At 33.6% G+C, this 115,215-nt stretch overlaps 2 protein-coding genes across 3 annotated transcripts; both read left to right on the top strand.

The window, feature by feature from the left end:
* The first annotated feature begins 26,960 nt into the window (after nucleotides 1-26,960).
* LOC135849247 (inactive pancreatic lipase-related protein 1-like) lies at nucleotides 26,961-66,359 on the top strand. The gene is made up of 7 exons (XM_065369590.1): nucleotides 26,961-27,304; nucleotides 31,875-32,076; nucleotides 59,650-60,013; nucleotides 65,124-65,272; nucleotides 65,353-65,805; nucleotides 65,896-66,064; nucleotides 66,160-66,359. Exons 2-7 carry the CDS (start codon nucleotides 31,995-31,997, stop codon nucleotides 66,269-66,271), a joined length of 1,329 nt encoding a protein of 442 aa, XP_065225662.1. The 5' UTR covers nucleotides 26,961-27,304; nucleotides 31,875-31,994; the 3' UTR covers nucleotides 66,272-66,359.
* A 22,176-nt stretch (nucleotides 66,360-88,535) lies between these two features.
* Nucleotides 88,536-112,945, top strand: LOC135849241 (uncharacterized). Of its 2 annotated transcripts, none has more exons than XM_065369585.1 (6): nucleotides 88,536-88,783; nucleotides 105,133-105,493; nucleotides 108,926-109,275; nucleotides 109,433-109,635; nucleotides 109,733-109,938; nucleotides 112,363-112,945. In XM_065369585.1, exons 2-6 carry the CDS (start codon nucleotides 105,141-105,143, stop codon nucleotides 112,919-112,921), a joined length of 1,671 nt encoding a protein of 556 aa, XP_065225657.1. In that variant the 5' UTR covers nucleotides 88,536-88,783; nucleotides 105,133-105,140; the 3' UTR covers nucleotides 112,922-112,945. The 2 variants fall into 2 exon arrangements, with proteins under 2 accessions (XP_065225657.1, XP_065225646.1); XM_065369574.1 differs by lacking the exon at nucleotides 88,536-88,783 and adding an exon at nucleotides 95,148-95,501.
* The last annotated feature ends 2,270 nt before the right edge of the window (nucleotides 112,946-115,215 follow it).

Here is a 115,215-nt window from a genome sequence, read left to right as displayed (position 1 = left end):
GCAGGTAAATACGCCACAAATTTTTTCAAACTGAAATTGTCAAGCTGTAGCAAACTGTATTTGTGAATTGAATATGTCAAAAGAAGCGGAAAAGTTGGAAAACTACATATATCTATTTTAATTTACTGCTGTCAAATTATTTCAATAGAATTTGACAAAAGCACCAGTAATGTTTTTGTTGAGGAACCTCAGTTGGCGGAATTACACAACCTTGGCGGATAATAACACCACAATTTTTTTTATTAAAAAAAAAACAAAATTCCTCAAAAATGGTGCGGAAATGCCTAAAAACTCAAAGACGGGTCAATTTGGGAGGTCAATAATGTACCATGTGCAAAATTTCAGCCTTCCAACAAGGTTAGGTGTAGTTTTGTATGGTCAATGTTATTATTTTTGAAAATTTGCTGTAGGCTTCAGAACTGCTCACAATGGCTGGAAACCACTTCCAATCAATTTGTGAGGCCAAGAAACATGTACTTTTTGTCTTTTTGGTGCAAAAATTGGATTTTTGAAACCCCCCTTAAAAATAACCCATCAAAAATAATGTGGCGCTATTACCCACCATGGTATTATTTTTAAAATTAATAAATTCAAGCAGAATAATGTTGGTTGAAATTCATTTCAACAACAATATATTCGGAATCAGTATTAAATATCGAAACAGATGTTGTATATTCTCCAATCCTTTTCAAGTGACTTTTTTTCAAAACAAATTTTTTGAAAAATTGGAAAAAATTTGAGAGTGAAATTTCAATTGCCAATAAAATTTCTAAAAAGGCCTCCCACACTCTAATACCCACATTAGCAAAGTGCTGTGATGTAAAAATACATTTCAGAAGAGCGATCTTGCCAAAATATACAGTACATTTCAAGAACCAGCATTGTGGAGTAATTACGGGACAGGCATATTTATTCACCAGTGCCTTAGTTCAATCACATTTAGTCTCTTAATAATACGGTTTTTCAAAGTATACACATTAGCCTGATAAAATGTAATTAGAAGAAGACACTGTGTCTGATTATCTAATTCGGAGTTGACGAACAAGTGTTGCACTCTGGCGGTGAAATGCATAAAATACATTTAATCAAGCTGAAAGGGGGACATTTCATACTCACGCACGCTTACACACACGCACACTCGACTTGTTGAGATGCAATTCTGTACAAAATGACGTCAAAATGTCCCCTTTTCAGCAAGTCAATGGTGGCACTGCCACAAGATGTCAACACCGAATCACGTGTCAAAACATAATTATTCACCTGTCATTGATAAAGGATAATTAATAAAATTGACCTTAAAACTATAGGTACATGTTTACTCTCCCTAAGCAGTTTACTGGGGCAGAGAACTTAAAGCTTAGCTCTCATCATGGAGGAACAAGGGGGCTTTACCTACAAGCCCCTCTATCTATTCATGGGAAGAAACTATGGGCGTCTAAAGTCTAGAAAATTAGCAAAACCAAAAAATGAAAATTTGTCCAAATGAAAAATTTGACCTAGGGAACTTGTAGAACATTTTTTTAGATGAAAATTGCAATTTTTGGGATTAGCCTACCTTCATGTTTGAAGGATCCATGCAATTTTGAAGTTTTGAAACAGATCAATTTGAGTACCTAAATTTGAAATTTTTCAGAAATTGTTCTGTTTCAAAACTTCAAAATTGCATGGATCCTTCAAAAATGAAGGTAGGCTAATCCGTTATGCTCATTTTCTAGACTTTAGACGCCCGTAGTTTCTTCCCATGAATAGATAGAGGGGCTTGTAGGTAGCGCGCTGTGTTCGCCTCGACGAGAGCTACAAAATGGTACTACTCCCGAATAAATCCCCTATGTCACCCATGACAGGTTAGGACCGTTCCGACTCACATACCTACCTTGATGGATGAACAAGAAGTGATCTTGAGATCGAATCTAGCTAAAGTTATACGTGCAGTTTTGGGTCAATCTCGAGAGATTATAAGCTAGCGCCACTTTATCCAAATATGGAAATTATAAGAATGTAACAAAACCACACCCTCGCTATTCTCAAGTAGGTACACCCTTTGAATTTGCGAGTACTTACTTCTTACCTTAATAAATCAAACGATCCCTAAGTTGTCAAGACCTAAAGGATCGAATCATTGAAAGCTATAGGATCTCACCAACTTAGAGAATCATTACAATATAATGCACTTCCAAGACAGTGAGGCCATAATGCCACCTTACAAAAGTTACTACCTATTTTTAAAAAATGTTCAAAAATTCAATTTTGCATACTTACATCTTGAAGAGAAAAAAAATGCTAGGTAGTAATATCAGTAAGTGAATAATTTGTAAACGTATGAACCTAGGTAAGTACTAGGTATACCTACACTATTGTACCTATTGTTTTTCAACTATAACTACGATGCAAAATTTCTGCCAAAAATAGCGATTAAAATCTCACTTTTTGACAAAATTTCCAAACAGCCTCGTTTCTTGCCAAAAATGGCCACTTTTTCGCAAAAAAAATCCATCCAGTCCCCTTCTTAAAAATTACCTAAAAATTCCACTCTAATGCCCAAAAAAATATCAACGATGCAAAAAATTCTAAAAAGTTTTATTTTTTCCCAAAAATTGTTCAAAAGTCTAGCTTTTTTGCTGTTGGGTCATTCCACGTCAATTGAACCAACAAGTGTAGGGGGGTTCGGCGATTTTTTTGAAATTTTTCCTGTGAAAAGATCTTTCAAATGGAATGACCATTGGCGCAAATCGCAGTCCTCTAGCCTTTTTTTAAAGGCTACTAGGGGGTGTCAAAGTTTTCAGTGAACTTGAAATATCATCCATTTCAGCAGTGGATTACTCAATAACCGCGATACCTACCAAAATGAAAAGCTTTTTGGTGATATCATAAAAGTCAGTGTTGCTACTCTTCTTTGTACAAAAAATTACCTCAAAGGCTCAAAAATGAACAACTTTTCATGCTGAACAACATATTAAAAAATTAGGATGGCATCATTTCATAAAGTCGATTTGAAAAAATTGAAAGTTTGCAAAAAAAATGTGATTTTTGTATTTAAAACATGAAAAGAAATTATTTAAAAAAATGAAAGTAGATGATTAAAAAGAACACTTGCCATTAAAATGGAACTAATTTCCATCTTCTTGCGGGTTATTGCGCGTGTAAGTTGGAAACCAGGTAAACTTGCGAGAAACGGTAACTTTTTCCGTAACTTTTGCAGTCGGTTTTTTCCCCTTTAAGCGTTCTTGGAATTTTGGCGTTGTCCACGGAGTTGTCTGGGAGAAAAGAGTTATTGCTTCTTCAGTCTGCCAATTGACAAACCCCTTAAACATGCAGCGCATCATTTTGTCTGGATTAGATATCATTTTTTCAGCATTTTTCCCCCCATCTTTTGCATCTGCTTTTTCATATGATATTCCGTGGTGGTACTGGTGATGAGCCCGATAGAATGCATGTAATATATTTTGTACCAGCATTGGGTACGGTTTATTTGTGAATTCTTCAAAACTGTCTATTACGCTCTGCCACATTTGAATTTCAGAGCTTCTTGATGTTGATGTCTCCCTTTTTACTGCATACAGGAAAAAGATCCATTGCTCGCATTTATTCAAATTGCCCCTTTCATTTGCGTCCCAGTTCATAATATCAGCTGGAACAGGACCATTGTACTCCTCCGTTGACATATATTTGAATGAGCAGAGTGTCCGGTTCTTGAATTTCAATCCAGTGGATTTAAGTATCCTGTAGACTTTTTTAATTTTGTGTAGTTCGGTATCCAATTCATTGTATGCTTCGATGAAAAATGGGTGTTCAACGATAAAGTCTTCTTTGAAGCCTTGTTTGGGTTGAAGATAGTTGCGTTCTACCAAAGGGATATAATCTCGAAAAAAATCGGAGCATTGCTTGTCCAGCTTCATCTGTTGGTAAATGTTTCGAAGATTTTGATGATGGGTGCTTAGATTTTGATGATGGATTCTTAACCTTGCATAAACACGTTTCCATCCTCTTATTCGTACTTTAGCATCTTTATATTTATCAGCAGTGTCTATTTTTTCATCGGAATACCAGTGACTGTCATCAATATGAGCCAACACATCATCATAATATTCAGAAATTGTTGTGGCTGGGAAGGATGGTATCAGATATGTAACGTTTGGCTGACGTGTCCATATTTTGTTCTCCACAGTCGGCAAATATAATGTAAACAGAATGATAAGAATCGATATCATTATGTAAAACATTAACATGTGTCCTCATCAGCAAAAAAAAAAAAGTTAAAACCCCGTTTTGAAAAAAGTAAAAGGGCACACAAAAAAATAAGCTGATAGGAATAAATTTATAAGATTAAACGCTACAGCGATACACAACGTAGGTATTAGTTGAAAAATGTACAAATGTGAAATGATTGATGGAATTCAAATCAAATCAAAATGTACTTATTCTAGAGATCTTCAATTTTAACTTCGTTCATCTTTAATTAATACCTAGCATTTGCGGCATCGTGAGATATCGATTGAATGTTTGAACAAATTAATTAGTTCTCTCAAAATAGATTATAAAATTTGTATGATGAAATTTGCTGATTAACTTTTTCATCATATTTCAGCCCACTGACTACTGAGTTACCTACATATGTACTTACTATCTAAATATACGTACGTACCTACTTGAATGAAAGAATTATCAAATGTTGGTAAATAAAAAAAAGGGATTACCTAAACATATGTACGAGAGTGGGTCGCGAAAAAATTTCTGAGAATTTTTACCAAATTCAGTGGAGAACTGGAGACCTTTATTTTGAGTTGGGACTCACCCAGAAAAATTTTACCTTGCAAGGTAGGTGTGATTCTTCAGTGAACTTTCTATATGGCCAAATTTTCTTCATCATTATCTGTGTTGCGTCGGGCCTACTCATATTGAGAATGGTTCCTGTTCCAAATTGTTTCAATTTGAAAACAAATCAGCTTACATGTTTGTTGAAATACTTACAATCGATTGTTTTCAACATCAAGAGGTAAAGTATGTCTTGAACATCTTCTGGCAACTGTGTAAATTTTCAAAATATAGCATTGCCTATCTACCTGGAATCAAAATCAACATTTCAAATTTTTTGAAGCACCTGTTGGAAAGAGAAACCATGGGGTATCTAAGGTACATGCATGAAATTTAAAACACACATCTTTTAAAGCCAAGAGTTCTACAAAATTTTTAAGCTTCTTAAACTTTTGAACTTTTATTGAGAAATTCTATCACAAAAATACAAATTACATTTTCACAGGATGTTGATAATTGAATGTTGCATCAAATTTTGGTGATTAGATGAATGCATATGTCCTATAAGCAGCCAAACTGAATGATAGAAATGACTCAAGTGGTGAATATGACAAATTGTAATTGAAAATCACTAGAAATACAAAGGTGACTAAAATACCAAAAAAAAAAAACACAAACAAAAAATGAAACTTACAAAAACGATGGTATTGTTTACAACCTACATAAGTACCTACCTAATTAAGTACTTAGATACATAATAATGTATTTGTATTATGTACATATGGATATGGAAATGACAACTGACAACCATACAGCAAGAAATATAGTATGTACATATACATAACAAAATTCTAAATAGGTACAAGAAAAAAGTACAAATTTACAAGACGTACCCACCTTAAAAAAATCACAAAGATTATTAAAACGATGATGATATCATTTCAAAGTAGGAAAAATAGGCATTTGTACAGAATTCATTTATTTCCTGAGGCACAAAAGTCGGATTAGAAACAAAATTACTAGGTAACCGAAAACAAGTGGTCAATTTGGCAAAACTTCAGGGGGCAGAAATGTGAGATTAGAAAAAAAAAAATAGTACCTACCAATAAACAAGTGATCAATTTGGCAGATTGTTATACTAAAAAAATTATGAAAAATTAACAAAGAAATGCGAAAACTACAAAAACCACAGTGCTGTATTACCTACAAGGACTGAATATGTGTGGAAAAAAATTGTAGTGGGAGAAAATTACAGCCTTTTCTTCCACTTTAGTGGGTGAAAATAATTTTCTTCCGTCACTTAAGCAGGGAGAAACCAATTTATGAATTTTTCTATCACCTATATACTGGGAGAAATTTATTTCGTTGTATTCCTGTCACCTAACGTGGGAGAAAATAATCATGTCTCTATACAGATTCGATTTTCTCCGATCTTTTAGGTGAATGTACATTTTTCTGTCCCCTTAGCGGCAGATATTCGACCATTTTAATGACCATTTATTACGTCAGAGACCAAATGCGACATTTTCCCCAACCTATCAAGTGGTGGTGGCGCCTACGACCAATTACAGTCGCGAGAGTATCGAATATCGACGATTATACACGATTATAACTTCGTATTTCCGGTAGTGGCGCCAAGTTTACCTCCACTTCCGATATATCAACCAATAACAATCAAGTTTTCCACGAATATCGCCGATTACACACGAATATGACGTAATATTTCACTCGTACTAGGTAGTAGGGTGCGTTATCTCCACGGCCGGTATAAGATAGCGCCGGATAACGCCGCGTGCCGCGTGCAGCGCGTGCACCACTTACTCCTCCCCGATTTTCGTCTTCCGCAGGCTATAAAACGTCCGGTCCGAGACGGAAATCCTCAGTATTAGAATGAAGCGCCATAGCTTTATCTAATGCTCGCTAACCGGCACACAAGCGCCATAGCTTCGGTTAGCTATCAATGAGTCGTTCTTCAAGAATTTGTAACAATCTACGTTGCAAGTTGTTAGTTGGTAAGTACTACAACTTCCGATGTCGTCATCGTATCTACTTGGATTGATCTGCAGCGCAATCCAAGAGATAAATTTAGATCCAGTACAGTTCGTGTTCAAGTTAAGTAGGCAATTCGGTCATACGAAACCTACGATACTAAATGTATCAGACATCCACGACTCGGGTATTTTCATCGCCATAGCGACAATTCTTGTCCTTAGCACTGTTTCTATTGAGGATAAGTTTTCGATTCTCGTCTGTCTCGGATCGATTTCTGACAATTTAGTACAGAGGTAGGCACTTTAGGGCTTTTCTTTTCCTTTTTTTCCCAAATTTCCTTTATTTTGATAAGTTATTTTGATAAGTTTATTCTGATAAGTTTTATTCTGATAAGTTCTCCCTTTCCCAATAAAAATCCCTTTATTCTGATAAGTTATTCTGATAAGTTCTCCCTTTCCCAATAAAAAATCCCTTTATTCTGATAAGTTATTTTCTAAGTACACAAATCAAAAAGGACAATTCGTTATAGAATGTCAATAATTTCTCTTGGCCTTTAAATATATATTATAATGTGCATTCAAGTTCTTTTTCTTATTTATTGACATTTATCGAATTTGTCATTTATTCAACTTGGTATATCATTCCATCTTTTACACTAGTAAGTATTTCTACGAAACGAGTAAGTATTCCTTTGGTGTGAGTAAATATGGTATTCTGGCATTGTGATATACAATTATTGTGATTTGTTCGAAGTCACTTCACTCCACGTGAATATAAATAAATTTAAATTATGGTGGGAAGTAGGAATAATTCCTCGTCCGCGATTCATACGACCCTATGATCATGCACTGAGCTAACATACGAATCGCGAGAGATATTAATTATATGCACTTGAAACACATCCATTAGAACCAGGAGAGTGCATAATAGGATATCCAGTACACCAAAGTGGATATGAGGTTATTAGTTACAATTAAGTTGTGTATCGTCGGCTCTCATATCTTCAAAGAAATCTGAAATTTTCCTTTTGGAAAATTTCTGGGAAATTCCAAAATCAAAAACTTCAAAACCTCAAAACGAAAAATTTTCTGAATTTTTTGTTTTATGGTTGTTTTTGGTGTTTCCAGTTTTTTCTCCCACCACAAAATATTTTTTAAACAGTACCTACGTAGGTACCTAAGTATTCCTATCACGCATAAGTAGATTTTAGTGATTTCTACACAATTCAGCAAATTCTGATTGAAAAGAGCCCCAATATAATTTAAATCATATTGCGGCATTTCAAATAGGTAGGTACTCAGTACTATTGATTTTAAAAAAATCATTTTTGAAAAGAAATTATAAAAAAAAGAAAATAGGTGATTAAAAAGAACACTTGCCATTAAAATGGAACTAATTTTTAATCTTCTTGTACCTTGGTCTTGGTATACATCGGAAAAATTGTAAGCTTGGGATCAACGGTAAATTTTTCCGTAGATTTTGCAATCGGTTTTTCTCCCTCTAAGCGTATTTGGAATTTTGGCATTGTCCACGGAGTTGTCTGGGAGAAAAGAGTCATTGTTTTGTCATTCTGCCAATCGACAAACCCCTTGAACATGCAGCGCATCATTTCGTCTGGACTAGATATTATTTTTTCAGCATTCTTTTCTCCATTTGTGTCATCTGCTTTTTCATATGATACTCCATGGTGGTACTGGTGAGACCGATAGAATGCATAAAGTATAGCTTGTACCAGCATTGGGTACGGTTTATTTGTTAATTTTTCAAAATTGTCCATTACGAGTTGCCACATTTGAATTTCGGAGCTTCTTGATGTGGATGTCTCCTTTTTTACTGCGTCCAGGAAAAAGATCCATTGCTCGCATTTATTGAGATTACCCCTTTCATTTGGGTCCCAGTTCGTAATATCATCTGGAACAGGACCATTGTACTCCTCCGTTGACATATATTTGAATGAACAGAGTTTCCGGTCTTCAAATTTCAAACCGTTGGATTTAAGTATCTTGTAGACTTTTTTAATTTTGTGTTGTTCGGTATCTAAATCATTGTATGCTTCGATGAAAAATGGGTGTTCAACGATAAAGTCTTCTTTGAAGCCTTGTTTGTGTTGAATATAGTCGCGTTCTACCGAAGGGATATAATCTCGGATAAAATCGGAGCATTTCTTATCCATCTTCAGCCCTTGGTACTTGTTTTCAAGTTTTGTATAATTGGTGCTTAGAGCTTGATAATGGATTTTTAAACTTCCAAACGCTCGTTTCCATCCAACTATCCGTGCTTTAGCATCTTCATATTTTCCAGGAATATCCATGTAGTTTTCGGCATAATAATGATCGGTACCAAAATGACCAAACACACCATCATAATAGTCAGCGATCGGAGCGGGTAGGTCGGATGGTGTAGTGTAAGTAAGTCCTGGTACAGTTGTCCACACTATCTTCTTCTGGTCGGTCGGCTCGGTCGGCAAAAATAATGTGCACAGAACGATGACAATTGACGTTATTATGTGAAACATTACAGTGTCCTCATTAACCGAAAACCGAAAAAATTAAAAACCGTTTTAAAACAACTAAATGGCACGCAAAAAAAATAAGATGATAAATTTGCAAGGTTTAACGTTACAGCGATACACAACGTAGTTGAAAACAGTACGAATGTGAAATGAATGATGGAATTTAAATCAAATCAAAACGTACCATAAGAAAGTATGATATTCAAGAAATCTTTAATTTTGCATTCGTTTATCTTTTAATATCTAGCATTCACGAGATATCGCCTGAATATTCGAACGACTTATTTATTAATTTGCTCGAAATAATTACTTAGGTATCAAATTCTTATGATGAAATTTGTTGATAACTTTTCATCATATTTCAGCTCAGTGAGTTACTACCTAAATGGAAAAATTATTAAATGTATGGCGAATTAAAAAAACGGATTAAGTACAGGTACCTACATATTTATACCTACTGTAAGGATTGGAGTGGATCGCGAAAATTTACTAAATTCAGTGGAGACCTTCATTTTGAGCTGTTGAGAGTCATCCAAAAAATGATGTTTTTGTTTGCTTCAGAGGTCCCTGGAAAGATGCGTGATTCTTCAAAGGGAAGATATATTTTTTTAAAACGTGTTTTTTTCGCTCTGGCCACAACACATCCTGTTTTGGGAATAATGGCCTAGTCCCCAAAAGACAGCATTTCAGATTTTGCGTCGCCTTAGGCTATTGCCATGAAAATCCGAGACCACTTTTGGGTTTCAGCTGAGTAGTTGAAAATTTACAAATCGCTTATTTTTGAGTAAATACCTAAGAAATAACTACTGAAACTGGGGAAATATTTTGTAATGCAGAGGTACCAATTTTTGGCCACTGCATATTGCCAATTTCAAAAAATCAAAAAAATATACAAAAATGGTGATGAAGTTTATTTGCGCATTCTGTGTTACATTGTAACATTTAGCTTCACAGTCTTCACAGAGAAGAAGGGTTTAAACGTTAAACCTCTGAAATTAAACAACACTTTTTTTTGTTTTTTGAAGTTGGCAATAATGGCAAAACAATTGGCACCACTATACTTTATTCCAAAATAATCTTCCAGTTTCAAAAATAACATCTTTCGATGTTTTGACATAATTCATGCGTAATATTTGAGTAGAAAATATATTTTTCAAAACATCAATTTACCCAAAAATAAGCGATTAGCAAATTTTCAACCACTCAGCATATAGAACCCTAAAAGTGAACTTGGATTTTCATGATAATCACCTAAGTCGATGCTTAATCTCAAATAAGTAGGTATCTCCGAAACAAGTTGTTTAGGGGCTATATGGTAGCGAAAACACCATGATTTTTTCGAAAATGCCCCCACTTTGAGGAACCATACGTTCCTTCTGTCCAAGAGGCACCTCTCAAGCTAAAAAACGATTCTGTGTGACTTTCAACTCAAAAGTTAAGGTCACCGCAGAATGTAGTTATGGCCATGCAACCCTTCTCCCCCCGATCTACCATAGTAAGGGTACCTACATGATTTTGTTAATGCAGCATAGGAGATGGAAAGCTGAAATTTACTCTACACTCCAATTTTAACACCCTTTGAATACGACTTCAGGTGGGTTCAAGTCATTTTAGGGCCTCCAGTGACTTTTTTGAAAATTACTGGAGCCTCCAGTAGATTTTTGAAACTTGAAATTTCACCAACATTAATTTATCAAACGGAGTTGGCAAGCTGAAATTTACTTCGCAGACTAAACGGTGGTTTCAAATGGTTTTGAAGCTTCCAGCTACTTTTAGGAAATGAAATTTTTCAAAAAAACGTCATACAACCTTTCAAAAAGTTGCTGGAGGCGCCAAAACGACTTGAAATTCACCAGCAGTCAACTTCGTAGCATATTGATTTTGGGGAAATTTCAAGTTTCAAAAATCTATTGGAGGCTCTAGTAATTTTCAAAAAATTCGTTGGAGACTCTAAAATGACTTGAATCCACCATGAGTCGGTTTCAAAAGGCGTTAAAATTGGAGTGTAGAGTAAATTTCAGCTTTCCATCTAGATTTTGATGAAATTTTGTGAAAATTTAAAGTTTCAAAAACCTGCTGGAGGCTTCAGGAATTTTCAAAAAGTCACTGGAGGATCCAAAACGACTTGAAATTCACTTGCAGTACTTCGTAGCGTATTGAAATTAGTTTTTAGAATAAATTTTAGCTTTACAACTCCAATTTGATGGAATTTTGTGGGAACTTCGAGTTTCAAAAATCTGCTGGAGGCTCCAGAACTGCTCAAAACGGGTTGAAACCGGTTCCAATTGATTTGGCATGTCGAAAATAGGGTATATCCCAAATTTCAGCTTTCTTGGTCAATTTGGTAAAATTTTGATTTTTTCCCCTCATTTTTGGCATACTAAATTCGATTTTCAAAAAATCGCCAAAAATCGAAAAACCCACTTTAGCACTTGAAATTTTGACAGGTGATGAATTTTTGCATGATCTTTCGATCTACCTTTGTAAAGTTTGAAAAAGTTCGTGCAAGATCTATGTTAAAACGCAAAACCTGCGATTTCGGCTGACCTTTCAATCAAAATGGTCGCCATTTTGTAAGTAAGGCCAACTTTTTTTTTGGCAAGTTTGCTTTAAAATGTTCCTTAGTATGTCCCCTTTAAGAAAGATATTGTCCCGGAGGATCGGCGGGGGGGGGGGTCAATTACTCCTATTGTCATATGCCGGACTATAAATAAAAAAAAGGGATTACCTAAACATATGTACGAGAGTGAGTCGCGAAAAAATTTCTGAGAATTTTTACCAAATTCAGTGGAGAACTGGAGACCTTTATTTTGAGTTGGGACTAACCCAGAAAAATTTTGCCTTGCAAGGTAGGTGTGATTCTTCAGTGAACTTTCTATATGGCCAAATTTTCTTCATCATTATCAGCGTCGCGTTGGGCCGACTCATATTGAGAATGGTTCCTGTTCCAAATTGTTTCAATTTGAAAACAAATCAACTTACATGTTTGTTGAAATACTTCCAATCGATTGTTTTCAACATCAAGAGGTGAGTATGTCCTGAACATCTTCTCGCAACTGTGTAAATTTTCAAAATATAGCATTGCCTATCTACCTGGAATCGAAATCAACATTTCAAATTTTTTGAAGCACTTATACCTATTGGAAAGAGAAACCATGGGGTACATAAGGTACATGCATGAAATTTAAAACACACATCTTTTAAAGCCAAGAGTTCTACAAAAATTTTAAGCTTCTTAAACTTTTGAACTGTTATTGAGAAATTCTATCACAAAAATACGAATCACATTTCCACAGGATGTTGATAATTGAATAATGTTGCATCAAATTTTGGTGATTAGATGAATGCATATGTCCTATAAGCAGCCAAACTGAATGATAGAAATGACTCAAGTGGTGAATATGACAAAATGTAATTGAAAATCACTAGAAATACATACAAAGGTGACTAAAAGCACAAAAAAAATTGCCATTTAAAATGGAACTAATTTTTAATCTTCTTGTACCTTGGTATACATTGGAAAAATTGTACGCTTGGGATCAACGGTAAATTTTTTCGTAGCTTTTGCAGTCGGTTTTTTTCCGTCTAAGCGTATTTGGAATTTTGGTGTTGTCCACGGACTTGTCTGGGAGAAAAGAGTTATTGATTTATCAGTCTGCCAATTGACAAACCCATTGAACATGCAGCGCATCATTTCGCCTGGATTAGATATTATTTTTTCAGCATTCTTTTCTCCATCTGTGGAATCTGCTTTTTCATATGATACTCCGTGGTAGTACTGGTGTGCCCGATAGAATGCATGAAGTATAGCTTGTACCAGCATTGGGTATGGTTTATTTGTCAATTGTTCAAAATTGTCCATTACGAGTTGCCACATTTGAATTTCAGAGCTTCTTGTTTCTGATGTCTCCTTTTTTACTGCATCCAGGAAAAAGATCCATTGCTCGCATTTATTAAGATTACTCCTTTCATTATTTGGCAATTTCTCAATAAATTCCGGAACAGGGGCATTGTACTCCTCATCTGACATATATTGGAATGAACAAAGATTACGCTCTTTAAATTTTAATCCATTCGATTTGAGTATTAAGTAGACTTCATGAATTTTGTTCACACTATTATCTAAACGATAGTATGCCTGGGCGAACAATTGGTTGTTCTTCTTGAATTCAGATTTAAATCCCTGTTTGTGTTGAATGTAGTCGTGTTCTACAGAACGGATATAATATCGGAAAAAATCGGAGCATTTCTTATCCATCTTCAACCCTTGGTACTTGTTTTCTAGTTTTGTATAATTGGTGCTTAGAGTTTGATGATGGATTTTTAAACTTCCAAACACTCGTTTCCATCCAGCTATACGTGCTTTAGCATTTTCATATTTTTCAGCAGTATCCATGTAGTTTCCAGCATAATAATGATCGCTGTCAATATGACCAAACACACCATCATAATAGTCAGCGATCGGAGCGGGTAGGTCGGATGGTGTAGTATAAGTAAGTCCTAGTACAGTTGTCCATACTATCTTCTTCTTCTGGTTGGTCGGCTCGGTCGGCAAAAATAATGTGCACAGAACCATGACAATTGACGTTATTATGTGAAACATTACAGTGTCCTCATCAACCAAAAACCGAAAAAATTAAAAACCATTTTAAAGCAACTAAATGCTGGTACGCAAAAAAGATAAGATGATAAATTTGCAAGGTTTAACGTTACAGCGATACACAACGTAGGTAGTTGAAAACAGTAGGAATGTGAAATAACTGTTGGAATTTAAATCAAATCAATACGCATCATAAGAAAGTAGGATATTCAAGAAATCTTTAATTTTGCATTCATTTATCTTTTAATATCTAGCATTCACGAGATATCGCTTGAATATTAGAACGACTTATTGATTGGTTCTCTCAAAATAATTACTAAGGTATCAAATTTGTATGATTAAATTTGTTGATAACTTTTCATCATATTTCAGCTCAGTGAGTTACTACCTAAATGGAAAAATTATTAAATGTTGGCGAATTTAAAAAAATGGATTACAGGTACATTTTATACTGTAAGGATTGGAGTGGATCGCGAAAATTTACCTAATTCAATGGTGACCTTCATTTTGAGCTGTTGAAAGTCATACAGAAAATTTTTGAGAGGTGTAATTCTTTAAAGTAAAGACATTTTCAAAAAAAAGTGTTTTTTCGCAATAGCCACCACAGCCTGTTTTAGGAATAATGGCCCAGTCTTCAAAAGACAGTGTTTCAGATTTTGCGTCGCCTTAGGCCATTGCCATGAAAATCCAAGACCATATTTAGGTTTCAACTGAGCAGTTGACAATTTACAAATCACTTATTTCTTTGTAAATACCTACCTACATGTTTTGAAAATATTTTCCTATCCAACATTGCCCAATCCGACTAAAACATAGTAAGAAATCACTTCTGAAACTGGGGAAATATTTTGGTAGACAGAGGTAGGTACCTACCAATTTCAGGCCACTGTTTCCAATTTCAAAAAATTGAAACAATTCAAAAATAACTCAATGTTTTTCGTTTTTTGAAGTCACAATAATGACAAAAAAATTAGCACCCATGTATTCCAAAATATTCCCACTGTTACAGCTGTAACCGTGTGCACAGCCCATTTTGTTACAAAAGTGCAACCCAATTTCAAAAAAAAACAAGGCAATTTCGGATTTCGAAAGCAGAATGCGATTTTGAAAAAAAGCACAACGCGAATTTGAAAAAGAAGGCATGACACAGTTTCGGAAAAAGCACAACACAATTTTGAAAAAACGCAATTTGGATTTCAAAAGCAGACACGATTTTGATATTGAAAGCACAACGCGATTTCAAAAAAAAAAAACGCGCTATTTTGAAGAAAAGCACACCAACTCGATTTTGAAAAAAAAGCACAACGCAATTTTGAAAAAAACAACAACACAAATTTGAAAATAAAACGCGATTTTGAAAAAAAAGCACAATGCAATTTTGAAAAAAAAAGGACAACGCAAATTTGAAAATAAAACGCGATTGTAAAAAAAATACACAATGCAATTTAGAAAAAAAACAACACGTTTTCAAAAAAAAAAACACACAATTTTGAAAAAAAAGTGCAATGCGATTTGGAAAAAAGCACAACACAATTCTGAAAAAGAAGCACAATGCAAATTTGAAAATAAAACGCAATTTTTGAAAAAAAGCACAACACAATTTCAAAAAAAAAGCACAACGCAATTTTGATTTTGAAAAAAAAGACAACAAGATTTCGAAAAAAATCACAACACAATTTTGAAAAAACAAGCACCACTCAAATTTGAAAATAAAACGTGATTTTGAAAAAAAAGCACAATGCAAATTCGAAAATAAAACAAGATTGTAAAAAAAAGCACAACGTGATTTTGAAAAAAAAGCACAACACAATTTTGAAAAAAAAGCACAACGCAATTTTGAAAAAAAAGCACAACACAAATTCGAAAATAAAACTAGGTTTTGAAAAAAACGCACAACGCAAATTCAAAAATAAAACGAAATTTTTAAAAAAAAGAACAACACAATTTCAAAAAGAAGCACAACGCATTTGAAAAATAGCACAACACAAATTTGAAAATAAAACGCGATTTTTAAAAAAAAGCACAATGTGATTTCGAAAAAAACAACGCAAATTTGAAAATAAAACGCGAGTGTGAAAACTGAAATAAAAACAAAACAAGCTGACCCCACTAGAAAAGCTAAAATACAAATTTCAGCTATTCTGGTGGGGCCAGCTTGGTTTTCATGGGAGGGGGCTAAAATCGCCATGAGAGGCTTTTTTACTCAAAAAGGACCTTCTTGAGATGATGGAACTCGAGATTTTGAAATTTCAAAAATTTTTCTTTGAATTGGGTTTTTTTCAAATTTTTGAAAATTGAGGGGCCCACCGCAGCCCGAATTTTTCAAAAATGGAAAAAATAAAAAATAGGGAATTATTTTCTCACCCGAGGTCACCACTTTAGGGGGTGGGAGCGGAAAAAATCCCAACTTCAAAAATAAGGACCACCCTAGGGATATATGTATCTCAAAAGCATAATGGTACTCCAAAAGCACTTCAGTACTGAGAGAACCTCTTGGGAGCACAGCAAAATCACAAATGACTGGTGGGTTTTGTTTCTAAAAAGGTAACCACCTGCTTTCGGTGTCTAGGTACTGAACCTGTGTAAAATGAAACACCTGCAGGTATTCTAAAATTGAACAATAAGAAAGATAACACTGTAGATAAGAATATTTTACGACCCCTGACCCCTGCGGTGTTACATTTTCAAACTGATGTCAGGTTCGCTTTTGATAAATATAACACCACAGGGGTCGGCTTCGCTTTTGATAGAATCTTTTCCATTGTTCAATTTTGAAAAATAATTTTGAAAAATAATTTTGAAAAATAATTTTGAAAATTGAACAATAGAAAAGGTTTTAGAACCCCTGTGGTGTTTCATAAATTTTGAAATTTTAACTGACGTCGGCTTCGCATTTGTCAGCTTCCCTTTTGATATGGCCCTTTTCCCCTTTTTATTCTTTTTTTGGTACAAATTTTCATAATTAATTGCAATTACTCAGGTAGGTACTTCAGTAATTGCAATTATCATTACGGCGTTGAATGCCTCATGTTAAGCCGCATCTACGTAAGGAAATTCCAAAAAAATCGGCCTGTCCATCTAAGAGAACATTCGTTCCAAAGAATTTTTCCACTTTCAGACCGAAACCAATATAGTGTGCTACGCACACAAATTTTTTCAAACATTGTTCTTATAACTCGAAATCCGAATTTTTGAAAGCTTTTTTCCTCGCTTCACTGGGCCAAATTATTATCTTCTCTAAACTAAAAAAATCTCAGTTTGAAACTTCCATCAATTCAAAAATGAAAATAATAATTTTCTAATGAATCCAACTTAATGTATACCTAGTACATATTAAGTAGGTAGATGGCAAAATTGTCATTTCATCTTATTGTATTTCATCTTAAAAACTCACCATTTTATTCGGCAAAATTGGTATTTTTTTTATCATACCAGTCAGCAAATTTTCAGTCAACACCTCGCCTCCCCTCTCTACCAAAAAACTGTAATTTTTTCTTGTCAGATCTACTTATTTTCGCATAAGTGAATAAAAAGTGTTTTAAAAAAAAAGAAAACAATTGTACATGTTCCTACAACTCGCATTCAAGTATCCAAACTTGAGAAAAAAAACGGTAGGAGAAAGATTGTGAGGGGGGGGGGTTAAATTTTGAGGACCCCATTCGGTACATCCGCCAGGGGCCTCTATATCCGGCCCAGTCCGTGCCTGCAACAAAAATATATTTTGCACATTTTGATTTTGTAGCACTCATTTGTGCACATTTTTTACCTCCGAGCACATAAGGGTTGGTACGGAAGCAAATTTATAACTTATTTGGCGTTTTTTAGAACATACACATCTGATCTGTGGTGTTAAATGTTGGTAGGTAAAAAAGAATCATTTTTGAAAAGAAATTATAATAACAAGAAGGTATATTGTATGTATATTGTATACCTAATTAAAAAGATGAACACTTGCCATTAAAATGGAACTAACTTTCATCTTATGGGTTATTGTACTCTTTTTACATGTACCTAATGAGGAAACCAGGTAAAATTTTTATGACCTATAGATGTTATCTTAGCTGCTGCCGTCGGATTTTTTTTCTCCTTTCAATCTTATTTGGAATAGTGCAGCGTAGTGGATGAAGCTGTCATGGAAAAAAGAGTTATTTTCTTTTCAAACTGCCAATTAATATAACCCCTTGAGGCCTTGAACATGCAGCGCATTATTTGGTTTGGATTCAATGTTCTCTTTTCAGCACTTTTTTCTCCATCTATTGCATCTGCACTTTCAAATGATACTCCATGGTGGTATTGATGAGATCAGTAGAATGCATAAAATATATTCTGTAGGTAGGTACCCGCTTTGGGTATAGTTTCTTTGTTAATTTTTCATATTTCTCTGTAATGCTCTGTGACATTTGAATTTCAGTGCTTCTTGATGATGATGTCTGCTTTCTTACTGCGTCCAGGAAAAAAATCCATTGCTCGCATTTATTCAGAACCAGTCAATAGAGGAGTCATTTGAAGATATGTCATCAGGAATACTCACACTCGTTGGCATTTCTCCTGTCAAATGACCTTGAAATATAGGAGTCGTCCACGGAGATGTTTTAGTTATAAAAGTTATTTTTTTTGGTGACTGCCATCTAAGAAGCCCTTCGTACATGCAATGCAACATTTCCTTTGGATTAAATCCATTTTGTGTGCTCGCACACTTTTCCTCGTCCCCTGTGTCTGCACTTTCAGATTGTACTCTCTGATGGTATTGGTGTGACCAGTACAAAGCATGTAATATATTTTGTAACATGATTGGGTACGGGTTTTTTGTTTTTTCTTCATAACGCTTGATAATCTTTTGCCACATTCGAATTTCAGGGCTTCTCGATGATGATGTCTCCTTTTTTACTGCATCCAGGAAAAAGATCCATTGCTCGCATTTATTTAAATTATTCCTTTCACTAGATGGACATTTCTCCATAGATTCCGGAACAGGACCATTGTACTCCTTTGCTGACATATATTCGAATGAACAGATGGTACGGTTTTCAAATCTCAATCCGTTCGATCCAAGTATTTCGTATACTTCATAAATTTTATGCAAAGAGCGATCTAAACGATAGTATGCCTTGGTGAAAAATGGATTGTTCTTCTTAAATTCAGATTTAAAGCCTTGTCTGTGTTGAAGATAATTACGTTCTACTGAAGGGATATAATCTCTGAGAAAATCAGCGCATTCTTTATCCAGCAACAAGCGTTGGTAAGCATTTTGAACATGTTGATATTGGATTTTTAACCTGGCATAAATGCCTTTCCATCCTTTTATTCGTTCTTTAGCGTCTTTATATTTACCAGCAGTGTCCATTTCCTCTTCGGCGTAACAGTGACTGTTATCAATATGATCAAACACATCATCATAATAGTAATAAGGGATCGTAATGGGGCGGATAAATGACTTCTGATGTGTAAAATCTGTTCGACGTGTCCATATTTTTCTCTCCTCGGTCGGCAAATATAATGTAAACAGAACGATAACAATTGACGTTATTATGTAAAACATTATAGGTGGATAGGTACAGAGTCCTCATCAATCAAAACCCCGAAAAAATTAAAAACTGTTTCAAAACAACTTAGGTAAATGGCATGCAAAAAAAATCAGATGGTACTGATAGATTTGTAAGGTTTAACACACATTGAAAACTGTACGAATGTAACATGATTGATGTTCAAATCAAATCAAATCAAAACGTATCACAAAAAAAGAATGGTAGGTAGGTATGCTAGAAATTTTTAATTTTGTATTCATTTATCTTTTAGTACCTATCTAGCATTCACAAGATATCGCTTGAATATTCGAACGACTTATTTATTAGTTCTTTCAAAATGGTTGAGCATTAAAATTTTTATGATGAAATTTGCTGATAACTTTTCATCTTATTTCAGCCCAATGATGTTACTACCTAGATAAATACCTAAATGAAAAAATTATTAAATGTTGGCCAATAAAAAAAAAAAAAAAAAAAAAGGATTAGGTAGGTATGGATGGGTAGGTACAAATTATACCGTACTGTAATGATTGGAAAGTGGACCGCGAAAATTTACCAAATTCACTTTTTTTGTTCACATTTTTTTTTCAAAAATGAGTGAAAAAATTAATAGGTACTTAGGTAGTAAAACTGTTTTCCAAGAAAAAACATAATTTTTAATCGTTTTTTCTTTTTTAATTTTAAAAGTACCTGCTTACTTACACATGTTGACTGAATTTGTTTAAAAACTTGCTACTGTATACATTTTTATGGGTTCGTTAAATTCCAAACAAATCTAAATGTTAGCCAAATTTGGTGAACAACCTACAATCACAATAATTGACATTCTGTAACTAAAATTTTATTTTTTGATATTGGTGATTTCTTGAACAGATTTCCTCAATTAAAATAGATGGTAAAAAAATTTTTTTAAATAAAAAAAAACTCTTGAACTTTGAACTGCTTTAAAATGTACAGGGAAAATGAAACGAAAGTATCGAAAATGAAATAAAAATGAACAATAAAAATGAAAAATGTTGATCGAAGCGTGAATCGATGACGTCCACTTGACACTCTTCTGACTTCACCAATGAAACCTGTTGCACACAGGACCGATAATTCACTTTACACGACACTAGATAGCGCTGTTGTCAAGTGAAGATGATCCCAGTCTTCCCAGTCGATTTTAAACAATTTTTAAATGAATTTTTCCCGGTGATTTTAAATACCTACGTACCTATAAGTAAACATTTTCTGTTGTAATTTTGAATCGAAATTTAAAGTAATAATTTATTGGGAGTGATTTAGATGAATTCAATTCTTAATTTAAAAGACTTATTACTTCAAGAATTTTTCAGTGCTGATTTTCAATCAATTTTTTTTGTTATGAAAATGAATTTTTCATGTTGATATAAAATGAGTTTTCTTAGACAGTGTTCAATTCTTATGAATTTTGTTGAGATGATTACAAATGAACTTGTTTGTGTTCATTTCAAAATAAATTCTTCTCCCGGATTCAGAATTAATTTTCTATGGCGATTCAGTTTTGAAATTTTTCGTGGTTTCAAATTTTTTTGTAGTAATGTTTGATGATTTTTTTTTTTGTTATGTTTACTAGGAAATCTCATGAAGTGTCCTCCGGAGATTTTGATGAAATGTGGTCTCACAAGGGAACTTTTTGAGGTCTCACACTCCGATTTGAACAGGACCGCAATTTTTGGAAAGAGCATAGTCTAAAACCCTCAAAACCAAATTTTCAGCTACCCAAGTTCATTTTTCGATTTTTGGCGAATTTTTGAAACTTCAAAATTGACTGTTTTTGGCGATTTATGCTTTTTTTTCAAAAGTACAAACTTGATCAGTAAAAATGGTCAAAATAAGTCCCAAAACTAATATTAGTTACCCAAATCCAAATTTCACCATTTCCCGCCATTCTGGAGCCTCCAGCGCGATTTTTCAATTTCTCCAGAATTGTGAATTTGCTCCAGAAGGCGTGAATATGAAGTTGGGCAGCTAAAAATCGAGTTGTATAATTTACACTCGACAAATTTCAAAAATTTCCTCACAAACGGGAGTCTTTTGATTTTTTTGATTTTTTAATTTTGAAAAAAGCTGGTCAAAAAGCCTCTCTTGAGGTATCACTCCCAAAATCGGCTCAAATGTAGATAAACTCGTTAAACATGTTGAGTATAATACACAACTCGATTTTTAGCTGCCCAACTTCATATTCACGCCTTTTGGAGCAAATTAAAAATTCTGGAGAAATTGAAAAATCGCTCTGGAGGCTCCAGAATGGCTGGAAATGGTGAAATTTGGATTTGGGTAATTAATACTTATTAGTTTTGGGACTTGTTTCGACCATTTTTACTGATCAATTTCGTACTTTAAAAAAAAAGCATAAATCTCCAAAAACAGTCAATTTTGAAGTTTCCAAAATTCGCATAAATCGAAAAATGAACTTGGGCAGCTGAAAATTTTGGTTTTGGGGGTTTTAGACTATGCTCTTTCCAAAAATCGCGGTCCCGTTCAAATCGAAGTGTGACACCTCAAGAGGTTCACTTGTCAGTACTGTAGTCCTTGGTCTAAATACCACATCAACAAAATATCAGCTGCCAGTTTTATGTTTAGCTTTTACCTACAGTGAAAATTCAAAAATAATTTCAGTCAGAAAATTGCACATGCTCTTTGTATTCTTGAATAGAAATAAGCAAAAAAGTTGGTGCAAAAATATTTTTTTCAAGTGATGTAAAATTCAATTTTCGATTCAATTTTTCCAAAAAAAAAAAAAAAAAAAAAAAAAAAAAGGTTGCTTGTTTTGAAAATGAAATTATATTTACGTAACTGTGTGACCATTAATTTGAAAATTTATTGAATGATCAGAAACCAAAGAATTCCTGTATTATAATGACCTCAGTTCCTCTATTTCCAACCGATATTAAAATAAACGAAAAAGTTCAATATCAACTACAATATTTCCTGGTACAATAAGTATTTTATTTTATGTAGGTACTTAGGTACATGATCAGTGAACAGCCTTCGTGCTGATGACAATTACTTAAAAACTGAAAACGAAATCACAATGTGTACAAAAATATTCCAGAAGTGTTGCTCAATTCCAAACGTTTTATTATCTGGAAGGCAGGTATAGGTAGGTATAAAATTACACAACAATAATTAAGCAAAAACATTCGAAATAATGTTGATTCACTTGATCACTAATTACACGTCAATCTTTTAAACTTATATTTTCTGTTATGTAACATATGAATCTTCTTGAAGATGGTATTATCCAAAAAATTCTGCTATTTTTGTTTTACCGAAACCACATACTGTGCATATCAACGTACGTAAATCAGCATACTATGTAATGTATGGTACGAGCATACATGGAAAACTGGATGCACAAGTTACATATTATTAATACTCGAGTACTTATCCATTCGCTAGGAATTAATACTAACCTACCTATGGTTACTTTGATACGCATGAAAAGATTATTAACATCCACATCCGAGGAAGTAGATACCTATAAAGGTACCTTCCATAGTAATTGTTGTTTCCATCTCTTCGATGATTAGGAATAATAAAAACGACAAAACTTACGTAAACGTAGAATTTATTTTATTTTAATTCCGTTTCATATTCATAAATCGTGGAAAGGTGCGTTATCGGTTCTTCAATTCCTTGCAGAGCAGATGGATTGTATTACTTAGTAAGCTAAGCCCTTTGTTGTTGCTATGTACCTAAAAAAATTTCCTCCTTGAAAATACCTTCCTACTCATTTGATATTATGAATTATCCTGGAAATAAGTCTCGAGAATGAAATTTTTATTAAAATCTTATAAACTTACAAATTTACTGAATAGGAAATACATTATTTATAATAATTCATATCACGTTGAGGTTGAAATTTATTATTGCTTCATTATTCATCTTAATGATACAAATAAATCAGTTTTATAAATGTTTTAAAAATGTGTATTTCATGTTCCCATAGTGTCGTTGACCTTGATGTTTTTATATCAGACAAACCTACATACATATCTACTAGGTAAATTAGGTGCCTAAATATTTCAGTTTCAAAAATTGGAAAACTACCGATGTGTTCCAGCTTCAGCTTCAAGAACGCGCTCGAATGAGTATCAAAACTACCCATATACTCCTTCGGCCCTCACCCCCTCCCCCCCCCCCCCCTCCATGAGGAATTCAGCCATACGAGTACAAAATCGGAAAATTCCGTGGAATTTTTTGTAACTTTTTTTTTACAGATTTAGATGCGATGCTTCAATAATTTTTATATAAATTTCAAAAAAAAAAATGCCAACAGTTTTTTCGTATTTTAATAATCTTTTAGGAGAATTTTAAGGATCTTTTCAATCACATTTTAGGTCAATTTTCTAAAATTTTACTGCGATATGATTGCTTTTTAGCAATTTTTGACGAGTTTCGGTAATTTTTTTCATTTTTTAATAAGATGATCAGGAATAATGACTAACGTATTTATGCATAATTTTGTCAAAAATTTCGCTGAAGTTTCATTACTTAGGTACCAATTATTTGGCGAATTTTAATATTTTTTTTTGTTTTTTGTTTTTTTTTTTCATGTCTCTTTAATGTTTTGGTCACATTTCAGCAGCCTTCATGATAGTTTTGCACAATTTTATCACCAGGGCTCGGATTTTTCTGCTCTAGCATGTTTTTTATGCATAGAGAAAGGAAAATGTTGAATTATCTCCTCGATTCATAAAATTTTCAGTAAAATGAGTCTAATTTTTCTTATTTTTTAGAGCATTTCTTCGCTCAACATATTTACTTATGAATTTTTAGGGAATTTCCCACGTCTTTGGAGAACTTTTCACGTTTTTTTGGGAATATTTTCACTCCGTTTCAAATTTTTGCACGGCAGGTTTTTGGCTGATTTTTCATTTTTTTTTTAAATTTTCTAAAGAAAGTTTGGGTAAAAACAAGAGCAAAATTATTGAATAATGGGATTATCAATGATTTTAACCTACCCCCCCCCCCCAACACACACACACACACACAAATTTCCAGTACAAAGAAGTTCACGTTTTCAGTTTTTTTTGTTTTTTTTTTATTTTATAATAAAGTTAAACACTTAGTTTTGCATTTTTATGTACGAAATTTTTAGAAGATATTTCTTCACAATTCATTATCGTTAAGAAAATATTTTTACGTATTAGAGTATTTTTTTTGGGGGGGGGGAGGAAATTTTTAAAAGCATATTCAAGGTTTTTTGGAGAAAGAGTATCCGAGCACTGATTATCAAATTTATATGAAACTTTCATTACATTTTGATCCTTCTTAGTGGGTTTTAATTTTTTTTTTTTTTTGTACATACTTTTATTACTTACATATGTATTCTTGAACAGGTTTTTTCAATCAATTTTTTCAAATTTTACTAATATTTTATTACTCTTTAGACAGGTAATTTTAATTTTTTTTTCGTGGGCCTTTTTTTAACGTTTCAACAAATTTCGTGCAATTTTCGCTCAAATTTGCAAAATTTCAACTTTTATTGAATTTTAATACTTTTTTCGTATGATTTTATTATAATATAAATTTAATTTAACGAACGATATTTCATGCAATTTTTTATCGTTTTTGTGATCAGAAGTTTCATTTTATTTTTGACGAATTTTAAATTACTATTCTGTGTTTTTAGTAGTTTTTGGTAATTTTTGGTGCCTTTTATTTTTTTCATGTGTTCTTCCTAATAAATATTATACGAAGTTTATTACGATGTTTCGTGCAATTTTTGATAAACTTTCACAAATTGTACCAAAATTATATCACTTTCAAGACAGTGTAATTTCAAGTTTTTTTTTGTTTTTTTTTTGTATTTTCATAACATCTATTAAATGGTGGTGGGGGAGGGGGGTAACAATTTATTTCAGGAAATTCTGACTCAATTTCGTCAGTTTTTTTGTAAGTTCTAGTATGCCTTCTTGGTGTTTTATTAACATTTCAATGCATTTTGTTTGCGACGTTTCATCAAATTTTTGCTCAATTTTGTCGAATTTTTTCACCGTAGTTATTATACATTTTTTTTGGTGAATTTTGATGTTTTTTTTCGTACTTATTTTTAGGTACTATCTTTATGCTATTTTTGTTCAATTTTATCGAACATTATTGAAATTTTGTTGCTTTTTGGTCATTTTTGGTTCCTACCCAAGTCTTTATTTTTTTTACACTTCTGAAATTTCATTGGATAGGTACTTTATGTTGATTTTTGATGAGTTTCAATGACCTTTTTCGTTTTTTTAAAATTTTCAACCGGATTCATTCGATTTTTTCTCAATTTTGTCAAATTGTTTTGAGATTGCAAGTGTTTTTATAATACATATTTGAACACATTTTATTTAACGATATTTTATGCAATTTATATTCGGTTCAATTTGATCAAATTTTACTGAAATTTCGTCACCTTTTTGTTAATTTTTGCCATCCAATGTTATGATTTTCCAATTTTTATGGAAAAATTGAAGATTTCTAATTTTGTTGTGATTGAAATAGCCTTTGTGATGTATTTAGAGTTGATAATTCATCTAAACATGAATTTTAGCTGTGTAAGTCATCGATGAGGAGTATCAAGAGTTCCCAAAATGGCAAGATTTAATTTTTCAAAAAAAAAAATTGACTAATTTGGTCCAAATTCAGGTTGATTTTGCAGTTTGACTTCTTTGATGATATATTGAGAAAACAAATTTTCGACCAAAACGCGTTTATTACGAATAGTTTTGGGTTCATGGAGCAGCAGTTACCACTCCAAAAATTCTGAAAAAATTACCAATAGTATAAAATAGGTAGGTACACTGAAAAATATAAAAATAATTTTTTTTGCCTTTTTCAGATTTTGGACTCCCCTCAACATTCATTTAAAATTTTCAAAGAGGATTTTGGAGTTGTTTTAGTGATCAATTTTTTTTTGTTTTTTTGTTTTTTTGAATTCAAGGTCATTACCCTCAAGTACCAATGTTCACCTGTACACCAAATTTCTAATCAATCTTTCTATAAAACATTTGGAGATATGTATAGCGTAAAATCCAATAGTACAAAAAACCAAAATCCCAGCCAAGGTCATTGCAGTAGCCTTTTACTTTGAAATTCATTACTTTTTGGTAAATTTTGAGGTTTGGTTTTTTCAAACCTAATTGCAATTTTTGCTCAAATTCATCAAATTTTACTATTCCATTGCCTACTTTTTGACAATTTTTGACGAGTTTAAATTTATTTTATTGCTTTACGTATAACATTTTAATGTTTTTTTTTAATGTTTCGTAGAATTTTTGTTCAAATTCGCCAAATTTGACTGAAATTTCATCTTCCTAGTGCCCCCAAAATTCCAAACTAGAAGTCAAAATTTTGATCCCTTATAATCCGTCTTGGTCACACGTCCGTTCGGAACCGCTCTTCCGGTCCAGTTCTTCCTGCATCGTTATTTCTGGTTCTTTGTTTAAGCGATCCGCCATCGTCACCGTCTGTCTGCCGACGATGTCGTAACTTCTTGGAGAAGTTAGATGTGCCAGTGGAGAGGGCAACCAAACAGCGGGGATAATCTTTTAGTACAAGCTGAAGGCGATTCCGTAATGAGCATGAAAGTAACAGTAAGGTCGTTATCTACTTGACTACTTAATAACGTAGGTAGGTATTATTCCAGACGAAATATTTATTTTTTTTTTTTTTCGAAAAAATTTCTTCGATTTTGTTTTCGCGGCGGTGTTTTATTAGTTTGTCGGCGATTGCATTGTGCGTATGGTTTATTGTTCGGTTCGATTCCGGCCTCGACATTTTTCGTGCTGTGTTTGCTGTTACGTGATTTCGATCGTTGATATTGATTATTTTTTTTTTTGAAAAACTTTTGTTGTGATTTTAGTGTGCAATGATACGAGTTGATTGGATGGAGTTTGGTGGATTTTTTTAAATGTAAGTTTTATTATTTTCTATTTTTTTTTTTCTTAAATGTAGGTAAGTTAATTTAAAACGTCGAAACGAATGCAAGATGTGTTGATAAAGATAGGTAGCTTATTAGACGATCTTTTTCACAATAGAATTTTCTTTTCACTTCGAGTGGAAATCTTTCCAAATAGGTAGAGGGTCAGAAAATGACGTTTTTAAGACAGTAATCTTATTAAATTATACTTGTTCAGTTTACATCTATGAAGAAATTTCATATTATTTGGTAAAATTTTATGCAAATCATTTTCTTACCAAATATATCTACTCATACCTACGGACTCAGTCTTCTGCATTAAATACGTGTTACAAATTATATCATGGTAAAAGTAAAAAAGAATATTGCTCCAATATTTACGCTCATGTTGTAAGTTCCCACCGGCGAAATTCTGTATTAAAATAATTACTACACCAATATGTAGATATCAGGTACCTGGGTTACCCGTTTGTAAAATTAGAACACTGGAATAGATTTGTCTACATACATTGTTTTTCATACAAAAACATAAATACTTTGCAAGCTATATACAAACTTAGGTAATAGGTACTCCACCTACAGATGCTAAAAAAAAATACCTCAGTTACTTATTTTCAATCCTTAGCAACTCCCTTATTATCCAAGCATCCAGTTGACTCGTGCCAATTTGCGAAAAAAAAAACTAATAATGGTCTAGGTGAGCGAGTAAACAAAAATAATACCTACACAGGTAGGTAATTTCTCCAGCTCTTATCAAGTTAACTGAGGTGTAAAAGTTACATCTTTCTCTTATTATTTTTCCTGGTGTTAATTAAACTCGGCTACGCTTACATGGTAACAGTTATAGAGACCTTGTTAGCAATAAACACATTAAGGAATAATAGCAACATAGAAGAAGATGATGATCTGCTTGTTTATTTTTAGAAATGAATAAGGAAACTCTAACGAAGAAATCTTTCCAACTGGTCAACTCTGCTCTGATTGAGCTGAAATTTCATTCACTGAAAAAACAGGTTATCCAGGCTTTAGAAGAGCTTCTGTAGTTCATTTTTGGATTTTTGACGAATTTTTGAAAATTGAGGAAATAGCCTCAAATAGATTGCCACCATTTTTGAGTCTACCTGGAGCCTCCAGCCGAAGTAGACTTTTCTCCAGAAATTTCAAATTACCCGAGGAGGCGTTATAGTCACATTTTCCAGCTAAAAATGTAATCCTACAGGCTGTTGGAGTTGATTAAGTAAGGCTAATCAATCACAAATGAGGGACGATGAGCTGTGAAGTGTATTTTTTACAAGTTAGAGAATCTCAAAATTAAAAAAAAAAAATCCAAAATCGTCAATTTTTGTCACAGATCTCTCAAATTTTCTTCGTCCTCCTCGAATCGAATGCCACCATTTTCGATCGATCTGGAGCCTCCAGCAAGAGTTGACTTTTCTCCAGCGATTCCAAATTGCTCCAGAAAGCGTTGTAATGAACCTCGCCAACCGAAAATGTAGGTAATCCTGTCATAAGTTCGAGATTCGGAATCAATCTGGTCAGTTACATCATGAATTTGAGGCAGCGAGTTGAAAAGTATGTTTTTTTACAAGTTTGAAAATCTCAAATTTTAAAAAAATCCCAAATTAGTAACTTTTTGCAACAAATTGGTCAAAAAATTTTCCATCACTTCTAATCTCAAAAATCGACTCTAGAATCGATTTCTACCATTTTTTGGTCGACCAGGAGATTCCAGTAATCAACTTCGACTGCTGAAAATTAAAATCATGTCATAAGTTTGACATTCGAAATCGATCAGGGCAGACGAAGACAGTACAAATCCGAGGTGACAAGTTGACAAGTGTGAGTAATTTTTTTTTTCAAGTTAAAAAATCTCAAATTTCAAAAAAAAATCAAAAATTGTCAATTTTGCTTCAAATTTTTCAAAACTTCTGCCATCAAACATTGACTTTCAAAAATCGATTGCCCCCATTTTTGAACTAATTTAGAGCCTCCTATAACGTTTCTTCAGAAATTTCAAACCGTTCCACAAGGCATTGAAATCAACTTCGGTTGCTGGAAATTTAATCTTGTGATAAGTTCGAGATTTTAAATCTATTAGAACAGGTGAATTACAAAATCGTTGCCAGAGTGCCAGAGAAAAGTCAACTTTTGCTGGAAGCTCCAGATCTGCTCAAAAATATGTGGCAATCGAATCCAAGGCGATCACTTTGGCGAATAATTTGATTTTCAGATTTTTGTATTCGAGTTAGTTGTAAATAATGAATAAAATAGTATTGATTTTTTTCTGTACATCTCTAATTGTCAGTAAAAAATGTTGAATTTTTACAAAATTGCCCAAACAATCCAAATTTATGCCAAACCTGACCAAAAAAAAGTAGGTAAATTTGCTAAAATGGTTTAAAAAAAAGTTTTTGTGGATGCCAAAGCATCCAAAAAACATGAATTTTTCTTCAGTTTTCTGAAAAGTTCTGTTTTTTTTTCAAAGTTGTCTAAAAAGACTAGTTTTAGGTATGCCAAAATTGTCAAAAAAAAAAGTTTTTTTCTAGAAATGGTCAAAAAGTTCCATTTTGCCAAAATTTTCAGCTGTTTGATTTCGTGTCAAAATCGTCAAACATCTCATTTTTGGCAAAATTATTCAAAAAAGGTTTTGTTTTTTGTCAAAATGGTCAAAAAGTCTAGTTTTATGCTAAAATTGTAAAAAAATGTATTTTTTTTTTTTAAATTGTCAAAGGTTCATTTTTGTCAACATTTTTAGGTTTCATTTTCTGTCAAAATCGTCAAACATCTAATTTTTGGCAAAATTTTCCAAAAAAAAAGTTTTTTGTCAACGTTGTCAGAAGGTTGTACATATTTTTGCTAAAATTGTCAGAAATGCCCAATTGCAAGTCTTAAGTATTTTTTCCAACATTTTTCAAAAACCTCATTTTTGCAAACATTTAAAAAAAAAATCTGTTTATTTACCAAAACATCAAGAAAATATCAATTTTTGCTTTACCAGTCTAAAAAATGTGAGTTTTTCCAAAATTGTAAGAAGTTTTGTTTTTTTTTTGGTCAAAATTGCTTCGAAGTCTCTGTTTTTTTCATAATCCCCCCCCTCCCCCAAAAAAAAGGTTTAATGTTCTGCCAAAATTTTCATACAGTCCCATTTTTTAAAATACACGTCAAGTCCAAATTTTTGCGGTCCGGGCGATCATATTTACCTACGAGATGAGTGAACTACAATCTAGCAAGCGACTACGAATGATTCTCAAAAAAAATCTCAGCTGTCTGTAAAATCTTTTTTGTTGAAATTTCAAAATAGAAGCCCGGATTTTTGCCTAAAGTGTCTTCAAGTCCTTTTTTTCTCTGTAGAATTCCATGTAATTTCCCTTTTTATGTCAAAATAAAAGCCCTTTTTTTTCAAAATTGCAAGTAAAGTTATTATGTTTTTTTTATTTCTTCAATCAAACTTAGTGATTTTCAAAACTCCATTCTTCCAAAATGTTGGTTGTTTTTTTTTCTAATAGGTAGAAACATTTTGATTCCAAACAATTCCACTTTTAAAAAAATTTAACCCTCAACCCCCCCTCTCCCTGAAATTGAAACATTTAAAAAAATGTCCTGTCAGAAGTCTCGCTTTTGTCCTGCTTTTAGCATGGTTTCCTATCTGTTGGACATTTTTTGTCAAAAACCCTGGATTGGATCGGTTTGAAAATTCTAAAATGATGACTATATATTTTTCTGGTGAGGGGGAGGGGGTCATCTTCAGCGAATAAACCGTTCAGATTTTTATCTCTGTACCTACCTATTCAATTGCCAGCTTCAAAAATTCAGCAAAATTGAAAAATCAGTTTCAGCACTTTGAACTTTAATTCTGAGCTCTGGCTGACATGCTCTTTCAGTGAGCCAAATTTCAGCTCATTCGAAGTTAATGAGTTGTAAAAATTCAAATACCCAAGTATTCGGTTCCATTGCGAGTTGGGTATGGGTACAAAAATCTGAAAAGTTCGAGGAACATTTAGGCTTTCATGTTGGTATTTGTCTTCGTGAGCTTATTCTTTTAAGTAGCTTGTTTGCAGGGCAAATTACTTAATTACAATTATTAATCCAAGCCTACAGCTTACTGCAACGAAAAAAAAAGTGAGTTTGGTTGATCAATTAATCGTAATGATGTAATTACGTTGAACGTACGCGTTATCATATGGTAACAGAATGACAACTTTTTAGGTGTATATTTACATAACGTCGAAACATTTCGCTACAAGGTCTCCTCGTGACACAATTTCTTCAATGGTATCTGTTGTCGCTGGAATTTTTCATTTTAATTCGACTCGATGGTTAATATTCCGATGAGGTGAAATTCTTTAAATTGAAAATACCGAGCAACGTGAGCACGTGGGCTATGAAGTTCACAGTGTGAACTCTAAAATAATGTAGGTAGCTCTACAGGACCAAATAAAATATATTTTGAAAAATTGAACAACCTTACCACAATCTTCACATCTACGAGTAGAATTTTATCTATCTGAAAATAAATATAACCACTTAAGTAATTAATGCAATTGAAAAATTTCACTTTTACAGGTTATGTTTCAATTATCAGAGGAACGAAACGAAAGAAGATGTTGGAATTTTGATCATTCCATCCGCAGCCTCTGAATCGATAGATTATTTGCTTTTGAAATACGAAGATATGAAGAAAAGATGACCACTTTGATAAAAGGACCAGTTCCGAATAAATTTTCAGATCTGTTTCTTTTTCTAATTATCGCATTTGTCTTAAACGGTGAGTTCTTTTTCTTTTTTCTTTTTTTTTGTTTCTCTTTTCATTACCATACCATTTATGGGTACAAAATGAGTTTTTGCGGTTAGACGAATCCTCGTTGTAATGTAACTACTTATTTCATATTGCAAATTATACTACCCACATTTATCAATCATTAACTGCAATGTTCATTCGTATAAATTATGATGACAAATGAAAGGCTTATTTGCTGTATGTAGTACTTGTGCCCATAAGAACACACTTAATGATTTTTTCAAACAATGCTGCAACATTGCAGGCTGTATTTTGAAATCGTAATAGCTTTTTTGGCGCTTTTAATATTCCATCGAGATAGGTAATGAGATGCTGTTGGTCATAAATGCGCGGTGGCAATTTATGGCCCTAATTTATTTCTTTTTTTACAATGATGTAATCTTAATCGATTTGATGTTTGATTAGATTTTTAAACTTGGAATAAGTAGTTAAAATTCGTAGGTAGGTATGATATTAGGTATCGGTTTTTAGACGTCGTCGTTTTGATTGAAATATACGTCGCGACGTCTTTTGAAACAGGTTCTCTGGACTGTTTTACTTATATTTAAATAATCTGTGGTTATTTTTAGTTTAAAAATTGATATTGAAAATATAATTGGGTGTAATTTTAATATTAAGAATTTCGTGATTGAAAACATCTCTTGAGCAATTAATAAGACTTGAAGGCTGCAGGCTATTTTTTTCATAGATCTTATTATTGCATTTGGGTATGGATTATAGGCAATGACAGATCACGAGAAAGGCAGCTTGTCAATTCCGAGATGTAAAAATGATCTTCAATATGTAAAATTGGATTTTGATTGATAAACTTTTATTCCATATGACTCATTTTTTGAGAAATTTGAAAACAAAATGCATTTATCTACAATGTAGTAAGATCGAAAACTCGAATCTGGAATTTTCTATTTGATAATTGAAATCTACTGTTCCCCTTCAAAGGGTGTCCATTAGTGGTTTGAAAATTTTGTCTTCTGAAACCAACATCATCGAAATAACTATTTTAAAAATCGTGAAAATAGAAGGAGGCTGAGGGGCTCTGGAGAGGACTAGGTGATTGTAGCAGAATATCTGAAGTCATATTCGTGATCGGCGGTATCGAATCATATTAAAACGACACCAATAATGTGATCAAAATAACTTCATTTCGAAAATTGTGAAAATTGAGGAGGGCTTAGGGGCTCTGGAGAGGGGTAGGCAAGTGTAGCAGAACATCTGAGGTCATATTCGTGCTCAGCGGTATCGAATCATATGAAAACGACACCAATGTCATCAAAAAAACTTTATTTCGAAAATCGTGAAAACTGAGGGGGCTGAGGGGCTCTAGAGAGGGGTAGGTGAGTGTAGCAGAAAATCTGAGGTCATATTCGTGCTCAGCGGTATCGAATCATATGGAAACGATACCCTACTCATTGATAGTTATTTTTCTCAAAATTCCCATTTCACCCCCGTGTCTCCAGCCCCCTTCCATTTCAACTTTGTAGGGGAGTGAGCACAAACGAAACCAATTGGTGCACAAACGTGCACAAACGAAGCACAAACGATTGGCACTATTTTCGACCCTCTCCCCCTCATGGTCGGGGCTGGGGACACGCAGCCCCAACCAAGAATAATTACGCTTTTAATTACAAGTATAACAAAACGAACGCAATGGGTCAATTTGATGAGTGCACAATCCTCAGCATCAAAAGCACAAACGATGTGTATGGTTTTCATTCCTCTAAAGCCCTTCCTATGGGCTCCCCCTATTAGCATGTCCCCAGCCCCGACCATTTCAACTTTGTAGGGGAGCGAGCACAAACGAAACCAATTGGTGCACAAACGTGCACAAACGAAGCACAAACGATTGGCACTATTTTCGACCCCCCTCCCCCTCATGGTCGGGGCTGCGTGTCCCCAGCCCCGACCATTTCCACTTTGTAGGGGAGCAAGCACAAACGAAACCAATTAGTGCACAAACGTGCACAAACGAAGCACAAACGATTGACACTAATTTCAACCCCCTCCCCCTCATGGTCGGGGCTGCGTGTCCCCAGCCCCGACCAAAGCTCCCTTCAAATACGCCATGAAGGGGGTGAGCACAAACGAAAGTAATTAGTGCACAAACGTGCACAAACGAAGCACAAACGATTGACACTAATTTCAACCCCCTCCCCCTCATGGTCGGGGCTGCGTGTCCCCAGCCCCGACCAAAGCTCCCTTCAAATACGCCATGAAGGGGGTGAGCACAAACGAAAGTAATTAGTGCGCAAACGTGCACAAACGAAGCACAAACGATTGGCACTATTTTCGACCCCCACCCCCACATGGTCGGGGCTGGCCACACGGAGCCAACTTTTGCCGAAATTCAATCGAGCCCTGTTTTTCTCAAAATTGTCAACAAAGTGTACTTTTTTGACACATTTGGCAGCTACCATATCATGATTTTTCAAGAAGTCCTTTTTTTAAAAAAATAATCACAAATTTCCATTTATCGTCAAAATTATCAAAACTTCCAAAATTGTGAAAAAATCGTGCAGATGATTTTTGAAAAAATTGTCGAAAACAAAGTTCTATCCTTATGCCAAAATTGTCAAAAACTCCTGTTTCTTTTTTGTAAAAGTAGTCAGATACGCTGATTTTTTTAGAAAAATGATCAATTGTCATAAAAATATATTTTTCCTCCATTTTTTTGAAAGTTGTCAAAAAGGTATTTTATTGCAAAAATTGTTTAAAAACATCCATTTTTTGTCAAAATCATAGAAAAAGCCCAGTTTTTCTTCCAAAACTGTTTTCAAAATGTATTGTTTTTTTTTTTTTTTTTAAATTGTCAAATGTACTAGTTTTTGGCAAGAGTTGTCAAAGTAGTCCTGATTTATTGAGGGGAAAAATGTCAAAAATTCCTGTTTTTTTTTTGCAGTTTTTGAAAATTATAAACTCAATATTTTTTTTTTTGCTAAATTCACCAGTCAAGAAATCTGTTTTTTTTTTTTTACCAAAACTGTGTTAAAGCTTGAAGCACCAGATCTTTTTTAGAAAAAAAATTGCCAAAAAAGTCATGCAATGCCAAAAAAGTCTGTTCTCGCCAAATAATCTTCTATCAAAAAAGCCAAATTGTCAAATAAGTACCATTTTATTGCCGAAATTGTGAAAAAACTTCTATCATTTTGTGAAAAACCATTTAAAGAAGTACCCTTTGCTGTCAAAACTTTCAAACGAATTTGTGTTTTTGCAAAAATTGTCAGAAGCTCGGGGTTTCTTGCAAAATTATCAAGCAAGAACGTTTATTGCCAGATTTTGTCAAAGAAAGTGTGGCCATTTTTTAAAAATACTATCCCCGGCCGTTTCTTAGTAAAAATTCCAAAAAAATTATCTTTTGGGCCCAAATCGACAAACAACGTTGGTTTAGTAAAAATTTTCAAAAATTCCTTTTTTCATCTAAATTGACAAAAATTTTCAAAGTTGCTAAAAAGTCTTTTCTTAAAAATTTCCTTTTTTTGTGCGGAGATAATTTTTTCAAAATCCTGGTGTTTTCACAAAAATTTTCGTAAAAGTCTTTTTTTTGGTCAAAATTTATAAAAATCTTGGCTTTTCTTCAAAATCATTGTCGTCGTCGTAGTTGCACTCCTTTACCGGAGATGGCGTATATTTCCATCTATATTAGCCGGTTTCTAGCATATCTGATAGTTTCTTTCAGGGTCTTACAGGCCGGTTGGCTGGTGAGTTTGTTGTTAACAGCTTCCATCGTTTCCTCCCTCTCGTAGCAAGTTTTCCGATTTGATACAAAGTTCTTACATTCCAGGTTGCTACATTGATGTTGTTCTGCCTTGTTTTGACTCTGCATATTCTTCACACCCTATCTAGCTGTCTTGGCGGATGAAGATCAGCCTGACAGGAACTTGGGACCATTGCTAAATTGATGTCCATATAATTCTAGGGAAATGTAATGGTGGTGGTTTCCCATTACCTTCCAGCTTCCACCATGATTTTCTGTTGGGTTTACTCACTTAGCCAAATTTGCCAGTTTTTAGGTGCTGATGGAGTGATGGTATTCACCTTCTCACTCTGAAGCTCTGCACCAGAGCTGTGGGACTGAAATGATTTCAAAACCGGAACCAATTAAATCCTGATTCAAATCCAATCCCAAAACTGAAATTGTTATTTTTCTTAATCCCGAAACTGATAATGTTGAGCCAGAAACAATCCCAGGACCAAAACAAAAATCATTTCAGTTTTGGGATTTCAATTTTTGCCTTTTATTCAGCGATTTTATTTTGATAAATGGTCAATGGTCATTTTACATCATTTATCATCAAGCATTCAGATTATAATAAAAATTTTAGATGAATTAAGCAAAATATGTGACCCCGCCTGACAAAATCAACCATATAATAATGTTCCCACTTGACAATAGATACGCAGATAAAAAAAGCCAGTGAAAAAGCCGGCTCAAATATGACAGTAAATTTGCTATTAAAAAAACGCCAGGAAAAAATCGGCTGCTGTTTAAATACTTAAATGCATTAAATCGCTGAATAAAAACCGGAAATCTACAAAAAATTTCCAGCCCAAGCAGGGATCGAACCCAGGACTCCCACTTGACAATCCCATGCTCTAACCACGCAGCTATCATTGCAAGGTGAATATTTCTTTTTTCAAGCGGTATACATGTACCGCACTTCGTACTTTTATTCAATTTTTTAAAAAGAAGTTGTGAATATACCCATTGCTCAATGCTCATGTGCACTATAATCAGTGAATAAAAAACAGCTGATTTGTGAGAACTGGCAGTTCAGCAAATAAAAAATTCTGCCATTCGCTGGTCAAAAACAAATTTACAAAAATCAACCGGCATTTCAGCTTAACTGGCAAATCTCTTGTCAAGTGGGGTTTAAAATGAATCTTAAGGGTTGAAAGATCAGATTTTTGAAGAAAAAACATTTTTTGAAATTTTGTCAAAACGGTCGATTTTGTCAGGCGGGGTCACATTATGTATTTAAAATGTTAGGGCTATTCCTTACCCCTGTTATCAGTAGGTAGTGATTTTTGATAAAGACTACAAACTTTGGTCGGGGGTTGTGCGAAAACTATTGGACGGACTTTTGTGGAGTTTGGTTTATTTTACTCAGAAAACATTCAAAAGCAAGGGTATGTCAAGACTCGAGATAGTTTTGATTTATGTTATTTTGTGGCCGTCATTGGGAATTGAATGGAGGTACTATTGATGCTCAGATCTCTGTTGGAAAAGCTAAATTAGAAACTATGGCTACATACTCTCGCTTAGGGATGGGAAATGCTCGCGCATGTTGTTTTGCGTGCGCGCATGCGCGCATATGCGCGCATGCGCGCACGCAAAACAACATGCGCGAGCATTTCCCATCCCTATCCATGGAGAAATCTCTGCCCAAAGTTCTGATGGGAGCTGGTTGTGGGACATAAGCACAACTAAATTCATTCACTTGATTACACATACACGCAGTCTTATGAACAAACGATGACGTTAGATAACAAACAAAGCGGCTTCATATTTCGAACATTTTTGCAGAGGTAAAGAATACCCTTAAACTAATTACACCATTGGATTTTTCACGTCAAAACCTCCAATTTTTTAAACCCTTGCAGGGTCCATTAGTCGATTTGGGCTTAAAATTGATTGAAATGGAAATCTCAAAACCAAAACCAATTCGACCCGAAACCGAGACAATTTTTTCAATCCCAAAATGAATCCTGAACCCGAAATGAAAATTTAGAAGAACGAATCCCAAAACGAATCCAATCCCAACATGAAAAAATTTCAATCCTGAAACCGAAATCCAATCCCAAAATTGTTTCGGTCCCACAGCTCTGCCCTGCTCTTCCCTAGGACTGGAACGGGTGAGTTGTTGGTGTTCTGCAGCTCTTATGCATAATATGCATTCTTGTTTGTAATCCATATTTATGTAGAGGCTTGGCCTTCGGCTTGCCACCACCTCCCCTCCCCCCAGTCGTTCAACCACCTGGAGAATTCTGCTTTTGCCATGTTTATCGATTCCAAGTCCATCAAACAGCAACATGTTACCACCCCGCATGACGTGGACGCGCAGAATACCCCGGTGTTGTCTTCACCCTCTCATCTGTCCTCAGGACCATGGCTCCTCTTGATGATCTGAGCTACTACCTAGAGACTACCTCTAGCAACAACAACCTGTACCCTTTCAGGGCTCTTTCAAAGTGAAATGAATTTTAAGTTCAATTTTTTGACAAAATTGTCAAAAAAAAAGGTCGTGGTTTTGCGAAGAAAAAAGTCCAGTGTTTCACAAAAACTGTCATAGAATGACCTTGGTTTCATGTAAATTGTCAAAAAAAAAGGCCTCTGGCTTTTCTGCCAAAATTCTTTAAAACTAGGCACCTATGTCTTTTTTGTCAAAATTGTCAAGAATTTTAGTTTTTGCAGAAATTGTCAAAATGGCTCAATTTTTGTCATAATTTCTGTGAGAGTCCTGTCAACTACAAAAATTGCCAAAAAGTCCTGTTTTTTACCAACATTTTTCCATTTTTTGAATCACATCTTTGTGGGTAGGTACTTTTTAATTTTATTCTCTTTCATGTTTTTTTCTTTTTTTCTTGATCTCTTTGAAAATAGAAAAATTTTGATCAGGAGAAACTTGTCATTTAAATTAATTTAAATCCTTCTACTAAATTTCAGAAAGTTGTCCTGTTTGTGAGATACCTGCACTTTTTGAATCCTATGAATTATGCAAACTTCAGAATCTGTAGACTCTCAAGTAACTTCCCTCAGTTTTTAGGGACAGTTATGTACCCATTCACATCAAGTGATCGTTTCTCGCCACTTTTTGTCAAATTTTTAGTTCAATTTTTTTCCAGTGAAAATCTCTAGATTTGTGCAGGTCTAATTTAAACGCTTTCATAAAATGAGAAGGAGAGGAGTGTCGACTTTTTTTTACTTCGAAAAATCATTTACTTCGCTAGATACTTTAATTAATTAATTTGGTCTTATGATAGATCTACAGCAAGTACATTAGACTAGCATTTTCTCACCTGAATTACTCCAATGCTCGAACTAAGTACCGAAAAATACACCTATCTGAATGATATCTCGAGTACCTAGCTAATAAGTGCGTAATTGACGTAGGTAAATATTAAAATAATTTAATTTCATGCGGAAAGACTTGAACATGGTCGAAAGATACCCACTCGTAGGTAAACCTATATAAATGAACAGTATTCTCAGTTTATACGAATTAACACGCTATTCAAAAAGTACCGAGGCGATGAGCGAAGAAATCGCACACGTGAAAAAAAATGACCATTCGGTGACACGAGCATAAATTTAATATTTGAGTGGATTAGAGGCGACGACTTATCCTCGGGGATACTTTCTAATTATGCACGATTTTCTCATCCATACACACGACTGAATTACACACCAAACTCCAAAGTTCTTAACTCTTCGACCTTATATAAAGCCTACAATGCATTTTAATAAAAAGAATGCTGAAGAAGAAGATGTGCAGCCAAAGACGATGAAGGAGCTACAGCCACGTATCCGAATAAATTGTAACGGTGTTCCTGACCTACGTCAAACAAATGAAGATTAGTCGTGGTTAAATAAAAACGAAACGAGAGATACGAGAAAATGAAGCGTGTAATATTTATCTTAATTTAGTCTACTGGGTATTACACAATGTACGGATTTCGAGTTGTATTTTCCGTAAACAGCAGTCCGGTCCGGGCGTTTGTGATGATAACATCGATCATATTTACCTACGAGATGAGTGAACTTCAGTCTAGCCAGCGACCACGAATGATTATGCTGCTCATAAAACTCAATGATGGAATATAAGAGTACCTAGGTACTTTCACTTGCGTGATTAAATAGAATTTTAAATCGTTTCGAAGCGATTCTGTAATAAAACTATATGATTAGGACGTACCTACCAACCTACGGTTTGGTGTACTGTTTTGGACGTGAATAATTTTTTTTTTTTTTGGTTACATGCCTGCTATAAAAACCGCACCATAGAGCACAGATAGACGAGGATTCGATTCGGATGTAGGTATGAAATTTTCGTGATGTGTTATAATATTACCTGAAACACGGATAGGGATAACCTTATTGTTTTAGATTAGGTTTTTTTGGAATTATTACATCATGAAATGAGAAATGGATCATGAGATTTTATATTTCGATGAATCAGGTGTCTGCGTCGATAGATGACTAGGTACCTACTTTCAAATTCAAGTACATATGACTACCTGCAATATTGATTAATCGCAAGAATGAGAGGAATATGAATTATGATAAGAAAACCTCGACGTTTATGTATTTATTTTGCAAGTCGATCAGTGTGGTGCGGCGCGGCGCCTCAGACCGTTAAATGATTTGAAGTCGTTTCATTATCACCATAAAATGAAAGTAATTTATCGACTGGAAGTTACACACGCTTATCCGTGAAACAGGAGTAATGCGATTAATGCATAACTATTACGTAATCGAGTTTTGGAATATGATTAATACTTAGAGGTAGATATACTTACTTGTGCTTGAACTCACGATGAACTGACATTAACATCGCGTATCTAAAAATAATGTATTCTAATTAAATAAACTATGCTGTAAAAATATAATTACGTAGATAGATACTTACTTACCTAGATATGGATATCTATAGGTATTGGACAATTCAAGAGGGAATCTCTCGAAGTGTTCGCCTCTGATTTGAACGAAATCACGATTTTTTGAAAGAGGAGGGTCTGAAACCTCCTGAACCAAAATTTCAGCTGCTCTGAATTGATTTTTCAATTTTTGGCGAATTTTTGAAAATTCAGAATTGATTCCTATCGACGATTTAATATCTATATCTACTTTTTCAAAATGGGTATCAATTTACCAGAAAGATTTCCCAGCTGGCATTGAATGAAACTATAACCTACTAGATTGAAAAAGCATGTAAAAAATTCATCACCAGGTAAATTTCAAACGCTCGAGTATATTTTTTGGTTTTTGGTGAATTTTTAAAAATCAAATTTGGGCCAAAAATGTAGAAAAAAAATCAAAATTTTACCAAATTTACCTACCTAGGAATCTGAATTTTGGTACATGAGTACTCAGGTACTCTATTTTCAACTCGTTGAATCATAGTTCAAGAGAATTGACATTTCATGGGGAAAAATGGCGGGAAAGCTGGAAAAATTTCAACTTTGAAACTTCAAGTTCATTTTTTAGGGGTTTCAATCAAAATGTCGAGGTATCAGCCAGATATTCGGATTCGGGTTGACCAACGATACCATTTGAACTTAGAACTTACAATGCTTACAGGATTGTTTGAAAAACTCAATTTCGCTGTTTTCATATCAAGGTCTTAATATTTGAAATAGAACCTTTTCTGTAGGAAACTTTGCGTAGAATTTTTTTTTGTTATACATATTTTTTATTTGGCAATAGGTGAAAATTTAAGAACAAAAATTATGAAAAATAATGTTGATTTTATGGCCTCAAAAATTTACAATAAAATACCACAGGAATTAAAAAATATACCATCAAAGAAATTTTTCAAAAATAAACTTAAAAATTGGTTACAGAGATATGCGTTCTACAGTGTTGAAGAAATGCTGCAGCTAGATGGATAGCAATTCTTCAAGTTTATTTTGTATTGTTGTTCTTTTTTATTTTTTATTTTATTTTTTTTAATTTTTTATTTAAATCCAACTTGTAACATATTTGCAAATTGGCATGTACTTTATTTATTTGTATCTATTAATACCTAAAATTTTGTATGTACTGCCCTGACATTGTAATACAGCGAAAGCTGTCAGCTACAATAAAGAAATTTGAAATTTGATATCGCTCATGGTTTGGAAAATTCATAAATGTAGAAATAAAAAACAAATTTGGAGTGTTGGGGGTACCTGTACCTACACAAAAAGGGTGGTGAAATTCGCTTTTGGGGTATCAACAAATTCCTGTATACCAAAATGCAGCTCCACTTCCCTACTTTTTCACATAAGCCCCTTTTATTCAAGCTATGGATTATCAATTGGAAGCCTCCAGCATATTTTTAAAAATTGAAATTTCCACAAAATCTTAACATTTTACCAAATACTGAAACTGGAAAGCTAAAATTCACCGAATAGCTCAACTTCAACATGCTGAGTCGACTGGAGGTGACTTCAAGCCCTTTTAGAGCCTCTAAAAAAATTGAAAATTCTAGTTTTGCAAAAAAAAAAATCTTGAAATGTGTCCAAATCAACTTTAGCACGTATATTTTTTCGAAATTTTTAAAAATTGGCGTCTGTCCAGTTCCAGCTTAGAACGATGAATTTTTCTCCATCTCCAGCGATTTTAAAATTGAAAACTTGAAGAAAAATTGGCTTAAATGTTGATGAACTCTTTAAACAGGTCGAAGATGAGCCACAACTCGATTTTTAACTGCGTTAATTACCTAATTTTTACGTTTCCTAAAGAAGCTGAAAAATTCTAGAAAAAACGAAAGTTGCATTAGATGCTTCAGAATAGCTCGAAATGGTGAAATTCACATTCGAGGGGCTGATTTCAGAATTAAGAAAATTTCTCTATGAACAGAAAATTTTGAATTTTTTTCTTAAAAATTTGCTGATGAATGAAGTCAGCTTTAATGTAGATAAGCCTTTTAGACAGATCAAAAATAAAGTCATAACTCTATTTTTAGCTGCTCAAATTTATTTCCACGTCTTCTGGAGATGAAGTCGAAAACCATATTATGGTACCTGCTAGAAGCTCCAAATCAGCTCGAAATGGTTAAATTCAAGTGATGGGGGGGGGATATTTTTAGGTTAGGTGCAATCATTCGAGCTAATTTCACAGATTAACAAATTTTCGAATTTTTTTTTTCTTAAAACATATGGCAATCAAAAAACTTGACTCCAAAATGTAAGTAAATCCTATAAACAAGTCCGGAATAAGTCACAGCTCGATTCTTAGCTGCCAAAATTTAATTTTCACGCTTTCTGAGAAAATTTTAAGATTCTGGAGTAGTTAAAAATCGTACTGGAGGCTCCAGAATGGCTCAAAATACCCAGTTGAAATTCGGTTTTAGGGGGTTGAATTTAGGTAGTTACAACTATTCGTATAAATAATATCAGAATTTTTCTTCGAACGAATAATTTTTGATTTTTTCTTAATGAATCTATGGGTCTAAAAACGTTCTGGAGGTGACCACCTGGAAATCGAATCAAATGTGGATAATAAGTCACAATCGATTTTTAGCTACTAAAATTAATTTCCACAATTTCTGGAGAAGATTTAAAATTCTGGAAAAATCGAAAACTGTGCTGGATAGGCTTTAGGATAGCTTGGAAGGGTGAAATGCGGATTCAATGAGTTGGTTTCAACAAGGGGACTTTTGAGCTGGCATCCTTTAAATTGAATGAAACCAAAACTATATCCAAACGAGCATGTCTTGGAACCCCCCCCCCCAACAATCAAAATTTCATGTGCTGAAGTTCATTTTGGAATTTTTGAAAATTTTTGAAAATTTTAAAAACTTAATAAATGCTCAAGTTGCAATTTTTAAAACTTTTTCATGAGGGAGAAATTTTTTGAGCAATGTGACTATAGTTTTGGACCATCCTGTAGTCACCACAGATTTTTCAATTTTCTCCAAATCGTACTTCAAGCCGCTCTAAAAAAGCCAAAAATCAAGTTCGTAGATATTTACTTAATTATCGCGAAATTCCAGGGGCGCCATTTTACAAATAAATTTTTAATCAATTTGTAAATTCCAAAAAATGTGAAAAAAATCAAATTTTCAAATGAAAATACATATGTATTGATTGTTTTCTTGGAGAAAAGATATCGTCCAATGTACCTATCTATCCACAGGATCACTGGACTCTAAAACAATCTAAATGCAACCTTTTTGGAGCCTCCAGCGAGTTTTCAAATTTCCTCAGAAATTTCAAATCGCTCTAGAGGGGCTGAAAATGAACGACCACCCTCTTAATTTGCAAGTTGGTCAGAAGTTTACTTATATTGCAGTAACCACTTAAAACGGTTAAGGGACCATTTTTTGGCCTTTCCAGAGTGATTTGAAATTTCAGTGGAAAATTCGAAAATCGTCAAAGGCTCCAAAATGTTTTAAATGTGGAGTATGGGAGTTGAATTGAAGAAATAGGTATTTGACACTGGTTCACTTTGCTCAGAAAAATTTGATTTCATGAAAAAGATTAAAAATTCGCCGTTGAAGCAGCATTTTAAAATTTTTCTAATTTTCAAAAATTCGTCAAAAATCCAAAAAATAACTTTTGCATATGAAATTTTGGTTACGGAAGTTTTAAGATATGCTCTTTTGATTTAGTTGAGTCTCGTTCAAATCGGAGAGTGGTAGCTCAAAAAATCATTTTTTAAGAGAGAGGTCAAAAAACGCACTTGAGGCGTCTTCCTGGAAATTGGCTGAAATATATGCATACTTAAATCCTTTAGAAGGCCGAGAATAACCCACAATATGATGATTAGCTGCCCAAATAGATTTTCGTATCTTCTGGAAAAATTTGAAGGAATTGAAAATCGACCTGGAGGTTCCAGAATTGCTCAAAATGGTGAAATTTGTTTTGGGGGGATCGATATCAGTTTCAAAACTGCAGGTCATCATTTTTTACGGAAAAATAAAAATAAAGTTCAATTGTGAATTTTCAAAAATTTGTCAAAAATCGAAAAATCAATCTGGGTTGCTGAAATTTTGATTGTAGTGGTTTCAGATCATGTTTTTTCCAAAGATCATAGAACAGATAGAAGGAAACTTGAAGAGATTCTCTTGTTGGGCTTTTGAATTTGCAGTTGATCAACATCTAAAGCTCTCGACCCCCCCCCCCATGAACATATTGGATTAAGAAACAATTTCGGCGCCAGGTTTTGTGATTCTACATCTGTAATCAGGAACAATGATCATTACGATTAAATTCATCTCAAACAGCGAATAGTGTATGTACTTCGTAATACTCACAGCAGCTGATTCGAATGTGAATGTGATTTATTTGATTTATTTACCTTCATGATGAAAGAACTTGAAAAAGAGTTATTTTCGATATCAAACGATCACACATTCATTCCAATTGATAAAAATATTCGCCGGAGTGTTTGCAAATTGATAAATTATTCAACGAAGCCATAAAAATAACTCGAAAATTCCGCAAGGTTCGATTTTGCGACAAATATGCATTTGGCAACACTGCATTCTTTGCAAGATTTCAGATTTGTATGCGGGTGGTGGCATATCGTACCTATTTCAAAACCACACCGAAGCATGTAAAAAAAAAAATTGCCCGAATGCGACAAATAGGTAATACGAGTACTATAACTTGATAGCTTGAGGTGAAAAAATATCTAGATTATAAAAAATGAAACTAGATCAAACGCGATGCAATAACCAAGCCGCAAGTATTTAACGATATTTTTAGCGAAACTCTGGCAAAAAAAAAGATACCTAATCGATAAAACGAAACTATATAAACAATAAAAACTACGAAAACAAACATCGCTGGATAACCTTGACTGGTCCATCTCGTTGACCAAATGGGAGTCAAGGTGCTTGAAAAATCCGAACGGAACTTCTGGAATTACATGGTATTTGAGGACAGGGTTTTGATACTCGTACTTATCTTGTAGTATGTACTTCAATGAATATAAATATATACCTACCTATGTTCCACTTAAATAAGAATTTCGCAAGTAAAACAAGTTGTTAAGTTGTTTGCAGCCGGCCTGGAATAACTTGGAAGAGCTGTAAGGAAAAAATAGGTACTCGTAGTACATAGAGAGACCATGAGCTATTAACTGATAGCGAATCACGATGATTAAACTATTAATTATGTATTTGTATTTCGCATTTATAACAATGATTTTTAAATTAAGCGTTGTATAAATTTATGGAAACGAGTAACTTTCCGGTCAATGTAGCCTATTCGGTATTCATATTCGAGCACCCAGCTCATAAGCTCTGGTCTGAGGAAGCGCACACCGCACGACACGACAACGACGAAAACCAGTTTATTCATTTGTAGATTGATTACATAAGCGTTCATTCATTCGGTCGGTCAGCGCTCGCGAGGAAATGCGTGCCATCGGTCGTAATTAGGTTGTTTGGCGAATTATAACAAAACCTTATATAATTTTTTTTCAAATAAACCATCTTCTCACCAGATCAACGATGAAGACAGTCGCCAGATTTTTCGGCAATAAGTACCTAATGTGTAATAAAAGAATAGCCGTGATGTTTATGGAAATTTACCATGAACAAATTAAATTCTACTTCTTTTATTCTCCTTAGGTATATCGTCTGTTTTGAAGTAATCATTCGTGAGGTTACTTGGTAATTGCTTTTTAACAGCAGTTAGTACCTACTCGTATATGTCTTCCTAGACCTACGTATTGTGAAAAAATAATGTCAAAGAGTATTTTCTAAGGAGATTTCAACTCATTATAACCGACTACGTGTTGATTTTTAATTTCCTATTTCAAAGAATTTGATTAAGTCGAAGTCGTACGTCTTGAATCTGAGATGCCTGCTTTTTATTTTACCTGTGGCTGTAGTGATTCAAATAATCAAAGATGAAGTGATAAGAGCGATTATATCGTCACGTATGTCTTCATTAGTCTTCATTTTTTGGCCGACTGAGAACAGAAGCAATAATTATTGATGGTTTGAAGATATAAATCTACAAGAATGTAGGTACCTACTGCGATTTGTAATGAAAAATCATCTTCATCTACATGTTTGTGATCTGAGAAATGGTGATCTGCAGATCTATGTAGCAAAACTTTTTTTTTCTGATTTTGCATTTCCTGAAAAGGTCCTCTAACCTCTTTGTATGTTGTCAAAATTGACAAGAAAAAAGACTTGTTTTTTGATAAAAATGGTCAAAAAAATGCTGTTTTTTGACTAAATTATTATAAAAAGTCCAATAATTTTTCGTTATCAAACAGTTCATTTTTTGAAACTAAAATAACTCAAAAAAGTGCTATTTTTTGTCAAAATTCTCAGAAAGTCGCATTAATTTTTGTTTGATTGGGGCAATTTTTTTTTTTTCAATTCTCAAATTCATTTTTTTTCATAATTATCAAAAAAACTTGCTTTCTTGTAAAAATGCTAAAACATCCTTTTTTTGGCCTAAATCTCCAACAAAAGAAGCATTGTTGAGGCAAAATTTTCAAAAATTCGTGTTTTTTTACCAGAATAGCCAAAAAGATGTCATTTTTTCAAAATTGTCAGAGAGCTCATTTTTAGTCAAAATTGCCAAAAAGTTCAAATTTTCAGAAAATTTGTCAATTTTTTGAGAAATTACACAATTTTAGAAAAACTTGATGCTTTTTGACAATTGTGGTCAGAGATGGTGTACTTTAACAATTTTGTAAAAAAAATGAGCCTTTTTGATAATTTTGAAAAAATTTGAATTTTTTGACAATTTTGTCAAGAATTTGTGCGTTTTGACTTTTTGGTCAAACAATGACGCTTTTTGATAATTTTGACAGAATTGAAACTTTTTTACTCAAGCCACGTTTTTTTTTCAAAAAGTGTCAAAAATCCCTCTTTTTATTGATATTGGCAAGAAGCCTCGTTTCTTACCAAAATTGTCAAAGAGTCATAATTTTTGCCAAAACGTCCAAAAAGCATTGATTGTTTGCCCCAAAATTGATAATTTCAAGTCCAATTTTTTAAAACAAAAATCTTGAAGAATCAAGTTTCTTGCATGAACTTCAAAAAAAAGTTCAATTTTTTGCTTGAATTGCCAAAACACGTCGTGCTTTTTTACCAAAATGTCAAAAAAAGACCACAAAGTTTTCAGAAAGTGTCTACTTTTCCAAATGTTTCAGAGTCACCATTTTTTTTTTAAATTGTTGAAAAATTTATATTCTTCCCAAATGATTTGATTGAAAAAATTTTATTTAAAGAATGCCCAGCAGCTTAGGCATTTGACGTTTGCTGTTTTTTACACAATTGCGCATAGATTACAACGTCAATGGCAGTACTGGTTTTTGTCAAAATTTTCAAAAAGATTTTGTTTTTTGGTTAAAATTGTCAAAAAGTTTAATATTGGCTAAAGCCGTCAAAAGTTCAACTTTTTGCAAAAATTGTCAGAAAATGTATTGTTTTTTGTCAAAATTGTCAAACAGTTTATTTTTATGCAAAATTGTCAAACAGTTTCAATGTTTGCCAAAATTGTCAAAAGGTCTTGATTTTTGCCAACATTGTCAAAAAGTCTTAATGTTTGCCCCAAAATTGTCAAAAAGTTTTAATTTTTGCAAAAATTGTCAAAAAGTCTTCATTTTTTGCCAAAATTGTCAAAAAGTCTTCATTTTTGACAAAATTGTCAAAAAGTCTTAATTCTTGCAAAAATCATCGAAAAATCTTCAATTTTTTCAAAATTGTCAAAAAGAACTGATTTTTGTAAAAATTGACAAAATGTCTTAATTTCCGTCAAAATTGTCAAAAAGTTTTAATTTTTGTCAAAATTGTCAAAAAGTCATAATTTTTTGCCAAGATTGTCAAAAAGAATTGATTTTTGTAAAAATTGACAAAATGCCTTAATTTCTCTCAAAATTTTCAAAAAGTGTCAATTTTTGCAACAAATGTCAAAAAGTTTTCATTCTTGCCAAAATTGTCAAAAAGTCTTAATGTTTGCCAAAATTGTCAAAAAGTCTTGATTCTCGCAAAAATCGTCAAAAAGTGTTCATTTTTGTCAAAATTGTCAAAAAGTCTTCATTTTTGTCAAAATTGGCAAAAAGTCATAATTTTTTGCCAAGATTGTCAAAAAGTCTTAATTTTATCCAAATTTGTGAAAAAGTTCTAATTTTTGGCACAATTGTCAACTCCACTTTTGCAAAAACTGTTGAAATAAAATCTTAATTTTTTCCCAATGTTGTGTTGAAGTCATAATCACGTTTTCCAAAATTGTCAAAAAGTTTTAATTCTTCTCAAAGTTGAAAATAAAAGTCCTATTTTTTGTCACAATTCTCTCAAAAAGTTCTGTGTTTTTGTCAAAATTGTCAAAAAATCCAACTTTTGCAAAAAAAAAAGAGAGTTCTACTTTTATGAAAATATGTACCTATACTTGATTGTCCAAAAATACTCATTATTTTTTGTCAATGTTGTCAAAGGGTTCCAATTTTTTGTTTTGCCAAAACATTTCAACTTTTGTCAAAATTAAGTCCATAAGGTAGGGTATCTATAATTTTTTTCAAAAATTTTCAAAAACATCAATTTTTCTTTTTGTTTAAAAATTTTTATTTTTGTGAAATTCGTCAGAAAATCCGACTTAATTTACCAAAATTGGTAAAAAAAATACCATTTTTTTACAAACATTATCAAAATGTCAAAAAATTTTAATTTTTGTCAAAATTGTGCAAAATTTTATTTTTTTCAATTTTTTGTAAATTGACAAAACGTCTAATTTTGAACCAAATTTTGTGAAAAACTCTTAATTAGTCTCATATTTTTCAAAATTGCCTAAACAGCCCTGTTTTTTGGCCAAATTTACTCGCGTATGTATTTCAAAAGCCCTGTTTCTGCCTTCACTGCCACAAAAAGCCCTGTCTCCATCGATGTCAAAAAATCATGTTTTTTCCAAAATTGCTGATAAAGTTCCAATTTTTTTTTCAATTCTCCAATCAAGCATTTTAATTTTCTATTTATTTTCTTTTTTCAGAATTTTGCATTCCCCCATCCTCCTGGTTCTCTTTAAAAATATTCATTAAGTGTATTTTGACCCCAAAAAAAATGCTGACTTTAATAAATTTGAGCTTTTCTCTCCTCCAAATTGGAGCATTTGAAAAATTATAATAGCTGCCAAAAGTCCTGCTTTGCTCTGCTCTAGCATGTTGTCCTGTTTGATGGACACCTTGTTTTTTCGACATGAAACAGTGCAGGATCTCAGTGTTCTTACCAAAAAAAAGTCCTACTCATTGGGTCATCGAGTTATTTAAATTTTTTAATAAAAAAATGTGAATTTCCTTGAAAGGTTTGCTCTTGAGAAAACCAGTAACCTATAGGCAATTTATATTTCAACATGTCTCTATGCGTTGATTTTGCTAAAATTTGGATATAATAGCCCAATGCCTCATAAGTAATTAAATTAGTATTATATTCTGAGCCGCAACCCCCCCCCTCCCATTGCTACCAGATTTAACGCTAAATTCACTTTCGTGACATAGATTACACTTAATATGAAAAAAAAATTCTTTAGCAGGTAATTTAAAAAGATTTTCAATTCGACAGTTTCAAAATATTACACCTGATCTTAAACTCTTTTAATTGCTTTATTGAAATCGTACGTAGAATATAAATGTGTTATTTTCCAAATCTTCAGTAGGTACCTCACAAGTAACTTATGTATTACAACTTGACTAAAACATTTAAACAATGTAGGTAAATCAAAAGTACCTATCTAACTGCATATGAGACCTTGAACTCAATACAAATCATGTTCTAAAACATCAAAAATCCTTTAAAATGTATACTTAGATATCAATGTACTTGTACATGTGTAATCATCAAACTTACCTGAAATTACACATTTAATAGGGCTTATACTCACTCTTATAGATGAGTAAAAATAAAAAATCGTGTGCTCCTATCGTGATTTTCTCGACATTCTCCGAGCTTAAAAGCTTTAATCTTTGTGGAAAAAATAATAATACGTATTACCTTCCTATCTAACTTTTACAAAGATGATTCAAATAGGTAAAATACGAGGTTGAAAGGTATTATATAATTTGATAAAATTCGTAATTTCTACGATCTTTATTTATTGTAGTTTTGCCTGCAAAAATGAATAATAAAATATTCATACCGAGTAGATCACGTAGGTAGGTGCTTTTTCTTCTTGTAGATAATCGATACAATACACCGCCTACGCCATCATGGCAGCTATATGACCACGACTTGCACTGTTCATGGTATTTCTGCAGGGCCGAGGGCACTTTCACGTTCTGCTAAAAACACCCCCAATATTTTTAATCATAAATTGACCAAGTGTTGCCAACTATAAGATCTTAAAATTATCATTTTTTTTCTTTGGTATCAAAGTTTTTAACGTAGAATTGAATTTATTGGAAAGAAAGTATGTAAATAGGCCATATGAATAACATAATGTAGGTGAATTCTAGTGAGTGGTTTAGTGTTACATATGAGTAGGTATATGGTAATAATGTGCGAGTTTTGAGGTTTTATACCGGCGATGTTTTACGTTCCATTACGTCACGTTAGGTATATTAAAATCTAATTATATATATTTTTGTAAACATCATTAAAATACCTATTTAGAATTATCCTGACAAGTCGACCTTTACGGCGGCGGTTTTTTTCTCGGCGCCGGCAACACTTAAAAGAATCCTTCAATCAGACTCAAAGGTGTGTTAGTCTTTGAAACGCGAAAACCAGAAACTCGATTCGGGAGACTAATTTCCCCTATGAAATTACGAGTAACACACATTTTTTTATATCCTTTTCCTGAAGGACGTATAGAGTAAAATTGTTCCGGCCTCTCTTCGACAATGTTTAATCCAGCTCGTATAATTAACCTACTTTGAAGAAAACTCGGTATCGAATAATAAATTAAAGTACCTATTATCGATAAACTGAAGAGGAAAGCTAAGAGGAAACATCTTTCAATTTTTTTTTTCTAATAATTATAATGCGTTAGTTATAAGTACTTTCTCTATACAGACGTACGAATTTCCGTAACATTGTACGGAAACCTGTTAAAGCATCAGTAACCATATATCTACCTGATAAAGGGAAATATCTATTATCTCTTGTGCATATTGTATGTATTTTACCATCGCTGGTTGAACGAATAAATATAGATAAATTGAACAAAACTTGAATCTTTTTGATAAGGTTAAATGGTCCAGCAGGGTGGAAGTCTGTAGCAGGGCAGCCAGGATAGCACTATGACTAGAAAAGTAAATGTTATTCTCCTTCCCCCGCAAAAAATATTGGCAAAGATAAGTAAATTATGATTATGTAAGTGAATTAAAAAATGTAAGTATCAGAAAAAAAATTTCAAAATTCTTTGATGAAAAATACAAATCTAAAAAAATATATCAAGCATTGAAATTAGTAAAGCTAGGTGAATTCCAGAATGTTTTGAATCACAATCTGATTGAATTGATTTGCACGTAACTTTAAATCAGATCCAAAATCTTTTGAGTATAAAAAGAGGTCCTCAGCAATCATCATTTGTCTCCTTCCTCCCAGAAATGAAAAATACAATCATGGAGAAATTATTATACATACCTAGGTATATCTTAAGTACATATAAATTTGACAGATTTTTTAAAATAATTATTATGAAGTTTTTCAATGAATTTTGAAGATCAGACATCTATACAATTGACATTTCATTATCTCCTCACGTTTATTATTTTCGTGGTCTGCCAAGGAAATCAGGACCCTGCCTTATGACTCCCCCACCCCCTCCCCTTTTGAAAAAATTGAAAAAAATATAAAAAAGAATTTTAAATTATATTTTAGTCAATATTCTAGAGCTTTCTTTATATATTTTTTTCAATTGTCCACTTTAAAAACTTCAATAATAATTTGAAAAAAAAACATAAGAGGACCGTTAGTAGGGTAGGTATTTTCACGGGTTCCAAGCCAACCTGCCCCCCCCCCCCCCGAGCACATGAGGAACTCCTCCTTTTGCTCCTGCCAGGGGTAGTAAGGGATTAGTACAGGTTCTAAGCCACCCCCTCCCCTACAGGAGCAAATGTTGGACCCCTAACACCCCCTACCTGTCCCTTCTAAATTATCAACACAACACCCTTCTGGGGTTTGTACGTATAAAAGGAGAATATAATGATCAATTTTCATTTTTTCACATTTTGTGCTCTTACTGAGTAGTATAGTGATGATGTTTTTCAAAAAACGTGTTCATTTTCAAATTTTTAATCCAGAGATTACTGTTTTCAATTTTGAGGAAGATGAATTTGTGCAAGATTATTGAGATGCGCGTAAGGGGCTGTGGAAACAATATTTGCATGTCAAAGTACATTTCAAGCGATTATTTAAAAAAATTCAACCAATTTTAAACCCCATACCTACTAAGCAATGAACATGAACACAGGGAAAAAGTTTATATCAATGCCATGCAATAGTTTGCTTGCAATTTTTTTTTACCTGCACTTTTTGAAAATGGATTCCAGTCAAATGAATTCATTCAACTGTTTTTACAAACAGAACTATTGATTGAAATATGTGAATATTCGACTCCTCGTTATCTATGGAAGCATGGATGTTATTACAAGCTCAACTTGAGCGGGATGTAAATGTAATAGCTAAAAATATGCTGACTCACAAGTACTTCAATGTGTTGACAGATAAATGTTCTAAAAGTATCAAAAATATCAGTTAGCACCTCATATTAATTCTGAAGAATATTATTTTATTCATTTATATGAGGACACTCAATTAGGTATATATTATAGGAATCTTAGAAATACCTATGTGACGGTGGGTGTCAGCCTAATGAAATACCAAGCAAAGATTTTTACAAGGAATTGGAATTTTTTATTCCTGATAATATTGAGTGTGATTTTTGTAAAATAGATTTTGACAATCTTTTCTTAGTTTGTACATTTTGTAGTTGTACCATTCTGTTGCCTTAGTATGGTGTTTTGGAAAGTTTTCAAGATCCCACACTTGACTGTTACTAGTGAATATTGTTCACTCACTCAATTTTTTTGGGTACCTATTGTTTCGCCGCGGACGATTCGCCGCGGACGTTTCACCGCAGATCGTTTCGCCGCCGCTGAAAAAAGGTAATTTTTGAAAATGCGTTCATTTCGCCGCCACAGTGATATATTACGTAATACACATCTGTTCATACATAAAATGCAAGTGAATGGGAAGTAGATACCTAATGTTCATATGTACGTACATGAAATGAACTGAATGAGAAGTAGATAAGTACATGGTGAATGAGAGATGTTCTGTAATGGCTGCTTATTTCATCTGACTCTGACCCAAAATATTCAAAAACATGTCTCAAATAATGGTCTTGGATCCTAATACCGTAATGATTCTGAGTTCCGCTGCAAAAATGTGATACGCGATTTTCATACTGGTCAACTTTAAAAGCTCCTCAAACACGTTCGCAAAGTTGTAGACTCACCAAAATTTGGGCACAGAGTCAGGGGGAAGTGCTATTCAAGTTATTAAAATTTTTTTGAAATATACCTATGCATTTTTTAGAATGTTTTATGGCTTTGGTCTCAGTTGTTTTTGAATGCTCCTCCTACGTACTTCTAATTTTATCAAACATAATTTCATTTTTCATCATTACGTAATATATTTCACCGTGGCGGCGAAACGAACGCTTTTTTAAAAATGACCTTTTTCCTGTTTTTTTGGCGGCGGCGAAACGATCTGCGGCGAATCGTCCGCGGCGAATCGTCCGCGGCGAAACAAACGGTTCCCAATTTTTTTGCATATCTCATCATTTTACCAATCTTATCTATAATAAGTGCAGATTAGATGTGAATATAACTAATGCAAACCTAGTTAAAAGATTATATTTAAAATTACCTGTGTACTTCAATGTTTGACCTGTGTTGCGCGATGATACCTTTTCCTATATGCTACCACTAAACTCACACAAGCCTTACAAAGCTAGCCACATAGGTACATAGTTTTAAAAATGCTAACCAGTGGAGATCTTTATCAAGTTTAATTCCCCATCTTTCATAGGGTTGGCTAATACTGGATGTAGATGGATATCTGGCAAGTGAATTAATAAAGGGTGAGTGTGATGAATGCATTTTGATAGTATAGGCAACCCTTGTTTAGTTTGCTCAGATTCAGCACAGTCAATAAAGTATTTGATTTTATGACTTGAAAAAAGGTCAAGTCGGCAAAATGGCAGCTACAGAGAAAACAATTAAAATGCATTCTGTTGTAGTATACCGACCTGTATGTTTTGTGCCATAATATAAGTACGAGTATTTCCTATTTTTGTAGTATGATGTTATTTTTGATGTGTGTTTAAAGAAGATTAAACTATGATTTGAATCAAAATAATTGTTCTAATTTATTGAGTTTGAGATTTTTAATATTTTTGAAAGTGATCATCTGGTCAAATATGGCTGTTTAAAAGACTGCACCAAACGTGCTGGCGAAGGTGTGGTTATGCCACTACCTTAGGTTGTAGAATCTGAAATGCATTCAGAAAACAGTTTTCTAGGTTAAACTTCAGAGGTAGAATTTCATTTATAATTTTTTTTAAAAGCACAATTTTTGCCTGTTTATGGAATTGAGGTAAAACGCTGAAATTTTGCTTACACTGTATTTTTTAACCGTGTGATTTAATTCGTGGTGGTATGGGTTGTCTTGGAGCACCCAGGGGAATTTTGATTTTATATTTCTGAAAATGAACGTTTAGTTTGAATCACTGAAAACGATTTTTGAAAACTTAAGCCTGCGTCAGACATTGTCAAAAAGGACTCTATTTTGAGCTTAAAATTTTTCTGGATTAACTCCTACCTACTCAAAACAAACTTCCTCGCTAGTGTTTATAAAAATGTAGGATTTGTGCTTCATCTACCTATGGTAAGTTGGTCATTTTAGTCATTCAAAGGCTCAAATTATGCCTCTTCACTTCCTCAATACATCAGCCAAATTATATTTCCATACCCTGGCTAGAATTTCATTCAATCATCGCGCTACGGCCCTGATTGAACAATACTTCCAACTGTTTGACAAGTTCAAATGGTCCAGATTACGTAAGATCCAAATACCTGCCTATTCATCGCAACAAACTAGTTAGACCGTCGTTGAAGGTTAATAACCGTGCTTCGGTTTCTAATTGGATTAATTTTTCTAGACAACATGTTCATCTTTTTACGAGTACGCTACCTGTATAGATGAGATTTTTCGCGGACGTAAAACATGTATTTAAAAATGTACATAGGTACCCATTACGACTACATGTATACTTACATATGTACATACCTACTAAGAAAATAAACAGTCACAAATTTTAATTTTACAAAAGAGGTCAAGGTGAAAAGAAATCACCACATCTGCTTGACCGTCTCACCGGAATAATGTTTTCTTCAATTCTTCGTCACCTTTTTTGTGTTACCTACTCATTAAATTCGAAAAGAAGTTATTAATGTTTTTTTGTTGTTGTTGTTGTTGTTGTTCTTTGGTTTTAAATTCTTTTGACATATGTGTTAGTTGTCATAAGTAAAGTAGTGCAAAAATTACGTAATGCGGTAAAATCAAAGTATGGTGTGATTTTAGTAGAAACAAGGGCGTGTTTCGATCTTTCGAACATGCATTTATCAATTTCATGAAAGTATGGTGGCATGTGTGCTGGTTAGGTACCATATATATCTCTCACTAGTGACCTAAAGAATAGCTTTGAGGTGAGATTCCGGCATTTTAATTTCGACAGAAAGTTCCAATCCATTTACCTATACCTACCTACCAAAACCACGTACTATGTACGATACGATTTTTTTCTGATTACCTTGTGAGTACTTTCGTTTGCATTTACATACAAGTCGTAAATTTCATTATCAACTGCATTTGATACAATTTTATCAAACTCTGTCACTGAGTGAGTAAAAATTTATCAAAAATCAAATAAAGGCTATTTGAAAACTGCACCTATTGTTCAAAGTTTCACTTCTGTCGATTTTATATTACAATTTCCCGTTCTAATTGGCAAAAAATTATTAAACTGCAAGGTTAACTAGAATATAATACCTGCCTGGTCTCTTAGTTGGTGCAGTTGGTGAAAGTTATTCAACACGATGAATTTTATTGTTGGTATATTTTATGTGTGGCGTTTCCAAGTAAAAAGTCATCGACTTATGAAACACCACGTAACGCTAGCGCCATCTCATGATACGTATCAAGTATACCCATTACAATAATATGTAGTAGGTACAAAGTGTACATAGATTACCTAACAAAGGATCCTTTACAGCTGGTCTGGTGGACTCCGATTGGGTTGAAATTTGGCTGACTGAAAGAGTATGTTAGCCAGACTTAAGAGCCAAATTTTGAGCTAATGAAGAGTTTACCTTTCTCCAGCCAGTTCTATTGAAATCGTTCCAGTAGGTGATTACAATCAATTTGGGTAGCTGAGAATTTAATCCTGTCATGAATTAATATCAATATTTTTTTATGTACCTATAAAGTTCAGATCTAAAATTTTTGTAGAATTTAAAAGTCGTCAATTTTTTCAACAAAATCACTCAATAACTTCTTGTATTTGTACTTCCGTTGATTACTTGTATGTCAGGGTTGAATTTCCAGCTGTACAAGTCGATTACAACGCCTTCTGCAGTTATTTTGAATTACTGGCGAAGAGTAAACTTCTTCTGGGGAGTCCAGATCGGCTCAAAAATTGTGGTAGGTAATCGGTTCAGTAGGTTGACTTTTGACAAAACACTCTAATGGAGCTGATTTTTGTTTCAATTTTCTAGGGAAAAAACAGTTTCTAAGCATTTTTAAAATTTCCAAATAAACAAATACAGTTTTTCATTAAAATTGTCAAAAGATCTTTTTATTTTGAAAAAATGCCTTTTGCTTAAATAATTGTGAAAAAAAAGTGTCCTATCTGCCAAAATTGTAGAACAAGTTATTTGGTTTTTTTTGTTTTTTTTTTTGATAGAATTTCCAGAAAGTCCAATTTTTATAAAATTGATAAAAAGTCCTATTTCCGGCAAAATTGACAAAACGTCATTTTTACCAAAGTAGTCAAAAGGTCGTATTATACATTATGCCAAAATTGTCGAAAAGTCACATTTCCGCAAAAATTTCTGAGTAAAATTTTCTTTATACCAAAGTTGTTAAAAAGCTCTGTTTTTTATCAAAATTGTCAGAGTCTCATTTTTTGCCAAAATTGATAAAACTTCTAATTTTTGACGAAATTGGCCAGAAATATCCCTATTTCTCGACGAACTGTCTCAAATTATTTTTGTTTGTCAAAATTCCCAAAAAAAAGTCTAATTTTGGCAAAAATTGTCAAAAAGTCTCATTTTGTATCAAAATTTTCAAAAAGCTACATTTTAGTAAAAATTTCTAAAAAAAAAGTCTTCTTTTTTTGCCAAAACATCCAAAAAGTATCAAACTTTGCCTCGGCTGCATAAAAAGTGTTACTTTTTCCCATAAATTTCTATTAAAAAAAAAAGGTGCCTTTTATGCTAAAATCGTCATAAAAAAGCCCTGTTTTCTCAAGATTGTCACAAAGTCTGATTTCTTTCCAAAACTGATGAAACTTTTTTTGAAAAAGTAGCCCTGTTTCTAGTCAAAATCGTCAAAAAGGATGTTTTTTTTTGGTCAAAATTCCTGGAAAGTTTTCAAAAATTCCAATTTTAGCTAATTATTGTCAAAATGTCACATTTTTGGCAAAATTATCAAAAAATGCTGTTTTTGACATAATTATTGTAAAACGTTTTTTTTTTTCACTAGAATTTCAAAGAATTTTTTCTTTTCAAAATTGCCAAAGATAAAAGGCCACGTTTGTGCCTAGTTGTTTTAAAAAGTTCTGTTTTTTTTTTAAGTTGTCAAAAAATCCTGTTTTTTTGCCAAAATTACCTCGAAAGTCCTGTTTTTTTTTGTTGCCAACAATGTCATAAAAACCCATTTTCGACAAAATTAATTTTTGCCAAAATATGCTAAAGAATTTCTACTTCTTTTTTGAAAAATTCAAGAGGTGTTGATTTTTCGTTAGCTGTGTAAAAATCTCTATTTTTCACAAAATTGCAATGTCTCGTTTTTTGCCAGAATTCTGCTGTTTTTTATTTCTTCAATCTAGCTTTGTAATTTTCCATTTTATCCTCTTCTTTCAAAATTTTCATTTTTTTTTTACTTTTTGAAATTCTTTTTGAAAAATGGAGACATTTTGAACTCAAAATATTCTGATTTGAATAAATTTGAACCCTCTTCTGTCTCAAATTGAAATCGTTTGTCCTGCTTCAACATAGTTGTCCCATTTGTTAAACATGTTGTACTGGAGGTTCCATGTTGGCATGAATCGATTTTAATGAATAAACCAATTTTCAGATTTTTATTCGCCAAAAATCAAAAAATCGACTTTGTCAACGTAAAATTTGGTTCTGAATTCTGGATGGTATGCTCTTTCAGTAAGCCAAATTTCTGCTCAGTTGAGATTGACGTTTGCGAACGTTCCCTTGTAAATAAGACAAATTGGCTTCTTAAATTTTAGCTCATAAATCATGATAATTCGTGATGCAAAATCAACTAAATATCTCGCGATGAGTTAAATTTTTAAAAGAAGCGTGTCGACCTTTCTATATGTAATTGGTATCCTTCGTGTATGTAATATTCCTACTCGTTAACTGATTGATGATTGCATAGATTATAGATACTTACGTAGACCTTCGATCATACCTTCTTACGTTAGATTTAGTACATACTGTAAAAGGGAATTAAATACCTAATCTAAATCACGTCTATAAATCCAACTATTTTACTGGAATCCTTGGTATTTTTTCAAAAATTTACTATGTAAATTAATATTTTGATTCTCACTAATCTCTAATGTATTTTTATTTAGGAATGGCTATGGGCCAGTTTCGCCAATCACCGGAATCTCTTCAGCTGCAATTCCAACAGTATCAATTACAGCAGCAACGACAACTGCTCAGACAGCAGGCCTTAGCTGAACAACAGTTACCCAGAAAAACCACTACTGAAACGATTCAACAACAGTTCCAAGAGAAAAAACAACAGCAAGGTGGCAGCAGACAGCAGATACCATTGCAACAGCAAACACAGCAGACTACTCAGGCACCTCAGCCAGTGGTTGCAGTACGTCCTCAGATCCAATCCGTACAGGATCTAGTTAATAATAATTCGTCTTGCGTTGATCCTCCTTTTAGGTGTCCGCATCCGAGGATACAGTTCTTCTTGTATACGAGGTGAGTGTGTTGATAACATGAAAATATACCTACATAAATTATACTTTTTCACAGTCGAACAACATCACGATTCGAATATAAAATGGTCTTTTTAAGAGCCCCTTCGTACGACACGATATGCTTTTCTATTTACATTACAGAGCACTCGAAGTAATCACGTTATTTCCGTGATTCTATCGGAAGGGAGGAGGGGTTTTTACTTCTGCAGTTAGGTAGGTAGAGGTACGCTTTATACACTTCAGATGATATGAAATTTTACTATCTTACACATCTGTAGTGCTTCCCAAGCTGAAGAATATCTCAATTAAAATACCTACGTAATTTAATCAGAACTTCCGATCTGCGAGTAAATATTAGATAATGTTGATCTGTTGCGTTGCATGTACCGTGTACAATAATATGGAGAAAGAACGGCCACGAACACGACCATTTCGAAGTCTCGAATAATTCTATTCTCATTGGCATATGATTTTCGTGCTTTCAAAACTCAATTTTTGATGATGCCAGGGGTAGTATTTTTCTTCAGTTTGTAAGGCTGGTAAAAAGTGTTCAAGAAATCAAATTTGGTTGGAATTTTCGCGATCCAAAAAAAATCAGCGACGGGACCACGATTTTCAAAATTCAAAATGGCTAAAGTACAAATTTTTAAACTAATTTTTGATTTTCTGATGAAATTGTAACCCATTTTGATTCTTATAGCTCCAAAAATCATAAAAATAATGGTCTAATTGTGGGCTCAGAATTCTCCCAGTGTTCAAAGACAGTTTTGATGTAAGTTTTTGATTTTCTGGTCAAATTGTAACCTATTTTAATGAGTCGCATGAGATTTTTTTAAAAGCAACATTAATCTCAAAATTCTTCAAAAGAGCCCAAAAAAATTTGATGAAAAATTTTAATTTCCCACCGAAATTTAAGCCCATTGTGATTGATCACGAGGCATGTTTATTTTCAAAAACCTTGAGAATTGACCGAAATTAGGGCTCAAAAATTCTTTCAAAATGCTCAAAAAAATTGATCTAAAATTTTGTTTTTTTTTTTGGTCGAAATTTTAATTTACTTCTTTTACTATTACTAAGTACATAGCTTGGACTTTTTCAAAAATCGTGATCAAGTTTTGAGTTTAAAATTCTTCAAATTTAATGTCCCCAAAAATAATTTATTGAAAATATCGATTTTCTGTTCGAAATTTGAACTCATTTTTATAAATAGTAGGACACTTTTTTTAAAAAAATTTTCAAAAGCCTGTAATTCTTTTTTGGGACCAAAATTCTTCAAAAGTGGCCAATAAAGTTTTATGGAAGTTTTTCGATTTTCTGCTGAAATTCTACCACATTTTGATCAGCCACATGATATCTTTTTTAAAAACTACTTGAAAACCATGACCCAATTTTGGGCTCAAAATTCTTTAAAAATACATACTTAATAAAAAATTGATATGAATTTTTGAGTTTTTTCCGAAAATCTCATTTTGATAGGTTATATGAAGCATTTTTCAAAATTTTCAAAAATCATAACCCAACTTTGAGCTCAACATTCAAAAACAGTTTAAGAATCTTTGACATCCTGCCGAAATTTCAACACATTTTGAATAAATTAATGACATTTTCTTTTTCAAAGAAACCGAAAATCGTGACCCAATTTTAGGTTGAAAATGTTTCACAAATTCTCAGAAAAGGTTTTAATGAAAAGTTTTGATTTTCTGCTGAAATTCTTCCAGATTTTGATCGGTCACATGACATCTTTTAAAACTGCGAGAAAATCGTGACTCAATTTTGGGCTCAATATTCTTGAAAAATCGATTGAAAAATTTTCGATTTTTAGCCGAAATTTTATCTCATTTTGATACTTAGGTTGCATGAAACATTTTTCAAAATTTCCAAAAATCATGACCAAACTTTGAGTTTGATATATTTTTTTTTAAATTTACAAAAGAATGTTTAAGAATTTTTGGCATTTTGCTGAAATTTTAACACATTTTGAATACCTAGTTGAATGACATTTTTTTCAAAAGAACCGAAACAAATAGGAGATTTAGTAATAATTAAAGAACTAAATCAACCTCCTATAAATTGGCCTATGGGACGAGTAATTCAATTACATCAAGGAAAAGATAATCGCATAAGATTAGTAACTTTACAAACACATAAAGGACATATTCAACGAACAATATCAAATCTAATATATTTACCTATCAATTAAAATAGGTAATGGACCTAATCTAAAAATCTGGTACCAGTCTCTATGGATAAATTAAAAAAAATAAATAAATATAATAACAAAAATATATAAAAAACTCATCCATTTATAAAACAAGTTGAAAAGGTCCTATTTAAAAAGTCCTTACAAAAAAAAAAAAAAAAAAAAAAAACTTTCCTTATAAATCTAAATAATGTATATTCGATCCCTTCAGATCGAATGGGGGGAGTTTGGTAAATATGTCTTACTTAAGGTTTGCAAAGCAAATATATTATAAATTAACTTTAAGCTGTATTCTTTAATAACGTTCATAAGTAAATTCATTCTCATACAATACAGTCCATAATTTCTTTAGTTATCAACCAAAATTGTTTTTTTTTTTTTTGACTACTGTATAGTGTATTTTATCGTCAAACAACAAAACTTCAGTTGCTGATGACACCGATGACACGTCGACTAAGTCGAGTTATTATTCGTACCCATACAGGGAAGATTATATTCATTATTCAGAACAATGTACTGGTGGTAAACGTAGTGCAAGTCGGAAGAATAGGAAGAGGAACCAATATAGTTTCTATCCTGTCCGATTAGGCTTGTCACGAAAGAACAAAATTCTCAGCGTAAACATTTCCTGCAGACATTCAGGTATGCAACTCCCTGAACGGTAGTGCCAGAGCCAGAATTCGCAATGTCCATGTCGATTGTTTTGTTTTGTTTATTTGTTTGCACTTTGCTTTGCTGTTTGACGATAAAATACACTATACAGTAGTCAAAAAAAAAAAAAAACAATTTTGGTTGATAACTAAAGAAATTATGGACTGTATTGTATGAGAATGAATTTACTTATGAACGTTATTAAAGAATACAGCTTAAAGTTAATTTATAATATATTTGCTTAGCAAACCTTAAGTAAGACATATTTACCATGGGCTTATTTTTTTGGTAAGGGTGGTGGTGAGGCGTAGGGAGGGGTAAAATGTCAAATTTTGCTAATATTATCTTGTAATATGTTGAGTGTCGACTAGCGCGATAAAAGTACAGCTGTCTGAAATTTGGCCAAGTCGAAGGACAAATGAACACTGCACAGCCGAAGGACAATCTCAACGTTTTTTCGTTTCTAGCCTTCCTTACTGGACATTATTTGATTTTGAACACGTAATAAATGTTTACTTATCACGTAGAATAACTTCCCTTTCTCAATTATCGTTTTTGGCGGGTTCATTAGGGTAAATAAAAACGCAAGCCGAAGGACACAGATTTTGCGAAGTATCAAAACTTCACAGATAAGTACGATCAGAACGAGCTGTAATGTAGTTTTTTAAAAAAACAGTGAGGGGTAACATTTCTATGAGAACAGTGAACCAGTGCAGCCACTTACCAGAAAAAAATGTTGGATTGGGAAGCTACCAAAAATAATTGAAAAATGCTCTAAAATTTGCGCAAAAAGTGTGAGACAGTTTTCAAATGTGAAATGTGAGCTTCCTATGGACTTATTGCAATTGCAATTTGCACAATAATGGACCTTCGTGTTCTATGATAATGAGAATGTGTCAATTTTTCCAACAAAAAAAAAATGAAGTTCATGACGCTTTATAACATTCATTTTCAAAAACATGGCGTGTGACAACCAAATCGAAGGACATTTGGGGTATAAAATCGAATGTACACCAATGAAAGGAGGGGCTAAAAATCTCAATACCATATGTGAAATGTGTGGGGGGGGGGGTGATCCTTGAATGGACCAAAAAAAAAAAAAAAATTCATGCTAAAACCTTTGAGAAATTTGCCAGGTACACGATTTTTACCTTTTTTTGAGAATTACCCTGAACCACTTCAATAGATAAAAATTCCAAATTTCCAAAAAAAAAAAAAAAAAAACGAAAACAAAAACGATGACCCAATCTCGGGTTTTGAATTTTTCAAAAAGGATTTAAACAGCTTTTGATGAGGATTCTTGATTTTCTGTCAAAATTTTTAATAATGATGAGTCACGTTATATTTTTTTCAAAAATTGAAAATCATGACTCAATTTTAAGCTAAAAATTCTTCAAAAGTGCCCAAAAAGATTTTGAGACTAAATCTCTGCTGAAATTTCACCCCTTTTTGATAATTTGTCACATGACACAAACTTTTTTTGAAACTACTGAAAATCATGACTCAATTTTCAGCTCAAAATTCATTAAAAATGCTCAAAAAACTTTGTCGATAAAATGTACATGAATTTTTCGCCTAAATTTTAAATCCCTTTGATAGATGAAAATTCCAAAAATCTTGACTCAATTTTGGCCTCAAAATTCTTAAAAAGTGCTCAAAAAAGTTTGGTGTAAAATCTGATATTCTGCTGAAATTGTTACGCATTTTGGTAGATTATGCCAAAATGAAGCTTTTTCCAACTTCCAAATACATATCACGAAGCGATCCAGGTTCTGGCTCAAAACTCTTCAAAAATGCTTAAGTATATATTTTGAAAATTTTGCTGAAAATCATCACTCAATTTTAAGCTCATAATTAATTCATTCTTCAAAAAATATAATCATCTTTGAAATATGTATTTCAAATTCTTGCGAAATTTGAACTCATTCTAATTAATCGTTTAAAGACCTTTTTTTCATAAATTCCGAAAATTATGGCCCAATTTTGGGCTCAAAATTCTTCAATGATGTTTAAAATCACTTTGGTAGGAGTATTTGCATTTTTTGCAAAATTTCAATACATTTAGACTGGTCGCATGAAACTTTTTTTTCAGAAATTCCATAAATCATCATGACTCAATATTTTGAACGTAACATTCTTCAAAATGCTCAAAAATCATTTTGATCGAAATATTTGAATTTCTCTCAGAATTTCGACTTATTTTAATAGATTGCAATGTATTTTTGTTTTAAAAAGTCCATAATGATTTCCAATGTTACAGGAATACACAAACGAACCCGGAACTATTGAATACCAAAGATAACGACTCTCTGTATTCGTCTCGATTCAATCCAAAACACCCTACCAAAGTCATTATTCACGGTTTCCAAGGCGGTAGAAACCTTTCTCCAAGTACTGATCTCAGAAAAGGTACGTATTATCACCGGTATATCACCAGAAATACCCACCTATCTAAGTTCTAATACCATCATCGACGGTTCTGATTACAGCCTATTTTACCAGAGGCCATTATAACATAATAATCGTCGACTATTCGTCATTAGTACAAATACCCTGCGTCAGCCAAATCGAATGGGCGCCGCGTTTCTGCGGTAAATGCATAGCTCAATTGGCATCCTACTTGAATAATCATCCGCGAGGAGTCACTCCGGATAAACTTCACCTGATCGGATACAGTATCGGAGCTCATATAGCCGGATTGACGGCCAATTACGTAACTAAAGGCAAACTAGGGCGTATTACCGGCTTAGATCCGACGATAATATTCTCAATGGGTACCACCGGCAATCGATCTCGCGATCTTGATTTTACCGATGCTAATTTCGTCGATGTGATTCATACGGCAGCGGGGGTTTTGGGACAATGGGGTCCTAGCGGCCATGCTGACTTTTACGTAAATGGTGGATCTAGTCAACCGGGTTGTCAGTCGAACAGCCTTATTGGTGAGTTGAATTTTCAGCACATTTGCAAGATATAGCCGTTATAGGTACCTTTACAATATTAATTCGTTAATAATGTTTTGAATTTGACAGAAACACTGTCCTGTGACCATACAAAAGTAACTCCTTACTTCATTGAATCGATTACCTCTGAAGCAGGATTTTGGGCTGTTCCTTGCCCTAATAGATTTTTCTACGCTTTTGGTTGGTGTACGCCATCGGAATCTGAATATGTCCTGATGGGAGAACACGTCTCTCATGCGTAAGTAGAAGTACCTACTAAATAGTCACCGATATTACTTGTGAAATTACTCGATTAGAATTTTATATGGGATTTGTTTCGACATTATGTTACAGAGCACGAGGTATTTATTATCTAGAAACGAATGCCAAAAAGCCATATGCAAAAGGTTACCCAGCAAAACGTCAGGGCGGTGGCGCAGCTCGCGCGATTCGAACTCCTGGATAATTTATTAATCAAAATTATTTATTATAAGTGATACATTTCTCGAAGTGTTAGAAGTAATTTAAATATATGTTACCGTATCTTTTCAAAATTTTTCATGTACCTATTTTTCGTTTTGCATCGGCCATCGGACCTTCAATCATTGCCAAACATTGTGATGAGAAATTCGGAAAATTAAAAAAAATAATCGTCTCCACAGACACATTTTGACAACTTACCAAAAATAGCTTCAAAAACGTGTCTCGGTTTGAAAACAAATATTTTTTTTTTTGGGGTACTCGTATCATATTTTTGAAAATTTTAAAATTATCTTCCTCCTCTTCGAAGCTTAATTTTGAGCTTGGAGTGAAATTACTCGTATTTCGAATCATGGAAATCATTTTTTCCCACTTATTTTGGATCCCTTTAAACAAAAAAAATCAAATTCTGAAACATAAGAAGCTGAAATTATATACCTATGTACCAAATAGAAAGTGAATTTTTTGGTAATTTTGGATAAACATTGTACTTTTTTGAAAACTTGGACCAAAAAAAATCATTTCTGTCAAAAAATAAGTTTTTTCTCGACAACTTTGAAAGAAAAATTCTTTCCGGCATTTTGACAAAGAAGGTTTTTGCGGGCAATTTTAGGAAAAAACAAAACTTTTCAGATATTGTAGCAGAAAAAATTTATCAACAATTTTGACAAAAATGAGCCTTTTCAACAACTTTGTACTTGACATTTTTGGCAAAAAATGCGATTCTAATATCAATTTTTGACAAAAATAAAAACTTTTGTCAATTTTGCAAAAATTAGGTTGTTTTGACAATTTTTGTTAAAAAGATACTACCGGTCAATTCTGACCAAAAATTGGACTTTTTATAGGCATTTTTTTTTATTTTAAATAAAAATATGAATTTTGGCACTTTTGGATAAAAACAGGACCTTGTCCGACAATTTTCACAAACATAAAAGCTTTCGCATAATTTTGGCAAAAAATGGGACTTTTGGACAATTTGTCTGAAAAGTTATTTTACTTGTACAATTCTTACTGAAAATTTAAATTTTTACAAGCAATTTTTTATTTTAAAAAACATAAATTTTGGCATTTTAAGCTAAAAACAGAACCATGTCCGCCAATTTTCACAAAAATAAAAACTTTCTCAAAATTTTTGCAAAAAATGGAAATTTTAGACAATTTTATGATAATTTTGGCAAAAAAAGACCTACATTCTTTTGGTAATGTTTGCAAAAAAACAGTTTTTTTTTAGACGACTTAAGCAAAAATCAATAAGTAAAATTTTGAGAACAAAAGAAAATGATAGAAGACTCCAAAATACTTACTTGTACACCATCAGCCAATATTTCAGGTGCTGAAATTCGTTTTTCGATGTTTGAAAATTTAAATTCATTGGGTCAAATAAATGAGAAAAAATCAAAATTTCATCAAATTGACCTAGATTGAGGAAATTTCGTTTGTATCCTATTTTCAACTTCTCGAATTAATTTCTGATGGTTTTGAACCTTTCTGGAGCATCCATGGGGATTTTCGGATTCTGCAGTTTCAAAAAATAAAAAAAATAAAAAACGCTTTCAGTGGAATAAAGTGAAATTTAGCACCTATAAACTTGTATTTACCATCTTTATGATGTTTTAAATCGATTTAGGAACATATTTTGAAAATATTTTTGTGCTGGTTCAAATCCACAATTTTTTTCGGTGATAGTTTTTGAAAAAAATGAAAAAATGAAAATCCACTTAAAGCTGCAGAATGGTTTGAAATCATCATCAATCGGCTCGGGTTGAGGTCAAAAATAAGATACAAACTAAAAATTTCAGCTTTTTTTCTATGTAAGTGCACATGATAAATTTTTCATTTTTTTTTTTTTTTTTAAAGAATCACTGGAGGAAATGTTGCATTTGAACTGGTACGAAAATATATTTTAAAAATAGGTCCCCAAATCGATGGAATGGGTTACAAAGTTGATAAATACGAGTTTATGGGTGCTAAATTTCTGAAACTGGAGGATACGAAAATCTGCTGGAGGCTCCAGAATGGTTCGAAATCATCACCAATCGACTTGGGATGCCGAAAGTGGTGTAAAAAAAACAACCTCAACTTTCTAGGGCAATTTGATAAAATTTTAAATTTTTCGCATTTTTTGACCTTTGAAGTCTTAAAAAAAAAAAGTCAAAAAACAAAAATGATTTTCAGCACCTAGAAAATTTTGAAAGGTGGAGTGTTTTGAGGTCCTCTATCAATTCCCTTTTGTCTGATTCAGCCCTTGTAAGTAATTTTGGCAAAATAGAAGAATTTTCTCAAAAATGAAGACTTTCAGACAATTTTGATAAAATTGCGTTTTTTATACCTACAACTTTGGCAAAGAAATGCCAATTTTTTGCAAAAATAAAAACAACATATTTTTTGGATATTTTGGCATAAATTAGGAATTTCTGATCAATTTTGGCCGAAGTTTTGCAATGTCGCAATTGTCAAAAAATGGGACTGTCTGGCGTTTTTATTAATTAGTTCAGTAAGAATCTTCTGTCTGTGACAGTGAAGAAGCCAAGTTATTCAAAATTTTCAAAATTTTCTCATTATTTCGTGTACCATAACTCTACAGAGTGACGAGTGAAAAAGAAAGCTGTTATAATAATTATTACTTTGGATATGTAATGCCCTTTAATTTTCAAAACTTGTTGCTCCATTATGGCATAGAATGGCATAAAATCTACTCGATACTTTGATTAATTTTCATACTTCGATCAATTCCTGAAAGTACATATATTATGTACGAATAACGATTAATAAATTCGTATCGATGCTAACCCTGAAAATGATATGAGCATATTTCGAGCAAGCAGATGCGATAATTGCAGAACCAAAAATCATACAAAGCCAAAGCCATATTGTCATCCATGGAACCACTGAACCAGATGTTACTTATTATCGACGAGTCTATCATAATATTATCTCATTAATATGAGAAATTCATTTCAAAAAATGAAGTTATACTCGTAGGTATCTTAAGGTTCTGAAATGATTGTGTGAGACATCTTGTATATTATCGCAATGTAGGTGCGCAATCAATTGTTATCAATATTGGAATTACTACGTGATGCATTATTTCTGCGGTAAATGTGTAAGTTATTATATTTTTTAAAACGAGTTTTTAATACTCTTAAACGTTTATTGCGATTATCAAATCATAGTGCGCCTGTTGCATTATAAGATATGCAACTAATCAACAGTATGAGCGTCAAGGTTCACATAGAACTGTATAGTCGAGTACAGATCGAAGAGTTCAGGCTTCGATTTGGTTTCTTTTTACCACGATCTTGCAGATTTTTTTTGGCAATCGTTCTCGAGGAAAAAAATGTTGAAATTGAGGAAATTTCGAATTAAAGCAAGTTGAGGAATAATGAAGGAAAATGCTCGAAAGGAATTTTTAAATGCTGGAAAATACGCTATTCAAATATTAACATATTTTTCTGATGTACATTTCTGATTCACAATCATTAGAAGGGTATTCCCAGGTAAGATAGGCGAAATAGCCCTGTTCCCAGATTTGAAAAATCGTGATGGATTATTGTTGGGTACCTCCAAATAAAATTTTCGAGCGGAATTTCCGCCCCCCCCCCCAACCCGCTCCCTTGGACATTTTGTTATAGTGAAGGTAAGAATTATCCGGAGGACTAATGGATCTAAGCATGATTATCCTGTGATATGTATTTGCTAAGAAATATTCCCTAGGCAGTGAATATTTTCCTCTTGTCCCTGACCGGCTCAGATGGGAGACTACGGCAATATCTTACTCACCAGTCACCATAAGCACATTTTCAGTTCTTCATCAAATAAAAACATAAGGTAAGTGCAGCTAATTACGCCACGTTGGCAATTACGCCACTACCATAGTTCTCATAGTAAATGGATAAATGGCGCTGTGTGACGATTTTTAGGTGATTGTACTGTTAAAGCCAAGGTAGAAAAACCAAAAATATCACCGGACCGGATAATTTTCTGATCTGCGGCTCGCTTTTTGTAAATTTTATGCCAAAAAAAAAACGTCATGTTAAATTGACCACAGTTTGGAAACGTGCTGTAATTTGTAATAAGGGCGAAAAAAAATTTTGAAGATATGATTCCTGTAGTAAATTTAATGACGATTTCAATGCGGTAAACAGTTTTTTGTCATTTCTCAATGTAAGTATCAAAATGTTGAAAAATATACAAAAGTACCAATGTTGAAAATTACGCCACTTTAACAAAACTCTTTCAGGACTTTCACATATTTGACCAAAATGTTAAGAAATAATTTTTTTTGGTGGTGGGGGGAGAGTGGCGGAATTACCTGCATATGTTGATGAATACACCACTTTGATGAATAATTTTCAGAAATGGAGGGGTGGGATAGGGGGAGGGGTAATGGAAAACATTTTTTTTAGGGAAAGGTAGCCAATAAGATGCCCAAAATGCCAAATGATTCTTACCAATGTTTTCATAGATTTTAAATCGTTTTTTGGGGTGGTGGCGTAATTACCTGCACCTGTTGATAATTATGCCACTTTTGTAAAAAAATTTCAGGAGGAGATTGGCGGTATTGGGGGAGGGGTAAGAAAAAATTTTTTTGTGAAAGGTAGCTAATAAGATGTGCTTTGAGGTGGTTCATTCACATTTTTGCCAAAGATGCATTTTTTAACCCCACTAAATGACCTCAAACCTTAGGGTGGCGTAATTACCTGCACTTACTTTATACCTATTCATGCTATTCGATATGATTTTATTAATGATATACTGAAAGAGATACATACAAAATAATGCAGGATAACTAAAACTATTATTTCGTAATTCAATACGAGCTCTCGCTCACATCAAGTAAAGTATAATATACAAGCAACCACTCAAGTTTTACCTCAAATGATTACAAGCTGCGTTCACTATTCTAATCTAAAATCTAACTATAACATGGTGAAAATATGTCTTTCATCTGAGATGAAATAAGTATCTCCTATATAGCCACTAATACTTTGTGTATTATTACTCATTTTATCCATCTCGATTAATTATGATTTATTTATAATTAGTTATCTTAAACTTACTTGGACACTATGCATTTTTCCTACCTCTTTCTGATGCAACCACTAATACCAGGTGCTTCGGTAGGAACACCTAATCAAGCTTGATGTATACTTATAGACAAGAAATACTTTCGATGTTCGGAAAATCGAAGTGTAAGTAATAAGTATTCAAAAGAACCGCATTTAATAAACATAATTATCAAAACATTCAGAGAAACACTAATTACCACGCTAAAAGTGGATTAAACATGAAAAGAAGGACAAATGGGGAGAACCCCATTTACGCTTATACATTGATTGTGTTGAAATAGCTAACACATCATCGTTTTGATGAGGAACAAGTTACTGCGGAGGTACAAGACCAAGTGAAGCTCGGGGCTTGCCGAAGCAACTTTTGTGCTTAAAAGATTATTTGTCAAAAATAGATAATTCGGCGCGGAACAAATGATGTGATTGTATTATCATACGATGTTAAGGGGAATCCTTCCAGTTATTTTGGGATCCTATGAGCGCACCTATAAGTTTAGGAAGAGTTTATCACATTATTACCCTACTTTCAGTATATGGAGAAAAGCACCGACTCTATTATAGAAACATATGTGACCGTCCATGATAAAACCGACCATCCGTCGCAAAAAATCGAAAATGTTTTTTCGCCTATTTTTGGGCCTCAAATGGTTTAGAGAACAAAAATTCGCGAAAATTTTTTTTTCAATTTTTTGCGACGGATGGTCGGTTTTATCGCGGATGGTCACATATACAGAAGATTCTCATAAAGGGGAAATTACGCAAATAACCACTTAAGCGGTGAGTGCAATCCTACTCCTCTCAATTTTGTCTAAAAAATAGAACTTACTGACAATTTTTATAAAAAGCAGGAATTTTCAAAATTTTGGCTTCGGCTACTAACAAAGTTTTTTGGTCATTTCTGCAAAAAATGTTAAGACTTGTTTGATAATGTCAAAAAAAGGGTATTTTTCCCATTGACTTTTTAGATATGGACTGTTTTAGTGGTACATAAGCCAATGGTCTTGAACATAGTTCATCAGTTTGTCAAGGTTTGGTTTCTGCGCATGCCGGAACTGAAAAATGACGTCGTACCAGGTGACGATGTTATACCTCCCACACTTTCATGTAACTGTACCTGGGTGGTATAATGTCACAACAGAGCTGGCGCATGCACAGATTGCAACCCTCGACGGCCTCGACTTACATACTATGTTAAAGACAATAGCCGTATGTTAAGCTTATGGGCCACTAGCAGTCCATATCTAAAAAGTCAATGATTTTTCCACAATTTTGGCAAAAAACATGACTTTTTTTGGCAATTTTCACAAAAGTTGGAATTTTTTTAATAATTTTTTTAAAAAAAGAACCTTCCGTACAATTTTGGTAAAAATGAGACTTTTTTGACAATCGTAAGTATTCTGGCGATAAAATTTTTTGAACATTTTGGCAAAAAACAAGTGCTTTTGGCAACTTTTACAGACAGTTACCTAACTTAAGATTTTTTGATAATTTTAGCAAAAATAAGAGTTTTTGAAATTTTGGCCAACAATAGGGTTTTTTGATCATTTTTACAAAAAATATTAGGAGTTTTTTGATAACGTCAGAAGAAAATTCTATTTTTCGACAATTACAATAACCAAAAACAGTGCTATTTTGACAATTTCGACAAAAGTCAAGATTTTTTTTTAATTTTGAAAAAAACGAGACATTTTTGATAATTTTGGCAAAAGCAGGAATTTTTAAATCAATAATTTTCAATTTGTGAATTCGACGTTTTTCAAGAAATCCTCCTGTGTAAATCTACAAATTATTGCAGGGGTTGGAAAAAAAATCGGCTCAATCAATCCGCAAAAAAAAATTCTAGGCATGTTTGTTTTAGAGTGAGCTTCCATGCGGATGAAATAATCTCGAGAGAACTTACCAACCACCAAAAAGCTCTCGACAGACAATCAGACATCTATCAAGTGGATATATAAAAATGAATACCATACACGATGAATTTAACTCAACTCGATTCGATGATTGGAAAACCTCTCTGCTTAGCAACGGGTTAATTCTACTACGAAAATCACGCTCTTGGCAGAGCGTAATTTTTTTACTTTGTCGTAATAAGCACAGGCACACCGCATCGAGCCGTAAACCCACTAAAAGCGAAATAAAAGTGCGTAAAATGACTACTACGGAAACTCCACCGACATCTCCGCCGCCTACAGAGTCGACGACGACACCAAAAGCGTCTTCTTTTTTTGCCGGAGCTTCTTTAATGCGAGGAGGTCTAAACGAAGTGGCTTCAACTCCGCCACCTCCAACACCACCGCCTCCTCCTCCGGATCCGTTAGACTACGAGAAATCCACTTACAAAGATCGAGTCGGCGAGAACGACTTGGTCAAATTGAAAGAACAAGTTCGTATCCTCAAAGGATTACCGCTGACTGTAGATAAAGAAAAAAGTAGACGTAAAATCGACAGCACGAAACCGCCAAAAGTATACCCCAAAGGAACCTTCACGTCGAGCAAACGTAAAGAGCTGCAACAGCACAGGATGCTGGTCAGATGCGCTAATTTGAAAGACAAATACAGAGAATACGAAAGTAAAATCGAGCACGAGCACGCTGACGCCGGCGAAATATTCAGACAGCTGAGGAGCGAATCGATGGCCAAAACTGTTGAACAAGTCGATCACGAATTCGATATGGAAGAGTTGGAAAACTTGAAGAACCTGGCGAGTAAAGCTAAAGAACAAGAGGTGGTTAGTTTCAGAGAAACACACGGCAGTAAATTGAGATACAAGTTTAACAGAGGCCAGCCAATCATATCGGAGAATTTCCGTAACTCTTACGACGATTACTTCAAACCTCCGTTTACCGTCTGCAAAGATATATATCGACCTAAGGTGTACCAATTGCCCAAGATCGATAAACAACGCGAAACTTGGTATGTTCCGGTCGACGACGAGCAAGGGATACCTCTTCATAGGCAGATGAAATCGCCCGAGCCGAAAGATAATCGAAGTAAGAGGGAAAGAGATAGACCACCTTTGAGAAGCTTTAGAAAACCAGGCACGTCCGAATTCAAATCTTCCAAAGATGATTCAAAAGCGACTACTAAACGACCGCCTTGGGGAGTTTATAGAGGATGTCCTATGAATATCGGTGGCTGATGGTATGTTTGATATACTCGATACTTTGGTTTGTGAAATTTTACTTATCCTAAACTGAACGTCGTTCGTTTTAATAAATTATTTGAAAGCACAGATTCTCGTTTAAAGACGAAGGATACTGGTTCAAAGAAATTCTAAAGTGTATTTTTTTGGTTCTTCATAAATGAGTTTGAATGTAGAATAATTTAACAGAAAAAATTTTGAAAAAATCAGTCCACAAGAATCAAAGGAATTGCATCTTTAAAATGAGCCTCCTTCAAACTGGTGAATAGGCAATTCATTCTGAGCTCAAGTATGAGTGTTTGTCTAACTTACGAATCAGAAGGGTCCAAATTAGTTGCGCCTTTGCGACCCTTAATGGCAAATTCAGTCTGCAATTTTCTCATTTGGATGATTATTGAGGTAGGTCGTGGATCAGTCAAGTGCCATGCAATACCAAATATCTGAAAAAAATGTGTTGAAATGCTGATAATCTGAAATTTTCATAAACATTGAAAATTCGTCTAATTTCACGAGGTAAGTACATTATTATAGACCGGGCAAATAGCAGTTTTAAAAAGGAAAAAATTGGCACATCAATTTTTTCTTCGGGAATGTGTTCAGATGGACCCCCTGAACTACCAAAAAAAACCCGACCCTCCTACCCCTGGAGCTAATTTTTTTAGGGGGCTAAAACCGGTTGCGATTCACGTTTTTTGCGTTTTACTCCGTAAATATTAGGTTTACGATAAAAACTACCATGACAAAAAATGTTCCCCTTCAAATTCTCGATAATTTGATACTACTCTCGATGCCCATCCCTCAAGGGGGGTGCCTAAAAAAGGGGTGGAAAGAGTAGGTGTTTCAAAAAAATGTAAGTCCAGTAAACTAATCAAAATTACCACTTAATATTATTCGTTTTCGCTCAATTTTTTTTACAAAGTCTACACACCCAACTACTAATCAAACCACCATTGATTGGTCTTCAACCCTCCCCGGGGGGTGGTGGGGGGTGCTTGATTTTTCAAGTAACACACAACTGAATCGTGTATTCGAAAAACGAATCTGGACGTGCGATATATCGAAGAGTATGTTTTCGAGGTCGCTGAATACGAATATGAATTTATTTTCTGGGTCTAACCCCTCAAAGCCCCTCTGTGCCTCAAAAAGGGGGTCAAAATTTTGAAAAATCGCGAAAAATCGAGTGATATATCGAATGGTATGTTTTCGAGGTCGCTGAGTACGAATATGAACTTATTTTTTGAGTCCAACCCCTCGAAGCTCCCCTGTGCTTCAAAAAGGGGGTCAAACTTTTGAAAAATTGCGATAAGTCGAGTGATATATCGAATGATATGTTTTCAAAGTCGCTGAGTACGAATATGGTATTATTTTTTGCCCCCAACCCCGCAAAGCTCCTGACTGCCCCAAAAAAGTACAAAATTTTGAAATTTTTTGAAAATTTTGACCCCCTTTTTGAGGCACAGGGGAGCTTCGAGGGGTTGGACTCAAAAAATAAGTTCATATTCGTACTCAGCGACCTCGAAAACATACCATTCGATATATCACTCGACTTTTCGCGATTTTTCAAAATTTTGACCCCCTTTTTGAGGCACAGAGGGGCTTTGAGGGGTTAGACCCAGAAAATAAATTCATATTCGTATTCAGCGACCTCGAAAACATACTCTTCGATATATCGCACGTCCAGATTCGTTTTTCGAATACACGATTCAGTTGTGTGTTACTTGAAAAATCAAGCACCCCCCACCACCCCCCGGGGAGGGTTGAAGACCAATCAATGGTGGTTTGATTAGTAGTTGGGTGTGTAGACTTTGTAAAAAAAATTGAGCGAAAACGAATAATATTAAGTGGTAATTTTGATTAATTTACTGGACTTACATTTTTTTGAAACACCTACTCTTTCCACCCCTTTTTTAGGCACCCCCCTTGAGGGATGGGCATCGAGAGTAGTATCAAATTATCGAGAATTTGAAGGGGAACATTTTTTGTCATGGTAGTTTTTATCGTAAACCTAATATTTACGGAGTAAAACGCAAAAAACGTGAATCGCAACCGGTTTTAGCCCCCTAAAAAAATTAGCTCCAGGGGTAGGAGGGTCGGGTTTTTTTTGGTAGTTCAGGAGGTCCATCTGAACACATTCCCGAAGAAAAAATTGATGTGCCAATTTTTTCCTTTTCGTCCTCGCTTTTTTACGTTATTTTCCCGCTCTATTATTTTAACTAAAAAAAAATGAAAATTGAAATGGAGTCGATAATCAGGGGGCAGTAGGGAGTTTCGTGAAGAAAGGGAGAGGAGAACGAAATGTCAGAAAGCTTGAAAATTCCCTGGCATCCTTCTATTCAAATAAGTACTTGACCTGACCATCGATATAAAATCTTTCAAAATACCCATCGAAAGAAGAGAAAAGAGAGGAAGAAGAACTACCTATATGAAAGAATTTACGAATTCAAGCGGAGAAAGATCCACCGTGGCATAAATGAGCAGCAGGTACGAGTACGAGTAATACGTGGAATAAAAATTACGTAAGTGGTAAATACGAGTACCTACCTACGTCAGTAATGGTACTTGTGCATAGTAAATGGTAAAATGATTAGACAAAGAGTCGTCCGTGACCTATAATAGAATAATTCAACCAGCCACTGTCGGAAGCCACTATTAAGAAAATATACATCCTTTACGACAAAGGTGAATGCATCTTGGAGCATAATTCAGATTAAAAAATCGTAAAATAGTATGCTTTCCGTTAACGGTTCGTTGTTCAATTTCGTCTTTCGCATAGGTAGGTACTTTCACTATCTTCGATCATATCGTTCAATTCAAGAATGAAAATAGGTAAGAATAATACCTCTATACCTTTGAGGAAGGCAGAAGGAAAAATAATTGAGTTGAAATCTTACTATTTACAAATTTAAAGCTGATTAAAAGTTTTAAAGGAGCGGAATTTCAGCTATTCAAATTAATTGTTCGATTTTTGAATGTTTAAAAATGAAGATTCTCCAAAATACGTACCTATTTGTTTTTTTACTTTTTTCAGCGAAGAATATCAGTTTTGACTTTTGATATCGACATATCGACTCTTCCAAATAAAATTCTACTCCTTCCAGCCATTCTGGATCCTCCAACACCTTGTTAAACAAATCATAAACGAGCCAGAGCTCGATTTTTAATCGCCCAAGATGATTTCCACGCCTTCTATAGAAACTTAAAATTTCTGGAAAATCAAAAATCGTTGGTGTTGGGGGCACCAGCACAAATTGCTAGAAATCCAACTTGGTAGGAATTTTTGGTTCGCAAAAAATTTGGTTGCTATCCTGGTGAATATGTGTCTAAAATTTAATCGCCACCCCCCCCCCCCCCCACCAACAATTCAAGTCACGAATAGACTGTTATGGTATTATTTTGAAGTGACCTTGTGACCTATCAAAATAGGTTAAAATTTCGCGAGAAGCTTAAATATTCAAACGAAAATTATTTTTGAACAATTTTGAAGAAGTTTGACCTAAAAACTGTATATTTTTTTTTAGTCTTTTTGATAAAATGTCATACGAACTATTCAATTGCGTTAAAATGTTGCGACAATTCAAATATATCTTACTGACAATGTTTTTTGACCATTTTTAAAAATTTTGAGCGCAAAATAGGTATAATTTTTGGAATTTTTGAAAAAGTGTCGTTCATCCCATCAAAATTAGCTGAAATTTCGTGAAAATTTCAAATATTTCAGGAAAATGTTTTTTTGAACATTGAACTAAAAGTTGGCTCACGACTAAAAATTTTTAGAATTTTTAAAAAAGTGTCATGCAACATATCAAAAAATGTGGTAAAATTTCGAAAGAAAATCAAACATTTCTATCCAAAAATTTTTAGACATACTTAATGAATTTTGATCTTATAAAATTTGATCACGATTTTGGGACTCTTGAAAAAAAGTGTAATGTGATCAATCAAAATGAGGTAAAAATTCAGCAGAAAATCAAGAATTTCTATCAAAACATTTTTGGAGCACTTCTAAAGAACTTTGACCACAAAAAAAATGATCATAACTTTTGAGATTTTCGAGAAAAAAAATGGTATGCAACATGATATTAAAATGTGTTAAAAATTTGTCAAAAAATTAAAATCCTCTATAAAAAATTTTTGATCATTTAAAATAAAATTTGAGCTAAAAGTTGGATCATAATTTTTTGGAGTTTTGAAGAAGTGTCATGTGACCTGTCAAAATGTCAAATGTGATGAAATTTCGGCAGAAAATGAAGCATTTCTACCAAAATTTTTTGGTCCTTTTTTTGCAGAATTTTGAACTTATAAAATTTTGGTCATGATTTTGAGCTTTTTTGAAAAGGGCGTTATTCAATTTATCAAAATGTGTTAAAATTTCCATTAAAACATTTCTCGAGCATTTTTGAAAGATTTCAAGCTAAAATTGGACCATGATTTTTGGGATTTTTGATGAATTGTCGTTCCACCTATCAAAATAAGTTGAAATTTTGGGAGGAATTACATATATACTCGTATTTTCAGTACGTAAGAACTCTTTCTCCCCATGACTAGGTACTTGAAAGAAAAATTTCGGGATGAAAATGTATTCCTCTTTTGATGATCTAGAAATGATATGTAGTTTGAAGCATTTTTTAGAATTTTCTATTGTAAAAGGAGTAACGTGCCTACATAGCTGATGCTCTAATGTATGTATTGTACAATGTACATGTATGCAAAACTTTCCCTACAGCCTGTGAATATTTATTGTTTTTTCTCTTTTTTTAAATTAAAAATCTCAATTAAATTACGAGTTTTGCTGTTATGGTTCTTCGGTCAACTACGTATGAACTACCTTGTCGTTCTTATTGATCGAGATCGAAACATTGATCATTCGTCTTCGATATCCTTTCACTTGGGTGTAAGCTGTATTGGATGGGGTCACGAACATTGTGCAGGGGCGGCAACATACCTACGTAGTATGTACAAGCTCGTATCGCATGTGAGATATATAAAAACTTCATCACGGGCATTTTATTACACTGTAAGGAGCATAACCTATAGTTGATTTCCAAAATAGGATGCTTTTATGGAATAAAAACTGCAAATATGTAATTCTCAGATTTATGAAGGGCAAAATTTCTTGACTTTTTATTTTCACAGTCCTATTTGTGATGCTTGATGCTGAAACAACAGGTCATCTAATGTTCTGTGTATTATGCCCTTGTGCTGGTTCGATAAATTTGTTGCAATATCCTAAAAATATAGTTTCAAGAATTTCGTTGTAAAAGAAGGTCCGCTTATAATATTTTTATGCATGTTGTTTCGGATGATTCATGTGACAATTCTCAGATTACAGGTGAAATACGCAAATGCATTATACACTTAGGTATGTACCTACTTACCTTACCTACTTATGTGTAGCATATTGCATAGGTTTGTACTTTCAAGCTTACGTACATTAGGCGATTGTTTTATAGTAAAAGACGTCGGAAAAGCCCATACAGCTAAGTTGGCCATGGTGAATGTGACTCACTGACATGAAACGGAGATCCTTCAACATTATTGTAGGGTCAGCAGCTGCCTATATCGTACTTCTTACTTATTGGGTTATTCGTTGTTAAATCAGTCTGATTTTGGGTTCAGGTGTTCCAATTTTGCTCTCTTTTTTTTTTTGGTAAGTTCCTTATGTTGATATAGAAAATATAGAAAATCGATCTAATTGTCTCCTCAGCCTCCCTCGGTTTTTTGCTTGATTTTTTCACGAAAAGAGTGATTTTCCAACTCGTAAGTTGCGTATCTTTTTATTTTTTTTCTATTATGCCTCGAGTTGTGTTTGTGGGATTTTGTGTGATATATTTCCAGTCATTACTTTTATAAGATTCGAATTCAATACAAAATTATAGCATTTTGATACTTTGAAACGCCGTAACACAAAACTTTAAAAAACTGACTCAACTGGTTCTTCAAATCAAATCAAATTATTTTTATTGCAGTAGACAGCTTTAGCTGTACCTATTTACAATGTCAATAAACTAGATATTAATTGAATCGGTCAGTATGGAAAGGTAACAAGTCACATTTTTGAAAAAAAAAATTTTTGCGGAAATGGGGGTTTCAAAGTATGGCGGATCGACTGGTGATGTCAGATTTCCGCAAAACTGCCGGGAAAGTGGTATTTGGGCGCAGAAAAAGGGCGGATCCGCATTTATGACTTTTTTGTAAAATTTTTTTAATTCCTTGAAAAATAACTAACATTTTTGAGAAGACCATTTTTGGAAATTTAAGTTAATCTCTGAACTGAAAAATGATGAAAAAATTAACAACTTCGGCAAAAAGTCTTAGAACTCAAGGGGTTTTTGGTCAATTTAAACGAGAGATAGCAGTCTAAATGATGTACTTAGATGTAGAATCAAGCCCCATTCGTGCTCGAGAAATTTCGAAAGAAATTTTGTCAATTCGGTGCAGAAAGGGTCTAAGTCCCATTTGTTTAGGCAGCAACAGCACTGGCGCACGTGAATATTTTTTTTTGGAAACTGCGCTAAAAGTTGTGTCTTGGGGTCCTCTTTCAATGACCTTAAGCATGTTTACTGAAATTTTTTGATTTTTGAATGAATCAGTTTTTTGTTATACCTGAAAAACGCAAAAATGGACTTATACCCTTTCCATACTGACCGATTCAATTATAACATTAACATAGTACTGCTGGAGGGGGAAAAAAAGTGAATTGAAAATACAGATAGGTAATTAAATCATACAAAATATTCAGAAATACTCTTTTGTGAAAACAATAGTAAGTTTGAAATGAAATAGCATAAAAAAAAATTTAAAAACAACAGATTATAAAAATTACAGTAAGAAAACAACTTATTAATCTAGCTGCAACATTTCTTCAACACTGTAGAGCGCATATCTCTGTAGCCAATATTTGAGTTTATTTTTAAAAAGTTTTTTGGATGCTATATTTTTTACCTAGTTTCTGTGGTATTTTGTTATAAATTTTTGAGGCATTATTCCATTCTGTACCATAATACATAATTGAAGAATGTACTCACATGGGGCTGGCAGTATGTCATTTTCAATAAAGACTGGTTTACATGATTCTCTTGGATGTTTTCGAAACATTATTCTTAGAACTCTTTTTTGTATTAGAAGTGTACCTACACGATGGAGAAGGCTGTGATTACCACCCCCAAGTGCTAATCCATAGCTCAGATTATAGTGAAATAGGCCAAAGTATGTGATTTTTAAAGTATGAGAGTGTGTAATTTCTCGTAGTTGTCTTATCAAATAGGTATAGGGGGAGAGTTTTTTTATTAAATGGTCAACTTGGTTATTCCATTTCAAGTCAGAATCTATTACAACTTCTGTGTACTCATCACTTGAAATTTTGGCTGATGATACATTTTTGCATTACTCTTTTCATATAGCTTTGTCCAGTTCAAAAAATTTTGTGAGAGTCTTATTCTATAAAGGATGTTTTGGAAATCGTTTACCAAAATTCAACTATAGGTACTAGGTAGTGTGGAGATGAACAAATGACGTTATCATTACTGGTTGCCTATCTTGTGAATTGAAGGAACCACAATATGCTTCGTAAAACTCAAAATTTACTAATTTTTGAAAAAAAATAAAATCGTTGAGAATAAGGAAATGTTTGAATCATTCAAATGATGCCCGTTACCCATAGTATACCTACTCGAGTGGACGGACAAAAAAGGTGTGTATGACAATGACATATTATGACTATCTTCAAAATTGAAGAGGCAAACTTGATTCAAAATTTACAAATTTGGGATGCTTCAAATTATGACGATTTCAAATTTTCAAATTGTGTTTGCGCCATCAATTTTGAACATTATGGGTTATTGAAGTCATTTCAATGATGCCAACATTTTTTTTACCATCTGTAGGTAAATTGAAGAAGCTACACCATTTTTGTGCTAGAAATTTACCAATTTTAAATAATTCCTCGATCAAAAAAATGCGATTTTGAAAGTTATGTCTTTCGATTTCACTCAAATTTTCTTTACATTGTCTACCCACTCAATAAGTAAGAAACCCACAATCAGTTTGGTCCCAGCCTCCTCAGGGGGTGGGTGGGTGGGTGGGGGGGGGGCTTCAATCATTTTCACATTGTCTCTAGGTATGTATGTACTCAACTTCAGCAGCGCTTTACTCCAAAGCTATGATAGTTTGAACAAAACTGATTTCATAGTTCGAAAGAGCATTGCATTTTGAACTTTTTAAGTATTTTGAAAGTTCGAATTTCCCTGAAAAAATTTCCATAGATGTATTTTTTGATGCTTTTTTAAAATGTTTAATTTTTCAAAATGGAATCTTTTAATGGAGAGGGAGCACCCTTTCCCCAAATTTGGGCAAAAATTTCATTAAAAAATCTGGGGCATGTGACATAGGTATCGAATTGCATGTTTCTGGTAACGCTGAACACGAATATGACGTCTGATTTTTGATCAGACCCTATCCACGGCCCCAGCAGCACCTCCCAAAATGTGGTAAAGGTTCAAAAAAGTGTTTTGTTCGTGCGACACATGAAATAGTATGTTTTTGGTGACGCTGAACACGAATATGACGTCAGATTTTTGATTTGACCCACCCACGGCCCCCAGTTGGACTTTTACATGTTTGGAGAAGTTCTGGGGGTCATGGGTGAGGTCAATTTAAAAACTAAGTCTGTATTCGTATTCGATCAGCGATATCGAAAACATACTATTTCATGTGTCACACGAATGAAACGTTTTTTTTTTCACTTTTACCCCATTCAGGGATGTGCCGAGGGCCATGGATGGGGTCCAATCAAAAGTCTGACGTCATATTCGTGCTCATGGGTCACTAAAAACATACAATTTGATGTCACATGCCCCAGGTTTTTTTCAAAGTTTTGCCCAAATTTGGGGAAGGTGGTGCTCCCTCTCCATTAAAAGATCCCATCTTGAAAATTGAATATTTTGAAAAATCACCAAAAGGTACATCTATGGAAATTTTTTCAGAATTTGAAATGGTAGCTCTCACTCACAGCGCCATTTTAAAATTTGAACTTTCAACTTTCGAAACTTTCAAAACACTTTAAGTTCAAAATGCAATGCCCTTTTGAACTGTGAAATCAATTTTGACCACAATATCATAGCTTTGGAGTAAAGCGCTGCTGAAGTTGAGTACCTCGAGACAATGTAAACATAATTGAAGCCTGCTCATCCGTCCCCTGAGGGGGGCTGGGACCAAACTGATTGCGGGTTTTTTACTTACTGGGTGGGTAGACATTGTAAAAAAAGATTAAGCGAAATCGAAGGACATGACTCAGAAACGTTGGTCGAATTGAGGTGGAATGACCCTATCTTCAAAATTGAAGGAGCAAACACAATTTGAAAATTCAAAATTTACAAAATCTAGGGCACGACAAACTTGGAAAATTTGAATCGAGTTTGCCCCATTCGCATTTTATAGCGTTTTTTTTTTTTTTTTTGCTATGTTGTAATCAGAGTGTGGTTCTCCACTTCGTTTTCATTATTTTGTCAAGCTGGCTGGATAGTTGGAGCAGGCGGTTGGATTGACAAAATTGTACACCAACAATCCAACATCACGTAATTCGAAATCTTAATAACAATGTAAATGAATGAAAATATATATGGGTAGATGACGAGGTGTAAATATGTACATTGTATGGGTGTGCTCGGGATAAGTACAAATAATTTACGCACGTTACATACAAGTGCACTGGTAGGTACGTACTTTTACTTGATACGAAAATACGTACATTTGTATAAAAGGTAGGCCTACAGTACGAATACCACTATATCATGGTACTACATATTATATTAATCTTACTTATGGTATAGGTTGATTAATAGCGGTAGTCGTTATGGAATAAGTAAATTTTTCACCTCTTTTTTCGCTTATTATGTACATGGTAGGTATGTAATGTACGTTTATACAAATGACTAAAGTGTGTATGATTTGTAGATGGCGACGACGACGACGATAACGACTATACTATAGCAGGCGATCCATTTATGCTAAAGAATTTTATCCATTTACATAACACCTACATTGGGCGATTTGTGATGGTAGTCGCAATCGTAATCACGCACCCGCATTGATAAACACAGTACTCTGCAGGTACGATGGAGAAAAAAAAACACCTACTCGACAATATTCATTTGAAATTTATTATAACTAATCAATAACGTCATCTGAACTGTGTTATATTTTTCTACACAGGTAAAGCGTGCATAAAATACTCAAATATTAAATCATAATTGCACGGGGTACTCGCTATGTCTACTCGAGTCGACCAGTGCATAATACAACTATATTGTACGCATTGATATCAATTAGGTCATGCCCGAAATATCAGGTATGCTTTGGAGTACTGTATTTGGAAAAAACAAAAAAATTGGACGTCAACTTTACGCTTCAATGTTTCACTGACCGAATGAATTGAATTTAAAAAATACCAGTGGATATCCATATCCCTCTAGGTTTATGTTATACCTTTTACATAATAGGTATGGTACTGGTAGGTAGTTAGATACACCGGCGCGACGGTATTCTTCGATGCACTAACTATGAAAAATACAAACAGTAAAAAAAAACATAGAAAAGGAATAAAAAAACTGCACTTTAAATAGACCAAAGATGAATTACGCAACAATGCAGTACTTGCTACCTGACTACCTGGTAAATATCTACGTACGTAGAATGTACGTGATTTTTGTGCATAGGTACTTGTCTGATAAAATGATAAATGAGGTATTTTTTCACCTTGATACCGTCTCATACGGATATTATTATTCGTCATAGACGATTAAATTTTGGAAATGTTGGTCTCATACGAGCTTTAATGAAAAATGATACGCAGGTATGGGATATTACAACATCGCAGATTTTCTTCGAATTAGTAGGTATTGACTCATTTTTCGTCAAAGCAGTCTAGTTTTGGGTTTAGGTGCTACCATTTGGCTTGATTTTTGGCGATCCCTTTCTTGAAGTAGGATTGAAATTTCTCAACATACTTAATGCATAATGCAGCCCTGAGACTAAGATATTTCCCTTGCCAGTGGATAACATCTAAAATTATATCTAGCGTAGGTATCTTTCTAAAAAGCCGCTGCCGGAGACCCTAAAATGAATCAAAACTGGCTGCAATCCAGCCCGGAATTAATGTCTAAAATAGGGTCTGAACTGAATTTCATCTTTATGCCTTGAACGGATATGGAAGGGTAATTTTTCAAATTTTCAAAAAAAATTATGCAATCAACGAACAAAAATATATTTTAGACTGAAATGGATAAGTACGCCGATTTTGAAAAAATAACGATAACCTTATTGGCCCCAACTCCATTTGATGAAATATTGAGAAAATTCCAAGATTCAAAAATCTTCTGAAGCCTCTAGAAATTTTCAAAAAAGCGCTATGGTGTTTCCAAAATGACTCGAATCCACCTGCAGTCGACTATCGTGTTGAAATTAGGAAGCAGAGTGAATTTAGGATTTCCAACTCTGTTTGGTAAAATTTTATGGAAATTTCGAACATTGAAAAATCTACCGGAGGCTCCGAAATGACTTGAAATCTACCTGCAGTCAACTTCATAGTGTATTGGAATTAGTTTACAGAATAAAATTTGGCTTTTCAACTGCATTTGATGAAATTTTGTGGAAATCTCAAGTTTCAAAAATCTACTAGAGGCTCCAAAAATTTTCAAAAAGTCACTGGAGTCTCCAAAATGACTTGAACTTGGCAGAAGTCTATTTAAGGTTGGAGTGCAGCGTAAATTTCGGATTTCGCCAATTTTATTTGATAAAATTTTCTAGAAATTTCAAGTTTTCAAAATTTGCTGGAGGCTCCAGAACTGCTTAAAACGGTCTGTGACCGTTTCCAATCGATTTGGCAATTTGAAAATAGAGTATATCCTACATTTCAGCTTTCCAGGTCAAATTGGTGTAGTTTTGATCTAATTTTTGGCTAAAATTTGATTTTCAAAAATTCACCAAAAATTGAAAGGGGGGGTCCAAGAATTTCAAAAAAGTCACTTGTGGATCCAAAATGACTTAAACTTGCCAGAAGTCTACTTAAGGTTGGAGTGCAGCGTGAATTTCGGATTTCGCCAATTTCATTTGATGAAACTTTGTGGAAATTTCAAGTTTTCAAAATCTGCTGGAGGCTCCATAACTGCTTAAAACGGTCTGTGACCGTTTCCAATCGATTTGGCAATTTGAAAATAGGTTATATTCTAAATTTCAGCTTTCCAGGTCAATTTGGTGAAATTTTAATTTTTTTCTAATTTTTGGCTTAAATTTGAGTTTTAAAAATTCACCAAAAATGGAAGGGAAGTCCAAGAATTTCCCAAAAGTCACTGGTGGCTCCAAAATGACTTACTTGCCAAACGTCTATTTAAGGTTGGAGGGCAGCGTAAATTTCGGATTTGCCAATTTCAATTGATGAAACGTTGTGGAAATTTCAAGTCTTCAAAATCTGCCGAAATAAGGTACATTATATTGAATTTCAGCGTTCCAGACTTCCAGGTCAATTTGGTGAAATTATGATTTTTTTTCTAATTTTTGGAAAATTCACCAAAAGTTGAAAAATGCACTTTAGCACTTTAAATTTGGTGGGTGGTAAATTTTTGCATGCTCTTTTCATCTAGCTTTGTACGGGTCAAAAAATTTTGCGTGAGTCCTACATTGGAAAGCAAAATCCGCGGTTTCAGCTCACCTGTCAATCAAAATGGACGTCATTTTATTGATAAGGCCACCTTTTTTTTGGCAAGTTTGCTTTAAAATGTTCCTTAGGATGTCTCCTTTCAAAAAAAAAGTTGTCTCAGAGGATCGGCAGGGTGGGGTGCAATTATTATTCTATTGTCATATATATGCCGGACTACCTATATAGAATGTGAACCCTTCGGCCTTTTGACGCTCCAAGGGAACAATATATGCGCTGGTTTTAACTCGACTGTGCTTATTCTTGAATTTTCCTTTTCCTATGTTTTTTTCTTTTGATTTAGACCTAAAAAAAAAGCTTCTACTGATCATCCAACTTGTTAGAAAACATCAATAAGAGATAGATTACATGAGTTCCTTCCGTTACACACTTAGGTAAGTAATCCATGAAAATTTATACAGTCGAACTTAATAAAGCGATCAGACCAGTCGATTTTACGATTTGGCTAATTCACCAATCATCTACGCTACGTGATCGTTATTTCGTTATTCCTGTACAAGTAAAATAATTAACAAAGGCATCACTAATAATGTGATGCAAAAAAAAAAAAAAAAAATGGAAGTTTATAGGATGACCGACGACACCGATGAAGGTAATTATACGACACATGACGTCTATGGCAACTGCATTGTCCAATGAGTCGAATCAGGTGAGGGATGGTCGATAATCATGCAATCATTTCTGATTCAATCGATAGGTAGGTACGTAATTTTAACGACGACGATGCCGCCAACGCCCACCCGACTAATTTCCATTTTTCGTACAAATATCGCATTAATACCTCTATACAAAATGAATAAAAAAGGAGGTAACGCGACAACATTGAAAGTGAAATTTATCGCCGACGAAATAATGAATAATTAAGAAACGACAACGTCGTCGTCGACGACGACGACATCCAGGAAGAGAAGATGCAGACTGGAAGAACGGTAAAAATATTGGAGCGGCGTATTTCGAGTTTAGCTCGCGAATATACGAGCCCGTCGATCGATTCGAATAGAAAGAATACCAGTAGTTAGCAGTGAATAAGCATTTCGATAATTAATTTTACTCGTCAGTCTTTGACGTCGTCGTCGAGAAAACCAGTTAGCCATCGCCGCGCCAGCGCTCTGTAATGACGATATGATCGAAAAGTCGAGTCTGTCGCAGCAAAAATATAAGGTAGGTACTCAATTTCGATGGCGTAAAAATATGCATAATCGAGACTCGCGGGTTACGACCGCGACATCGAATAATCGATGGAAGTCTGGTGCGGGCGGGCGGCGCGGAAGAGAACCTAGATTACGATTATAGCGTGAAACTGATTTCACTAACAAGCTTTTGCTTTTCAATAGAGTCGTCGATGCTCGGCTATCAAATAGTCTTGCACTGTGCCAGACAACATTTTCCAATTATTCTAATTCTATGATAATTTAGTAAGTATTCGCGAATGTGAAAAGTATCCTCGGCTGTAGCTGCAGTTTGCTCGTTTGCCATCAGGGTGCTTTGCAGATTGAGAGGTGAGCCTGGATATTATTCAAGGGTCATTGGGTCTTGATCCTCATCATGGTGCTATTTGGAATTGCAACTTTGAAGGTACGTAGACTGTTTGAAATTTTTGGTAAATTGGATAGTGGATACTTTGGTACGATACAAATAGAATAGCACGTGCACGTGTCATTACCACCACCGCACCATCAGCATCACCATCTCCACTAAGCTGCAGCCTTCTCTCTCACACACACGCGACTAGTCTATAGGATAAAAGTGAAAATAATCGACTAGTTTTTGTCCGCAACTTGCAACGCATTTCCATTTCGTTTCGATGTACGAGTACCTACCTACCAAACTCGTACTATTATGTTATGTAGAATGACCTTCGCCTTCGCAGCTTCGACTTCATCGACCACAAACCTCGAAATGAACCCAGAGTTTACATCATTAGCATCATCTTCCAAATACTCGTATTCCTCCTCATCGTCGACCATACGTCGTAATTCCCACACCTCAGACAAATACACTGGTACAGGTGTCCACCAATACCTGCCTCTGGTATTCGCTGGTAGAGTTGGTGCATTGCATTAGGTATAGACACACTGTAGATACGTAGATAGGTAGGTACATATGCAATATACCTGCATGAGTGTCTGCATTTATTCTGTGTATGTTTTCGAGATCACAACAATCACCTTCTCTTGAACGATCATTTATCGTATGGACACGACTCGATTAGTAGAATTTACACAGTTTGTATTTCATCGAGTGCTCGTACGAGTATAATTTGTTTTCCTATTTCTAATATTCTTGATTTGATATCGACATAGGGTTTCTTTATCGGCTAGTCCGCAAACAAAGGCATCAAATGAGCTGTTATGCAACAATTGCAAAACTATGGACACAGACTGAGCACCATTAGGTATCATTTATCATACTTAGTTTTGTTACTAAATCGAAAATTGGTTTGGGGGCAATAACTCTTGAAAGTAATCAATGAGGGAAAATACTTCTGGAAGGAATTTTTCCATGCTGAGGTTCTTACAGAAATTACAGATAAGACTTCAATATACGAGGGATTTGACTGTGAGAGATTACAACCTATGGATTTGAAAGGGTATTCCCACAAATACAATTGAAATAGGTGAAGGTGAAAACGTCTCTGTTTCCAGGTTTGCAAAAGTACGATGGAATATTGCACGAGTATGAGAGAAAAGGTTAGGGATGATTCGAATCACAGTTCAGATCGAAAATGTCACGTTTTGATTTGTGATTCGAATCATTTTTTAGATGTGATTCGTGATTTTTGATTTATGAAAATTATGACATTATGACTTATGAGCTATGAATTATACATTCACAATTTTTTTTTCTCCTCGTTCCCGAATTATCCAATATCCAATATTACTTTTGACTTTGGCAACATTTTGTTCGAATTTTGAGATACTTTATGGTCATTCCACGTAAATTCGACCAAGAAGTGGTAAGGTGGGTCAGTGATTTTTTTTTGAAATTTTTCATGTGGAGAGACCTTTCGAAGATTGTTCCGACTCTAAAAAAAAATCTGAAAAAAATATATCAAGTATGGACATCTTTTCATGCTGAATAACATATTGAAAAATTGGAATGGAATTGTAAAGTCGATTTTAAAAAATTTAATATTTGCGAAAAAATGCGATTTTTTGATTAAAAACATGAAAAAAAGTTTTGACTGGCGAAGTTAACCCATTTTACCCCTGTTTTTACGTATTTCTTGAAAAAGTCGAAAAACCCCCTTCACTCGATGAAATGAACTCATCACAAAAAATCAAAAATTCAAACAATAAACGAATTTTAATTTTTTTTTTGCTGTGAGTGTGATTTTTAAAAACTTTTTCACGAAATACGCCAGAAAGAGGTCAAAATAGGACAACTGAATAAATTTAAACTTTTTTGATGTTTGGAATTGAAAATTGAAATTTTTTCGAATTTTGATTTTTTTAAAGTTCGTTTTATCGAGTGAAGGGGTTTTTTCAACTTTTTCAAGAGATACGTAAAAATAGAGCTAAAATGGGTCAACTTCACTATTCAAAACTTTTTTTCATGTTTTTAATCAAAAAATCACATTTTTTCGCAAACATCAAATTTTTTTATAAATCGACTTTACGAAATAATGTCATCTCAATTTTTTAATATGTTGTTTAGCATGAAAAGTTGTCTATGATATATTTTTTTCAGAATTTTTTATAGTCGGAACGATCATGAAAACTACGTTTGAAATTTTTCGAGCTAAAATTTTTCGTACGAAAAAAAGTGGCAACACTGATTTTCATGATATCATCGAAGAGCCTTTTAAAACTCCTAACTATTGGAAAAAATTTAATTTTAGTAGGTATCGCGGTTATCGAGTTATCTATTGTTGAAATGGATGCTATTTCAAGTTCGCTGAAAACTTTGACACCCCCTAGCAGCCTTTAAAAAAGGGTTGGAGAGCTGCGATTTGCGCCATTGGTCTTCCCTTCAGGAGGTCTTTATACAGGAGTAATTTTAAAAAAATCGCTGACCCCTCTTACGACTTTTCGGTCGAATTGACGTGGAATGATCCTTTATAAATTTTGAGTGATGCTTCAAGCAATATTGTTGCCAAATTTACCTCAATTTTATTGAAATTTCATTAATTTTTAGTTATTTTTAGTACGTTTATTTTACAGGTTTTTTTTGGTCATTTTAAATTGTAATCATTTGACAAATTTTCATCTTATTCGTTTTGTAATTTTCAGTAATTTTTTTTGTGATAGTCCGAATCATTTTTGATAAATTTATGTTAATCTGTTTTTCGTAATTTTTTAAAATTTGTTTGATATTTATGCGTTTTTGCAAAATTTTACTTACTTGAATTTAAGATATTTCATCAAATTTTATTTTCAACTACTTTCATGACATTTTAACACATTTTTTAAAAATTTTCTCAAGGTTTTGTCGAACTATGATGATTTGTTCATCAATTCATGGTATGTACATAATTTTCAATAGGTAGGTACTTAACTGAGATGTTGATTTAACAAATTCTATAACATTTTATACTCACCTATTAGTACAATTTTTACAAGCTTTACTGCATATTGGACAATTTTTGTGAATTTTTATGCTGATTTAGGTGACTTTTGCAAAATTTTGGGTAGGTATAGGTACTCAGATTTCTTGATATTTCATCAAGTTTTGGTCACGTTCACTTTTCAAATGTTTTTTTGACATTATAACAAGTTTTAATAAAGTTTTAAGCAATTTTTGGTAATTTTTTTTATTTTGATTTGACAGGTTTTACGATTTTATTCCATTTCAATTGACCAAATTTTCGTGGATAATTTTTTTTTTTATGTTGAGCGTTTTTTTTTGTTTTTTTTTTTTTTTAAGTTGGCTTCAGCAGTTATTATCGCATTTAAACAAATTTTCTGACAGTTTTCGCAAAACTCTGCTCAATTTGATTTTTTGATCAATTTTCAATACTTGGAAAGTCAATTTAACAATTTGTAGATATTTCTGACCAATTAAGATAGGTCCAGGTAAGTGTTACTCAATTTTGAGAATATTTGATGAATTTTTGGTAATTTTCAATACAGTCTAAGGGATTTAAGTGTATAAAATTTTCCTCAAAGTTTGAGATTTTTTAATGTTTTTTTAATCGGTAGTATTTGACAAAAATAGCGAGAAGGGGTATTGAACTTTTTGAAAAAATCTTACTTTAAAAGACGTACAAAAACGTGTTAAAATTATATAAAAACTACTTTTATTCTTTTTCAACGCTGAAATTTCAGATAAATTTTTGGCAAAATTCTGCAAAAATTGTATAAAATATTGTAAAAATGGCTTAAAAACAAGAATCGTTTCAAGTATACCCAAGTTAGGAATAAATTTTGTATTCAAGAAATTTGATAAGAAGTAAAAATCGCGTAAGTATAATGTTGTTGAAACCTGTAAATGCAAGTAAAAGTATTATCAAGAAACGTTGCTAATAACCAAAAAGTGATAAAATTTGACAAACTTAGGTATGAAAAATTGCATACAACATCCTTAAAACCTCTACTAAACATAAATAAAAATTTACAATCTCTAAAAATTATCAAAAACTGGCCAAATTTCGGTGTAATTCTGCAAAAATTGCAAAAAAAAAGTTAAGCTAATATGAACAACTTTTTTAAAAACAAGAAAAAAATATTAAAATTATACCTATAGTAAAAATGGCCAAAAACTGGTAAAATTTCAAAAAAAGAAAATAGAAAAAGAAGCAAAATTTTTACAAAATAGCATCGTTAAAATGGCAAAAAATATGCAAAGACCGTAATAATTGCAACAAATTATGAAAAAAATTATGGAATTTTAATAAAATTCTGCAGAAGTTCCATGCCAGTGGCGTAGCCAAGGGGGGGCGAAGGGGGCCATGGCCCCCCCCTTGAGAGCGAAAATTTGAAAGAAAACATGCAAAAATGGACGTTTTTTCGTTGTTTGGTCTCATTTTTTCCAAAAATTTTCGCTCTCGCTTCGCTCGAGCAGTAATTTTGCCTTCATTGTCATGAAATCACCACACATTACAATAGATTTCCAGAAAATTACCCCTCATTTCGATTTTTCATGCCTAAAAATCTGGTTTTGCCCCCTCCTTGAGAAAATCCTGGCTACGCCACTGTTCCATGCAGAAGTGTTGAAAAGTGTTAAAAACAATAAATTCACACACACAAAAAAAAAAAAAAGTAAGAAAGAAAGAAACCCTAAAATTATTTTTTAAAAATGACCGAAAACTGCAGATAAAGTTTTGGTGACATTTTTGAAAAATAGCAAGAAAAAATGTTAACATGATGTTACAAGGTTTAGAAGATATTTTGAGCAATTCTTGCATTGTTTTTCTTAATTTCATTGAAATTCCATCAATTTTCGTCAATTTTCAAACAATTTGTTGCCAATTTCCTTGTTTTTATGACTTTCTATGTGAATTTTTTTCACAATTTTATTCTATTTCAATAGTACGACTTATTTTGGAAAAAGGAATATTTTCATATTAAATGATTAAGCTTACAAAAAAAAAAAAGGTTGATTTTTTTATTACTGCATCAATGGCCATTTTTAATACCTAACTGGGGGAGGTCAATTTAGCAATGTTTGTTACTCCTATTTTCATTTTTTTATGTTTTTTAAATTGTTGACACGTTTGTTTCAAGAGTTCATTATCACTTTTTTTTTGAGCAGTGATTTGTGATCCGTGATTCAAATCATGTTTTTCGTGATTTTATCCGGAGGTAATTTGGTGTGCTGAGTGAAGGGATGGCCACAACAAAGACTTATGAGGTCAGTTTTTTTTTTTTTTTTTGTAAATTATTTTACAGGTACCATATTGCTTACTTTGAGAGATATTTCCTCACCTCCATCAGGTATCTTTTACGAGTATATACTCATAAAATGGAATTCAAGCATTTCAAACGAACAGATTAGGTACTCGTATACTTAATGGGGAATATTCAAAATTTCAGAATTCGAGGAAATATTATTCAGGTGGGTACGAGGATTTGAGGCAATATGGATGGATTTGGATTGCATTTTTGGGGGGAGACACAATATATGTATTGCATTCGGCATTATATTATTTGGGATTTTGGAATTCAGCAAGGTAGCACTCTCACCTGCAAAATGCTCTAGAATTGATCTTTCTATCTCCATTTTTATGAACAAAATCAACCATACATAACTCTACAAATTCGGAAAATTTTTGTTCGAATCCTCTATCTCAACTCGCAACTGTTTCTGTATGAGATTGGAAGTTTGAAAAAATATACCAAATACGAGTAAGAGAAGAGAGAAAAAAAGTGCAAAAATGTGATCTCGTCAAAATTACAAATACCTACGACTATTTGATATTAAAATTCGGTAAATTGACTGCTGGCAATGCTGGCACGATGGTGTGGCAAGAGGTAAGCGATCGGTCAGAAGAGCAGAGAATACACGTTATGTAATACCAAACACGGCGTATCATCCTAAACCTCGTTCGGAACAACAAAGAAAGAGATAGTTGCTATAGGTATTCGGTAATGGGTGAACCCTTTGCAGCATAATATACTGTACTAGACACTACACAAGTGTCTATGTAATCTTCATAAATACCTATTACCTACTGTGCGGTAAACGTAATGCAGTTGTATGATGTACGTACCTATATGTGAGGATGTGAGGCAAGTAGTAGAATCGACACTTGAGATGTCGCGTCACCATTGATAAAAGGTGCTAAGGCCATATTATGTCACATCGTTTACATCGGAAACTCCAGTCCCGAGTCCGCCAGCTGAGCTGAGTAGGAAAGCGATATTAGAGTCACACATGGTGCATGGTAGGAAATTCCCGAAACTGGACCAGGTTCTTGAGAGTTGGGAAGAAGGACGCACAGCGTCGCTGTATCCCCCTACCAGCTATAAAGCTCGTTATTTCGCTTGGGTGTTCGGCCTTCTGCTGCAGTTATGACATATGCCCATGCCATTCGTTTTGTGAAGTGAATCGTGCACGTATTAACCGGCATCTAGCTGGCGCTTTTACGAAAGCTACCTATACCTTGGTGCACGCCGAGATAGTTGACATTTGCGTTAACCTATTAATAAGAGTCGACGTGCGATTAATTTACTTTGTTTCGGACTTGCGATCGGTTCGGTGTTGTGGTGTTTGAATTTCATATTGTTGTGACGTGTTCTGGAATTATTTGTTGATAGTTTTTTGAAATTCGGAGTGTCGTTTGTGGATCATCTTGCAGTGGCAGTTGGAAAAGTTGTGTGCTGTTACCAGATTATTTGTGGGAGTTTAAATGGTAACGTAGATTTTGAAATTATTATCAGTTTTCGGGTTGTTTTTTTAAATAATTTTTTGCAATTGTTCGTGATGCAAGTTTATTGGGACAGAATCGGAAACATTTTTAGATCTTGGATTTTGCTTAAATGGAAGGAGTTGTTGCATGATTTTGAGTAGGTTGTTGAAAATCACCCAAAAAATGTTTATTCTCTTAACACAACCTGGGTGGTGATCCATACTACTTCAAAGTAGGTACCTAAACTTACCCCAATTTTGAGAGAAAAAAAACCTAGATATACCTAAAAGGTCAAAATTCTCCATCATCCAAAAATGATGAAAAAACCACGAAAATTGGGAAATGAAAGGAATAAAAAATATCAAACATTGACGAAAAATTTACCTATTAAAAAATGGGTACATGAAAATAATTGAAAACAAAGTCAAATTTGAGGAAAATGCACACATCAGAAAATTGTGCCAAAATTTTTTAAAATGACAGAAGATTGACAGAGTGATCTCTTATTGAAATGTTACTCATTTTTTTGATAATTTTACGCAAATTCGTTTATATTTTGAGCAATAATTGGAATATTTGATAAAACTTCAACGTCACTCTTCCTCAGTTGAATTTCCAAATTTTCAGAACAATAAAAATTCTATGAAAAATGTTGTCGATTGTGCAATTTTGGTTTTAATATGAAATTTTTCTCCGTTTTCATGACAAATCGAGACATCTTAAAAAAAATCATTATCAACGATTGATTATGATTCGTTCGCGAACGAATCGATCAGTGACCAAAATTCAAGCGCAAGTAAATCAAACGAGATCAAAGATTATGCTACAAAACCTTGACAAAAGCAATCTAGCTACCAACAAAAATTTGAGTTGATTCAATTGCGAACGATTCGCTCAAAAATTATGAATCATTTAAGAACAACTGAATCACTTGTATGTAAAATTCATCTGTTATTAAAAATTGTAAATGATTCGTTCGCAAATGATTTGCTCCAAAATTGTTCGCAAACGAATGAATCGTTGAAAATTAGATTAGGTATATGTAAACATAGATGAAAATTTAGAAACTCCAAAGTTTTGTAATATTATCATCAAAATAAGTTGAACTTTTCATTTCGTGTAATTTTCTATTCTGATTCTGAGCAAATCGTTCGCGAACGAATCGCTCAAAAATTATGACTCATTTAAGAACGACTGAATCAATGAAAAATTAAATCATACACAACCAGACAAAAATGATGAATTTTTAAATTTACCAATAAAAATCTTTAATGATTCGTTCGTGAACGTTTGCTCGAGGAGGAAAAAATCATTCGCGAACGAATGAATCACTTTAATAGACTAAAATTTAGATATGAATTACCTGACGAAATTCTGAAATTTTTAATCCTTTCATCAAAAACTGAACTCAATTCGTTCGCGAACGATTCACTTCACATTTACAAATCATTCTAGAACGACTGAATCACTACTAAATTAAATCCAGTGGCAAGAGATCGGGACGTAGCACAATTTTTACTTTTTCAAATCTATCAATAAGATTTGAAAATGATTCGTTCGCGAACGATTCGCTCAGAATCGACAAATCATTCGAGAACGACTGAACTACTAATTAATCAAAAACAGCGAAACCGGATATGGTGAATTTTGACTTATGAAAAACCCATCAATGAGAATTATTGAAGATTCGTTCACGAACGATTTGCTCGAGGAGGAAAAAATCATTCCCGAACGAATGAATCACTTCAGACTAAAATTTAGATATGAAATTACCTGACGAAATTCTGAAATTTTGAATCCTTTTATTAAAAACTGAACTCAATTCGTTCGCGAACGATTCACTTCACATTTACAAATCATTCTAGAACGACTGAATCACAACTAAATTAAATCCAGCGGCAAGAGGTCGGGACGTAGCACAATTTTACTTTTTCAAATCTATCAATAAGAGTTTAAAATGATTCGTTCGCGAACGATTCGCTCAGAATCGACAAATCATTCGAGAACGACTGAATCACTAATTAATCAAAAACAGCGAAACCGGATATGGTGAATTTTGACTTATGAAAAACCCATCAATAAGAATTGAAATTTGAAGATTCGTTCGCGAACGATTTGATCAAAGATGAAAAAAGATCACCAAAAAATCAATCTCCAGGAAATTGAACCGTGAACTGAAAAACTTGAGATATGAGATTACAAAAATCAAATTGTGTCAACAAACATTGGAAATGATTCGTTCGCGAACGATTCACTCAGAAAGAATGAATCATTCGAGAACGACCTAATCACTTGAAATCTAATCAAACATCAAACACAACAAAACAAGAAAATACAAAATGAAAAATTTCTAAATCTACCACTAAAAATGGTGAATGATTCGTTCGCGAACGAATCGCTCTGGGGAGAAAATCGTTCGCGAACGAGTGAATCACTAAAAACTCAAATTACATATAAATGTCTGCCTTGAAGAAACTTGACAGTTGTAAAATGTTATCATCAAAAAATGGACCCGATTCGTTCGCGAATGATTTGCTCAGAACTGACGAATCATTCGAGAACGATTGAATCCCCTTTAAACCAAATCCAATGAAAAGAGGCGTGGCGAAATCTGACTATTTCAAATCCATTAATGAAAATTGAAGACGCGGTTCGTTCACGAATGATTTGCTCAGAGACAAAAAAATCGATTCCAAATGAATGAATCTCCACAATAAATCAAACCATATATAAAAAAATTATGCCCTAAAACTTAAAAGTGCTAAAACCAGACATTAAAAATTTATTTGTATCAGCAAAGATTAGATATTTTGATTCGTTTGCAAACGATTCGCTGAGAAACGATGAATCATTCGAGAACGATATGGATCGTCACTTTGAACTTATATCGCTCGTGGCAAGACAAAATGAAAAATTACTTATAACACCCCCCCCCCCCAATTAAATAGGTGAATGGTTCGTTCGTGAACGATTTGCACAGAATCGATAAATCATTCGAGAATTGAATCTTTCAAAATTAAATCCAGTCGAACATGTGGCCAAATTTGACTTTTTTAAATCCATTAGTGAGATTCGAAGATGATTTTTGTTCGTGAATGATTCTCGCTCATGCAAAAGTGAAAAAACGTTCATAAATCAAGGAATCACTGATACCTAAACCCTGTCCTAAGCTTTGTAGGTAGACAATTTATTTGAAATTTTCTCTCCAACTTTAACTTAAGCAATGATCTTTCCCATCCCACTCCCAGGCCAGTATTTTTTGGTTTAGGCATGCCATTTGACAGCTGTCTGAAGAGATTTAGTTCGTAAATGACCAACTATCGTTTTTTTCCATTGATGTTTTGTTCTTAAATGAATTTTTGGAATAACGATGACGAATGAATATTGTGCTCTTCTTTTCATTCAGCAAACACAATAATACGAAACAAAAAAACCGCATGCATTCGTGGACTTTTAGATAGGTGATCCTGCAGAGAAGTCGATGGTCATCGAGAGTTCGAGGCTGAATGAGTGAATACCTACCTACCGAATCTTAACACTAAAGAAAACTTCTAAAGAGGGGTTAATTTCCACCACAGAGTAGATATAATGTAAACATTAACACGCATTCCTATAAGCATTGAAAATCTCAGCAAAAGATACAATAATCATGCTGTGTGCTGCACGAAGCGAATAAACACTAAACAGTATCGATTGAATAGGTGAGTATGTTGCAATTGACGTAACTGGTTCATGAATCTCAACTGGCTCGCTTGTTCCAGCTTCATTTACCCGCACTAAAGAGTATATCCTATCGACTTCCTATGTGTATCTATCTACGTACATTACATATCTATGTATGGTTGTAGCCGTATGCCATGCCATGCCATTCCATGCCATGCCATGCCGTAGGCGAGCGATCGTTTTAACACTTTATTACCTAATCTTTATTATTCAATATAAAAAGAAAAATTCTCCAACGTACTCGTACTACTGGCACAACTTCCACACATAAACGCATAACTTCTTTACGTAATAAAAACAATACGCTTTAACGTCGTCGCCCCGACGCGACGATGCAACGCACAGCAGAAGTACCTACATACGAGTATATAAACGCTCGAGCCCAATTAAAATCATCCGGGCCACGAGCGTAGCCGTTGACGTTGACATTTCCGCTATTTCATCGGCTCGGCGCTCGAGTTATTTTTCAGTTTTCGATTTCATTGAATGAAAGGGAAAGGGGTATGGGAGATGTGAGAAGAACGACTGCGAAGGTCAATATTCGCATAGGTAGGCATTATGCATATACGTAGGATTCTGTACCTCATGACTGGAACTATGTAGATGGTGTGTCAACGATGGGACGATGAATAGATCCGGTGCTGATGTGTCCGTCAGAATAATGAAAATTTTAACCTTATGTATCCTTGAAATGAGGTTAATAAATTTAAGATATGATCTGTAAGCCATATAGCCACTCGATTGGTGGCCGCATTATTGTCCAAGAAATCGGCCTTCTAATGAGATGATTGGATCATTTATTTTAATCGAATATCGAAGAAAGTGAATTTCTTGTACATACAAATCGCTATACATAGGCGTGCTCGGCAGCTTTTTTGAAAATATTTCAGCCAAAAATGGAGAAAAAAATCAAAATTTTACCGAATTGACTTGAAAGGCTGACATTAGGCACGTATCCTAAGGAACTAGTATAGGTAGGTAGGTAGGTACCTTATTTTCGACTTTCGACCTGTTTGGAACCGTTTTGAGCAATTCTGAAGTATGTAGGTGATTTTTGAAAGTTGAAATTTTCACAAAATTTTACCCAAAAAAGTTTAAAGGTGGTTTCAAAGCCGTTCATGTAGCCTCTACCCATATTTTGGAGATTTCATATTTTCATGAAGTGCAATAAAAATGTTCAAATTTAACTGTGGTGTGGTACCGAACGCTTATCTACACCAAGTAACTTATATTAATTGCGATTCGTGTTTATTTGTGAGCCACTCAGCCACTTTCCCGATTAATCAATCAATTTTGATTTCAAGTTATGCATGTTATCTGCCTTAGAGTTAAACTCAAAAATGAAATTCAAATTTCAAATTTATTCAACATTATTGGTACAATACATCTTAGGTACTACACAATTTGACGACACCCCTATGCGCAGGCGAGCGGGGGCCGGTAAACAATAGATCAACAATAATAGAAAAAAGACACATAAACAAGCATTAAAAAAAAAAAAAAAGCAAATACGTATTTCATATGAAACTAAAGAAAGAGGTAATATGTGTAACATAATGGTAAAGAGAGAGAGAGAAAAAAAAACAGAAAAAAACAAAAAAACATACAAAGTAACATCTGAGGGGAGGTGGAGAGTAAATGGTATCAAAAACAAAATTAAAGTAAAAATAGATGAGCCAATGCAGCAAAAACTAAACTATACTATTTCATGAGGTATTTCTTTATGGCCCTGTCCCTCAATCTTCCACTAGCTATCCCCCTAATTGTTGCCGGTAGCGAATTGTATATTTGTGGCCCCCTGAAGCCAAACTGTGCCTGAGAGTGTGCCTTAATCCAATTAGGTACCCTGAGCCACATTTCACCAGCTCCACGCAGGCCTGAACGCATCTCTCTCTTCATTATTGATGGGACATTTGTTAAATTTTTCCCCAGTTTTCCAAATAATGTAGGTACTAGTAATTTACCAAAAATTGCCTTCCTTGCAGAGAAGACGTTGGTACATTTACCCCATTTTTTGCTCAACTTTTTAGAACATAGAAAAAAAAACATAAATTTCTCACATTTTGATGAGGTAGGTATCTAATTTAACATAAGGCTTTTAAATATGTGTAGACCTATTAAGTATTTATCAAAATTTAAGAATTTAAAAAAAAAAACATCAATGGGTAATAAATGAAATTATTCAACATGAGGTAGGTGAATTCCTCTTTTGTAAATGACTGGTGATCTCTAAAAAATTAATGGAAATTTTTGGTGAATTTCCAACAATCATCCTTTCTGAATTTCTACCGATTGGTGAATTTTTGGAAAACTTAGGTAAATTACTGGTAATTTGTAGGTAAACATTTGTTTTTTCATTTTTGTAAACTACAAGTAATTTTTGGTAAATTACAGGTAATTTTTTGGTAAATTACAGGTAAATTTGGTGGATTACAGGTAATTTTTTGGTAAATTACTGGTAATTTTTTGGTGAATTACTGGTAATTTTTTGGTAAATTACTGGTAATTTTTTTGTAAATTACTGGTACCGGTAACTTTTTGGTAAATTACTGGTACTGGAAACTTTTTGGTGCTGGTACCGATAATTTTTTGGTAAATTTCTTGAAATTTTAGAGTGTGAATTACTTGAAATTTTAGCGAGAATTACTTAAAATATTACAGTAAATTAAATATACTTGTAATTTTTTGGATTTTGGTAAATTACAAACTTGTTATTTTTTGAGTAAATCACCTGTAATTTTTGGGTAAGTTACCTGTAATTATTGGATAAATTACTGGTAATTTTTGGGTAAATTACTGGTAATTTTTGGGTAAATTACTGGTAATTTTTGGGGTAAATTACTGGTAATTTTTGGGTAAATAACTGGTAATTTTTGGGCAGTGTTGAAAAAAAACGTTTTTTTTTTAAAAAAGACAAAACAAACGGTTTTTTTTTGTTTAAAACGTTTTTTTTGTTTAAAACATGGTTTTAAACTGCTGGATTCTCATATGTTTTTAACGTGTTTTAAACATGTTTAAAATGTGTTTTAAATACGTTTTTAACAGAAATTCATTCGTTTTGGATTCAGTTTTTCAATTATATGTTATCCAGTCATCAACTTTTAAGATGTGTGATGTCATAAAATAGCTATAAGGCTCAATAAATATTAAAACATTGAAATCAAAACACAAAATTTGCCTTTAAAAAAAGTAAAGGAAGAAAAATGAAAATCTAAAAATTTAGTCCCTTCAATTTTATCACGTTTTCAACGAGAAATTGAAAAAAAGCGTGTTTTTTTTAGGAAATAATTGGAGTTGAAAAAAAAACTTGTTTAAAACAAAAAAAACCATTTTAAACAGAATTTTGTTTTAAACACTGTCTGTTTTTTTTCGACGTTTAAAACACTGTTTTAGACATTTTAAACATATGGTGCTGTTTTAAACTGACAACACTGTTTTTGGGTAAATTACTGGTAATTTTTGGGTAAATTACTGTTAATTTTTGGGTAAATTACTGGTAATTTTTGGGTAAATTACTGGTAATTTTTGGGTAAATTACTGGTAATTTTGAATTTTTTGGGTAGATTACCTGTAATTTTTGGTAAATTATTGGTAATTTTTGGTAAATTATTGGTAATTTTTTTGATAAATTACTGGTAATTTTTTGGTGAATTTTTTGAAATTTTAAAGTAAATTAATTACTTAAAATTTTAGAGTGAATTACTTGTACTTACTTTCTTGAATTTTTATGAATTACTAATTGTAATTTTTTGGTAAATTACTGGTAGTTTTTCTGGTAAATTACCTGTAATTTTTGAGTAAATTACCTGTAATTTTTGGGTAAATTATCTGTAACTTTTGGGTAAATTACCTGTAATTTTTGGTTGAATTGCCTGTAATTTTTGGGTAAACTACCTGGAACTTTTGGGTAAATTACCTGTAATTTTTGGGTAAATTACCTGAAATTTTTTGGTAAATTGCTGGGTAATTTTTTGATAAGTTACTGGTAATTTTTTGGTAAGTTACTGGTAATTTTTTGGTAAATTACTGGTAATTTTTTGGTAAATTACTGATAATTTTTGGGTAAATTACTGGTAGTTTTTGGGTAAATTACCTGTAGTTTTTGGGTAAATTACCTGTAATTTTTGGGTAAATTACCTGTAATTTTTGGGTAAATTACCTGTAATTTTTGGGTAAATCCCTGGCAAATTTGTTGGTAAATTACTGGCAATTTTTTGGTAAATTACTGGCAAATTTGTTGGTAAATTACTGGCAATTTTTTGGTAAATTTCTGGTAATTTTTTGGTAACATATTGAGAATTTTTTGGTAAATTATTGACAATTTTTAGGTAAATTGACAATTTTTTGGTGAATTACTGGTGACTTTTTGTAATTCACTAATTTTTTGGTAAATTTCTTGTAATTTTTTGGTAAATTGCTTGTAAGTTGTAATTTTTTGAGAAATTATACTGTTTTTTTTTTTGGTAAATTAAGGTTTTTTTTTAGAAAATTGCAATTTTTTTTTGGTAAATTACTGGTCATTTTTTGGTAAACTAGTTGTTATTTTTTGGTAAATTACTTGTAATTTTTGGGCAAATAACTTGTCATTTTTGGGCAAATAACTTGTGATTTTTGGGTAAATTACTGCCTTGTAATTTTTTGTCAAGTTACTGGTAATTATAATAAAATGCCAGTTTTTGGAAAATTACTGGTAATTTCTGGTAATTTTGGTGATTTACAGATAACGTTGGCAAAATTTCTGGAAACTCTCTGTTTATCTCTTTCAGTAGAAACTTTGAAATGAATTTTTGACATTTTGGGTACCTAACATTAAAGTACACTTTTAGATCTTCTCCCATGAAATTGGATCTAATCAGGTGTGCTCAGATCCTAAATATGATGAGGTCTATTATACAGATCTAACTGAATCTGCGAAATGTTCAGATCGGGTTACATCCAAATTCCAATCAGCTCACTCCTAATAGATCTGGTCAGGTCATGATCTGAACACATCTAATCTGTTCAAAACTTTAATCTGATTAGATCTGGTGAAGGTTATAATCAAGTCAAATGGAATCCAAGAAATGTCCACATTAGATCGGATCTGATCTGATCTGATCGAATCATTCCCACGGAGAGTGACAAAATTTATCCAAATCTCAAGTATAGGTATTGTCATTTACTTATCGGACACCCTATAGACATGAAATGTTGGCAGATAAATGAAAGAGTAGCCTAGGTACATGGCCCAACTGAGAGCTACGATCACTGATTATTAAATCGTTGCGCGTATAAACGCGATGAAAGGCAGAAATCGAAGAAATGCTCTATCATCGCACGTATGACTACCTAGTCATTAACGATTCGTAATAAAAATACAATCGCACACAGCATACATTTTAAGCAGAAGTACATTTGCATAAGTTCATCATAGAGGTACTTTTGTACATATAATATGTACCCGAGGTAGGTGACAAGTTTTAGATAGGTATCTGTGGGTTCCAATAGCTTGATCAATAGATTAAAATATGCAGTAAAATTGTAGAACATGTCTGTCGCGTCGTCTATGATGCAAAATACTTGATCTTTCGAGGAAAAAGAAAATAATCACACCAGGATTAAAATTCGGGGGTTTGGATATTTTGTTGTTTTTATCGTTGATGAAACTATGCAACGTCCTTGAGATACAAGTCGAATTGGTCATCGATTACTTAATCGAAGGCAGCTGCCGTTGTGATATTTATTCGGATGACCCAACCAAGCACTTTTACTTACGCATACTTAGATTAAAACCACGATGCTCGTTTCCATTTAGGCTAACGACATCCTACTATGTATACGAGTATTTTAATTCGAACACGTCACTGTACTCGTTATTTATAATAGAATGTGATAAAATTATGCGCGAAAATTACAGAAGTTTTCGTTACAGGTTGAACAATGGTAACGTCCATTCACAAATCCAGCTACACCGTTTTGGCCACCGTACTGTTGACTGTTCAAGGAGCAGTGGTACCGCCACCATGGGCAGATCCGACCTTTAACCCTTGCGCATCGCAGCCCGGCGGTTGGCAACTAATTTACTGGCCTCCGGATAAGAAATGTTACCGTATATTTACCAGAGGGTACCCGTGCCCGGAAACGATGGAGCTGGGTCCTGGTCCTGATAAAGGAACACCCGAATGTAATTGTCCTCCGGGTACGGCGCAAAGTGCCAGAGATTCGAGATGTTACACGTTGTATGAAAAGGATCCTTGCGACGATGGAGAGTTCTTTGCTCCGACAAACATCAAGTAAGAACAATACGCTTGCTCTTGTACACAGCACATGTCCAATATTATACAAATAGGAACACGTATCTCGAGTTAAAAAGTACATATTTACATTAACGCGATGTCGAGTCGAGTGTCGATGCGTGTTCATTTACATACAATACACACGCGGCGCGGCGCATCGTATTCGAATTATTATGTAAGATGGCACTTCTCTTCTCTGACGCGTTGTCTCCGATCTAGTGTAATGAACTTGAATTTTATTTTGTTCATTTCTTAAATCATTAACGCTCGTAATGTAGCGAGTCGCGATCGCCTTACGTAATAATGATACATCTGGATGATTGTCGTTGTCACGATGCACGTTGGTAGATACGAGTATAGGTAGGTAGACGTTCCCTCTCATGCGGAAATTCTTGGAGTGTTCGCCTCCGATTTGAACAAGACTGCAATTTTTTTATGAAGGAAGTCACATGAGACCTTCAAAACTAAAATTTTAGCTTCTCAAGTTCATTGTTCAATTTTTGGAGAATTTTTTAAAATTCAAAATTGATCATTTTTGGAGATTGATGCTTCAAAAAAAAATAGGCAGGCAAGTTTATTTTTTCAGTAAAATGCTGGAAATTATTTCTGGAAGTTGGTGATAATATCAACTCCTCTAAACCGAATTCTGCTATTTCCGGGCATTCTGGAGCCTCCAGCGTGATTTTTGATTTCTCCAAATTTTTGAATTTCAACAGAAAGCGCAGAAATTAATTTAGCTAGGTATCTAAAAATCGAGTTGTGGTTTATTTTTGACTTATTTAACGAGTTCACCTATCCGCCTTTGAACCGATTTCCAAGCATATAACAAGGATGCACTTTTTTCATGAGCATTTTTTGTAAGGAAAATAATTTTAAAAATCAAAAATCCTCTACTCGAGGAGAAATTTGGGCCACAGAAGGATAAATAAAGCAATGGGCTGAGAATAGCCCATAAATCGATTTTTAGCTGTTCAATCTGATTTTCACATCATCCAGAGAAATTTTAGAATTATTCAATTCTGAATCATTCGAAAATGTAGGAAGCTTCAGAATGCCCAAAAATAGAGAAATTTGGAGGGAGGGTGTGGGGGAGATGAAAGATACATCCATTCGTGCCAATTTCAACAAAATTTTCACGATGTAGGGAAATAATTTTTGATTTTTTTGAATCCCCCCTTTCCCCTCAAAAAAATGCATTCTAGGTTTCCACCTGAAAATTGGCTTCAATGCAGATAAACATGTTAAACAGATCAGAATAAGCCACAATTCGATTTTCAGCTGCCCAAATTGATTTCCACGTCTTCCGGAGAAATTTTTAAATTCTGGAGAATTGTAGAAAACCTCGCTCGAGGCTTCAGAACGTTCAGAAATGAAAAGGTTTGAATCCGAAAGGTTAAATTCAGAAAAGATGCAGCCATTTGAGTATTTCAAGAATTCTTCTACGAATAGAGAATTTAAAATTTCAATTACATATTCCGTATAAATTCTCAGCCTTTAGAATAATTTGAATGGTAAAATTAGGATTTGGGAGATTGATTTTGGACAAGATACAGTTCTTCATGCAAACTTTTCAAATTTCTGTACAAATAGAGAATTTTTGATTTTTAAGTCTTTTTTTCCTCTCAAAAAATGCTATAAAATGCACCCCAGGGAATTGGCCAAAATGTGTATAAGATCGTTAACCAGATCAAAAAAGCCACAACTCGATTTTTTTCACCTTCCACATTTTCTGGAGAAATCAAAAATCTCACTGAGGCTCCGGATTTTTTTCTCATGAATTGCGCCCTTCAAAAAATTGGGTTTTCTGCAATCAACTCATAAATCATGTCTATAATAACCTACAACTCGATTTTTAACTTTACAAATCAATTTCCACGCCTTTTGAAGAAATTGAAAAATTATGGAGAAACCTAAAATCGTGCTGGAGGCTCCAGAATTGTGTCAAAGTGGTAAAATTTGGTTTTGTGGGGGAAGGGGGTAGTTTTGAACAATATACAGCATTTGTACAAATTTAAAATATTTCTCTCTGGGAATATAAAATTTTCAATTTTTTGAATTTCTTAAAAAAAAATAGATATAAGTGCTGGTTAAAAAGAGCACTCGAGATGTCAACCTGAAAATTGACTCAAATAAAGATAAACTCGCTCAAAATGTCAATAATACGATCCAACTCAATTTTTAGCTTCTCAATTTGATTTCAACAAATGCTGGAAAAATTAAAAATTGCACTAGACTCCAGAATACTTGGAATTGGTGATTTTTGGTTTGAAGGCGTTGATATCAGTTTCAGAAGCCAAAATTTTCAAGTTCTGAAGTGCATTTTTTGATTTTTGATAAATTTTTGAAAATAGATTTGGGCCACAAAATGGGGGAAAAATCAACATTTTATTGAATTGACCAAGAAAGCTGAAATTTAGTATATTCCCTATGTTTGATTCCCCCCTCTCCCTTTCAAATTGATTGAAAACTGTTTGGACCCACTTTAAGCAGTTCTGGAGCTTCCAGCATATTTTTAGGAGTTGAAATTTCCACAGAATTTCATGCCATGAAGTTATAGAAACCTAAAATTCCATTAATACCATAATTTCGACATTCTGAGTCGATTGGAGGAGGTTTTAATCTGTTCTGCAGCTTGCAGCAGTTTTTGGAAATTCCAAATTGTTGAAAAAAATGTTCTTAAATGAGTTATACCGTGCAAAAGTTGATTTGGGTCGTTTTTGTGGCACTTTTTGAAAATCTGGAATTTTCAAATTATAGCTAGAGGCTCCAGAATGAATTTAAAACCACCTCCAATTGACTCAGAATGTCAAAATTAGAGCATAAAATAAATTTTATGCTCCCAACTTCTGAAAATTTCTACTCTTAAAAATCCGCTGGATGCTCCAGAGCTTCTCAAAACGATCTGAAACCGTTTCCAATCGATTTAGGAGTTCGAAAAAAGAGTATTTACCAAATTTCAAATTTCTGGATCAATTTTTAAAAATTTTGATTTTTTCCTATTTTTGGGTCAATTTTTTAAAATTTTGATTTTTTCCTATTTTTGACACAATGATTTTCATAAATTTACCGAAAACCAATAAATTCACTTCAGCAGCTAAAATTTTGAATGGTGCAGTATTCTTGTATGCTCTTTTGATTTAGCTTTGTCACCTATGGATACCGTTTTTGTGAATTAAAAAAACAACAACAACAACGAATCGAAAATGGCCAATTTTATTTTTAAAAATTTACCAAAACCTCGAAAAATCAATTCTGGCTGCTGAATTTTTTTTCAGCCCCTGCTCTTCAAAATTCCAATGTCACTTAAATCACAAACAAACCCCTCGAGAGATCCCCTTTTAAGATACTAATGCACGATAGATAGTAAAACGCCATGTTGATAACCAGCAATAATACAAATTCTTTTTCAACTATTAACCAAATGACCAGAACAGGTCGAGGAAGATGGGGAACGTGTCAAAAAGCTGAATCATGCGTCGAATCAGGTCAGCTACTTTGGCCAAAAGATGGACGCTGCTATCCGAGAAACGCACGAGGGCCTTGTCCAGAAGGTCGTCTATTTATTACGAGCACCGAAAGCGCCCTGATTGGCAAATGTGGCTGTGAAAATTCATCGGAATTAGCTCAGTATTACTGGACGCCTACTGGAACATGTCACGAGCATTACACAACGGGACCTTGTCAAGAACGAGGCGGTTTATTCCTACCAGGAGGGGTGTGTGGTTGCCAGCCAGATTTACCGCATTACCACAACACCACCGCTAAATGTTACCAGTTAGGTTAATATATTTTTGTTTTGTTTTACCATAGTATATCTACTAGTCGCCTGTCTTGTTATGGTTATATACACTCTACAGCACACGTGATCGTAAAATAGGTACAAGTATAATATACTTTTGCATGTTATAATATTCAACATTGTGATATCTATCGTAGGTGGAATCGGACCTTGCCCAGCTGGTCATCAATTTATCGTACCACCGCAATCTGCCATCAACCCTGGCTCCGGTAATACCACCAGATACGCGGAATGCGTTTGCAAAGATGGCCATATTAAATGGTTCGGAGATGGAGCTTGTTATCGTCCATTCACCAGAGGACCTTGTTCACCCGGATATATATACAGCGTCAATATTACGGTATTATGAGATTAACAATCGCCTAAAATTAGTTTAACGATAGGTACAACCTTCGACTGAAACTGTATTGTTTTTATTTTTATGGTTCATTTTACAGGCGACTGGAATGGCCATAGGATGCGTACCACTGCCTTGTCCAGCAGGAAAACTATACTTTCCTACCGGTAACGGTTGCCATAAAGTCGGTACTCAAGGACCATGCCCGAATGGTCAAGTAGTTTTATTCCAAGATTCGATAAAAACATCTGTGGATGGGATTTCGTACTTGGGCATGTGCGGTTGCCCGTCTCTCAGCGATAAAGAGTAAGCTGGAATATAGATTTTAACTGTGCTACTGGTAAAAAGTGGTTTAGAAATTGAATTCGGATTCAACAGAGACCTTGCAGTCCATCAATATGGGTTAAAATTTCAAAAGAAATTTGAAAATTTTGGCATTAATGATATTTGAGCATTTCTGAAGAATTCAGAGACCAAAATTGGCCAGCTGCCTTTCTGTGTGTCTGAGCTATCTCCCTGAAGTGATTTAAGATAGGTAACGGGTTCAATCTTACATGTACCTACTTGGTAACCATGTAGTCATATCTGTAATTTTTGTATGCACTTTACAAGACACATAATTTCACGATCAAAGAGTGTGCATTTTTTCTGGTGGTCTTTAAAAGCAATAGAGATGAATAGTATGATTCGTTTCTCTTCGTCAATCATATAGAAGAGAACACCATTCATGACATTGTCTGAAAGTATCATATCTAGAAATAAATTGCCTTCCTTTGGAGCTTGCTGGAGTTTAAAATCTTTGCAAAATTCAGCCTTTAATTTTTTGAAAACGTTTTGCTGAAGCTGAACTTCAGTCCATTTCAACAGGTATTATGTCGCCTTTTGTTAATTCGTAAATGGGATTGACAACCTGCGAGACATTTTTGGGAGAAAAGTGCTATAAGTATGACCTATTAAGGCTAGTCTCTACAGAGCGCGTTCTGTAAGATTTTCTGATGAAAAATGGTCAACTTTGGTCGGGGATTGTACCAAAACTAATGAACGGATTTTTCTAGGGTTTGATTTATTTTGCTCAAAAAACATTCAAAGGGAGGGTATGTCAAGACATTTTTGATTTAGAACATTTAATGGCTATAATAGGGAATTGAATGGAGGTAGTACTTTAGATGCTCACATCTCTGTTGGAAAAGCAAAATTAGAAAATATGGCTACATTCCCTTGATTTCATAGATAAAATATCAGTATTGGATTGGTGAAAAAAATTGGAAGAATTTTGAAAATTCACAGAGAAATCCCTGTCTGAAGTTTGGATGGGAGTGGGTCATGGGACATCAGCACAACTACCCGTACAACAATGACCATGCTAATTTCGATGTGAATGTTGACCCATCCACATCCGTCACTTTTGAATGCCACATGTCGATGTGAATTTCGTCCCTGTGTCGAGCTAATTGTCGGATGTAATTGTCGACTGATGTTGATCTACATTCGTGTCGACAATTGGCTCCACATAGGGTCGAAATTCACATCGACATGGGGCATCCAAAAGTGACGGATGTGGATGGATCGACATTCACATCAAAATTCATGTCGACCTCCTGCTTTGTTAAGTTATAGAATTTGAGTTTAAACATTTTTAATTTTTTTTTCAAAAATTATTTCCTCTGATGTGGCTATTGCTAGTGCTGAAAACAGCATCGATGCAAAGTCCACTTCTGAAGAAGTACAGACAAAAAGTCTGTATAATCAAGAAGTTCAACAGAAATCCCTTATATCAAAGATGGTGCAATACTTTATCTGCGAGTACTAAACTAATCCATTTTCATGTTGACATGTCGATGTTAATGTTGATGTGAAATTCAACATCAACAAATACATCCACAATATCAACATCATATCATCTACATCTCCAAACTGCGGAAAAGTGAATAATTTCATCAATTCCCTAAAAAATTTGTTTTCCACATTGAACAAGATCATATTTTTGAATGTTTACTAAAATTTTAAACACTAAAACAGAAATTTTAATTTTGAAAAATTGGTCGACATAGTTGTAGATGTAAATTTCGAGCATCAAATTTTACATCTAGGTACATGTCGAGATGGCATGTCGAGGTATCAGAAATAATGAGAAAATTTCGAAAATTTTCATTTACCTGGCTTTTGTATGGACAGAAGATTCCTACTAAATAATTAATTGTTCACTTTTCCATCATATGTTGGAAAAAAATGTAGTCGATGTAAATGTCGACGTCTACAATTGTTGTGTGAGTAAATTCATTCACTCGATTACACGCAATCTTATGAACGAACGATGAAAATAACGAACAAATCAGCTTCATATTTTGACTGGTTGTTGAACTAGAACGCTCTCCATAGAGTATACCCTTAAATAGAAATATTTCAACAAAAATATTTTTTGAACATTTCTGAAAGATCTTATACCCAGGATTCGGTTATTGTTTTAAAAATTTTTTAAAAAGTCATCACGTGCTTTGATTTTTTTTTTTGCAAATTTTAACCCATTTTGATAGGTCACAAGGCACCTTTAGGCCTTTTCAAAAATTATGGAAATCACAATACAGTTTTAAGCTCAAAATTCGTCAAAAATTATCAAAAATATTTTTGAATTTTTCTTAAAATTTCATCAATAATTCTACAACATTTCAATTTTTTAAAAAAATGAAGGCATATTTGCTCTTTACTCTAATCCGTGCATTTGACTTTCAGCTCATTCTTCCCATCGTTGAGCAGACTAAACAACGACACCAGTTGCTTGATTAGTTCGGCTCGATCCGAAGATACGAACTTGGTGAATGGTCAATCGAACGCGAAAGAAAAACCCCACGACGCTTGTGGCAACAAAAGAGGTATTATTGCTTGGAACGATGGAAGCTGTAAACAACTATACAGTCAAGGGCCTTGCAATACTGGCGAATGGGTCGTACCGGACCGAAGTAAAGGTCAACGAAAAGGTCGAGGGTGGAAAATGGGCAAATGCGAATGCAGACCAGGATACACGGTGTCAACTGACGATACAAATACGACTGTTTGCCAACCACCAAGTGTTATTTTAGCCAAGTTCCTAAATAATAGAACTGAATCTTCATCGGTTAAATCAGAGTCCAAGCAAGTTTTCATTCCGGCGTCTAGTACTAATAAAGGACACAATAATAACGAATTGTTCGAGTCTACGCAGAGCAGTAATTTTAGAAATAATTTAAGAACTAGAAACGAGCATAAAACAGAACAGTACAATTATCAAAATAAGATTCAAGCATTTAAATAAAATTATTTATTGTGTATTTATCGACTGGTGTTGGTTTTATTTATTTACAATGCGTCGCCGTGATCGAAAAAATATGAACAAAAATTTGCAAGTTTCTGCTGAGGGATGATGAATAGTCAAAATATGTCTCGCGAAATCGAAAACAAGAATTTTTCGCGAGCATTTATGCAATTTATTTCCTTCGAGTCTTAGGTTAGGCAAACACGCATACTTGCATTTATGATGGGTTGCCTATATCTTTAATGAAGGCCATTCTGGTCCAGGAAACTTCAGCGCAGATCCCAGAACCAGACAGGTCATTGAGGATTTTTTAGTCGTTCCTGAACAATTTTTGAAGTTGTCGATGCTGGTTGAACCACATAGGTAGCATAATATTACTAATTTTTTCCAGCTAATTAAACACAAAATATTAAAACCACTCTCAATCGATTCAGTACCTTGAAATGGGGTTGAATGTAAATTCAAACTTTCCAGCACCATCAGGTAAAATATTTCAATTTTTAAAACTTTGCTGAAGGCTGTAGAACTGCTCGAAACGCTTCGAAACCGCTTTCAATTGGTTCGAGGAAAGAGGAAAGGGGTCGAAAATTGGGAACATAAAAATTTTGATTTTTCACCATTTTTCATCCAAAGGTTTTATTTTTGCATGCTCAAATTTTAACACGTTTTAAACATTTTTTCATGAATTTTTGGAAAATTTCGTTAAATTTTATAGTTTTTTTGCCAATTTCTATTTTTCAGTGATTTTTACGCTGTCTCGAGTAATTTTTAATTTTTACTTCATTTCAACATTTTTTTCACACATTTTTCTTGCAAATTTTGATGTAATTTCGTTCATTTTTACCAATTTTTTTTCTCATAATTTTAACAAGCTTTAACAATTTTTCTCAAACTTTGTAGGATTTTCATTTTTTTAAAATTTTTGATGAGTTACTTTAGGTACGGTGTTTTTACACTTTTTTGAAAGATTTTACATAATTTCAACAATTTTCGTGGTTTTTTGACAAATTTTACCATCATTTCCTCAATTTTTTTTTTGGTTTTCAGTCCAAATATTGTGATGATTTTTTTGAGTGTTTTTACACCATTTCAGCACGTTTTTAACACTTTTTCATGCAATTTCAGTCAACTTTACTGAGATTGTGAGATTTTACTATTTTTCAGTCATTGAAAGTGTTTTTTATGCCTTTTCGAGCATTTTAAACGTCATTTTGAGACGTTTTTGAAAAAAAAGTTGCATTTGCTCACTTTTTTGTCAAATTTCATTAATTTTAATGATTTTTGAGTGCTTTTACAAACTTTCGAGATGTTTTTATCTCTTTCTTTTATTCATTTCGGAAAATGTTACTGAAATTTATCACTTTCCAATGATTTACACTTTACCATCCGTGTGATGCTTTTTCGGGTATTTTTACATAGTTTTACGACTTTTTAACGCTTATAGTCATGCATTTATTCACTTTGTTGATTGTTTTTACATAATTTAAATTCATTTTTTTTTAAATTTCATACATTTTTGACAAATTTTGTTGAAACGATTATTTTTTTGTGAATTTTTGAAAATCTTTAAGCCAAAAAAGAGGGAAAAATCAAAATTTTACAAAATTGACCAAAAAAAGCTGAAATTTGGGATATAACCTATTTTTGACATTCAAAACCGATTGGAAACTGTTTCAATCCGTTTTGAGCAGTTCTGGAGCCTCCAGCAGATTTTTGAAACTCGAAATTCCCACAAAATTTCACCAAACGTAGATGGAAAGCCGAAATTTACTCTGCAAACTAATTTCAATACGCTACGAAGTCAACTGCAGGTAGATTTCAAGTCGTTTTGGAGCCACCAGCAACTTTTTGAAAATTACTGGAGCCTCCAGTACATTTTTGAAACTTGAAATCTCCCAAAATTTCCTCAAATGAAGATGGAGAGACGAAATTCATTCTGAAAACTAATTTCAATACGCTACGAAGTCGACTGCTGATGGATTTCAAGTCGTTTTGGAGCCTCCAGCGACTTTTTGAAAGGTTGTATGGCTTTTTTTTGGAAAATTTAAATTTAAAAAGTAGCTGTAGAAGCTTCAAAACTATTTAAAACCACCATGTACTCACAGTCGACTTCATGTCGTATTGAAATTAGTTTGCGAAATAAATTTCGGCTTTCCATCTCCATTTCAAGTTTCAAAAATCTACTGGAGACTCCAGTAATTTTCAAAAAGTTGCTGGAGGCTCCAAAACGACTTGAAATCCACCTGCAGTTGACTTCTTAGCGTATTGAAATTAGTTTGCAGAATGAATTTCGG

The sequence above is a fragment of the Planococcus citri genome, chromosome 1, assembly GCF_950023065.1.
Source record: "Planococcus citri chromosome 1, ihPlaCitr1.1, whole genome shotgun sequence".
In the NCBI taxonomy this organism is placed as follows: Eukaryota; Metazoa; Arthropoda; class Insecta; order Hemiptera; family Pseudococcidae; genus Planococcus; species Planococcus citri.
The sequence above is the reverse complement of the archived record's forward strand: the minus strand, read 5'-3'. Positions and strand labels throughout refer to the sequence as shown.

Coding starts and splice junctions, on each gene's coding strand:
- LOC135849247 (XM_065369590.1), top strand. CDS start 31,995: ATGACCACTTTGATAAAAGGACCAGTTCCGAATAAATTTTCAGATCTG. Junction 32,077..59,649: donor TATCGCATTTGTCTTAAACG/GTGAGTTCTTTT, acceptor ATTTTTATTTAG/GAATGGCTATGGGCCAGTTT. Junction 65,806..65,895: donor TCAGTCGAACAGCCTTATTG/GTGAGTTGAATT, acceptor TGAATTTGACAG/AAACACTGTCCTGTGACCAT.
- LOC135849241 (XM_065369585.1), top strand. CDS start 105,141: ATGGTAACGTCCATTCACAAATCCAGCTACACCGTTTTGGCCACCGTA. Junction 105,494..108,925: donor TTTGCTCCGACAAACATCAA/GTAAGAACAATA, acceptor CCAAATGACCAG/AACAGGTCGAGGAAGATGGG. Junction 109,276..109,432: donor CGCTAAATGTTACCAGTTAG/GTTAATATATTT, acceptor TATCTATCGTAG/GTGGAATCGGACCTTGCCCA.